A 117,220-nucleotide genomic window follows, 5' to 3' on the forward strand; every position below is an offset into this window, starting at 1 on the left:
TCAACAGGAACACACAATAACCAGCTAGAAAAGTATTATAATGAAGAAGAAGTTGTTACTTTCAACAGTGTTATTTCAAAGAACTTCATCCTCTATGATATTTCAGAGATCAGCTCCAGACTGACAGCAACTGAAAACAAACTGACTGTAACTGAAAACAAGGTGACAGCAAATGAAATCAAGGTTGCAATAAATGAAAACAAGGTGACAGCAACTACAGCAGAGCTGGAAGCAACGAAAACTGAACTGGAGCTGCAGAAGACAAAAGTGGAGGAACTGATGAATGGTAAGTCATAAAAATCTTGTTATGGAAAAATCTAAGAGTAATTCATTAATTCAGAAGAAGAACACTGAGTCCTGCAACAGAGGACTGTTGGATTGTAGTCAAATCAACAGGGACACACAATAACCAGCCAGAAAAGTATTAATGAAGAAGTCGTGAACAGTATAACAGTGTTATTTCAAAGAACTTCATCCTCAGCCTCTATGATATTTCAGAGATCAGCCTCAGACTGACAGCAACTGAAAACAAGGTGACAGCAACTACAGAAGAGCTGGAAGCAACGAAAACTGAACTGGAGCTCCAGAAGACAAAAGTGGAGGAACTGATTAATGGTAAGTCATAAAAATCCTGTTATAGAAAAATCTAAAAGTAATTAATTAATTCACAAGAAGAACACTGAGTCCTGCAACAGAGGACTGTTGGATTGTAGTCAAATCAACAGGGACACACAATAACCAGCCAGAAAAGTATTATAATGAAGAATAAATTGAAATGCTACTTTCAACAGTGTTATTTCAAATAACTTCATCCTCTATGATATTTCAGAGATCAGTAACAAGGTGACAGCGACTACAGCAGAGCTGGAAGCAACGAAAACTGAACTGGAGCTCCAGAAGACAAAAGTGGAGGAACTGATTAATGGTAAATCTTAAAAATCCTGCTGTAGAAAAATCTAAGAAGAGTAATTAATTAAACTATTGGTTTTCATGCTTTTCTAGTTCAAGTGAAAGAACTGGTTTCAAGAGTAACAACTGATCAGAAGGAAGTGAAGGACTGGGGAAAAACGGGACGTTGATTAAAACAACTGAAGTACTCATAGTGGAGTCTAATGAGTGAAGACAACACCCTATACATATTTTAACTACAGACAATCCTGCTTAAACAAAAAAAAACTGATCAGAAGGAAGTGACAATTTATGGGGGAAAACTGGATGTTCCTACAAATCTGCAGGAATATTGATTAAAAAAAACAGAAGTACATACTGTAGCTACAGTGGATTGAAGACAACACCCTAATACACATTTTAACTACAGACAATCCTGCTTAAACAAAAAATACATTAATCAATAAAGAATTGTGGACATGACACTTGTTGTTTCGAACTATAAAAAGAGAATCTTGTTTCCATGTTGTGTTTTACAGAAAATGTGAAGTACGCATTCACTGCTGGTTTGGGTGGAGGGCATACTGGACCATACAGTACTGAAAAAAATCTTGTCTTTGGAAGAGTATTCACCAATGTTGGTGGGGCTTATAACCCACATACAGGTAGTGTATACATCACCACATGCTTCATAACATAAACTGACAATGTTGAGTATTGGACAGTGATGATGAGATCTCTGCTTCTTTACTGTTCCAGGTATCTTCACTGCTCCAGTTAAAGGAGTCTACTACATCAGATTTACTGCCTACGGCACCAATGGAGCAGCGGTGGGAGTCAACTTATACCATAATAATCAGTTGGTCCTGCACAGTTATGAGACCAGTAATCCTAATGCTTCACATGGAAATGCATTAATTCTCCAGATGGAAAAGGGAAGTGTGGTCTATCTGACTATGCCCCCACAATGTGCACTTTATGATGATAATAACTATCTGACCACATTCAGTGGTTTCCTGCTGTATCGTCTGTGATTTTAAGTCGGCTACTTTGACACCTTCAAGAAAGGCCTTAAACAAACCATGTCAATGATTCATCAACATTTGACTGTTGATTTCACTACAATGAAAAGTAATGTGTATTAGTCAATCACAAGGCTTATTTTGCAATATAAAGGTGTCCATTAAATTGCATTCATACCTAATGACTTCCTGTCCTTTATTATCAGAAACTACAAAATATGCATTAATTCTGAAAAAAAAAAGGTAATTAACACTGAGCATTAGAGTGTGTAAAAATACAGGCTCTGTCTCACACAACCCTCAATAATTCATATGGAGGAGCCTGATGACAAGGTGATGGACTGACCAGTCACTTTACTGTGATTGTGTTGAATGAATTACAAATTAATGAAAAACACACTTGCATGATCTTGAGCCCTTACCTTGAATAATACAACAACAAAAAAGAAAAAATGGCGAGAAGTCCTCACAACTGACCAATAACCCATTTAACCAAGTGAAAAGTGTTTTTTCTCGGATGATTTCACATAAAGAATAACAAAATGAGGATTTTATTATATCATTAGGCCTACTACGATATTTAGGATGTCATTTGACCCACATGTTCTCATGACATTTTGGTATTTCTAACTTGTCCCTTTCTATAAAAACAAAACTTTTACATAACACATTGAGGGCCCTAGTTTCTTAGACCAGGTGAAGTCTAACCTCAGGGCAGCTTCGCCACGTCAACGGGGTGTGGCCCAGGTCCATTTCGCAAGTTTGGTGGGCTGCGCAGTCAGACTTAGACCAGCGCAATCCCTCCCCTCGTCCCTCCCACCGGCGCAAACGGTGAAGAGGGAGGAGACAGGGCGGGAGGGAGACAGGAGGAGGAGAAGTGGGATTAACACAGCCGATTCGGATCTTCACCAATCAAATGAGCTCCTCTCCTCACCTTTAACTGCGCCGCGGGCGATGCGCGCTGCAAGTTTGTCATTTTATATTTGACATGGACGGAGGAGACAGCGACGCCAGAGGCCGAACCTCTCCCAGGAGGAAACAGCTGTTTTGGTCCGGAGGTCCGAGGTCAGAGTGACCGAATAATGAGTTTACTAATAATAATACTAATATCCTTAATCAGGTCTGATCTGATACACTGAGAACCCCTGCCCAATGTAAGAAACAACAACTAATAAACTAATAAAGAAACTCACATTTATTCAAACCCTGTGTAAGCAAGATGAGAGGTGTACACTAATCACAACATAAACAAACACCATGCGGGATGAAATCAGCATAAAGGACGCTCTCTCTCTCTCTCTCTCTCTCTCTCTCTCTCTCTCTCTCTCTCTCTCTCTCTCTCTGTCCGTCTCTTTTTTTTTTCTGTGATAGAGATGCTGAGTATACTGTAGTAGGCTATATACTGACTATCTGATACCGAGGCTGTTGTGGTGGACTAAGAGAGATGATGATTTGTGTTTTGTTTTTCATTACGGCTGCCTGATGCAGTCGCTCGCGCTAATGAATTAATAAGTAAATAAATAAAGCGATCATCACAACGGCAGTGCGTAGTCTCAACACGGCAGCGACATGCAGTCATCCACCCTCAGTCCTGCTTTGGGGACATCCACAGCTGCTTTTCAGTGCCAGTTCGTCCCTGCTGTGTTAATTCAGGTGGAGTTTCCATTACGCACCGACAGCCTTTGATCTCTGCTTTGATCTGACGTCAGATGTGACGGGACAATCTATATAGATCTAAATTCACGTGTTGATTCCATTAGTTGCATTAAATAGTGGTTATTGTGGATATTTATTGCATTGAAATGTGTCTGGAACTGTGGAGATCTGCCTGTGAGGTCTTGGTGACGTGTGTGCACTGCAGGTCAGTCAGCCAAACTTCCACTGCACCTGCTGCGCTCCGCCCTGCGCTGAGATTAGACCTGGTTGGAGGTGGCGAGCTTTCAGCGCAACCTCGGCGGGACATTTTCGCACGAAACTTCCACTGCACCAAGCTGAATCTGTGACGCCTCCCCCTGCTGCGCGGCCACGCCTATCTCAGCGCAGCGCGATCTGCCAATCTTCCAATCTGACTTTGCGCTAGGCTGCGCTGGTCGAAACTTGCATTAGACCGGCTGCGCTACCTTGCGCCACCTGCGCTGCGCCAGCAAACTAGGGCCCATGGTGGTGGAGCAGAAGGTGGAACTGAAGTTTACCAAGGCTGAACTTCAAACCCAGAAAGATAAACTGGCCGCTCTTGAGAAGGAGAAATCAGGTACAGTACTGTGCAAAAGTTTTCTTAGGCACTTTGTTGTTTAGATTCCAAAAATTCCACATTTTAACCATCGTCTTGTATCAGCTTTCTGCTACCATCTGTTATGTTGGGGTCGGTTTTGACCCGTGTCTTAAATCAGATGTAAAACACATTAAAAACAGTTATTTATCATCCCATTTGTTTCTCTACTCCTGGTTACGGTTCTTATTGTTATATATTAACCATGTTGAAACTGACCCAACGCCACAAATGTCATAATTTTAACCGGAGAATTTTAGAATTTTGTGCTATTTTTTTTATTTTTTTTATTTTGTTTAAATAGAGGTTCCTGACAAAGTCAAGTTTCAATCTTTAAAAAGGGAATCTTGTTTCCATGTTGTGTTTTACAGAAAATGTGAAGTACGCATTCACTGCTGGTTTTACTACCAGAGGGAAAATTGGACCATTTAATACTGAAACAACACTTGTCTACGATGCTATATTCACCAATGTTGGTGGGGCTTATGACCCATATACAGGTAGTGTAGACATCACCACATGCTTCATAACATAAGCTGACAATGTTGAGTACTGGACAGTGATGATGAGATCTCTGCTTCTTTACTGTTCCAGGTATCTTCACTGCTCCAGTTAAAGGAGTCTACTACTTCACGTTTACTGCCCACACCGAGATACGTGACGCACGAATGACCCTGAACTTCTACCATAATCATGGGAAAATCCTGCAAAATTATGAACGGGCTGACCATTCTGCTACAATTTCAAATGCAGTAACTCTCCGGATGGAAATGGGATGGTCTATCTGACTATGTACGGAGACAGTGTGCTTTATGATCCTAATACCTTCCGGAACACCTTCAGTGGTTTCCTGCTGTATCATCTGTGATTTTAAGTCGGCTACTTTGACACCTTCAAGAAAGGCCTTAAACAAACCATGTTAATGATTCATCAGAATTTGACAGTTAATTTCACTACAATGAAAAGTAATGTGTACTAGTCAATCACAAGGCTGATTTTGCTATATAAAGGTGTCTATTAAATCACATTCATACTTAATGACTTCCTGTACTGTCCTTTATTATCAGAAACTATAAAATATGTATTAACTGCAATATTCTAAAAACTTAATCAACACTGAGCATTAGTGTGTGTATAAATACAGGCTCTGTCTCACACAACCCTCAACTACTAGGACACCACAGAGTTACTGTGTCACATTTTCAAAGAGTGATACCTGTTGTATTTTTCAGAAATACCAAATATTTCTAAAAAAAAGATTATCTTAACAAATACACATTTTACAACAAGTATTTTTTTTTTAACTGTCATTTTATTTGTGGACCATGGGACACTTGAATTGAAAATAGGGGTTATCTTTTCACATAGTCTAATCAGAGGTTTAGATGTCTAATGTTTTTATAGCTTTTCCATATTTCATACCATGTAATGTTTGAATGTAGTGGAGGATTTCTATTTTAAACTCCTGAATCCTTGGTCTTAACTTAAGTAACAGCCATTATTACAGTTTCCTCCATGGCTCAGTGCTGCTCTCCAGACTGTAGGTTACAGCTCCATGGCGCCATCCTCTGGTACAAACTTCTCACTGACACACTCAACTTCAAACTTGTGTTATTACTGTAAATTGTTAAGAGTTTTTGTTGCTTTGGGTTTGAGGCAGATCAATAACTGAATGAATTACACATGATGGGAAAGACACTTGCATGATCTTGAGCCCTTTACTGTGAATATTTAAAAAAAAAAAACAAGTGAAAAGTTGTTTTACTGGGTTGATTTCACATAAATAATACAGAAATGAGGATTTTATGATATCATTACTGATATTTAGGATGCAATTTAACAGACACGTTCTCATGACATTTTGGCATTTCTAACTTGTCCCTTTCTCTGAGCAGAAAAACAAAACAAAACTACAAAAAAAAACCAACTTATACCTAACACAAATTCAGAACAGCCACTGACCAGTTGCATAAACATGATATCGCCTGTTTAAATAAGATAAATGAATGAGAATCAGGCCATTTGCCCACAGCTGTGGACATTGCATCAGTCTACCCTAATAAATACTGGATGGTCAGCACACATTAACATATTTTTCTCAAATTTCCTTAACAATGTTCAATCGTAAGTAATATTGTTATTTGTCCACTCCTAATACTACTACTACTACTACTATTAATAATAATAGGTAGCCTAATGTCATTTCAGTAATACAGTGTGGCCCCCACCCCCCACCCATTGTTACCCTAGTAAAAAAAAAAAAAAAGAATTACCCAAGAGGAAAAGAAAAGTGAAAAAAAGAAAAAGAAAGGAAAAGTAATGATAAAATAAATAATCATATAAATAAAATCTAAAAAAAAAACCTTCATAAATCATTTATCCATTTAACTGTATGAAAATTAATATAACATCAACACACATGTAGATTCATCAAGCAAAAATCAAAAAAGAATCTACAGCAACAAAAGTAGAGCTGTTCGTTAAAAATATTAACAGACTTTTACAAGATAAGGTATATTGTCTCCATGCAAACACTACTTTATGGCATCTCTTACATTTTTACAAGCTATTAAGGGCCAAATGTATGGAAAGAGTAGCAATGATTTTATTTTATAGCCAATTATTCACATACCCAAAGACACCAAAAACCAAAACCAAAACAAAATATGTATCTCTTTATTTACACAAATTAATTACAGTTTCCTCCATGGCTCAGTGCTGCTCTCCAGACTGTAGGTTACAGCTCCATGGCGCCATCCTCTGGTACAAACTTCTCACTGACACACTCAACTTCAAACTTGTGTTCTTAAATTGTTAAGAGTTTTTGTTGCTTTGGGTTTGAGGCAGATCAATAATAATTGAATGAATTACAAATGATGGGAAAGACACTTGCATGATCTTGAGCCCTTTACTGTGAATATTAAAAAAAGAAAAAGTGGAGAGAAGTCCTCCCAACTGACCAATAGCCCATTTACTGGGTTGATTTCACATAAAGAATAAAGAAATTAGGATTTTATGATCTCATTACTGATATTTAGACCCACATGTTCTCATGACATTTTGGCATTTCTAACTTGTCCCTTTCACACATTGAGTGTCCAGACACTGACCAGCTCCATAAACATGATATCACCTGTTTAAATAAGATAAATAATGATACTAATGAGAATCAGGCCATTTGCCCACAGCTGTGGACATTGCATCAGTCTACCTTCATAAATACTGGATGGTCAGTAGCAGCCACCTTCTTTCAGAGTTTGTGCTCCTGTGATCAGTGGGAGTACATACACATCATCCATCCTACATCCACACTAAATCTTGTTGAGTTGATTTTCCTAGCAGGGGTTTCTAGAGGTTTTCCAATGGGGGGTCCTGTGCTGGTGGTGTTGCTCCTCTGTCTGTCTGGGACATGGGCTCAGGCAGAAAGTGGAGGAGCTGACAATGTTAGCGCTGATATCTGGGCTGAGCTCAGAGCTCTGAGAGACATGGTGGTGGAGCAGAAGGTGGAACTGAAGTTTACCAAGGCTGAACTTCAAACCCAGAAAGATAAAGTGGCCGTTCTTGAGAAGGAGAAATCAGGTACAGTACTGTGCTAAAGTTTTATTAGGCACTTTGTTGTTTAGATTCCAGAAATTGTCAAAAATAACTATTTTAATTCACAAGAAGAACACTGAGTCCTGCAACAGAGGACTGTTGGATTGTAGTCAAATCAACAGGAACACACAATAACCAGCCAGAAAAGTATTATAATGAAGAAGAAGTTGTGAAATACTTCTTTCAACAGTGTTATTTCAAAGAACTTCATCCTCTATGATATTTCAGAGATCAGCTTCAGACTGACAGCGACTGATAACAAACTGACTGCAAATGAAATCAAGGTTGCAATAAATGAAAACAAGTTGACAACAACTACAGCAGAGCTGGAAGCAACAAAAACTGAAGTGGAGCTGCAGAAGACAAAAGTGGAGGAACTGATTAATGGTAAGCAACTAAAAATCCCATTAAAAATCTAACCAGAGTAATTCATTTAACTATGTGTTTTCATGATTTTTTAAATCCAAGTGATAGAACTGGTTTGGAAGGAAGTGACAAGTTATGGGAAAAACTGGATGTTTCTATAACAAACTGCATTAATCTTCATCCTCAGCCTCTATGATATTTCAGAGATCAGCCTCAGACTGACAGTGACTGAAAACCAGGTGACAACAACTACAGCAGAGCTGGAAGCAACGAAAACTGAACTGGAGCTGCAGAAGACAAAAGTGGAGGAACTGATGAATGGTAAGTCATAAAAAATCTCATTATTAGTATAAAAAAATCTAAGCAGAGTAATTCATTAAACTATTGGTTTTCATACTTTTGTAGTCCAAGTGATAGAACTGGTTTCTAGAGTAACAACTGATCAGAAGGAAGTGACAAGTTATTGGGGAAAACTGGAGGTTTCTAAGAACAAACTGGATGAGATCCAGACGACATCTGCGGGAATATAAATTTAGAAATTATAGCTGCTGCGCAGCGATGGGTCGGGTCCGGGCTACTTTTGGGCAAATTTAGGCAATTCTGAGCAACAAACAGGAGAATAGGAAGACAAGACAGTTGTCCTTATAATGTCCAATTTGCATCAGTTGAGGATTGAACCCACAACCTCGGGAATCAAAGACCGTTGTCTATCACACTGAGCTAATTGACAAGTAGCAGTTCAACAGTGGCTTCACAAATTGAGTAAGCCATTCACTGTCGTGTAGGCAGAAAAAGAAAAATCAGTTTTTGAGGTAAAATAATGATATGTATTTGTCAAACATCTACTATGAGTCTAAGATGTTAGGAGCCTTCGCAGATGGTCCAGTCCAAGCTATTTGAATTTTTAAATTTAGAAGCTTGCTGTGATGCCACCATTAGGACAATTGTCTTGTGTTTCATGTTGAGGACATTTGACATTTTGATCTGTCATCATTATCATCACCCTGGCTGGGTCTCGAACTCACAACCTCTGACACCAAGAACCAGCGCTTAACTCAGTGAGCTAATTATCTGGAAGTGAGACATGGTGTGTGTCTTCTCAAATAGACTCAGGGAGTCAGTGTCTGTGCAGCAGTTGTGAACGCAGATTTCTGTTATCTAAACAAAAATCTGTCAATACATAAAATGCATTTAGACAGCAAAATAGCTTTAGGACATCTGACATTTTGATCTGTCATCATCATCATCACCCTTGCTAGGTCTCGAACTCACAATCTCTGACACGAAGAACCAGCTTTTAACTCACTGAGCTAATTAGCTGGTAGTGAGACTTGCTGTGTAGCTTCATTTATCCACTCAGGTGAGTCAGTGCCCGGGCAGCTGTTGTGATGAAATGGTCAAAATGTCAATAATTCAGTCATCTAAACAAAAATCAGATAATACATAAATTGCAGCTTGACAGCATGGAAATGTTGGTGATTTGTTTTTAATGATAAGTGTTTTGCTTCATAAGAGAAAATATGATGTTTAAAAATTCCACTCTCACATTGACTGCAGTTGTTCCCATGAGAGCAGAATTCAAAATGTTCTCAAAAATTCAGTTTTTGAATTAAAATTCTGATATTTGCTAAACTTCATCAACCATGACTCCAGAATATTGTCATTTTTTTTCAGGAAGTTTGAAAATGTATTTAGCATTGTTTACAGTAGTGTTTACAGTCAAACGTTTTCATGCACTGTAGGCTCAATTTTTGCTTAATCAAAAATCCGAGAAACAAGTTTTGTGGAGGACGGTCTGGAGATGCTCTGTAGCAAGTTTGGTGTCAATTGAGCAAAAATTGTGGGAGGAGATACATTTTAAAAGTTTTACAGTTACTGAAAAAAACAGAGTGATGGACTTCATAATTTGTAATAAGTTTAAGTGGACAAAAGTTTCAGCAGTATTGAGGCGACATTGTGGTGAAGTTTCAACACTGTAGCATCTACCGTTGGTTTGGTAGGAATTTTTAAAGTTTTTAAATTTAAACGCTTATTGTGCCCCCCCTAGGAGGGGGGGGCACATGTCCTTGGAGTTGAGTGAATCTGGCATGGGGTTGGATGTTTCTGTGAAGTTTGGTGAGTTTTCACCCATGGGAAGTATGACTTCCTTGGAAGAAGAAGAAAGAAAGAAAGAAGAAGAAGAAGAAGAAGAAGAAGAAGAATTCCTAGGAATACAATAGTGTCCCGGCAGCTTAGCTGCCCGGACCCTAATTATAGCTGCTGCGCAGCGATGGGTCGGGTCCGGGCTACTTTTGGGCAAATTTAGGCAATTCTGAGCAACAAACAGGAGAATAGGAAGACAAGACAGTTGACCTTATAATGTTTTGCAATTTGCATCAGTTGAAGATTGAACCCACAACCTCGGGAACCAAAGACTGTTGTCTATCGCACTGAGCTAATTGACAAGTGGCATACAACAGTGGCTTCACAAATTGAGTAAGCCATTCACTGTCGTGTAGGCAGATTTGAAACCACAGTAAAAAGAAAAATCAGTTTTTGAGGTAAAATAATGATATGTATTTGTCAAACATCTACTATGAGTCTAAGATGTTAGGAGCCTTCGCGCATGGACCAGTCCAAGCTATTTGGAGTTTTAAACTTAGAGGCTTTCTGTGACGCGACAATTAGGACAATTGTCTTGTATTTCATGTTGAGGACATCTGACAAATCGATCTGTCATCATCATCATCACCCTTGCTGGGTCTCGAACTCACAATCTCTGACACCAAGAACCAGCTCCTAACTCGCTGAGCTAATTATCTGGTAGTGAGACCTGCTGTGTAGCTTCATTTATCCACTCAGGTGAGTCAGTGCCCGGGCAGCTGTTGTGATGAAATGGTCAAAATGTCAGAAATTCAGTCATCTAAACAAAAATCTGATAATACATAAATTGCATCTTGACAGCATGGAAATGTTGGTGATTTGTTTTTAATGATAAGTGTTTTGCTTCATAAGAGAAAATATGATGTTTAAAAATTCCACTCTCACATTGACTGCAGTTGTTCCCATGAGAGCAGAATTCAAAATGTTCTAGAAAATTCAGTTTTTGAATTAAAATTCTGATATTTGCTAAACTTCATCAACCATGACTCCAGAATATTCTCATTTTTTTTCAGGAAGTTTGAAAATGTATTTAGCAAGAATTTAATGGTATATGTTTACAGTGCTGTCTACAGTCAAACGTTTTCATGCACTGTAGGCTCAATTTTTGCTTAATCAAAAATCCGAGAAACAAGTTTTGTGGAGGACGGTCTGGAGATGCTCTGTACCAAGTTTGGTGACAATTGAGCAAAAATTGTGGGAGGAGATACATTTTAAAAGTTTTATAGTTATTGAAAAAAACAGAGTGATGGACTTCATAATTTGTAATAAGTTTAAGTGGACAAAAGTTTCAGCAGTATTGAGGCTACATTGTGGTGAAGTTTCAACACTGTAGCATCTACCGTTGGTTTGGTAGGAATTTTTAAAGTTTTTAAATTTAAACGCTTATTGTGCCCCCCCTGGGAGGGGGGGCACATGTCCTTGGAGTTGAGTGAATCTGGCATGGGGTCGGATGTTTCTGTGAAGTTTGGTGAGTTTTCGCCCATGGGAAGTATGACTTCCTTGGAAGAAGAAAGAAAGAAAGAAAGTAAGAAGAAGAAGAATTCCTAGGAATACAATAGTGTCCCAGCAGCTTAGCTGCCCGGACCCTAATTATAGCTGCTGCGCAGCGATGGGTCGGGTCCGGGCTACTTTTGGGCAAATTTAGGCAATTCTGAGCAACAAACAGGAGAATAGGAAGACAAGACAGTTGACCTTATAATGTTTTGCAATTTGCATCAGTTGAAGATTGAACCCACAACCTCGGGAACCAAAGACTGTTGTCTATCGCACTGAGCTAATTGACAAGTGGCATACAACAGTGGCTTCACAAATTGAGTAAGCCATTCACTGTCGTGTAGGCAGATTTGAAACCACAGTAAAAAGAAAAATCAGTTTTTGAGGTAAAATAATGATATGTATTTGTCAAACATCTACTATGAGTCTAAGATGTTAGGAGCCTTCGCGCATGGACCAGTCCAAGCTATTTGGAGTTTTAAACTTAGAGGCTTTCTGTGACGCGACAATTAGGACAATTGTCTTGTATTTCATGTTGAGGACATCTGACAAATCGATCTGTCATCATCATCATCACCCTTGCTGGGTCTCGAACTCACAATCTCTGACACCAAGAACCAGCTCCTAACTCGCTGAGCTAATTATCTGGTAGTGAGACCTGCTGTGTAGCTTCATTTATCCACTCAGGTGAGTCAGTGCCCGGGCAGCTGTTGTGATGAAATGGTCAAAATGTCAGAAATTCAGTCATCTAAACAAAAATCTGATAATACATAAATTGCAGCTTGACAGCATGGAAATGTTGGTGATTTGTTTTTAATGATAAGTGTTTTGCTTCATAAGAGAAAATATGATGTTTAAAAATTCCACTCTCACATTGACTGCAGTTGTTCCCATGAGAGCAGAATTCAAAATGTTCTCAAAAATTCAGTTTTTGAATTAAAATTCTGATATTTGCTAAACTTCATCAACCATGACTCCAGAATATTGTCTTTTTTTTTCAGGAAGTTTGAAAATGTATTTAGCATTGTTTACAGTAGTGTTTACAGTCAAACGTTTTCATGCACTGTAGGCTCAATTTTTGCTTAATCAAAAATCCGAGAAACAAGTTTTGTGGAGGACGGTCTGGAGATGCTCTGTAGCAAGTTTGGTGTCAATTGAGCAAAAATTGTGGGAGGAGATACATTTTAAAAGTTTTACAGTTACTGAAAAAAACAGAGTGATGGACTTCATAATTTGTAATAAGTTTAAGTGGACAAAAGTTTCAGCAGTATTGAGGCGACATTGTGGTGAAGTTTCAACACTGTAGCATCTACCGTTGGTTTCGTAGGAATTTTTAAAGTTTTTAAATTTAAACGCTTATTGTGCCCCCCCTAGGAGGGGGGGGCACATGTCCTTGGAGTTGAGTGAATCTGGCATGGGGTTGGATGTTTCTGTGAAGTTTGGTGAGTTTTCACCCATGGGAAGTATGACTTCCTGGGAAGAAGAAGAAAGAAAGAAAGAAGAAGAAGAAGAAGAAGAAGAAGAAGAAGAATTCCTAGGAATACAATAGTGTCCCGGCAGCTTAGCTGCCCGGACCCTAATTATAGCTGCTGCGCAGCGATGGGTCGGGTCCGGGCTACTTTTGGGCAAATTTAGGCAATTCTGAGCAACAAACAGGAGAATAGGAAGACAAGACAGTTGACCTTATAATGTTTTGCAATTTGCATCAGTTGAAGATTGAACCCACAACCTCGGGAACCAAAGACTGTTGTCTATCGCACTGAGCTAATTGACAAGTGGCATACAACAGTGGCTTCACAAATTGAGTAAGCCATTCACTGTCGTGTAGGCAGATTTGAAACCACAGTAAAAAGAAAAATCAGTTTTTGAGGTAAAATAATGATATGTATTTGTCAAACATCTACTATGAGTCTAAGATGTTAGGAGCCTTCGCGCATGGACCAGTCCAAGCTATTTGGAGTTTTAAACTTAGAGGCTTTCTGTGACGCGACAATTAGGACAATTGTCTTGTATTTCATGTTGAGGACATCTGACAAATCGATCTGTCATCATCATCATCACCCTTGCTGGGTCTCGAACTCACAATCTCTGACACCAAGAACCAGCTCCTAACTCGCTGAGCTAATTGGCTGGTAGTGAGACCTGCTGTGTAGCTTCATTTATCCACTCAGGTGAGTCAGTGCCCGGGCAGCTGTTGTGATGAAATGGTCAAAATGTCAGAAATTCAGTCATCTAAACAAAAATCTGATAATACATAAATTGCATCTTGACAGCATGGAAATGTTGGTGATTTGTTTTTAATGATAAGTGTTTTGCTTCATAAGAGAAAATATGATGTTTAAAAATTCCACTCTCACATTGACTGCAGTTGTTCCCATGAGAGCAGAATTCAAAATGTTCTAGAAAATTCAGTTTTTGAATTAAAATTCTGATATTTGCTAAACTTCATCAACCATGACTCCAGAATATTCTCATTTTTTTTCAGGAAGTTTGAAAATGTATTTAGCAAGAATTTAATGGTATATGTTTACAGTGCTGTCTACAGTCAAACGTTTTCATGCACTGTAGGCTCAATTTTTGCTTAATCAAAAATCCGAGAAACAAGTTTTGTGGAGGACGGTCTGGAGATGCTCTGTACCAAGTTTGGTGACAATTGAGCAAAAATTGTGGGAGGAGATACATTTTAAAAGTTTTACAGTTATTGAAAAAAACAGAGTGATGGACTTCATAATTTGTAATAAGTTTAAGTGGACAAAAGTTTCAGCAGTATTGAGGCTACATTGTGGTGAAGTTTCAACACTGTAGCATCTACCGTTGGTTTGGTAGGAATTTTTAAAGTTTTTAAATTTAAACGCTAGGGGGGGCACATGTCCTTGGAGTTGAGTGAATCTGGCATGGGGTCGGATGTTTCTGTGAAGTTTGGTGAGTTTTCGCCCATGGGAAGTATGACTTCCTTGGAAGAAGAAAGAAAGAAAGAAAGTAAGAAGAAGAAGAATTCCTAGGAATACAATAGTGTCCCAGCAGCTTAGCTGCCCGGACCCTAATTATAGCTGCTGCGCAGCGATGGGTCGGGTCCGGGCTACTTTTGGGCAAATTTAGGCAATTCTGAGCAACAAACAGGAGAATAGGAAGACAAGACAGTTGACCTTATAATGTTTTGCAATTTGCATCAGTTGAAGATTGAACCCACAACCTCGGGAACCACAGACTGTTGTCTATCGCACTGAGCTAATTGACAAGTGGCATACAACAGTGGCTTCACAAATTGAGTAAGCCATTCACTGTCGTGTAGGCAGATTTGAAACCACAGTAAAAAGAAAAATCAGTTTTTGAGGTAAAATAATGATATGTATTTGTCAAACATCTACTATGAGTCTAAGATGTTAGGAGCCTTCGCGCATGGACCAGTCCAAGCTATTTGGAGTTTTAAACTTAGAGGCTTTCTGTGACGCGACAATTAGGACAATTGTCTTGTATTTCATGTTGAGGACATCTGACATATCGATCTGTCATCATCATCATCACCCTTGCTGGGTCTCGAACTCACAATCTCTGACACCAAGAACCAGCTCCTAACTCGCTGAGCTAATTATCTGGTAGTGAGACCTGCTGTGTAGCTTCATTTATCCACTCAGGTGAGTCAGTGCCCGGGCAGCTGTTGTGATGAAATGGTCAAAATGTCAGAAATTCAGTGATCTAAACAAAAATCTGATAATACATAAATTGCATCTTGACAGCATGGAAATGTTGGTGATTTGTTTTTAATGATAAGTGTTTTGCTTCATAAGAGAAAATATGATGTTTATAAATTCCACTCTCACATTGACTGCAGTTGTTCCCATGAGAGCAGAATTCAAAATGTTCTAGAAAATTCAGTTTTTGAATTAAAATTCTGATATTTGCTAAACTTCATCAACCATGACTCCAGAATATTCTCATTTTTTTTCAGGAAGTTTGAAAATGTATTTAGCAAGAATTTAATGGTATATGTTTACAGTGCTGTCTACAGTCAAACGTTTTCATGCACTGTAGGCTCAATTTTTGCTTAATCAAAAATCCGAGAAACAAGTTTTGTGGAGGACGGTCTGGAGATGCTCTGTACCAAGTTTGGTGACAATTGAGCAAAAATTGTGGGAGGAGATACATTTTTAAAGTTTTACAGTTATTGAAAAAAACAGAGTGATGGACTTCATAATTTGTAATAAGTTTAAGTGGACAAAAGTTTCAGCAGTATGGAGGCGACATTGTGGTGAAGTTTCAACACTGTAGCATCTACCGTTGGTTTGGTAGGAATTTATAAAGTTTTTAAATTTAAACGCTTATTGTGCCCCCCCTGGGAGGGGGGGGCACATGTCCTTGGAGTTGAGTGAATCTGGCATGGGGTCGGATGTTTCTGTGAAGTTTGGTGAGTTTTCGCCCATGGGAAGTATGACTTCTTTGGAAGAAGAAAGAAAGAAAGAAAGTAAGAAGAAGAAGAATTCCTAGGAATACAATAGTGTCCCGGCAGGAAGAAGAAATACATTAATTAAAATCTAGCCTATTTTTTAGGCCTTTTCTCGAAAATTGCATATCCATAATAAAATGAGTATATCTCTGCAACCACAAGGTCTATTTGAATACTTTTGGTGTCATAGTAAAGGGAAAAAAATGAGGAATTGCTGAGATGTGTAAATTTCAGTATATCTGTTACTGGTAAAGAGTAAATGAAGATGACACACAGAAAAAAATTAATAAAAATTAATATTCGCCTAAAAAAAAATCATATTTTTGATGAGTGCCCTTTAGAATAATGCTGATGAAGCTCAAACTCTCTATAAAATCATTGTACAACATGTGAACATTGTCTCTGCAGTGGTTGATTCTGATTAATTGAAGCAGGACAAAATTATTGAGATTTTACTACAAAATATCCAGGCGAACTTTCCAAAATGTCCATTTTTGGCACAGCTTGGAACCACCTGCTACTATAAACTATTGTTTAATCTTTATTTTCACACAATTTGGATAAACTAACTGAAAATAAATCTACTGGAACCGATTGTAAATAACTAACATAGTGGATTCAGTGTCTCTGCGTACTGCTGCACTCAGAGCAGCTTGTTTGGGTGGGTTTGGCTTTCAGCCTCTATAGAGAGCCTAAAGGGCCTTTCACACCGAACGCGGTATGCGCTGCGCCCACCGCGAGGTACAGCGCAGACAGGCGCAGAGCAGGGCGGCAGCGCGTACACATATGGCGCGAGTTGCTGAGCAACCGAACAAACAAGACAGGATTTGGGGGGGTATATGCAAAGATATGTTCGCCAGGAGCTACAAAACGAGCGGTTCCAGGTGAACTTTGGCGTCAGGCTGAGCAGGGAGCAGTTTAACAGCCTGTTAGAGAGAGTTGGTCTGATCCTCAGGAGGATGACAACTCACTTCATGCATCCGTCACTTTAACTGAACGTCTGGTCGTTTGTTTTCTCTCTGCAAGCGGCTGATTTTTTTTCAGACTCCACTACATCCTCTCCTATTGGACGCGCCGAGATGTCGTCACAGCGCGCTGCGCCCAGATTAAACATTTTTTAATTCGGGCGCAGTGCGCCGCCGCGGCATGCGCCCACCTCGCGTACCGCTCAGCTCGGCGCAGAGCCGTTCGACGGTGCGCCGCGGTAGCACGTACACAATGAATGGGTTTGCTGCCGCCTTCCGCCGCCTGCCGCGTTCGGTGTGAAAGGCCCTTAAGCGGAAGCAGGAAGTAACGGCGCCATGGGACCTCAACTCTGAAAAACTCGCCATTCAAATGAATGAGACTGAAAATTTTATTTCGTGATCCGATTGAATTGTGCCATGAGAAAAAAATATGTCCTCTACCTGTTTAAAACATCACGTTTCATGCCGAGAAATCAGCCGTTTATCATAAAACGGCAACAGAAGAATGTATTTTGTGTAAAGACCGCTCCACGGACTACAGATCTGTGTCCCACAAAAAATACGTCACCAACTGACACGGGAAAGGGCGGCATTTGGTGTGTGACGTCACCTACGCGACTTGTAGTCTTTCTGCTTACAGATTCTTCTGAATTTTATTCTACAATAGTTTTACAACAAACGGCTGATTTCTCGGGATGAAACGTGATGTTTTAAACAGGTAGAGGACAGATTTTTTTCTCATGGCACAATTCAATCGGATCACGAAATAAAACTTTCAGTCTCATTCATTTGAATGGCGAGTTTTTCAGAGTTGAGGTCCCATGGTGACCGTTACTTCCTGCTTCCGCTTAGGCTCTCTATCTCTGCAGCGGAGTGGTCGATTCGAGTGAGGGGCGGCTCATTTTAACCAATAGAGAGAGAGGAATGACGCTAGACCCAGGTCGATGTGATTGGCCGCACTGGCAGCCATGTGCCAGCCATGAACCAATCAGATCAGCAGATCCACGTGCAGGCCAACGTGGGGTTGTATGCGCGCGCACCAGGCTTCCGTGTAGGGTCCTAGAGCCGTGGTGTTTCGGCCCGGCTGATTCAGATGTAAACACTAGGCAGAGTTCAGCTGGAAATATTGTGGATTTACCCATAACACAACCTTTTCACGGCAAAACAGCAAAGGTAAGAGCAAATGTACGACCATGTTTTGGCCACGCAGTGTCTGTTTTTGCTCGACTTTGCTGGTTGTTGTCTTCTCCCTCTGCCGTGCTGCTGCTAGCTGCTGTGTTAGCAGCTGTTGTTCAGGGACGCCCCGATGTTCACGTTCAGATGAGCGGTCGCTGATGTGTTTTGCATAATGTACAGTAGTATACGAGCCAGAAATGTGGCGACTGGGTCCACACAGAGGTGCTTTATGAAGTTTGATGTCTAGTTGTTTGTTTGAGTAGTGTTTGGGCTGTGTTTGGGTCATATAAACATGGTTTTTACACGTTGTAGCCCAGCTTCTGCTGTTTAATTTGACATATAATATGACCATATTCTTTCATAATCAGTGCACTGGGGGCTCTGTTATTGTTATGCATGTCTTCAAGTCCCCCAAATGGGGGACTCTGGATTTTAATAGGTTTTTAATCAATAAAGATTTTTGGACATGACACTTGTTGTTTCGATCTTTAAAAAGAGAGTCTTGTTTCCATGCTGTTACAGAAAATGTGAAGTACGCATTCACTGCTGGTTTCGAGGGCGTAGGGAATATTGGACCGTACAATACTGAAACAACACTTGTCTACAGAAGAGTACTCACCAATGTTGGTGGGGCTTATAACCCACATACAGGTAGTGTATACATCACCACATGCTTCATAACATAAGCTGACAATGTTGAGTATTGGACAGTGATGATGAGATCTCTGCTTCTTTACTGTTCCAGGTATCTTCACTGCTCCAGTTAAAGGAGTCTACTACATCAGATTTACTACTTTCAGCTTCTACAATGGAGGATCTATGGGAGTGAACTTATACCATAATAATCAGAGAGTCCTTTACAATTCTCAGGCCAATGACCCTTATTCTTTAACTGCAAATGCATTAATTCTCCAGATGGAAAAGGGAAGTGTGGTCTATATGACTTTGCACACAGGCTGTACGGTTTATGATTTTAAAGACTACCGGAACAGCTTCAGTGGTTTCCTGCTGTATCGTCTGTGATTTGAAGTCGGCTACTTTGACACCTTCAAGAAAGGCCTTAAACAAACCATGTCAATGATTCATCAACATTTGACTGTTGATTTCACTACAATGAAAAGTAATGTGTATTAGTCAATCACAAGGATTAGTTTGCAATATAAAGGTGTCCATTAAATCACATTCATACCTAATGACTTCCTGTACTGTCCTTTATTATCAGAAACTATAAAATATGTATTAACTGCAATATTCTAAAAACTTAATCAACACTGAGCATTTATGTGTGTATAAATACAGACTCTGTCTCACACAACCCTCAATTACTAGGACACCACAGAGTTACTATGTGTCACATTTTCAAAGAGTGATACCTGTTGTATTTTTCAGAAATACCAAATATTTCTGAAAACAGATTATCTTAACAAATACATATTTTACAATCAGAGGTTTAGATGTCTAATGTTTTTATAGCTTTTCCATCTTTCATACCATGTAATGTTTGAATGTAGTGGAGGATTTCTATTTTAAACTCCTGAATCCTTGGTCTTAACTTAAGTAACAGCCATTATTACAGTTTCCTCCATGGCTCAGTGCTGCTCTCCAGACTGTAGGTCACAGCTCCATGGCGCCATCCTCTGGTACAAACTTCTCACTGACACACTCAACTTCAAACTTGTGTTATTAAATTGTTAGAGTTTCTGTTGCTTTGGATTCATTTGAGGCAGATAAAACAAAAAAGAATGAACTTGCAAATTATAGGAAAACACACTTGCATGATACTTACTTTGATTATTAAAAAAAACAAAGAAAAACTTAAGAGAAGTACTGTTGTTGTTCTCGGATGATTTCACATAAAGTATAACAAAATGAAGATTTTATTATATCATTACTGATATTTAGGATGTCATTTGACCCACATGTTCTCATGACATTTTGGTATTTCTAACTTGTCCCTTTCTTTAAAAACAAACCTTTTACATAACACATTGAGTGTCCAGCCACTGACCAGCTCCATAAACATGATATCACCTGTTTAAATAAGATAAATAATGATACTAATGAGAATCAGGCCATTTGCCCACAGCTGTGGACATTGCATCAGTCTACCTTCATAAATACTGGATGGTCAGTAGCAGCCACCTTCTTTCAGAGTTTGTGCTCCTGTGATCAGTGGGAGTAGCTACATCCACACTAAATCTTGTTGAGTTGATTTTCCTAGCAGGGGTTTCTAGAGGTTTTCCAATGGGGGGTCCTGTGCTGGTGGTGTTGCTCCTCTGTCTGTCTGGGGCATGGGCTCAGGCAGAAAGTGGAGGAGCTGACAATGCTGATATCTGGGCTGAGCTCAGAGCTCTGAGAGACGAACTGAAGTGCACCAAGGCTGAACTGACAGATAAAGTGGCCGTTCTTGAGAAGGAGAAATCAGGTACAGTACTATGCCAAAGTTTTAGGCACTTTAGATTCCAAAAATTCCATATTTTAACCTTCGTCTTATGTCAGCTTTCTGCTATCATCTTTTGTGTTGGTGTCAGTTTTGACCAGAGACTTAAATCAGCTGTAAAATACACTAAAAACAATTGTTTATCATCCCATTTGTTTCTCGACTCTTGGTCACGTTGTTAGGCTTCCTTATCTATGAAAAGGTTGGTTTTGCCTTTGTGAGTTCAGTTTTAACTCTCATGATTGTTCTTATCCCTATCTTATCTTAGTCCTGCAACAGAGGACTGTTGGATTTTAGTCAAATCAATAGGAACACACAATAACCACCAGCCAGAAAAGTGTTATAAATGAAGATTTTAATAATTTCAACAGTGTTATTTCAAAGAACTTCATATGATACAGAGATCAGTCTCAGACTGACAACAACTACAGTAGAGCTGGAAGCAACGAAAACTGAACTGGAGCTCCAGAAGACAAAAGTGGAGAGAAGAAGAGTAATTCATTAAACTATTGGTTTTCATGCTTTTTTTTAGTCCAAGTGATAGAACTGGTTTCAAAAATGAGAACTGTTCCGAAGAAAGTGACAATTAAGTTATGGGGAAAAACTGGATGTTTCTAGAACAAACTGGATGAGATCCAGAGATGACATCTGCAGGAATATTTAAAAACAAAACCAGTACATGCAGTGAACTGAAGACCACATCCTAATACATATTTCAACTACAGACAATCCTGCTTAAACAAAAAAAATCCATTAATATTAATCCTCAAACTCTATGATATTTCAGAGATCAGTCTCAGACTGACAGCAACTGAAAACAAACTGACAGCAACTACAGAAGAGCTGGGAGAAACGAAAACTGAACTGGAGCTCCAGAAGACAAAAGTGGAGGAACTGATTAATGGTAAGTCTTAAAAATCCTATTGTTAGTATATAAAAATTTAAGAAAAGCAATTCATTAAACTATTGGTTTTCATGTGTTTCTAGTCCAAGTGATAGAACTGGTTTCTAGAGTGACAACTGATCAGAAGGAAGTGAAGTACTGGATGTTTCTAAGAACAAACTGGATGAGATCCAGACGACATTTGCAGGAATATTGATAAAAAACCAAAACAGAAGTACATGTAGTGGAGTCCAATGACTGAAGACCTGTCAGGGTTGTAGGAGGAAGGACCCAAATGCAGGAGCGTACAGGCAGATTTCTTGCAAACTAAGGTTTTAATTGCTACAACAGCCAGGAGAACAGAACACCATGACGACAAACAATAATCCAACACGGAACTGAAAGAAACATGAGACTAAATACATAATCCAACACGGAACTGATAGAAATTTGAGACTAAATACATTATCCAACACGGAACTGATAGAAATTTGAGACTAAATACATAATCCAACACGGAACTGATAGAAACATGAGGCTAAATACATAATCCAACACGGAACTGATAGAAATTTGAGACTAAATACATAATCCAACACGGAACTGATAGAAATTTGAGACTAAATACATAATCCAACACGGAACTGATAGAAATTTGAGACTAAATACATAATCCAACACGGAACTGATAGAAACTTGAGACTAAATACATAATCCAACACGGAACTGATAGAAACTTGAGACTAAATACAACAGAACTAATCAAACCAACAAGCAACAGGTGAGGAGACAGGAGGGCAAAGAAACCTGATTGGTGGAGACACACAAGGAGCAGGGCTGACGATGTGAAACGCAGGACAGGTGTGCAAGGAGACTGAGCAGGGAAAACACAGGAAGACAAGACAAGGACTTCAAAATAAAACAGGAAACTAGGACAAGACACAGACCATGACACAACACAGAACTTCAAAATAAAACAGGAACTAAACTAAACAGGGGAACACAGAAACTAAGAGTCCAATAACAAAACAGAACAGAAAACCGAGCCACTAAATGGCGGTAGACCAAGGGCCATGACAAGACCATCCTAATACATATTTGACATATTTTACAGACAATCCTTCTTAAAGAAGAAATGCATTAATCAACAAAGAATTGTGGAGACGAAACTTAATGTTTCGATCTTTTAATATTGTTGTCATGTTGTGTTTTACAGAAAATGTGAAGTACGCATTCACTGCTGGTTTGGATCTCTCAGGACGTATTGGACCGTACAATACTGTAAAAACTCTTGTCTACGGACAAGTACTCACCAATGTTGGTGGGGCTTATAACCCACATACAGGTAGTGTATACATCACCACATGCTTCATAACATAAACTGACAATGTTGAGTATTGGACAGTGATGATGAGATCTCTGCTTCTTTACTGTTCCAGGTATCTTCACTGCTCCAGTTAAAGGGGTCTACTACATCAGATTTACTGCCTACACCGAAACCGAAAGTCGCAAATGGGTGGGAGTCTACTTATACCATAACAATCAGAAAGTCCTGGCTAATTTTGAGTATGGTAGCCCTGCTTCACTTGCAAATGCATTAATTCTCCAGATGGAAAAGGGAAGTGTGGTCTATATGACCCTCGCCCCAAACTTTGTGCTTTATGATTTTAAAGACTACCGGAACAGCTTCAGTGGTTTCCTGCTGTATCGTCTGTGATTTTAAGTCGGCTACTTTGACACCTTCAAGAAAGGCCTTAAACAAACCATGTCAATGATTCATCAACATTTGGCTGTTGATTTCACTACAATGAAAAGTAATGTGTATTAGTCAATCACAAGGCTTATTTTGCAATATAAAGGTGTCCATTAAATTGCATTCATACCTAATGACTTCCTGTCCTTTATTATCAGAAACTATAAAATATGAATTAATTCTAAAAAAAAAAAAAAAAAAAAAAGGTAATTAACACTGAGTATTAGAGTGTGTATACATACAAGCTCTGTCTCACACAACCCTCAATAATTCATATGGAGGAGCCTGATGACAAGGTGACGGCTGACCAGTCACTTTACTGTGTTTGTTTTGAACGAATTACAAATTATGGGAAAACACACTTGCATGATCTTGAGCTCTTATTGTGAATATTAAAAAAAGAAAAAGTGGTGAGAAGTCCTCCCAACTGACCAATAGCCCATTTGAACAAGTGAAAAGTTGTTTTACTGGTTTGATTTAACATAAAGAATAAAGAAATGAGGATTTTATTATATCACTACTGATATTTAGGATGTCATTTGACAGGTTCTCATGACATTTTTGTATTTCTAATTTGTCCCTTTGCTATGGTTGATAAGCTTACAACCCCTCCAAAAGAGATAGCTTCAGAACTCTTTTCCACAGAAAAAAGCAATGAATTTGCTTACTTTTTCAATGAAAAAATCAAATCTATAAGGCTAAATATCAACACAAATCAGCAAAATAATACAATGATGCAATCCCTAAAATCACCTAGGAATAAATCAACTGTAATGTCAGAGTTTAATAATACAGGGAGACCAAAAAACCTTAGAAGAAACAGTTCAGCATCTTAAAACATCGACATGTTGTCTTGACACAATACCATCTGACTTTTTTAAAACTATTATAAGCTCTGTCCAAACAGATCTGCAGCAAATAATAAATTGCTCACTTCAATCAGGCACGTTTCCTAAACCCCTGAAAGTAGCTGCCATCAAGCCACTCTTAAAAAAGAGAACATTGGATACTACCATTTTAACCAATTACAGACCCAACTCAAATTTTCCCTTTATAGCCAAGATCGTTGAGAAAGTGGTTTTTAATCAACTCAGCAACTTCTTGAACTCCAGTGGACTCTTTGACAAATTTCAATCAGGCTTCCGACCTCACCACAGTACAGAAACAGCTCTTATTAGAGTGTTAAATGACATAAGGTTGAACACTGACTCAGGCAAGGTGTCAGTTCTGGTCCTGTTGGATCTCAGTGCTGCGTTTGACACTGTGGATCACAGTATACTGCTGGACAGGTTGGAAACCTGGGCAGGACTCAGCGGGACAGTCCTAAAATGGTTCAGGTCCTACTTAGAGGAACGGAGTTATTTTGTGACCATTGGTAGTTATCAATCCGATCGAGTGGCTATGACATGTGGAGTTCCTCAGGGGTCAGTCCTTGGACCCCTTCTGTTTAACCTGTACTGCCTTTGGGTCAAATTCTACAGAACTCTAATGTCAACTATCATAGTTATGCAGATGACACACAGATATATCTTGCACTGTCTCCAGATGACTGCAGTCCAATAGAGTCATTATGTCACTGTTTAGAGCAAGTCAAAAATTGGATGAGCCAAAATTTCCTTCAGTTAAAGCAGAAGTAAGTGATATATTTGTGTTAATATAAGTCTTAAATAGTTATATCTTCCGACAGCAAACACTTACATAGAGTGTTTGGTCTGAAACACGGGTCTGTCAGTCCCTCTGCTCTGCTCTGAGCCGAGGAGAAAACATTTATCGTATCCTACAGTTTTTATCCAATGAGGAGAGAGAACGGCATGCAGGGCTGTGTGTGCAGCCAAGGGACGCCGTGAATGTGGCGACGTAGGGACGAGGACTGTTATGGTGCGTTCAAGGAAACTCGTATTTTTCCGACCGTGAAGTGGTACCAGTTCGATCTGGTACGAGTTCACCGGTCGGAAGTTACGAGTGGCCGTTATGGTGACTTTCACCGGTAAAACAGGTCGGAAAAACACGAGTGGGTTGCCTGGAACGCTACAAAGTCGTAAGTTGTGACTTGAAGCTGTGATTTACGATTTCAAAAGCCTGCCTGGAACGCAGCATTAGCGAAAACGACTGGACCACTTACTTCTGCTTTAAATCAAGAAAAAACTGAGGTCATTGTTTTTGGAAACAAAGAGAAGAGGGTTGCTGTCAGTAAACACCTTGAGTCACTCTTTAGAAACTAAAGACCCAGTCCGAAACCTCGGCGTGCTGATAGACTAAGATCTGACCTTCAACAGCCATATCAAATCAGTCACCAAATCAGCCTTTTATCAATTTAAGAACATATCCAGAATTAAGGGTTTTATGTCCTAAACTGATCAGGAGAAGCTGATTCATGCTTTTATCTCCAGTAGACTAGACTACTGTAACGCTCTTCTGACTGGTCTCCCCCAAAAAAGTATCAAACAGCTCAGTGGCGTCATTAGGCTTATTTTAGGGGGGCTGAAGCCCCCCTAAAATATTCTTAAGCCCCCCCAAATAATTTGGTGTTCTTTTATTATGTGACTTATTTTTAAATATATATATGTGACATATATTCTCCTTTTAAGAACCCCAGTTGTCACCGCATTTGTCTCTCGTTATTTCTGATTTGTTTAATTTAATTAGTTTGTTGAGTGTGCGACCACCCCCCCTCCCAGCTGTGTGTTGGTAGCGCCCACTCAATTTCCCTACGGGGACAAATAAATTACTACTACTACTATGAAACAGCTGCAGCTCATTCAGAACGCTGCAGCTTGAGTTTTAACCAGAACAAAGAGATCAGATCACATCACCCCGGTTCTTAAGACCCTACATTGGCTCCCACTCAGCTACAGAATAGATTTTAAAGTTCTGCTACTGGTTTACAAATCACTGAATGGTTTATGTCCAGAATACATGAATGACATGTTAGTAGAGTCTAAACCCAGTAGAGCTCTGAGATCTACTGACTCAGGTCAGATAGTGGAGCTCAGAGTTCAGACCAGACATGGTGAAGCAGCATTTAGCTGCTATGCTGCACACAAGTGGAACAAAATACCAGCAGAACTGAAATCAGCCCCAACTGTGAGCACTTTTAAATCCAGGTTAAAAACATTTCTCTTTTCACGTGCTTATAGCTGAGAACTTAAAACTTTATCTATTTTACTTTTATTTGTTCTTGCTTTTAACTCTGTTTTTAGTGTTTTGTTTGTTTTTATTCTGTTTTATGCTTCACTGATTTAAAGATTTAAGAGATCATTTGTTCCTGCTGCAATCGTTTTATATAACACTTGTTAAAATGTATTTTTGTGTTCATCTTTTTTGTCATTGTTGTATGAGCTACTGGACTAACGTGAATTTCCCTGCTAGGGATGAATAAAGTATTCTCTATTCTCTATTCTACTCTATTTTTTTAAATGTTTTGTCTTTATGTAAAGCACATTGAGTTGCCTTGGTATGAAATGCGCTATATAAATAAAGATGCCTTGCCTTGCCTTGCCTTGCCTTGCCTTGCCTTTCTTTAAAAACAAAACTTTTACATAACAGATTGAGTGTCCAGCCACTGACCAGCTCCATAAACATGATATCACCTGTTTAAATAAGATAAATAATGATACTAATGAGAATCAGGCCATTTGCCCACAGCTGTGGACATTGCATCAGTCTACCTTCATAAATACTGGATGGTCAGTAGCAGCCACCTTCTTTCAGAGTTTGTGCTCCTGTGATCAGTGGGAGTAGCTACATCCACACTAAATCTTGTTGAGTTGATTTTCCTAGCAGGGGTTTCTAGAGGTTTTCCAATGGGGGGTCCTGTGCTGGTGGTGTTGCTCCTCTGTCTGTCTGGGACATGGGCTCAGGCAGAAAGTGGAGGAGCTGACAATGTTAGCGCTGATATCTGGGCTGAGCTCAGAGCTCTGAGAGACATGGTGGTGGAGCAGAAGGTGGAACTGAAGTTTACCAAGGCTGAACTTCAAACCCAGAAAGATAAAGTGGCCGTTCTTGAGAAGGAGAAATCAGGTACAGTACTGTGCTAAAGTTTTATTAGGCACTTTGTTGTTTAGATTCCAGAAATTGTCAAAAATTTTAACTATTTTAATTCACAAGAAGAACACTGAGTCCTGCAACAGAGGACTGTTGGGTTGTAGTCAAATCAACAGGAACACACAATAACCAGCCAGAAAAGTATTAATGAAGAAGAAGTTGTGAAATGCTACTTCCAACAGTGTTATTTCAAAGAACTTCATCCTCTATGATATTTCAGAGATCAGCCTCAGACTGACAGCAACTGAAAACAAGGTGACAGCAACTGCAGCAGAGCTGGAAGCAACGAAAACTGAACTGGAGCTGCAGAAGACAAAAGTGGAGGAACTGATGAATGGTAAGTCATAGAAATCCTGTTATAGAAAAATCTAAGAGTAATTCATTAATTCAGAAGAAGAACACTGAGTCCTGCAACAGAGGACTGTTGGATTGTAGTCAAATCAACAGGAACACACAATAACCAGCCAGAAAAGTATTATAATGAAGAAGAAGTAGTGAAATGCTACTTTCAACAGTGTTATTTCAAACAACTTTATCCTTTATGACATTTCAGAGATCAGTAACAAGGTGACAGCAACTACAGCAGAGCTGGAAACAACGAAAACTGAACTGCAGCTCCAGAAGACAAAAGTGGAGGAACTCATTGTAAGAACTGTTGGTAAGTAATAAAAATCCCATTAAAAATCCGTAATTCATTAAACTATTGGTTTTCATGATTTTTTAATCCAAGTGATATAATTAGTTTGGAAGGAACCGACAAGTTATAGGAAAAACTGGATGTTTCTAAGAACAAACTGCATAAATCTTCATCCTCAGCCTCTATGATATTTCAGAGATCAGCCTCAGACTGACAACAACTGAAAACAAGGTGACAGCAACTACAGCAGAGCTGGAAGCAACGAAAACTGAACTGGAGCTCCAGAAGACAAAAGTGGAGGAACTGATTAATGGTAAGTCATAAAAATCCCATTAAAAAATCAAAGAAGAGTAATTCATTAATTCACAAGAAAGACACTGAATCCTCCAACAGAGGACTGTTGGATTGTTGTCAAATCAACAAAAAATAAGCAGCGAAAAAAGTATGAAGAGCTGTGCTATTCCAAAGAACTTTATCCTTCATGATATTTCAGAGATCAGTAACAAGGTGACAGCAACTACAGCAGAGCTGGAAACAACGAAAACTGAACTGCAGCTCCAGAAGACAAAAGTGGAGGAACTGATTAATGGTAAGTCACAAAATCCCATTATTAGTAGAACAATTTAAGAAAAGTAATTCATTAAACTATTGGTTTTCATGCTTTTCTAGTCCAAGTGATAGAACTGGTTTCTAGAGTGACAACTGATCAGAAGGAAGTGAAGGACTGTGGAAAAACGGGACGTTTCTACAAATCTGCAGGAGTGTTGATTAAAACAACTGAAGTACTCATAGTGGAGTCTAATGAGTGAAGACAACACCCTATACGTATTTTAACTACAGACAATCCTGCTTAAACAAAAATAAAATGCATGAATCAATAATGAATTGTGGACATGACACTTGTTGTTTCAATCTTTAAAAAGGGAATCTTGTTTCCATGTTGTGTTTTACAGAAAATGTCAAGTACGCATTCACTGCTGGTTTAGAGGCCATAGGGCATATTGGACCATACAGTACTGAAAAAACACTTGTCTACGGAAAAGTACTCACCAATGTTGGTGGGGCTTATAACCCACATACAGGTAGTGTATACATCACCACATGCTTCATAACATAAACTGACAATGTTGAGTATTGGACAGTGATGATGAGATCTCTGCTTCTTTACTGTTCCAGGTATCTTCACTGCTCCAGTTAAAGGAGTCTACTACTTTGGATTTTCTGCCTTCAACAACCAAGATATAGTCGTGGGAGTCAATTTATACCATAATAATCAGAGGGTCCTGCACAATTCTGAGTGGACTTCTCCTCAACCTTCAGTTGCAAATGCAGTAACTCTTCAGATGGAAAAGGGAAGTGTGGTCTATATGACTTTGCACCCAACCTGTGTGGTTTATGATTCTAATCTCTACCGGACCAGCTTCAGTGGTTTCCTGCTGTATCGTCTGTGATTTTAAGTCGGCTACTTTGACACCTTCAAGAAAGGCCTTAAACAAACCATGTCAATGATTCATCAACATTTGACTGTCGATTTCACTACAATGAAAAGTAATGTGTATTAGTCAATCACAAGGCTGATTTTGCAATATAAAGGTGTCCATTAAATCACATTCATACAATGACTTCCTGTACTGTCCTTTATTATCAGAAACAAAACATGTATTAACTGCAATATTCTAAAAACGTAATCAACACTGAGCATTAGTGTGTGTATAAATACAGGCTCTGTCTCACACAACCCTCAACTACTAGGACACCACAGAGTTACTATGCGTCACATTTTCAAAGAGTGATACCTTTCTGAAAAAAGATTATCTTAACAAATACACATTTTACAATAAGTTTGTATATAGCCTATATATATATTTTTTTTTATCTTTTTAACTGTAATTTTATTTGTGGACCATGGGACACTTGAATTGAAAATAGGGGTTATCTTTTCACATAGTCTAATCAGAGGTTTAGATGTCTAATGTTTTTATAGCTTTTCCATCTTTCATACCATGTAATGTTTGAATGTAGTGGAGGATTTCTATTTTAAACTCCTGAATCCTTGGTCTTAACTTAAGAAACAGCCATTATTACAGTTTCCTCCATGGCTCAGTGCTGCTCTCCAGACTGTAGGTTACAGCTCCATGGCGCCATCCTCTGGTACAAACTTCTCACTGACACACTCAACCTCAAACTTGTGTTCTTAAAGCAGAACTATGCAGGATTTGGGCTGTAATTATTGTGGCTCAGAGTCACTGTGATGGTTGAGTGACCTGTTATGAAGTGAATGGGGTCTAGGCCAATGCGCTCACCCCCCCCACTGGCTGAAAACCGCACTTGCAAGATCAGTCGTCCGTCTCGGTGTTACAAATCTCGTCAATGGATAGAAGTATCGCGAGAAACTGCCTTACGGCAGTACGAGATAAGAACGCATATGACGTCATGCATGTCACGAATCGTGATTGGTTTGAGTTCGGAAAGTCGGAGGAAACCATGGAAACATGAAATGTTTACTGATGAAGTTCAGCTTGTGGCTAACGGGGAGCTAATGCTAACACAGATACACACACCATGGGTCTTTTATAAGATAATGTAATACATCATGACACACACACACACACCTTCGCGTTTTGGAACCTTTATTCCTGTGTGTGTATGTCTGTGTCTTTGTGCCTGTGTGTGGCTGTATTAGCGTTAGCTCCGTGTTAGCGTTAGCTCCGTGTTAGCGTTGGATCAGTGTTAGCAGGGCTTAGCAAACAGCAGTAAACACAAGCACGTGTAGGGGGGGTGGAGGAGGTGGCAGCGGCGAGTTTTTTATTTTTATTTTTTTTTTTTACGACAGTGACATGTGCCTCCCAGAACTGTGGGGGAGCTCCGGAGAGGGGAAAAAAGAGAAACCAACGAAGGAGCGAGCTATTTCCGGCCGACCTGCATAGTTCTGCTTTAAATTGTTAAAGAGTTTTTGTTGCTTTGGGTTTGAGGCAGATCAATTATGGTTGTTGTGAAAATAATAATAATTGAATGAATTACAAATTATGGGAAACACACTTGCATGATCTTGAGCCCTTATTGTGAATATTAAAAAAAGAAAAAGTGGAGAGAAGTCCTCCCAACTGACCAATAATAGCCCATTTGAACAAGTGAAAAGTTTGTTTTACTGGGTTGATTTCACATAAAGAATATCAAAATGAGGATTTTATTATATCATTACTGATATTTAGGATGTCATTTGACAGGTTCTCATGACATTTTTGTATTTCTAACTTGTCCCTTTCTTTAAAAACAAAACTTTTACATAACACATTGAGTGTCCAGCCACTGACCAGCTCCATAAACATGATATCACCTGTTTAAATAAGATAAATAATGATACTAATGAGAATCAGGCCATTTGCCCACAGCTGTGGACATTGCATCAGTCTACCTTCATAAATACTGGATGGTCAGTAGCAGCCACCTTCTTTCAGAGTTTGTGCACCTGTGATCAGTGGGAGTAGCTACATCCACACTAAATCTTGTTGAGTTGATTTTCCTAGCAGGGGTTTCTAGAGGTTTTCCAATGGGGGGTCCTGTGCTGGTGGTGTTGCTCCTCTGTCTGTCTGGGACATGGGCTCAGGCAGAAAGTGGAGGAGCTGACAATGTTAGCGCTGATATCTGGGCTGAGCTCAGAGCTCTGAGAGACATGGTGGTGGAGCAGAAGGTGGAACTGAAGTTTACCAAGGCTGAACTTCAAACCCAGAAAGATAAAGTGGCCGTTCTTGAGAAGGAGAAATCAGGTACAGTACTGTGCTAAAGTTTTATTAGGCACTTCGTTGTTTAGATTCCAGAAATTAACTAATAAACTATTTTAATTCACAAGAAGAACACTGAGTCCTGCAACAGAGGACTGTTGGATTGTAGTCAAATCAACAGGAACACACGATGACCAGCCAGAAAAGTATTATAATGAAGAAGAAGTTGTGAAATACTTCTTTCAACAGTGTTATTTCAAAGAACTTCATCCTCTATGATATTTCAGAGATCAGCGTCAGACTGACAGCAACTGAAAACAAACTGACTGTAACTGAAAACAAGGTGACAGCAAATGAAATCAAGGTTGCAATAAATGAAAACAAGGTGACAGCAACTACAGCAGAGCTGGAAGCAACGAAAACTGAACTGGAGCTCCAGAAGACAAAAGTGGAGGAACTGATTAATGGTAAGTAATAAAAAATCTTGTTAAAGAAAAATCTAAGAGTAATTCATTAATTCACAAGAAGAACACTGAGTCCTGCAACAGAGGACTGTTGGATTGTAGTCAAATCAACAGGAACACACAATAACCAGCCAGAAAAGTATTAATGAAGAAGTTGTGAAATGCTACTTTCAACAGTGTTATTTCAAAGAACTTCATCCTCTATGATATTTCAGAGATCAGTAACAAGGTGACAGCAACTACAGCAGAGCTGGAAGCAACGAAAACTGAACTTCAGCTTCAGAAGACAAAAGTGGAGGAACTGATTGTAAGAACTGATGGTAATAAAAATCCCATTAAAAATCTAACCAGAGAAATTAATTAAACTATTGGTTTTCATGCTTTTCTAGTCCAAGTGATATAATTAGTTTGGAAGGAACCGACAAGTTATGGGAAAAACTAGATGTTTCTATAAGAACAAACTGCATTGATCTTCATCCTCAGCTTCTATGATATTTTAGAGATCAGCCTCAGACTGACAACAACTGAAAACAAGGTGACAGCAACTACAGCAGAGCTGGAAGCAACGAAAACTGAACTGGAGCTGCAGAAGACAAAAGTGGAGGAACTGATGAATGGTAAGTCATAAAAATCCCATTATTAGTAGAAAAAAATCTAAGAAGAGTAATTAATTAAACTATTGGTTTTCATGCTTTTCTATTACAAGTGATAGAACTGGTTTCTAGAGTGACAACTGATCAGAAGGAAGTGAAGGACTGGATGTTTCTAAGAACAAACTGGATGAGATCCAGACGACATCTGCAGGAATATTGATAAAAACAAAACAAAACAAAAAAGTTGACACAAGAAAACACCTTAATACATATTTTACAGACAATCCTGTATCAATAAAGAATAGTGGACATGACACTTGTTGTTTCAATCTTTAAAAAGAGAATCTTGTTTCCACGTTGTGTTTTACAGAAAATGTGAAGTACGCATTCACTGCTGGTTTAGAGGGCACAGGGCAGATTGGACCGTACGATACTTACAAAACTCTTGTCTTTGGAAGAGCACTCACCAATGTTGGTGGGGCTTATAACCCACATACAGGTAGTGTATACATCACCACATGCTTCATAACATAAACTGACAATGTTGAGTATTGGACAGTGATGATGAGATCTCTGCTTCTTTACTGTTCCAGGTATCTTCACTGCTCCAGTTAAAGGGGTCTACTACTTCAGATTTACTGCCTACAACAACCAAAATGGAGGAGGCGCGGGAGTCAACTTATACCATAATGATCAGTGGGTCCTGCACAGTTATGATACCAGTAACCCTCAATCTTCAATTGCAAATGCATTAATTCTTCAGATGGAAAGGGGAAGTGTGGTCTATCTGACTTTGCACGCAGGCTGTGCGATTTTTGATAATAATCACTATCGGACCAGCTTCAGTGGTTTCCTGCTGTATCGTCTGTGATTTTAAGTCGGCTACTTTGACACCTTCAAGAAAGGCCTTAAACAAACCATGTCAATGATTCATCAACATTTGGCTGTTGATTTCACTACAATGAAAAGTAATGTGTATTAGTCAGTCACAAGGCTTGTTTTGCAATATAAAGGTGTCCATTAAATGGCATTCATACCTAATGACTTCCTGTCCTTTATTATCAGAAACTATAAAATATGAATTAATTCTAAAAAAAAAAAAAAAGAGTCCTTAACACAAAGCATTAGAGTGTGTATAAATAAACACTTGCATGGTCTTGAGCCCTTACCTTGAAGGTAAGGGCTCAAGACCATGCAAGTGTTTTTCTTTTTTCATATTCAAGTTGAATATGAAAAAAGAAAAAGTGGCGAGAAGTCCTCCCAACTGACCAATAATCCATTTAACCAAGTGGAAAGTTGTTTTACTGGGTTGATTTCACATAAAGAAGAACAAAATGAGGATTTTATTATATCATTACCGATATTTAGGGTGTCATTTGACCCACATGTGACTTGTCCCTTTCTCTGAGCAAAGAAACAAACAAAAACCTTTTACATAACACATTGAGTGTGCAGCCACTGACCAGCTCCATAAACATGATATCACCTGTTTAAATAAGATAAATAATGATACTAATGAGAATCAGGCCATTTGCCCACAGCTGTGGACATTGCATCAGTCTACCTTCATAAATACTGGATGGTCAGTAGCAGCCACCTTCTTTCAGAGTTTGTGCTCCTGTGATCAGTGGGAGTAGCTACATCCACACTAAATCTTGTTGAGTTGATTTTCCTAGCAGGGGTTTCTAGAGGTTTTCCAATGGGGGGTCCTGTGCTGGTGGTGTTGCTCCTCTGTCTGTCTGGGACATGGGCTCAGGCAGAAAGTGGAGGAGCTGACAATGTTAGCGCTGATATCTGGGCTGAGCTCAGAGCTCTGAGAGACATGGTGGTGGAGCAGAAGGTGGAACTGAAGTTTACCAAGGCTGAACTTCAAACCCAGAAAGATAAAGTGGCCGTTCTTGAGAAGGAGAAATCAGGTACAGTACTGTGCAAAAGTTTTATTAGGCACTTTGTTGTTTAGATTCCAGAAATTGTTAAAAATTTAACTATTTTAATTCACAAGAAGAACACTGAGTCCTGCAACAGAGGACTGTTGGGTTGTAGTCAAATCAACAGGAACACAATAACCAGCCAGAAAAGTATTATAATGAAGAAGTCATGAAATACTTTCAACAGTGTTATTTCAAAGAACTTCATCCTCAGCCTCTATGATATTTCAGAGATCAGCTTCAGACTGACAGCGACTGAAAACAAGGTGACAGCAACTACAGCAGAGCTGGAAGCAACGAAAACTGAACTGGAGCTGCAGAAGACAAAAGTGGAGGAACTGATGAATGGTAAGTCATAAAAATCTTGTTATAGAAAAATCTAAGAGTAATTCATTAATTCACAAGAAGAACGCTGAGTCTTGCAACAGAGGACTGTTGGACTGTCGTCAAATCAACAGGAACACACAACAACTTATTTTAACATATTTTAACAAGCCGGTGCATATTCTCATTTGCCATGGTCATAGTATTTCAAAGGAGGTTAAATCCAAAGCAACTGGACTTAGTTATTTGTCTAGGAAGACGTTTCACCTCTCATCCAAGAGGCTTCATCAGTTCATGTAGCATCTGACCAGGCTGGGACTGGTCCAACTATCTGGTGTGGAGACTCACTATTTAACCTCTTGTGTGGGCGTTCACCCTTGTGAACGCCCACACAAGAGGTTAAATAGTGAGTCTCCACACCAGATAGTTGGACCAGTCCCAGCCTGGTCAGATGCTACATGAACTGATGAAGCCTCTTGGATGAGAGGTGAAACGTCTTCCTAGACAAATAACTAAGTCCAGTTGCTTTCGATTTAACCTTCTTTGAAAAACATATTTTAACCTTTGTCTTCTTTAACCTTCTTGTGTTAGCTTTCTTCTACCGAGTTTTTATTGTTTTATTCTGTTTAAATAGAGGTTACTGACAAAGTCAAAAGCCTTGATGCAATAAACAAATGTATGTGGTAGCCTACTTTTATGCATTAAAAACCTAAAAACAGTTTTATAATGAAGCCAGAAAGGTATTATGAAGAAGTTGTGAAGTGTTACTTTCAACGGTGTTATTTCAAAGTATTTCATATTTCAGAGATCAGCTCCAGACTGACAGTGACTGAAAACAAGGTGACTGCAAATGAAATCAAGGTTGCAATAAATGAAAACAAGGTGACAGCAACTACAGCAGAGCTGGAAGCAACGAAAACTGAACTGGAGCTCCAGAAGACAAAAGTGGAGGAACTGATTAATGGTAAGCAACTAAAAATCCCATTAAAAATCTAACCAGAGTAATTAATTTAACTATGTGTTTTCATGATTTTTTAAATCCAAGTGATAGAACTGGTTTGGAAGGAAGTGACAAGTTATAGGAAAAACTGGTTGTTTCTATAAGAACAAACTGCATTAATCTTTATCCTCAGCCTCTATTATATTTCAGAGATCAGCCTCAGACTGACAACAACTGAAAACAAGGTGACAGCAACTACAGCAGAGCTGGAAGCAACGAAAACTGAACTGGAGCTGCAGAAGACAAAAGTAGAGGAACTGATGAATGGTAAGTCATAAAAAATCTCGTTATTAGAAAAAAAAAATCTAAGAAGAGTAATTCATTAAACTATTGGTTTTCATGCTTTTCTAGTCCAAGTGATAGAACTGGTTTCTAGAGTAACAACTGATCAGAAGGAAGTGAAGGACTGGATGTTTCTAAGAACAATCTGGTTGAGATCCAGACGACATTTGCAGGAATATTGATGAAAACAGCACAAAACAAAAAAGTTGAATCCATTGAGTGAAGACAACACCCTAATACATATTTTACAGACAATCCTGTATCAATAAAGAATTGTGGACATGACACTTGTTGTTTCTTTAAAAAGGGAATCTTGTTTCCATGTTGTGTTTTACAGAAAATGTCAAGTACGCATTCACTGCTGGTTTGGATGTCGCAGGGCATATTGGACCGTACAGTTCTGAAAAAACTCTTGTCTACAGAAAAGTACTCACCAATGTTGGTGAGGCTTATGACCGAAATACAGGTAGTGTATACATCACCACATGCTTCATAATATAAACTGACAATGTTGAGTATTGGACAGTGATGATGAGATCTCTGGTTCTTTACTGTTCCAGGTATCTTCACTGCTCCAGTTAAAGGAGTCTACTACTTCAGATTTACTGCCTTCGGCTACCAAAATGGAAAATGGGTGGGAGTCTACTTATACCATAATAATCAGAAAGTCCTGTTCAATGCTGTGCTCAATGACCCTGAAACTTCACATGCAAACGCAATAACTCTCCAGATGGAAAAGGGAAGTGTGGTCCATATGACTTTGTACCGGAACGCTGTGCTTTGGGATGATAATAACTACCGGAACAGTTTCAGTGGTTTCCTGCTGTATCGTCTGTGATTTTAAGTCGGCTACTTTGACACCTTCAAGAAAGGCCTTAAACAAACCATGTCAGTGATTCATCAACATTTGGCTGTTGATTTCACTACAATGAAAAGTGATGTGTATTACTCAATAACAAGGCTTATTTTACACTATAAAGGTGTCCATTAAATCACATTCATACTTAATGACTTCCTGTACTGTCCTTTATTATCAGAAACTATAAAACATGTATTAACTGCAATATTCTAAAAACGTAATCAACACTGAGCATTAGTGTGTGTATAAATACAGACTCTGTCTCACACAACCCTCAACTACTAGGACACCACAGAGTTACTATGCATCACATTTTCAAAGAGTGATACCTGTTGTATTTTTCAGAAATACCAAATATTTCTGAAAAAAGATTATCTTAACAAATACACATTTTACAATAAGTATTTTCTTTTTATTGTAATTTTATTTGTGGACCATGGGACACTAGAATTGAAAATAGGTGTTATCTTTTCACATAGTCTAATCAGAGGTTTAGATGTCTAATGTTTTTATAGCTTTTCCATCTTTCATACCATGTAATGTTTGAATGTAGTGGAGGATTTCTATTTTAAACTCCTGAATCCTTGGTCTTAACTGAAGTAACAGCCATTATTACAGTTTCCTCCATGGCTCAGTGCTGCTCTCCAGACTGTAGGTTACAGCTCCATGGCGCCATCCTCTGGTACAAACTTCTCACTGACACACTCAACTTCAAACTGGTGTTCTTAAATTGTTAAGAGTTTTTGTTGCTTTGGGTTTGAGGCAGATCAATAATAATTGAATGAATTACTCAAGATGGGAAAGACACTTGCATGATCTTGAGCCCTTTACTGTGAATATTAAAAAAAATAAACAAGTGAAAAGTTGTTTTACTGGGTTGATTTCACATAAATAATACAAAAATGAGGATTTTATGATGTCATTACTGATATTTAGGATGCAATTTAACAGACATGTTCTCATGACATTTTGGCATTTCTAACTTGTCTCTTTCTCTGAGCAGAAAAACAAAACAAAACGACAACAAAAAAACTGATACCTAACACAAATTCAGTACAGCCACTGACCAGTTGCATAAACATGATATCGCCTGTTTAAATAAGATAAATGAATGAGAATCAGGCCATTTGCCCACAGCTGTGGACATTGCATCAGTCTACCCTAATAAATACTGGATGATCAGCACACATTGACATATTTTTCTCAAATTTCCTTAACAACGTTCAGTCGCAAGTAATATTGTTATTTGTCCACTCATAATACTACTAGCCTACTACTACTACTAATAGTTTGCCTAATGTCATTTCAGTAATACAGTGTGGCCCCAACCCCTCACCCATTGTTACCCTAGTAAAAAAAATGAATTACCAAAAAAATAATATAAAAAGAAAAGTGAAAAAAAGAAAAAGAGAGTGAAAGAGAAAGGAAAAGTAATAATAAGATAAATAATCATATAAATAACATCTAAAAAAAAACCTTCATAAATCATTTATCCATTTAACTGCATGAAAATTACACATATAACATCAACACACATGTAGATTCATCAAGCAAAAAAGAAAAAAGAAAAAAAGAATCCACAGTAGCAAAAGTAGAGCTGTTTGTTAAAAATATTAACAGATTTTTACAAGATAAGGTATATTGTCTCCATGCAAACACTACTTACTTTTACAAGCTATTAAGGGCCAAATGTATGGAAAGAGTAGCAATGATTTTATTTTATAGCCAAGTATTCACATACCCAAAGACACCAAAACCCAAATAAAATATGTATCTATTTATTTACACAAATGAATTGAAAATAGGGGTTATCTTTTCCCATAATCAGAGGTTTTATTTAGTGATTTGTAAATGTCTAATATTTTTATAGCTTTTCCATCTTTCATACCATGTAATGTTTGAATGTAGTGGAGGATTTCTATTTTAAACTCCTGAATCCTTGGTCTTAACTTAAGTAACAGCCATTATTACAGTTTCCTCCATGGCTCAGTGCTGCTCTCCTGACTGTAGGTTACAGCTCCATGGCGCCATCCTCTGGTACAAACTTCTCACTGACACACTCAACTTCAAACTTGTGTTCTTAAATTGTTAAGAGTTTTTGTTGCTTTGGGTTTGAGGCAGATCAATAATAATTGAATGAATTACACATGATGGGAAAGACACTTGCATGATCTTGAGCCCTTTACTGTGAATATTAAAAAAAGAAAAAGTGGAGAGAAGTCCTCCCAACTGACAAGTGAAAAGTTGTTTTACTGGGTTGATTTCACATAAAGAATAAAGAAATGAGGATTTTATTATATCATTACTGATATTTAGGATGCAATTTAACAGACATGTTCTCATGACATTTTGGTATTTCTAACTTGTCCCTTTCTCTGAGCAAAAAAACTCCCCAAAAAACAACAACAGCAAAAAACTTTTACATAACACATTGAGTGTTCAGCCACTGACCAGCTCCATAAACATGATATCACCTGTTTAAATAAGATAAATAATGATACTAATGAGAATCAGGCCATTTGCCCACAGCTGTGGACATTGCATCAGTCTACCTTCATAAATACTGGATGGTCAGTAGCAGCCACCTTCTTTCAGAGTTTGTGCTCCTGTGATCAGTGGGAGTAGCTACATCCACACTAAATCTTGTTGAGTTGATTTTCCTAGCAGGGGTTTCTAGAGGTTTTCCAATGGGGGGTCCTGTGCTGGTGGTGTTGCTCCTCTGTCTGTCTGGGACATGGGCTCAGGCAGAAAGTGGAGGAGCTGACAATGTTAGCGCTGATATCTGGGCTGAGCTCAGAGCTCTGAGAGACGAACTGAAGTCCACCAAGGTTGAACTGACAGATAAAGTGACCGTTCTTGAGAAGGAGAAATCAGGTACAGTACTATGCCAAAGTTTTAGGCACTTTGTTGTTTAGATTCCAGAAATTCCCTATTTTAACCTTCGTCTTATGTCAGCTTTCTGCTATCATCTTTTGTGTTGGTGTCAGTTTTGACCAGAGACTTAAATCAGCTGTAAAATACACTAAAAACAATTATTTATCATCCCATTTGTTTCTCAACTCTTGGTTACGTTGTTAGGCTTCCTTATCTATGAAAACGTTGGTTTTGCCTTTGTGAGTTCAGTTTTAAAGGTACAGTATGTAAGAAATCTAAAGCAACTGGCTGTAAAATCCTCCTAATATGTCACAGAGACTCAGGAATAATGTTCATATAACATGATGAACTCACCAACAACAATAGTACAGCCAGAGTATTTGCATTAAAAATCTTTTTTTGCAGACTGCAAATCATGTTTATGTTTTGAATTTACTTTCACATGTTGCGCCACCCCCTCTCTCCCAGTCACGGCGGCATCAGTGGCGTTTCAGCCTCCGGTCTGCTCCACTGAGCTGCCGCTACGGCTGGGAGAAAAAATGAGATCACTGTGTTTTGAATTTGACTGCAGTTACTGTTTTTGGCCACATTCTTACATATGGCACCTTTAACTCTCATGATTGTTCTTATCCCTATATCTTATCTTAGTCCTGCAACAGAGGACTGTTGGATTTTAGTCAAATCAATAGGAACACACAATAACCACCAGCCAGAAAAGTGATATAAATGAAGAAGTCATTTCAAAAGTGTTATTTCAAACAACTTCATATGATATTTCAGAGATCAGCCTCAGACTGACAACAACTACAGCAGAGCTGGAAGCAACGAAAACTGAACTGCAGCTCCAGAAGACAAAAGTGGAGGAACCGATTAATGGTAAGTCAAAAAATCCCGTTATTATAATCTAAGAAGATTAATTCATTAAACTATTGGTTTTCATGCTTTCTTTAGTCCAGGGGTACTCAAATACATTTGTCGAAGGGCCAGAATTTTTCTTAACAGACACCTTGGGGGCCGCACATCCAAATAGGCCTAGATTGAAATTAAATTAACCTTTTTCGTCTAATAATTTAAATATTTTTATTTTACTTGTAAGCACATCATTTTTATTTATACACTTCATGGTGTTTTGTATGATATAAAATGAAAAATCTTGACATTATCATATCATCATTTACATATCATGCTGGAGCTTTACACTGCTGACTTGTATCCTCAGACATGCCCTGTGATTTTCAATTTAAATATGACCTGACCATCACAGGACGTCTGACTCTGTTCTGAGGATACAAGTCATTGGTCCTGAAATGTGTGTTTCTCTTCTATAATACACATTCTACATCTCGGAGGAGACGTCTTTCCACACATGGGCTTCCTTCACCTGTCAAACGAGGCAGAGCTCAGTGGGAAACAGTAGGAGAGACACAGGCCGAGGGAACCGGGACACAACACCGGGGGAGAAGCAGGTCGTGCAGCTGTGCGCCGCAGACGTGCACGGAAAAACAATATGCATCTCATCATATGCGCGCGGCTACGGCTTTTGAGTTGTGCGCGTGCATGACGCGCGGCTACATTGAATGGGTTTGAGCGCGCGCAAAAGACGCTTCATCTGAACGGCCCCCCATGCATGATGCACACACAGTTGAACCAAGACGGCGGTGAAAATCACCCACGGTCTCTGCAGACAGGCAGGGAAAACCCTGCAGTCCAGCCCGCTCCCCAAACACTCGCGCATGGTGATTTGGGTTCGTCGGCGTTTCTGTATCCCAGTGCAGGGCCTCACAGGCACACACAAACGGAGCGACGTGTTTCCATGTCCCAGCGCTTTGACAGGCGCACGGAGCCCGAGAAATACAGTATAGAGTAATATATAAACTAGTAGAACTCAGTCGCGGGTCTGATTGGATGGTTCGGCGGGCCGGATGCGGCCCGCGGGCCGCCTATTGAGTACCGCTGCTTTAGTCCAAGTGATAGAACTGGTTTCAAAAGTGAGAACTGTTCCGAAGGAAGTGAGAATTAAGTTATGGGGAAAAACTGGATGTTTCTAAGAACAAACTGGATGAGATCCAGACGACATCTGCAGGAATATTTAAAAACAAAACCAGAAGTACATGCAGTGAACTGAAGACCACATCCTAATACATATTTTAACTACAGACAATCCTGCTTAAACAAAAAAATCCATTAATATTAATCCTCAAACTCTATGATATTTCAGAGATCAGTCTCAGACTGACAGCAACTACAGAAGAGCTGGAAGCAACGAAAACTGAACTGGAGCTCCAGAAGACAAAAGTGGAGGAACTGACTAATGGTAAGTCATAAAAATCCTATTGTTAGTATATAAAAATCTAAGAAAAGTAATTCATTAAACTATTAGTTTTCATGGTTTTCTAGTCCAAGTGATAGAACTGGTTTCTAGAGTGACAACTGATCAGAAGGAAGTGAAGGACTGGATGTTTCTAAGAACAAACTGGATGAGATCCAGACGACATTTGCAGGAATATTGAAAACCAAAACAGAAGTACATGTAGTGGAGTCCAATGACTGAAGGCCATATTTTACAGACAATCCTGCTTAAAGAAGAAATAGATTAATCAATAAAGAATTGTTGACACAAAACTTATTGTTTCAATCTTTTAATCTTGTTTCCATGTTGTGTTTACAGAAAATGTGAAGTATGCATTCTCTGCTGGTTTGGATCTCTCAGGGCATTTTGGACCATTTAATACTGAAACAACACTTGTCTACGGAAAAGTACTCACCAATGTTGGTGGGGCTTATAACCCACATACAGGTAGTGTATACATCACCACATGCTTCATAACATAAACTGACAATGTTGAGTATTGGACAGTGATGATGAGATCTCTGCTTCTTTACTGTTCCAGGTATCTTCACTGCTCCAGTTACAGGAGTCTACTACATCAGATTTACTGCCTACACCGAAACAGGTGGCAAATGGGTGGGAGTCTACTTATACCATAATAATCAGAGAGTCCTGCGTAATTATGAGTATGGTAACCCTGCTTTACTTGCAAATGCATTAATTCTCCAGATGGAAAGGGGAAGTGTGGTCTATATGAAACTCGGCCCAAACTATGCGCTTTATGATTTTAAAGACTACCGGAACAGCTTCAGTGGTTTCCTGCTGTATCGTCTGTGATTTTAAGTCGGCTACTTTGACACCTTCAAGAAAGGCCTTAAACAAACCATGTCAATGATTCATCAACATTTGACTGTTGATTTCACTACAATGAAAAGTAATGTGTACTAATCAATCACAAGGCTTATTTTGCAATATAAAGGTGTCCATTAAATTGCATCCATACTTAATGACTTCCTGTCCTTTATTATCAGAAACTGTAAAATATGTATTAATTCTAAAAAAGGTCATTAACACTGAGCATTAGAGTGTGTATAAATACAGACAACCCTCAATAATTCATATGGAGGAGCCTGATGACAAGGTGACGGACTGACCAGTCACTTTACTGTTTGTTTTGAACGAATTACAAATTATGGGAAAACACTATTGCATGATCTTGAGCCCTTACCTTGAATATTACAACAACAGCAACAGAATAGAAAAAAAAATGGAGAGAAGTCCTCCCGACTGACCAATAACCAATTTAACCAAGTGTAAAGTTGTTTTACTGGGTTGATTTCACGTAAAGAATAAAGAAATTAGGATTTTATTATATCATTACTGATATGTAGGATGTCATTTGACCCACATGTTCTCATAAGTCATAACTAACTTATCTAACTTGTCCCTTTCTTTAAAAACAAAACTGTTACATAACACATTGAGTGTCCAGCCACTGACCAGCTCCATAAACATGATATCACCTGTTTAAATAAGATAAATAATGATACTAATGAGAATCAGGCCATTTGCCCACAGCTGTGGACATTGCATCAGTCTACCTTCATAAATACTGGATGGTCAGTAGCAGCCACCTTCTTCCAGAGTTTGTGCTCCTGTGATCAGTGGGAGTAGCTACATCCACACTAAATCTTGTTGAGTTGATTTTCCTAGCAGGGGTTTCTAGAGGTTTTCCAATGGGGGGTCCTGTGCTGGTGGTGTTGCTCCTCTGTCTGTCTGGGACATGGGCTCAGGCAGAAAGTGGAGGAGCTGACAATGTTAGCGCTGATATCTGGGCTGAGCTCAGAGCTCTGAGAGACATGGTGGTGGAGCAGAAGGTGGAACTGAAGTTTACCAAGGCTGAACTTCAAACCCAGAAAGATAAAGTGGCCGTTCTTGAGAAGGAGAAATCAGGTACAGTACTGTGCAGAAGTTTTATTAGGCACTTTGTTGTTTAGATTCCAGAAATTGTCAAAAATTGTAACTATTTTAATTCAGAAGAAGAACACTGAGTCCTGCAACAGAGGACTGTTGGATTGTAGTCAAATCAACAGGAACACACAATAACCAGCCAGAAAAGTATTAATGAAGAAGAAGTTGTGAAATGCTTCTTTCAACAGTTATTTCAAAGAACTTCATTCTCAGCCTCTATGATATTTCAGAGATCAGCTTCAGACTGACAGCAACTGAAAACAAAGTGACAGCAACTACAGCAGAGCTGGAAGCAACGAAAACTGAACTGGAGCTGCAGAAGACGAAAGTGGAGGAACTGATTAATGGTAAGTCATAAAAATCCTGTCATAGAAAAATCTAAGAGTAATTCATTAATTCACAAGAAGAACACTGAGTCCTGCAACAGAGGACTGTTGGATTGTCGTCAAAATCAATCAATTTAATGTTATTCAGAGTAATCTTAATCAATTAAGACTTGTTCTCAATTCTGACAAAACTAAATTGATGTGCTTTTCAAAATCAGGGAAGACAGATGATGCTGGTCAGATTGTTACACAAAATGAGAAAGTGATTGAATGAGTTTCAGTCTACAAATACTTGGGATTTTACTTGGATGAAAATCTGTCTTTTAAATATCATATTGAGTGTCTTACAAAGAAACTCAGGGTTAAACTTGGTTTCTATTATAGAAACAAAAGTTGTTTCTCCTTTAATGCGAGAAAAAGACTGATTCAGGCAACTTTTGTATCAATACTTGACTATGGTGATATCTTATACATGCATGCAAATCTCTCCTCTCTGAAAATGCTGGATTCGGTGTATCATGCAGCATTAAGATTTGTAACAGATTTAGGTTTTCGTACTCATCACTGTAGTCTTTATGAGAGTGTTGGCTGGCCTTCTTTGTACAATCGTAGATGGGAACACTGGTATTGTTTTCTTTATAAGGCCATCCTGTGTGACTTGCCTCCTTGTTTGTGTTCTCTCTTGGTTCCTAAAGTCAACACCAGAAGCTGTAGTCTCAGGCACGATAGATTGATCATGTATACTATTCCTCGTACACGGACTGTCTTTGGGGAAAGTGCCTTCAAAGCATTCGCACCCTCGTCCTGGTATAAATTACAGAGTCATCTTAAATTGGATGATCTCCCAAGTATGGAAGATTTTAAAGTTAGGATCAAGGACTATTTGAATACTGAATGCACATGCAGCTGTTTTTATGTTTGTTTTGTTGATGTTGTCCAAATGTGTACTTGATGTGGATGTACTGTGCTGCTTTCTTGGCCAGGACCCCCTTGCAAAAGAGATTCTGAATCTCAATGGGATTATTCCTGGTTAAATAAAGGTTAAATAAAAAAAAACAGGAACACACAATAACTTATTTTAACATATTTTGACCTTCTTGTGTCTTCTTTCTGCTACCATCTCTTGAGTTTTATTATTGTTTCATTCTGTTTAAATAGAGGTTACAGACAAAGTCAAAAGCCTTGATGCAATAAACAAATGTATGTGGTAGCCTACTTTTATGCATTAAAAACCCCAAAACAGTTTTATAATGAAGCCAGAAAGGTATTATGAAGAAGTTGTGAAATGTTACTTTCAACAGTGTCATTTCAAAGTATTTCATATGATATTTCAGAGATCAGCTTCAGACTGACAGCAACTGAAAACAAAGTGACAGCAACTACAGCAGAGCTGGAAGCAACGAAAACTGAACTGGAGCTGCAGAAGACAAAAGTGGAGGAACTGATGAATGGTAAGTCATAAAAATCCTGTTATAGAAAAATCTAAGAGTAATTCATTAATTCACAAGAAGAACACTGAGTCCTGCAACAGAGGACTGTTGGATTGTTGTCAAATCAACAGGAACACACAATAACTTATTTTAACATATTTTAACCTTTGTCTTCTTTCTGCTACCATCTCTTGAGTTTATATTGTTTCATTCTGTTTAAATAGAGGTTACTGACAAAGTCAAAAGCCTTGATGCAATAAACAAATGTATGTGGTATCTTCATGCATTAAAAACCTAAAAACAGTTTTTATAATGAAGCCAGAAAGGTATTATGAAGAAGTTGTAAAATGTTACTTTCAACAGTGTTATTTCAAAGTATTTCATATGATATTTCAGAGATCAGCCTCAGACTGACAGCAACTGAAAACAAGGTGACAGCAACTACAGCAGAGCTGGAAGCAACGAAAACTGAACTGGAGCTGCAGAAGACAAAAGTGGAGGAACTGACTAATGGTAAGACATAAAAATCCCGTAATTGAAATCTAAGAAGAGTAATTCTTGGTTTTCATGCTTTTCTAGTCCAAGTGATAGAACTGGTTTCTAGAGTAACAACTGATCAGAAGGAAGTGAAGTACTGGAGGTTTCTAAGAACAAACTGGATGAGATCCAGACGACATTTGCAGGAATATTTATAAAAACTAGGGCTGTCAAACGATTAATTTTTCTAATCGTGATTAATCGCATTTTTTCCATAGTTAACTCGCGATTAATCTCTATTAAAAATATTATATATGGCGCTTTGGACTTTCAACACTCCAAAGTGTTATAATCTCTAGACAAACAACTTTTAGACCAGACCTAGCAGGCCTAGTACCTAATCATAACACATGATGCATGAAACTCACACAGAATTGAAACGAATTGCATCCAGTGGAAATTGCCCTTTACTTTGCTACACCTCTGCCTGGCCATGTGCCTTTGTTGACAACAGAAGCCGTCAAAAAATAAATGGATGGAGCTGTGGATATATGTTAGACTGTGTATATTTGTGTAGCAACCAACTTGAAGGTGCCTTACCGCCACCTACTGGACTGGAGGTCCCACACTCCAGTCCTCCAGTCCAGCAGACAGAGGACAAAATGGGCCGCGATTAACAGCGATTAAAAAATTTAATCGCGTTAATTTTTTTAATTAATCGCATCGCGATTAACGCGTTAACTCTGACAGCCAAAAACAAAACAGAAGTACATGTTGTCAAATGTAGTGGAGTCCAATGACTGAAGACCATCCTCATACATATTTTATAGACAACCCTGCTTAAACAAAAAATACATTAATCAATAAAGAATTGTGGACATGAAACTTATTGTTTCAAGCTTTAAAAAGTTTGTTTATGTTATGTTTTACAGAAAATGTGAAGTACGCATTCACTGCTGGTTTCGAGGGCACAGTGCATGTTGGACCATACAATACTGAAAAAACACTTGTCTTTGGAAGAGTACTCACCAATGTTGGTGGGGCTTATAACCCACATACAGGTAGTGTATACATCACCACATGCTTCATAACATAAACTGACAATGTTGAGTATTGGACAGTGATGATGAGATCTCTGCTTCTTTACTGTTCCAGGTATCTTCACTGCTCCAGTTAAAGGAGTCTACTACATCAGATTTTCTGCCTACACCAACGTACATGACACATGGGTGGGAGTCAACTTGTACCATAATAATCAGATAGTCCTGCATAATTCTGAGCGGAGTATCACTCATGCTTTATATGCAAATGCAGTAACTCTCCAGATGGAAAAGGGAAGTGTGGTCTATATGACTCTCACCCCACCCGCTGTGCTTTATGATAGTAATGACTATCGAACCAGCTTCAGTGGTTTCCTGCTGTATCGTCTGTGATTTTAAGTCGGCTACTTTGACACCTTCAAGAAAGGCCTTAAACAAACCATGTCAATGATTCATCACAATTTGACTGTTGATTTCACTACAATGAAAAGTAATGTGTATTAGTCAATCACAAGGCTGATTTTGCAATATAAAGGTGTCCATTAAATTGCATTCATACCTAATGACTTCCTGTCCTTTATTTTCAGGAACTATAAAATATGCATTAATTACGTATATAAAAGTCATTAACACGGGGCATTAGAGTGTGCCAGCTCCATGAACATGATATCACCTGTTTAAATAAGATAAATAATGATGCTAATGAGAATCAGGCCATTTGCCCACAGCTGTGGACATTGCATCAGTCTACCTTCATAAATACTGGATAGTATTTATAGCAGCCACCTTCTTTCAGAGTTTGTGCTCCTGTGATCAGTGGGAGTAGCTACATCCACACTAAATCTTGTTGAGTTGATTTTCCTAGCAGGGGTTTCTAGAGGTTTTCCAATGGGGGGTCCTGTGCTGGTGGTGTTGCTCCTCTGTCTGTCTGGGACATGGGCTCAGGCAGAAAGTGGAGACGATGACAATGTTAGCGCTGATATCTGGGCTGAACTCAGAGCTCTGAGAGACGAACTGAAGTGCACCAAGGCTGAACTGACAGATAAAGTGGCCGTTCTTGAGAAGGAGAAATCAGGTACAGTACTATGCCAAAGTTTTAAGCACTTATAGTTGTTTAGACTCCAAAAATTCCATATTTTAACCTTCGTCTTATGTCAGCTTTCTGCTATCATCTTTTGTGTTGGTGTCAGTTTTGACCAGAGACTTAAATCAGCTGTAAAATACACTAAAAACAATTATTTATCATCTCATTTGTTTCTCAACTCTTGGTCACGTTGTTAGGCTTCTTTATCCATGAAAAGGTTGGTTTTGCATTTGTGAGTTCAGTTTTGACTCTCATTATTGTTCTTATCATAACATTAATGTCATAATTTTAACCAGAGCATTTTAGAATTTTATGATTTTATTTTTGTTTGTTTTATTTTGTTTAAATATAGGATCCTGACAAAGTCAAAAGCCTTGATGCAATAAACACATTTATGTGGTAACTTCATATGATATTTCAGAGATCAGCCTCAGACTGACAGCAACTGAAAACAAGGTGACAGCAACTACAGCAGAGCTGGAAGCAACGAAAACTGAACTGGAGCTGCAGAAGACAAAAGTGGAGGAACTGATGAATGGTAAGTCATAAAAATCCCATTATTAGTAGAAAAAATCTAAGAAAAGCAATTATTTAAACTATTGGTTAGTTTCTTTAGGACTGGAGGTTTCTAAGAACAAACTGGTTGAGGTCCAGACGACATTTGCAGGAATATTGAAAAACAAAAACAGAAGTAAATAGTGGAGTCCAATGACTGAAGACCATCCTATTTTACAGACAATCCTGCTTAAAGAAGAAATGCATTAACCAATAAAGAATTATTGACTTGAAACTTATTGTTTCAATCTTTTAATCTTGTTTCCATGTTGTGTACAGAAAATGTGAAGTACGCATTCACTGCTGGTTTAGAGGGCAAAGGGCATATTGGACCGTACAATACTGAAAAAACACTTGTCTACGGAAAAGTACTCACCAATGTTGGTGGGGCTTATAACCAATATACAGGTAGTGTATACATCACCACATGCTTCATAACATAAACTGACAATGTTGAGTATTGGACAGTGATGATGAGATCTCTGCTTCTTCACTGTTCCAGGTATCTTCACTGCTCCAGTTAAAGGAGTCTACTACTTCAGATTTTCTGTCCACACCAACCTAGATAACACATGGGTGGGAGTCACCTTATACCATAATAATCAGAAAGTCCTGCGTAATTTTGAGCGGGGTAACACTAATGCTGTACTTGCAAATGCAGTAATTCTCCAGATGGAAAAGGGAAGTGTGGTCCATATGACTCTCTACCAAAAGTCTGTGCTTTTTGAATGAGTATCGGAACAGCTTCAGTGGTTTCCTGCTGTATCGTCTGTGATTTGAAGTCGGCTACTTTGACATCTTCAAGAAAGGCCTTAAACAAACCATGTTAATGATTCATCAACATTTGACTGTTGATTTCACTACAATGAAAAGTGATGTGTATTAGTCAATAACAAGAATTATTTTGCAATATAAAGGTGTCCATTAAATCACATTCATACTTAATGACTTCCTGTAGTGTCCTTTTTTATCAGAAACTTGTATTAATTGCAATATTCTAAAAACTTAATCAACACTGAGCATTAGTGTGTGTATAAATACAGGCTCTGTCTCACACAACCCTCAACTACTAGGACACCACAGAGTTAATATGCGTCACATTTTCAAAGAGTGATAGGCTACCTGTTGTATTTTTCAGAAATATTTCTGAAAAAAGATTATCTTAAAGGGATATTCCGGCATAAGTTTAACCCATGGTCCAACGCACCGTAACACCGAGTTAGACCCCCCACCCCCCCTCGAGAGATGAAGTCTGCTAACCGCCTAGCTTCTTTAGTTGTGGCAACTTTAGCAATGATCGCACCATAACAAACAGCGCAGTCAAAAAGCCACTTATAGCCACAAATAATGCTCAGAACAGCACCAAACGTCATCAACAGTACAAACAGGGTCCCAGCACATAATACGAGGCATCAAACATCTGTTAGCTTAGCCTGGTTTCTATTGAAAAGAGACCAAAACAACTCACCCACTCTCCTCCAGTTAGCGTCCACAGGCAGTGACCACTTGATTCCCCCAGGTCCAGCACATAGACTTCACCGGCTCGCTCCCTCTTTCACTTTTCTCCTCCATTTCTTTCAGCTCGTCTTCAGTAAACTCAGTCTCAAACTGATAGTGGCGCCCATCGAAATAAAACCAGTCGTTGTTGTTCTCAAACTGCATAAACTCAGCCCTTCTGTGATGTCTGCTTGTTACTGCCCATAGATGTATACTGAACAGTATCTATGGTTACTGGCTGCCATGGTTACAGGTCGTCAGAGTGTAGCCGATTACCGCAGCTCATGAAAATGTGTATTACTCCATACAATGCAGCCAAAATGTCCATGTATCTTGCCTATCAGTTTATAATAGTTATTATCGAGTGTTCACAGGGAAATGAACGGAGTTGGGCATTTATAACTTTAGATATTTGCGGGAGAAAATCGCGTAAACAAGCGCGAGATTAGACGCGACGTCACGCGCGAGATCAGGACGACGTTCGTTGCCCGGTAACATAGTGAAGCAGACATCACAAAGGGACAACACGGCTGAGTTTATGGAGTTTGAGAACAACGACGACTGGTTTTATTTCGATGGGCGCCACTATCAGTTTGAGACTGAGTTTACTGAAGACAAGCTGAAGGAAATGGAGGAGAAAAGTGAAAGAGGGGCAGCTGAGGTGGAGGCTATGTGCTGGACCTGGGGGAAGCAAGTGGTCACTGCCTATGCCTGGACGCTAACTGGAGGAGAGTGGGTGAGTTGTTTTTGTCTCTTTTCAATAGGAACCAGGCTAAGCTACCAGATGTTTGATGCCTTGTAATATGTGCTGGGACCCTGTTTGTACTGTTGATGACGTTTGGTGCTGTTCTGAGCATTATTTGTGGCTATAAGTGGCTTTTTGACTGCGCTGTTTGTTATGGTGCTGTCATTGCTAAAGTTGCTACAACTAGAGAAGCTATCGCGGTTAGCAGATGGTCTAACTTGGTGTCACGGTGCGTTTTTTACGCCGGAATATCTCTTTAACAAATACACATTTTACAATAAGTAGGCTATTATTATTTTATTTTTTTACTGTAATTTTATTTGTGGACCATGGGACACTTGAAATCAAAATAGGGGTTATCTTTTCACATCTAATCAGAGCAGAGGTTTAGATGTCTAATGTTTTATAGCTTTTCCATCTTTCATACCATGTAATGTTTGAATGTAGTGGAGGATTTCTATTTTAAACTCCTGAATCCTTGGTCTTAACTTTATTAAGTAACAGCCATTATTACAGTTTCCTCCATGGCTCAGTGCTGCTCTCCAGACTGTAGGTTACAGCTCCATGGCGCCATCCTCTGGTACAAACTTCTCACTGACACACTCAACTTCAAACTGGTGTTCTTAAATTGTTAAGAGTTTTTGTTGCTTTGGGTTTGAGGCAGATCAATAATAATTGAATGAATTACACATGATGGGAAAGACACTTGCATGATCTTGAGCCCTTTACTGTGAATATTAAAAAAAATAAACAAGTGAAAAGTTGTTTTACTGGGTTGATTTCACATAAATAATACAGAAATGAGGATTTTCATTACTGATATTTAGGATGCAATTTAACAGACACGTTCTCATGACATTTTGGCATTTCTAACTTGTCCCTTTCTCTGAGCAGAAAAACAAAACAAAACGACAAAAAAAACAACTTATACCTAACACAAATTCAGTACAGCCACTGACCAGTTGCATAAACATGATATCGCCTGTTTAAATAAGATAAATGAATGAGAATCAGGCCATTTGCCCACAGCTGTGGACATTGCATCAGTCTACCCTACTGGATGGTCAGCACACATTAACATATTTTTCTCAAATTTCCTTAACAACGTTCAGTCGCAAGTAATATTGTTATTTGTCCATTCCTAATACTACTAGCCTACTACTACTACTACTACTACTACTACTACTATTAATAATAATAATAGGTAGCCTAATGTCATTTCAGTAATACAGTGTGGCCGCCACCCCCCACCCATTGTTGCCCTAGCAAAAAAAGAAAATCAATTACCAAAAAAATAATATAAAAAGGAAAGCGAAAAAAAGAAAAAGAGAGAGAAAGAGAAAGGAAAAGTAATAATCATATAAATTATCATATAAATAACATCTAAAAAATCCTTCATAAATCATTTATCCATTTAACTGTATGAAAATTACACATATAACATCAACACACATGTAGATTCATCAAGCAAAAAAAAAAAAGAAAAGAAAAAAAGTAGCAAAAGTAGAGCTGTTAGTTAAAAATATTAACAGATTTTTACAAGCTAAGGTATATTGTCTCCATGCAAACACTACTTACTTTTACAAGCTATTAAGGGCCAAATGTATGGAAAGAGTAGCAATGATTTTATTTTATAGCCAATTATACACATACCCAAAGACACCAAAACCAAAACCCAAACAAAATATGTATCTATTTATTTACACAAATGAATTGAAAATAGGGGTTATCTTTTCCCATAATCATACAGAGGTTTTATTTAGTGATTTGTAAATATATAATGGTTTTATAGCTTTTCCATCTTTCACACCATGTAATGTTTGAATGTAGTGGAGGATTTCTATTTTAAACTCCTGAATCCTTGGTCTTAACTTAAGTAACAGCCATTATTAGTTAGCAGATGGTCTAACTTGGTGTCACGGTACGTTGGACCATGGGTTAAGTTTACACCGGAATATCTCTTTAACAAATATACATTTTACAATAAGTAGGCTATTATTATTATTTTTTTTTTTTACTGTAATGTTGTGGACCATGGGACACTTGAATTGAAAATAGGGGTTATCTTTTCACATAGTCTAATCAGAGGTTTAGATGTCTAATGTTTTTATAGCTTTTCCATCTTTCATACCATGTAATGTTTGAATGTAGTGGAGGATTTCTATTTTAAACTCCTGAATCCTTGGTCTTAACTTAAGAAACAGCCATTATTACAGTTTCCTCCATGGCTCAGTGCTGCTCTCCAGACTGTAGGTTACAGCTCCATGGCGCCATCCTCTGGTACAAACTTCTCACTGACACACTCAACTTCAAACTTGTGTTCTTAAATTGTTAAGAGTTTTTGTTGCTTTGGGTTTGAGGCAGATCAATAATAATTGAATGAATTACACATGATGGGAAAGACACTTGCATGATCTTGAGCCCTTTACTGTGAATATTTAAAAAAAAAAACAAGTGAAAAGTTGTTTTACTGGGTTGATTTCACATAAATAATAAAGAAATGAGGATTTTATGATATCATTACTGATATTTAGGATGCAATTTAACAGACACATTCTCATGACATTTTGGCATTTCTAACTTGTCCCTTTCTCTGAGCAGAAAAACAAAACAAAACGACAAAAAAAACAACTTATACCTAACACAAATTCAGTACAGCCACTGACCAGTTGCATAAACATGATATCGCCTGTTTAAATAAGATAAATGAATGAGAATCAGGCCATTTGCCCACAGCTGTGGACATTGCATCAGTCTACTCTAACAAATACTGGATGATCAGCACACATTGACATATTTTTCTCAAATTTCCTTAACAATGTTCAATCACAAGTAATATTGTTATTTGTCCACTCCTAATACTACTAGCCTACTACTACTACTAATAGTTTGCCTAATGTCATTTCAGTAATACAGTGTGGCCCCCACCCCCCACCCATTGTTACCCTAGCAAAAAAAAATGAATTGCCAAAAAAATAATATAAAAAGAAAAGTGAAAAAAAGAAAAAGAGAGAGAAAGAGAAAGGAAAAGTAATAATAAGATAAATAATCATATAAATAACATCTAAAAAAAACCTTCATAAATCATTTATCCATTTAACTGTATGAAAATTACACATATAACATCAACACACATGTAGATTCATCAAGCAAAACAAAGAAAAAGAAAAAAGAATCCACAGTAGCAAAAGTAGAGCTGTTAGTTAAAAATATTAACAGATTTTTACAAGATAAGGTATATTGTCTCCATGCAAACACTACTTACTTTTACAAGCTATTAAGGGCCAAATGTATGGAAAGAGTAGCAATGATTTTATTTTATAGCCAAGTATTCACATACCCAAAGACACCAAAACCCAAATAAAATATGTATCTATTTATTTACACAAATGAATTGAAAATAGGGGTTATCTTTTCCCATAATCAGAGGTTTTATTTAGTGATTTGTAAATGTCTAATGCGTTCATAGCTTTTACATCTTTCATACCATGTAATGTTTGCATATGTAGGGGGATTTCTATTTTAAACTCCTGAATCCTTGGTCTTAACTTAAAGCAGAAATAAGCTATCCGGTCGTTTTGGCTAATGCTGCGTTCGAGGCAGGCTTTTGAAACCGTAAATTACAGCTTCAAGTCACAACTTACGACTTTGTAGCGTTCCAGGCAACCCACTCGTGTTTTTCCGACCTGTTTTACCGGTGAAAGTCACTATAACGGCCACTCGTAACTTCTGACCCGTGAACTCGTACCAGATCGAACTGGTACCACTTCACAGGTCGGAAAAACACGAGTTATGGGCTGCCTTGAACGCACCATAACAGTCCTCGTCCCTACGTCGCCACATTCACGGCGTTCCTTGGCTGCACACACAGCCCTGCATGCCGTTCTCTCTCCTCATTGGATAAAAATTGTAGGATACGATAAATGGCTCAGAGCAGAGCAGAGTGACTGACAGACCCGTGTTTCGGTCCAAACACTCTATGTAAGTGATTGCTGTCGGAAGATATAACTATTTAAGACTTATATTAACACAAAAATATTGCTTACTTCTGCTTTAAGTAACAGCCATTATTACAGTTTCCTCCATGGCTCAGTGCTGCTCTCCAGACTGTAGGTTACAGCTCCATGGCGCCATCCTCGGGTACAAACTTCTCACTGACACACTCAACTTCAAACTTGTGTTCTTAAATTGTAAGAGAAAAAAATAATAATAATTGAATGAATTACAAATGATGAGAAACACACTTACATGATCTTGAGCCCTTTACTGTGAATATTACAAAAAGAAAAAATGGAGAGAAGTCCTCCCAACTGACATGTGAAAAGTTGTTTTACTGGGTTGATTTCACATAAAGATAAAGGATTTTATTATAACATTACTGATATCATGCCATTATGGTATTTCTAACTTGTCCCTTACTCTGAGCAAGAAAACTCCCCAAAAAACAACAACAACTTTTACATAACACAAATTTGTCCAGCACTGACAAGCTGCATAAACATGATATCACCTGTTTAAATAAGATAAATAATGATACTAATGAGAATCAGGCCATTTGCCCACAGCTGTGGACATTGCATCAGTCTACCTTCATAAATACTGGATGGTCAGTAGCAGCCACCTTCTTTCAGAGTTTGTGCTCCTGTGATCAGTGGGAGTAGCTACATCCACACTAAATCTTGTTGAGTTGATTTTCCTAGCAGGGGTTTCTAGAGGTTTTCCAATGGGGGGTCCTGTGCTGGTGGTGTTGCTCCTCTGTCTGTCTGGGACATGGGCTCAGGCAGAAAGTGGAGGAGCTGACAATGTTAGCGCTGATATCTGGGCTGAGCTCAGAGCTCTGAGAGACATGGTGGTGGAGCAGAAGGTGGAACTGAAGTTTACCAAGGCTGAACTTCAAACCCAGAAAGATAAAGTGGCCGTTCTTGAGAAGGAGAAATCAGGTACAGTACTGTGCTAAAGTTTTATTAGGCACTTTGTTGTTCAGATTCCAGAAATTGTCAAAAATTTAACTATTTTAATTCACAAGAAGAACACTGAGTCCTGCAACAGAGGACTGTTAGATTGTAGTCAAATCAACAGGAACACAATAACCAGCTAGAAAAGTATTATAATGAAGAAGAAGTTGTTACTTTCAACAGTGTTATTTCAAAGAACTTCATCCTCTATGATATTTCAGAGATCAGCTGCAGACTGACAGCAACTGAAAACAAGGTGACAGCAACTACAGCAGAGCTGGAAGCAACGAAAACTGAACTGGAGCTGCAGAAGACAAAAGTGGAGGAACTGATGAATGGTAAGTCATAAAAATCCCATTAAAAATCAAAGAAGTATAATTAATTAATTCACAAGAAAAACAAGTCCTTCAACAGAGGACTGTTGGATTGTAGTCAAATCAACAAACAATAACCAGCCAGAAAAGTATTATAATGAGTGTGCTATTTCAAAGAACTTCATCCTCTATGATATTTCAGAGATCAGTAACAAGGTGACAGCAACTACAGCAGATCTGGAAGCAACGAAAACTGAACTGGAGCTGCAGAAGACAAAAGTGGAGGAACTGATTGTAAGAACTGATGGTAAGTAATAAAAATCCCATTAAAAATCTAAGCAGAGTATTTCATTAAACTATTGGTTTTCATGATTTTCTAGTCCAAGTGATAGAACTTGTTTGGAAGGAAGTGACAAATTATGGGAAAAACTGGATGTTTCCATAAGAACAAACTGCATTAATCTTCATCCTCAGCCTCTATGATATTTCAGAGATCAGCCTCAGACTGACAGCGACTGAAAACAAGGTGACAGCAACTACAGCAGAGCTGGAAGCAACGAAAACTGAACTGGAGCTCCAGAAGACAAAAGTGGAGGAACTGATGAATGGTAAGTCATAAAAATCCCATTATTAGTAGGAAAAATCTAAGCAGAGCAATGAATTAAACTATTGGTTTTCATGTTGTTCTAGTCCAAGTGATAGAACTGGTTTCTAGAGTAACAACTGATCAGAAGGAAGTGAAGGACTGGATGTTTCTAAGAACAAACTGGATGAGATCTAGAAGACATTTGCAGGAATATTGATAAAAACAAAAACAAATCAGAAGTACATGTTGTCAAATGTAGTGGAGTCCAATGACTGAAGACCATCCTCATACATATTTTACATATTTGACAGACAACCCTGCTTTAACAAAAAATACATTAATCAATAAAGAATTGTGGACATGACACTTGTTGTTTAAATCTTTAAAAAGAGAATATTGTTTCCATGTTGTGTTTTACAGAAAATGTGAAGTACACATTCACTGCTGGTTTAGAGGGCACAGTGTATATTGGACCATACGGTACTGACAAAACTCTTGTCTACGATAGAGTACTCACCAATGTTGGTGGGGCTTATAACCCACATACAGGTAGTGTATACATCACCACATGCTTCATAACATAAACTGACAATGTTGAGTATTGGACAGTGATGATGAGATCTCTGGTTCTTTACTGTTCCAGGTATCTTCACTGCTCCAGTTAAAGGAGTCTACTACTTCAGACATACTGCCTTCAACAACCAAAATGGAAAATGCGTGGGAGTCAAATTATACCATAATGATCAGTGGGTCCTGCAAAGTTTTGATATCAGTAACCCTGAATCTTCAATTGCAAATGCATTAATTCTCCAGATGGAAAAGGGAAGTGTGATCTATATGGCTTTGCAGTCAGGCTGTGTGGTTTATGATTCTGATGTCTATCTGACCAGCTTCAGTGGTTTCCTGCTGCATCGTCTGTGATTTTAAGTCGGCTACTTTGACACCTTCAAGAAACAAACCATGTCAATGATTCATCAACATTTGACTGTTGATTTCACTACAATGAAAAGTAATGTGTATTAGTCAATAACGCTTATTTTTCAATATAAAGTTATCCATTAAATTGGATTTGTATGACTTCATGTACTTTTTATTATCAGAAACTATAAAATATTAACTGCAATAAAAAGGTCATTAACACTGAGCATTAGAGTGTATAAATACAGGCTCTGTCTCACACAACCCTCAATAATTCATAGGAGCCTGATGACAAGGTGACGGACTGACCAGTCACTTTACTGTGTTTGTTTTGAACAAATTACAAATGATTGAAAAACACACTTGCATGATCTTGAGCCCTTACCTTGAATATTACAACAACAACAACAACAACAACAGAATAGAAAAAATAAAAAAAAATGGAGAGAAGTCCTCCCAACTGACCAATAACCAATTGAACCAAGTGAAAAGTTGTTTTACTGGGTTGATTTCACAAAGAATAACAAAAAGATGATTTTATTATATCATTACTGATATTTAGGATGTCATTTGACCCACATGTTCTCATGATATTTTGGCATTTCTAACTTGTCCCTTTCTCTGAGCAAAAGAACATAGCACATTGAGTGTCCAGCCACTGACCAGCTCCATAAACATGATATCACCTGTTTAAATAAGATAAATAATGATACTAATGAGAATCAGGCCATTTGCCCACAGCTGTGGACATTGCATCAGTCTACCTTCATAAATACTGGATGGTCAGTAGCAGCCACCTTCTTTCAGAGTTTGTGCTCCTGTGATCAGTGGGAGTAGCTACATCCACACTAAATCTTGTTGAGTTGATTTTCCTAGCAGGGGTTTCTAGAGGTTTTCCAATGGGGGGTCCTGTGCTGGTGGTGTTGCTCCTCTGTCTGTCTGGGACATGGGCTCAGGCAGAAAGTGGAGGAGCTGACAATGTTAGCGCTGATATCTGGGCTGAGCTCAGAGCTCTGAGAGACACGGTGGTGGAGCAGAAGGTGGAACTGAAGTTTACCAAGGCTGAACTTCAAACCCAGAAAGATAAAGTGGCCGTTCTTGAGAAGGAGAAATCAGGTACAGTACTGTGCAAAAGTTTTATTAGGCACTTTGTTGTTTAGATTCCAGAAATTGTCAAAAATAAGTCATGAAATGCTACTTTCAAAGAACTTCATCCTCAGCCTCTATGATATTTCAGAGATCAGTAACAAGGTGACAGAAATTACAGTAGAGCTGGAAGCAACAAAATCTGAACTGGAGCTCCAGAAGACAAAAGTGGAGGAACTGATGAATGGTAAGTCATAAAAAATCTCATTACTATAAAAAATCCAAGAAGAGCAATATTGTTTTTCTAGTGCAAGTGATAGAACTGGTTTCTAGAGTAAGAACTGATCAGAAGGAAGTGAAGTAATGTGAAAAAATGGGATGTTTCTAAGAACAAATCTGCAGGAATATTGATAAAAAACGAGAAGTACATACAGTGGACAGAAGATCACATCCTAATACATATTTTAACTACAGACTATCCTGCTTAAACAAAAAATGCATTAATCAAAAAAGAATTGTGGACATGACACTTGTTGTTTCAATCTTTTAAAAGGGAATCTTGTCTCCATGTTGTGTTTTACAGAAAATGTGAAGTACGCATTCACTGCTGGTTTCGAGGGCACAGGGCATGTTGGATATGATTCTGAAACAACACTTGTCTACGGAAAAGTACTCACCAATGTTGGTGGGGCTTATAACCCACATACAGGTAGTGTAGACATCACCACATGCTTCATAACATAAACTGACAATGTTGAGTATTGGACAGTGATAATGAGATCTCTGCTTCTTTACTGTTCCAGGTATCTTCACTGCTCCAGTTAAAGGAGTCTACTACTTCAGACATACTGCCTTCAACAACCAAAATGGAGGATGCGTGGGAGTCAACATATACCATAATAATCAGTGGGTCCTGCATAATCATGAGATCAGTAACTCTCAGGCTTCATATGCAAATGCAGTAACTCTCCAGATAGAAAAGGGAAGTGTTGTCTATATGACTGTCCACCCAGGCTGTTTCCTTTATGATGATAATCTCTATCGGACCACCTTCAGTGGTTTCCTGCTGTATCGTCTGTGATTTGAAGTCGGCTACTTTGACACCTTCAAGAAAGGCCTTAAACAAACCATGTCAATGATTCATCAACATTTGACAGTTGATGTCACTACAATGAAAAGTAATGTGTATTAGTCCAGTGTTTCTCAAACTTTTTTCAGGGCACCTTTCAAAAGTGCATAAAATCTCACGGCACCCCTGTGTAAAATGTAATTCAAAATGACACTGCATAGCCTAAATGTAAATGTCCTGTTTATTTAGACGGGACAGTATTACAGTATTTATGCATAGGTAGCCTACCTCTGTAGCCTACATGTGCACACACATGCACACTCACACAATAATCCGCAATGTGAGAGGAAAAGAGAAAGGTCTACATGTGCGCAGCGCAGGCACGCGTTCACATGAATATCCGGCGTCTCCGCTCTGGTCTGACTCCGTTTGGAACAATCAGAGAGTTTCCACCGTGTGTAGGCTACTGCAGAGTGTTTTTATACATCAAACGCACCGGAGTGGGAACAGAGCGGACACAGATCCACTGGAGAGAGGAGGGGCTGTGACTCACCATCAATGTGAGACGTGAGCCTGGTGCTACGCATTTTTTTTCATAGCGTCAGGTGTCCGGTGGACACGGCCCCTACTGCTCTGAGCGCCGTGACCAACGGCCGTCCACGGAGCGGTCTCTCTCTCTCTCTCTCTCTCTCTCTCTCTCTGAACGCTGCTGAAACGAGCCGCCTCACGTCCGAGCCACTTGACAAGCGCGGCGCTGTTCCAAAAGTTGAACATATTTAAACTCTGAGCGCTCTGAGCACCGCGACAAAAAAAGGAAGCGCCGAGAGCTTTTTTCCGAGCTCCATAGGATCTGAATGGAAAGTAGACGCCCAGAGCGCTAAAAGGGCGTACAGTGGACACGGCCCCTTTGCATATATGTAAAGAGAATGTATTCTATGAAATGTCAGAAGAGGTATTTTTTTCACGGCACCCTTGACGTAGTCAGACGGCACCCCAGGGTGCCGCGGCACCCACTTTGAGAAAGGCTGTATTAGTCAATCACAGGCTTATTTTGCAATACAAAGGTGTCCATTAAATTGCATTCATACCTAATGACTTCCTGTCCTTTATTATCAGAAACTATAGAATACGTAGTAATTCTAAAAAATGTCATTAACACAAAGCATTAGAGTGTGTATAAATAAACACTTGCATGGTCTTGAGCCCTTACCTTGAATATGAAAAAAGAAAAAGTGGGGAGAAGTCCTCCCAACTGACCAATAACCCATTTAACCAAGTGAAAAGTTGTTTTACTGGGTTGATTTTGCATAAAGAATAACAAAAAGGATTTTATTATATCATTACTACGATATTTAGGATGTCATTTGACCCACATGTTCTCATGACATTTTGGTATTTCTAACTTGTCCCTTTCTCTGAGCAAAAAAAAAACTTTTGCATAACACACTGCAACTGACACATGATATCACCTATTTAAATAAGGTTGGGCTATTTGCCCACAGCTGTGGACATTGCATCAGTCTACCTTCATAAATACTGGATGGTCAGTAGCAGCCACCTTCTTTCAGAGTTTGTGCTCCTGTGATCAGTGGGAGTAGCTACATCCACACTAAATCTTGTTGAGTTGATTTTCCTAGCAGGGGTTTCTAGAGGTTTTCCAATGGAGGGTCCTGTGTTGCTCCTCTGTCTGTCTGGGACATGGGCTCAGGCAGAAAGTGGAGGAGCTGACAATGTTAGCGCTGATATCTGGGCTGAACTCAGAGCTCTCAGAGACGAACTGAAGTCCACCAAGGCTGAACTGACAGATAAAGTGGCCGTTCTTGAGAAGGAGAAATCAGGTACAGTACTATGCCAAAGTTTTAGGCACTTTAGATTCCAAAAATTCCATATTTTAACCTTCGTCTTATGTCAGCTTTCTGCTATCATCTTTTGTGTTGGTGTCAGTTTTGACCAGAGACTTAAATCAGCTGTAAAATACACTAAAAACAATTATTTATCATCCCATTTGTTTCTCAACTCTTGGTCACGTTGTTAGGCTTCCTTATCTATGAAAAGGTTGGTTTTGCCTTTGTGAGTTCAGTTTTAACTCTCATGATTGTTCTTATCCCTATCTTATCTTAGTCCTGCAACAGAGGACTGTTGGATTTTAGTCAAATCAATAGAAACACACAATAACCACCAGCCAGACAAGTGTTATAAATGAAGATTTTAATAATTTCAACAGTGTTATTTCAAAGAACTTCATATGATACAGAGATCAGTCTCAGACTGACAACAACTACAGCAGAGCTGGAAGCAACGAAAACTGAACTGCAGCTCCAGAAGACAAAAGTGGAGAGAAGAAGAGTAATTCATTAAACTATTGTTTTCATGCTTTTTTTTAGTCCAAGTGATAGAACTGGTTTCAAAAATGAGAACTGTTCTGAAGAAAGTGACAATTAAGTTATGGGGAAAAACTGGATGTTTCTAGAACAAACTGGATGAGATCCAGACGGCATCTGCAGGAATATTTAAAAACAAAACCAGAAGTACATGCAGTGAACTGAAGACCACATCCTAATACATATTTCAACTACAGACAATCCTGCTTAAACAAAAAAAAATCCATTAATATTAATCCTCAAACTCTATGATATTTCAGAGATCAGTTTCAGACTGACAGCAACTGAAAACAAACTGACAGCAACTACAGAAGAGCTGGAAGAAACGAAAACTGAACTGGAGCTCCAGAAGACAAAAGTGGAGGAACTGACTAATGGTAAGTCATAAAAATCCTATTGTTAGTATATAAAAATCTAAGAAAAGCAATTCATTAAACTATTCGTTTTCATGCGTTTCTAGTCCAAGTGATAGAACTGGTTTCTAGAGTGACAACTGATCAGAAGGAAGTGAAGTACTGGATGTTTCTAAAAACAAACTGGATGAGATCCAGACGACATTTGCAGGAATATTGATGAAAACCAAAACAGAAGTACATGTAGTGGAGTCCAATGACTGAAGACCTGTCAGGGTTGTAGGAGGAAGGACCCAAATGCAGGAGCGTACAGGCAGATTTCTTGCAAACTAAGGTTTTAATTGGTACAACAGCCAGGAGAACAGAACACCATGACGACAAACAATAATCCAACACGGAACTGATAGAAACATGAGACTAAATACATAATCCAACACGGAACTCAAAGAAACATGAGACTAAATACATAATCCAACACGGAACTGATAGAAATTTGAGACTAAATACAACAGAACTAATCAAACCAACAAGCAACAGGTGAGGAGACAGGAGGGCAAAGAAACCTGATTGGTGGAGACACACAAGGAGCAGGGCTGACGATGTGAAACGCAGGACAGGTGTGCAAGGAGACTGAGGAGGGAAAACACAGGAAGACAAGACAAGGACTTCAAAATAAAACAGGAAACTAGGACAAGACACAGACCATGACACAACACAGAACTTCAAAATAAAACAGGAACTAAACTAAACAGGGGAACACAGAAACTAAGGGGCTGTCCCATTTCTCCACACTTGGCTCAGTGCGCTTGGTTACGCACACACTTTGGTGACGTTTTGGTGGCCAAGCGTGTGGGGGGGAGATTTAAAAGCAATCGGGACACACTTGACAAGTGCAGCCTGTGCCGTTGCGCACAGCACACTAGCACAACTACTACACACACACACACACACAGCAACAGTTTTAATAAACGGTGCTGCTGGATCAGTCTCATCTACTCCTAAAGTGTCTCTATGCGCAAGATTCAAATCATAAATGTGTAAGCCCAACTCCGTAAGTAAATAAGACAAACAAGAAAAACGAACATGAACAGAGCATGATGAATATAAAATATGACATTAAAAGGTCATAATTATTAGATAGAAAGTTAATTTCATTTTATTGAGATTAATTCAATCGCATTTCCTAAACGTGACTTGTGGCTCTGGGTGACGGCGGACTTCACCGTGGTGCATTGTGGGATTTATACTTGGCCAAAGACCGCTCGGATGCGGTCTTACCATAAGTGTGGGTAAAGTGCAAATCAAGCGCGCTGCACTTCTGGTCGTTGGAGAAATGGGACACACTTGCGCACTGACACTAGGCCCATGAACGCGCACGCCAAGTGCCCAAGTGTGTAAGTGTGATCGAGTGTGCATATTGGGACAGGCCCTAAGAGTCCAATAACAAAACAGAACAGAAAACCGAGCCACTAAATGGCGGTAGACCAAGGGCCATGACAAGACCATCCTAATACATATTTGACATATTTTACAGACAATCCTTCTTAAAGAAGAAATGCATTTTAATCAATAAAGAATTGTGGAGACGAAACTTAATGTTTCGATCTTTTAATATTATTGTCATGTTGTGTTTTACAGAAAATGTGAAGTACGCATTCACTGCTGGTTTGGATCTCTCAGGACGTATTGGACCGTACAATACTGTAAAAACTCTTGTCTACGGAAAAGTACTCACCAATGTTGGTGGGGCTTATAACCCACATACAGGTAGTGTATACATCACCACATGCTTCATAACATAAACTGACAATGTTGAGTATTGGACAGTGATGATGAGATCTCTGCTTCTTTACTGTTCCAGGTATCTTCACTGCTCCAGTTAAAGGAGTCTACTACATCAGATTTACTGCCTACACCGAAACCGAAAGTAGAAAATGGGTGGGAGTCTACTTATACCATAACAATCAGAAAGTCCTGGGTAATTTTGAGTATGGTAGCCCTGCTTCACTTGCAAATGCATTAATTCTCCAGATGGAAAAGGGAAGTGTGGTCTATATGACCCTCGCCCCAAACTTTGTGCTTTATGATTTTAAAGACTACCGGAACAGCTTCAGTGGTTTCCTGCTGTATCGTCTGTGATTTTAAGTCGGCTACTTTGACACCTTCAAGAAAGGCCTTAAACAAACCGTGTCAATGATTCATTAACATTTGGCTGTTGATTTCACTACAATGAAAAGTAATGTGTATTAGTCAATCACAAGGCTTATTTTGCAATATAAAGGTGTCCATTAAATTGCATTCATACCTAATGACTTCCTGTCCTTTATTATCAGAAACTATAAAATATGAATTAATTCTAAAAAAAAAAAAAGAAAGAAAGTAATTAACACTGAGTATTAGAGTGTGTATAAATACAAGCTCTGTCTCACACAACCCTCAATAATTCATATGGAGGAGCCTGATGACAAGGTGACGGGCTGACCAGTCACTTTACTGTGTTTGAAAAAAGAAAAAGAAAAAAAGAAAAAGTGGTGAGAAGTCCTCCCAACTGACCAATAGCCCATTTGAACAAGTGAAAAGTTGTTTTACTGGTTTGATTTAACATAAAGAATAAAGAAATGAGGATTTTATTATATCACTACTGATATTTAGGATGTCATTTGACAGGTTCTCATGACATTTTTGTATTTCTAATTTGTCCCTTTGCTATGGTTGATAAGCTTACAACCCCTCCAAAAGAGATAGCTTCAGAACTCTTTTCCACAGAAAAAAGCAATGAATTTGCTTACTTTTTCAATGAAAAAATCAAATCTATAAGGCTAAATATCAACACAAATCAGCAAAATAATACAATGATGCAATCCCTAAAATCACCTAGGAATAAATCAACTGTAATGTCAGAGTTTAATAATACAGGGAGACCAAAAAACCTTAGAAGAAACAGTTCAGCATCTTAAAACATCGACATGTTGTCTTGACACAATACCATCTGACTTTTTTAAAACTATTATAAGCTCTGTCCAAACAGATCTGCAGCAAATAATAAATTGCTCACTTCAATCAGGCACGTTTCCTAAACCCCTGAAAGTAGCTGCCATCAAGCCACTCTTAAAAGAGAGAACATTGGATACTACCATTTTAACCAATTACAGACCCAACTCAAATTTTCCCTTTATAGCCAAGATCGTTGAGAAAGTGGTTTTTAATCAACTCAGCAACTTCTTGAACTCCAGTGGACTCTTTGACAAATTTCAATCAGGCTTCCGACCTCACCACAGTACAGAAACAGCTCTTATTAGAGTGTTAAATGACATAAGGTTGAACACTGACTCAGGCAAGGTGTCAGTTCTGGTCCTGTTGGATCTCAGTGCTGCGTTTGACACTGTGGATCACAGTATACTGCTGGACAGGTTGGAAACCTGGGCAGGACTCAGCGGGACAGTCCTAAAATGGTTCAGGTCCTACTTAGAGGAACGGAGTTATTTTGTGACCATTGGTAGTTATCAATCCGATCGAGTGGCTATGACATGTGGAGTTCCTCAGGGGTCAGTCCTTGGACCCCTTCTGTTTCACCTGTATATGCTGCCTTTGGGTCAAATTCTACAGAACTCTAATGTCAACTATCATAGTTATGCAGATGACACACAGATATATCTCGCACTGTCTCCAGATGACTGCAGTCCAATAGAGTCATTATGTCACTGTTTAGAGCAAGTCAAAAATTGGATGAGCCAAAATTTCCTTCAGTTAAAGCAGAAGTAAGTGATATATTTGTGTTAATATAAGTCTTAAATAGTTATATCTTCTGACAGCAATCACTTCTATAGAGTGTTTGGTCTGAAACACGGGTCTCTCAGTCCCTCTGCTCTGCTCTGAGCCGAGGAGAAAACATTTATCGTATCCTACAGTTTTTATCCAATGAGGAGAGAGAACGGCATGCAGGGCTGTGTGTGCAGCCAAGGGACGCCGTGAATGTGGCGACGTAGGGACGAGGACTGTTATGGTGCGTTCAAGGAAACTCGTATTTTTCCGACCGTGAAGTGGTACCAGTTCGATCTGGTACGAGTTCACCGGTCGGAAGTTACGAGTGGCCGTTATAGTGACTTTCACCGGTAAAACAGGTCGGAAAAACACGAGTGGGTTGCCTGGAACGCTACAAAGTCGTAAGTTGTGACTTGAAGCTGTAATTTACGATTTCAAAAGCCTGCCTGGAACGCAGCATTAGCGAAAGCGACTGGACCACTTACTTCTGCTTTAAATCAAGAAAAAACTGAGGTCATTGTTTTTGGAAACAAAGAGAAGAGGGTTGCTGTCAGTAAACACCTTGAGTCACTGTCTTTAGAAACTAAAGACCCAGTCCAAAACCTTGGCGTGCTGATAGACTCAGATCTGACCTTCAACAGCCATATCAAATCAGTCACCAAATCAGCCTTTTATCAATTTAAGAACATATCCAGAATTAAGGGTTTTATGTCCTAAACTGATCAGGAGAAGCTGATTCATGCTTTTATCTCCAGTAGACTAGACTACTGTAACGCTCTTCTGACTGGTCTCCCCCAAAAAAGTATCAAACAGCTCAGTGGCGTCATTAGGCTTATTTTAGGGGGGCTGAAGCCCCCCTAAAATATTCTTAAGCCCCCCCAAATAATTTGGTGTTCTTTTATTATGTGACTTATTTTTAAATATATATATGTGACATATATTCTCCTTTTAAGAACCCCAGTTGTCACCGCATTTGTCTCTTGTTATTTCTGATTTGTTTAATTTAATTAGTTTGTTGAGTGTGCGACCACCCCCCCTCCCAGCTGTGTGTTGGTAGCGCCCACTCAATTTCCCTACGGGGACAAATAAATTACTACTACTACTATGAAACAGCTGCAGCTCATTCAGAACGCTGCAGCTCGAGTTTTAACCAGAACAAAGAGATCAGATCACATCACCCCGGTTCTTAAGACCCTACATTGGCTCCCACTCAGCTACAGAATAGATTTTAAAGTTCTGCTACTGGTTTACAAATCACTGAATGGTTTAGGTCCAGAATACATGAATGACATGTTAGTAGAGTATAAACCAGTAGAGCTCTGAGATCTACTGACTCAGGTCAGATAGTGGAGCTCAGAGTTCAGACCAGACATGGTGAAGCAGCATTTAGCTGCTATGCTGCACACAAGTGGAACAAAATACCAGCAGAACTGAAATCAGCCCCAACTGTGAGCACTTTTAAATCCAGGTTAAAAACATTTCTCTTTTCACGTGCTTATAGCTGAGAACTTAAAACTTTATATTTTACTTTTATTTGCTCTTGCTTTTAACTCTGTTTTTAGTGTTTTGTTTGTTTTTATTCTGTTTTATGCTTCACTGATTTAAAGATTTAAGAGATCATTTGTTCCTGCTGCAATCGTTTTATATAACATTTGTTAAAATGTATTTTTGTGTTCATCTTTTTTGTCATTGTTGTATGAGCTACTGGACTAACGTGAATTTCCCTGCTAGGGATGAATAAAGTATTCTCTATTCTCTATTCTACTCTATTTTTTTTAAATGTTTTGTCTTTATGTAAAGCACATTGAGTTGCCTTGGTATGAAATGCGCTATATAAATAAAGATGCCTTGCCTTGCCTTGCCTTTCTTTAAAAACAAAACTTTTACATAACAGATTGAGTGTCCAGCCACTGACCAGCTCCATAAACATGATATCACCTGTTTAAATAAGATAAATAATGATACTAATGAGAATCAGGTCATTCGCCCACAGCTGTGGACATTGCATCAGTCTACCTTCATAAATACTGGATGGTCAGTAGCAGCAGCCACCTTCTTTCAGAGTTTGTGCTCCTGTGATCAGTGGGAGTAGCTACATCCACACTAAATCTTGTTGAGTTGATTTTCCTAGCAGGGGTTTCTAGAGGTTTTCCAATGGGGGGTCCTGTGCTGGTGGTGTTGCTCCTCTGTCTGTCTGGGACATGGGCTCAGGCAGAAAGTGGAGGAGCTGACAATGTTAGCGCTGATATCTGGGCTGAGCTCAGAGCTCTGAGAGACGAACTGAAGGCTGAACTTCAAATCCAGAAAGATAAAGTGGCCGCTCTTGAGAAGGAGAAATCAGGTACAGTACTGTGCAAAAGTTTTATTCGGCACTTTGTTGTTTAGATTCCAAAAATTCCATATTTTAACCTTCGTCTTGTATCAGCTTTCTGCTACCATCTGTTATGTTGGGGTCGGTTTTGACCCGTGTCTTAAATCAGATGTAAAACACATTAAAAACAATTACTTATCATCTCATTTGTTTCTCTACTCCTGGTTACGGTTCTTATTGTTATAACCGGGTTGAAACTGACCCAACGCCACAAATGTCATAATTTTAACCAGAGCATTTTAGAATTCTGTGCAATTTTTTTGATTTGTTTTATTTTGTTTAAATAGAGGTTCCTGACAAAGTCAAGTTTCAATCTTTAAAAAGGGAATCTTGTCGCCATGTTGTGTTTTACAGAAAATGTGAAGTACGCATTCACTGCTGGTTTCTTTACCAGAGGGAAAATTGGACCATACGTCTCTGAAACAACACTTGTCTACGATAGTGTACCCACCAATGTTGGTGGGGCTTATAACCCAGATACAGGTAGTGTATACATCACCGCATGTTTCATAACATAAGCTGACAATGTTGAGTATTGGACAGTGATGATGAGATCTCTGGGGTTTTTTTTTTACTGTTCCAGGTATCTTCACTGCTCCAGTTAAAGGAGTCTACTACTTCACGTTTACTGCCCACACCGAGATACGTGACGCACGGGTGATCCTGAACTTCTACCATAATAATGGGAAAATCCTGCAAAATTATGAACGGGCTGACAGTTCTGCTACATTTTCAAATGCATTAATTCTCCAAATGGAAAAGGGAAGTGTGGTCTATATGACTATGTACGGAGGCTGTGTGCTTTATGACTTTGGTGTCTATCGGAACAGCTTCAGTGGTTTCCTGCTGTATCATCTGTGATTTTAAGTCGGCTACTTTGACACCTTCAAGAAAGGCCTTAAACAAACCATGTCAATGATTCATCAACATTTGACTGTTGATTTCACTACAATGAAAAGTAATGTGTATTAGTCAATCACAAGGCTGATTTTGCAATAAAAAAAGGTGTCCATTAAATTGCATTCATGGACTTGAAGACTTCGTGTACTGTCCTTTATTATTAGAAACTTTAAATGGTGTCAATAATTAGGACACCACTGAGTTACTATACATATGCGTCACATTTTCAAAGAGTGATACCTGTTAAATATTTCTGAAATAAAATGATCTCACATACAAGGACAAATACACATTTTACAATAAGTAAATCATATATTTGTTTTACTGACATTTTATTTGTTGACCCTGGGCCTATGGAAATGAGCCCTAGAGTTAAATCTGGCATATTTACAACAAGTTTATATGTTCATGAATATGCAGAGTCCAATTACAAAATAAACTAACATAAATGAAACGAAATGTTGTAAAATTATCTCACTATACGTCAGATGGATGTGTAGCCTATATGTAGTAATAACAATACAGTAATAGCCTATATCCCCTGATATGTGGCTTATTGAAACCCTTGATGTATGTCATATGTCTGTATGGGTACGGATATTTATATCATTTATTGAGAGTGAAACTTATTCACACATTAAGACAATGAATGTAAATATTTTAGCTTTAGCTTTTTACCAGAAAATGGTAAAATGGGTGGGATGCATATAGGACATATAGCTTCAGCTAATTAGCAGTCTTTGTCCCTGGTCAGACTTTAGAAAAGAATAAAATATACTGAATACACTACTGAATATAATAATAAAAAAAACCAATGATACAAATACAGTGAATAATATCAATAAGAATATTTTTGCATCTGCCAAAACTATTTAAGTTGTTCAAAAATACATTTACATGTTGTATACGGATAAAATGTATTATTTTCCATCTAGATATTGTAAATACACATGAACTTGGTCATTATTTGACTTCTGTACTAGAAACTGTCTCTAATGTGTGGACCTACTGGATGTCTCCGGTCCAGCAGGAGGCGGTGTGAGCTCCGGTCCTCAGCTCCTCCTGCAGCCTGTGGTCTGTTGTTGTTGACATGTTGGTATCCATTCACAACCATTATATCAAAGATATTCAATAAATGGAAAGATACTCCATGAGCGGCTGCTCCAATGATATGAAATGGTATACACTTCCTGTCTCTCTAAATGGGCGTGGCCAACCGTCACCCCACCTCGTCTGTGAACGTGTGTGTGGATTTATACAATTTGTAGGTAGATGAAAGTGAGATATTTATATTTTCTTATGATAACATTAAATATTTACACTACTAACAGTAATATTTAGCATGCCAAAAATAATTTAAATCATTTTCACGGGAGTTCGCGGCCGTTTGTTTGACGTTGCCTAGGAGATCGGTGCCAAATCTCGCGAGAGTGTGTCGTAGAGACGGAAACAGGTCTGGAACAAAGTGGATTTTCTCCGGATCTCTTCGTCTGAAAATTACCATTTTGGTGTCAAACTGTTCAGAAGAGATGTGGCTTGTGAAAAATGAGTCCAAAATTTGCTTCAGTGACCGTGGGGAGAAAGACCCGACAATAATCGGTGTTCACATTAAATTGTCCCATAGGAATCAATACACTCCAAGCTGCCTCTGGTCTCTCTAAAGGGGCGTGGCCGTGCAGAAGCCCACGTGACATGCATACAGGAAGCTGACTCGTCATGAAAGGTCTTGGTTTATAAACCGTCTTTGATTATATGGACAAATACTGCTGCGGTCCTCAGCTCCTCCTGCAGCCTGATAAAGCAGCATGTGGACTGTTGTTGACATCCATAGATCTACATCATGATGAGGACAGACAGCGAGGAGGTCTCGGATCCCCCGGTCCGGCTGGTCCCGCTCTCAGAGACCCAGCTGGACTTCCCCGGTGACCCGTACTCCGTGTGCGTCCTGAAGCCCGGCTACTGCGAGGAGCCGCTGGCGGACGGAGCGTTCCGAGCCGACGGGACCATCACCCTGGTCACCGGGCCCAGGACCGTGCTGGTGGACACCGGGGGGCCGTGGGACCGGGACTTCCTCCTCGCGGCGCTGCGGGAGCGCGGGCTGAAGCCGCGGGACGTGGACGTGGTCGTGGGGACTCACGGACACTCGGACCACATCGGCAACGTGGGTCTTTTCCCGGAAGCGCTGCTGGTCGTGGGGTTTGACATCTGCGAGGGAGACCGGTACCGACCCAACGGGCTGGCGCGAGGAGACGGTTACCTCATCGATGAGCATGTAGGTGTCGTCGTTCTGTTGTCATGGTGATCACTTAGAGATAAAGTTAGTGTTGTTGCCAAGAGAGAGTCCAGATCGAGACCAATGTAAAACCATTTTCACCAACACATCCAGTAGCCTACTAGTCCTCATAATAATAATCATATGGCTTTATATTTACATTATTCCCCAGCTAAAAAGAAAATATTGACTTAATTGATCTGCTGCGGGGGCTGGCAGAGTACTCACTTGGGTACGACTCAGATGCTCCGGCTTATGGTCAAAGATCCAATTGGACCCGCACTCAGGAATATGACCTTGAACCATATAAGCCAACCCGATCAGGTAAGCAAACCGCGCTAGACACACGACGGTGGGAGGATTCCCAGCAATGGGAACCATTCACTCCAAACTACACCACTGCCGCAGATCGGAGGAAATTTGGGCCCACTGCGTTGCCTGAGCCGTACCCTGGGGACTACCAATACAGTAGCACCCAGAGATACGCAGCTCCGGTCAACGCAGGAGCTGTGGTGAGCAGCTACCAACAGCCACCAACACTTTTCTATGAGGACTCAGGAGTCCCCCAATACAGCGGTGCCCCCCCCCTCTGCACGCATTCGTACTGCTCAGCGCTTTGACGACCCAGTCTCGTCATCACAATGGAGAGAATATCATACTCCGACCCATCGAAATACTCGTGCTTCTGATCCTCGCGATTCTAGCCGTCCTCAGGCCGTTTCTTTCCGACGGTATAGAGATGACCGAGACGTCACCTCAGAAGACTCGGACGACGGCGTCTCAAAAGAACGAGGCCTGAGGACCCGTCAACTTGAATCCCTTGCTAGAGATGTCGAGCGTTTTGACCCGGGAAACCCAGAGGCTAGTGTTGATGACTACCTCCGGGAGGTCGAACGCTGCTTGCTAGATCTCCCTCGCCCCTCCACGCGGGAGAAGCTTAAGCTCATCTGGAAAACCTCATCCAGGAGCGTCCATGTGTTCATGGAATCTCTTCCCCCTGACACCAGGGATACTTACTCGGCTCTTGCCAAGCTCTGAGGGAAGAATACTCCCTCTACAATGATCCTACCGCCGCCGCCATGGGCGCCTACGCAGTCACCCAGAGGAAGACAGAACCACCGAGGGAATACTATCGGCGCCTGCAGGTAGCCTTCTTCCAGGGCCGCCACGCACCTGGGTTAGAGGAAGACCAAGCTTTCAAGTCCCTATTTGGTCCCTCCGCAGGGACCAGCCACAGAACCCTCATCAGCATGACTAAGCCGGGAAAAACCCCCCGCCGCTCAAGAAGTCTACTTCGTGAGCTGGGGGAGGGGACCGGGGGAATCACAGGGATTCCCCAAGATGACCTCCTCCCAACACGCTAACACACCATTCTTGACCTTCTTGGGTGATTTAGTGCGTAAGGGCAACGCCCGGCACATCTACACCTCAGTTACAGTGGGAGGATGTGTCAAGGCCCTTGCCCTGCTTGACTCCGGGTCAGAGATCAGTCTGATGAACACCCGCATGTTTTCAGAGGTCACCGGAGCTATGCTTTCCCTTGGTAAGCCGCTTCAAATAGAGGCTTGCAACATCAGCATCACGAGCTACACACAGGACCAATCACCGATCACCCAACGTGCCTGGGTTAACATCACCTTTCAGGGGATGTCCCTCATACACCCTGTCTATGTCACCACCATAGATACAGAACCACTGCTTCTTGGTCAGGACCTGCTGGATAGGCTGGCCCCTCTCATCGACTGTCATCGCGGGCACATTTGGGCTCAGATAAGCAGCCCAAAGGCGCATAGCCAAGGAGATGGTCCGTCCACTCCTGGCCCCACGGTCTCTACCATTGAGTCCAAGGCTCCCTTGCCAGCTTTCACATCTCCTCCTGAGCCCGGGTTAAGCTCCGACGGTCCCACGCTCCCCGGTGACCCACAGCTACCAACCACTGGGAATACGAACTTGTTTGAGGGACATGAGTCATTCCTCTGCTCGCTGGAAAACGCGAACCCCTCACTATACAGTCCACACGTCGTCGGAGACGTGTACCTCAATGAAACTCTAGTCCCACAGGCGTTGGTAGCCCTTTGGTCAGAAAAGACCGCAATCCACCAAGATTTGTTTAGAACCTTGTGCCAACAAGACCCGGCCCCAACTTTCATACAACGCAGCCATCGCTTGTTATCTGCAGAGTCCCCGCAGACCCTAATCAAAGCTACCGGTGTATGTGCTCTTTCAATACAGATTAGAAAGAAAAAGGTGGTACACTACTTGAGTGTGGTCCCCGAACTCCAAGTCCCCTGCATCATAGGGGCGGATCTTCTTGTCAGGCTGGGCGTCCAGCTGGATACCATCAACCAGGTCCTGTGGTCCAGGGCAAGTGTTGAGAATCTCCCCCTCATACCAGATGCGGCACACATGGCATCTGGCCAAACCATTCCCCAAGCATGTCAAGTTGCCAGCGAAGTAAGCATAACCATACCAGAACGAACAACGGGTTTCCCCGTCCGTCTGGCACTCCTTAAAGGCCAAAAGATCTCGGCCCAACAAGCTTTCTTCCAACCCTTGTCTTACTTCCAGGAACTCAACTTGACAGCCTGACAAGAAGATCCGCCCCTATGATGCAGGGGACCCCCTCCTTGAACTACAGAATCGGTCGGCATATCTCCTGGTCCAAAACTTGACCCAGGTCCCCATCTCCATCAAAGCAGGACAGCGCCTGGGTATCTTGATAGACAGCTCGTTTCACGACTTTGAGCTGACAGTGCCTGTCATAGGTAACCTCCCCCCATCTTTGATCAAGGACGGTGGATTGGACGACGTCCTGTTCTCCTTCCCACACAAAATGATCGCTACCGCTTGTCATGATATCCTTGGACAGAAATCCATCTGTGGTGCTACTCTGAACAACGAGGGAGACATGCTAGTACATGCTCTCACTGCCCAACCAGTCAACACAGACACGGCGGTTGACACGGCTGTACCCACACCAGGGGAACCCTATCCCGGCTTTGAAGCCGAGATTGATAAGCAGCTTGCAAAAGCAGATGCTCTCACAACCCAAGAGCAGCAAGACGCCCTTAGGGAACTCTTCCGCGAATTCCAATCAATCTTTTCAAGGGACTCACTTGATTGTGGGGTTACCAACCTCCATACGGTACGCATTCCCACTGACCCAAAGGCACCACCTACCTTTGTGCGTCAGTATCGAATCCCACTGGCTGCCTACGAGTCCATACAGGAAATCCTGGACCAACTGCTTGAGAAGAAAATTATCAGGGAGTGCAACTCAACCTACAACTCACCTATCTGGCCAGTCTTGAAACCAACAGGTAAGTGGCGTCTCACCATCGATTACCGACCGTTAAACAAGCAGGTCCCACTTTCACGCTGGCCCATGATCCACTTGGATCAGGAACTGGCTAAAGTGAAAGGAGCTCACTTCTTCTCCACAGTGGATGTGTCCAATGGGTTCTGGACCATGAAAGTAGATCCGGCCGACCAGTACAAGCTAGCCTTCTCCTTTTGTAACCGCCAATACACCTGGAACCGATGCCCATTCGGTTACTCGAACTCACCAGCAGAGTTCAATATCTTCCTCCACAAGGCCATGAGCGACGCGGCAGCTCGTGGAAACCTTATCTACGTGGACGACATCCTCATGAGGAGTCGCACTTTCGAAGAACACTTGGCCGAAGTTCGGCATGTGCTCCAGCAACTGTCGGCCGCAGGAGCCAAGCTGGCGCTCGCGAAAGGCCAGTGGTGTCGTACCAAAGTTGAGTACGTCGGACTCACGGTCGGCACTGATGGCATTGAGCCTCAAGCAGCACGTATCCGTGCTATTCAAGACATCACCGCACCGACTAATGTGTCGGAGCTTAGAAGCTTCCTAGGGGTCTGCAACTACTCACGACAGTTCATTGAAGACTATGCTGAGATGGCAAGACCCCTCACAGAACTGCTCCGCAAGGAGGAGCCCTTTCGATGGGATTCCTGCCAAGAGCAATCCTTTCGCCTCATGAAAGAGAAGCTTTGCACAGCACCTTGTCTGGCCTACCCAGACAAAGACAAAGAGTTCTACCTTGAGGCAAGCTTCTCCCCCCAGTCTCTCAGCGCCGCCCTAGCACAGAAATATGACGCAGACAGGCGAGTTGTCGCCTACGCCAGTCGTCCCCTAAGCAGCGTCGAGGTAAAGTTCTCTGACTGTGAAAAAGCTCTCCTTGCCACAGTGTGGGCAGTGGAGCATTTCCGTAGCTACATCGGAGGCCAGAAGGTAATAATCGAAACTTGTCACCAACCAGTCACTTTCCTTAATAGTCAACGACTTAGAGAAGGACGCGTGTCAAACAGCCGCATTGCCTCTTGGATGATGGCCCTACAGGGGTACGACGTAGAGGTAAAGTATGCGCAGAGTTTTAAAATGCCCCTGGGACGGGGTATCGCTGAATGTCAGCATTGTGACTGTGAAAGCCAGCCAAGTTTCCAGTCCCTCCTGACCCCTACACAGACGCTCCCTTCCAACCATCACTACTACGATGAGAATGTCTGCCAAGGCATGATAGAAGTTTTCATTGATGGCTGTTCCTTCCACCACGAAAGCCAGCTCAGAGCTGGGGTGGGCGTTGTCTGGCCCGAATCAACAGTTGACTCACCAAATCATCTCCAGCTCGGCGCCAAAACCAGCCAGTATGCCGAGGTGGCAGCAGTGCTCATTGTGCTCCAGCAAGCTGCCGAAGGCTCGATACTGCAACTTGTGATCTGCTCCGACTCAAATTACGCCCGCCATAGTTTCGTCTCCCACTTCCCTTTGTGGAAGGCAAAGGGGATGAAAAACGCTCGTAACAAAGACGTCAAACACTCAGAACTATTCTTGGCGACCGATCAACTGGTAACAGAGAAGGGGATGGTGGTGTATTGGAGAAAGGTCAAAGGTCACTCTCAAATAGCGGGCCCCGACAAAATTGGTAACGATGAAGCAGACCGCCTAGCGAAGCTAGGAGCAGAACAGGGTACACCTTGGGAGTTCCAGGACAACTGGCTACCCCCTTCAAAGCCTTATGTGGTGAACGCTATCACCCGTCAACAAGCAAAAACACAGCAGAAGGAACCTTGTCAGGAGAGCCAGACTGTGTTCCTGAGCCAAAAGCTAGAGGACTCAGACCTGGTCACCATGCAAGAACAGGATTCCATCTTGAAAGTCATCAGAAAACTTGTGGCCAGCCCTCCTCCAGATGGGGTGCCGAAAGCACCAAAGGGGGAGTCAAAGGAACTACAAGGTTTTTACCGAGAACTGCCAAACTTGAGGCTTGAAAAGGGTTTGTTGGTCTACACCAGTAAAGGTCAGGGACCTGTCCGTTGGGTAGTCCCGACGGACCACAGGGGAGTCATGCTGGCCCATGCCCATGACTGCCCTGTGGGCGGTCATCGTGGCTCAAAGGCCGCTCTTCAAACCCTCCGAGAGGTGGTATATTGGCCTGCAATGGCCCAAGATACCACACTTTATAGAGCTGCCTGATCTGCTGTCAATTCCAACCTTCTCGGCCCATAAACCGAGCCCCCCCTCCAAAAGAAAGGGGTCACTTTCCCATGGTCCCACCTTCAAGTGGATTGGATTGGGCCTGTCCCGAAATCCTCACGGGGTAATAAATACCTTCTCACCGTTACTTGTTCGTTCACCAAATGGGTTGAGTGCCTTCCCGCTCCCAACGACACCGCCGTCACGACCGCAGTTCTTCTGCTGAACCATGTGTTCAGCCGCTGGGGTCTCCCTCTTTCAGTCGATTCAGACAGAGGTACCCATTTCACGTCCAGTGTCATGACTGCCCTGTACGATATGCTGGGAGTTGAGGTAAAATTCCATGTGGCCTACCACCCCCAATCATCCGGACAGGTGGAAAGGGCCAACCGCACCATCACTCACATGCTCAGGAAGTATGTTGGTAGTGGTGGCAAGGACTGGGACATAAAACTCCCTCTAGTGCTCATGGCCATTAGGTCCACCCCTCATCGTTCCACAGGGGTCACCCCCTTTGAGATGATGACTGGGCGAGAGATGACCTTGCCACTTCACCTCCTATACCATCCTGAGGATGTCAGTGTCGCTACCGCCTACACAGCTCACCAGTATGTGACTGACTTGAAGGAACACCTTCAAACTACTTTCTCCTGGGCCCAAAAGAATTTGGAATCCAGTGCAAAGGGGGCCAAGCCTATTACGACCGAACCGCGTCCCACCGAGAGTACGAGGTCGGTAATAAGGTATTCTACTTCAAGTTTGCACAGCCGACCGGCGTCTCCAAAAAGTTTCTTCCACACTGGTCGGGCCCGTACGAGATTGTGCACAAGCTATCCCCGGTGGCCTATCAGATCAAGGTCCCGAAGCCTAGGCAGCCCCCCACTTACAAGTGGGTCCACGCGAATCAGATCAAGCCATCTCGACCAGCCACTGACCTAAAACAAAAGACTCCTCCTGAACCTGACGAGGGGGAGGAGCCCTAGTTTCAGAAATGGGATTCCCGCTAGGGTAGAATAATTGCATGCAGCTCACCCCCACGCATGCACTAACCCTACCAACACGCCCCTCTCGTATAGTAACCATAACCCTAATCTGTTTTCAGGATGAACCTTCTTTGGGTCTTGAGTGGACTCGTCAGCATGCAAGTTCTGCTTGCAATTGAGATGGTTGACCCCGGGCCCCCAACCGGCATCGTACTGCAGGGGTCACCAGGACTCCTTCTCACCCACTGTAGTCTCATCACCCATCGTGTCTATGTGCGCTTAGATCCTTGGGACGCGTACCGTAACCACATACGCCTCCCCCTGAAGATAACAGAGGGTAGACTCAGCAGGACTCAGATCCACAACACCATAGAACATGCAGAACAAGCAACGGCCCATATTCTGGAACAGTTGGACAAATTCTTGGTAACGGAAAAAGATCTGAGTGAAAAGAAGCGACCAAAACGATTTCTTGGGGCTCTGCTCTCTGCAGCGGCAGGAATCGGCTCCCTGTTTTCCATTGGTCTCTCGGCCGCCAACTCAGTCAGCCTGGGAACACTCCGAAGACATGTGAGTGAACTCGAGGAAGAAATGCCTGAGATTCAAGAGAAGCTCGGCCGCCAACAGGGACAACTGCAAGGTATGGGGAAAACCCTTCAGGGGACTATAGTGAAAGTCAACCTGCACTCAGCTCTACTTAACTCTTTGACTGCCAAAGACGAGTTATCTCGTCTTAGCGAATCCAAGCGTAGTCTGCCAAAGACGAGATAACTCGTCTTAGCGTTTTTTTAATGGCAACGCCATGCTGAATGTCTTGCCCTACTCCTCTGTGAAGATCAGACTTGTATCATCAAAATAAACTGCAGAAAAACACATTTGGATTGAGAGATATAAAAACTATAGCGTGTTTTTCCCCCCTCACGGAGCGGAGCGGGTGTCTGACTGCAGCGCCGCCGCTCCGTGACACTCTGGCCGCCGGTGAGAGCTTCGGGGGCGGCGGCGGGGCTCATGGCGGCTCGGCAGCTCGTTGAAGCTCCGTGCAGCTCCGTGATACAAAGCACAAACGTTAGTAACAACAACCCCGTTGATCGCTCGTCGTTAGTCATCAAGAGCGTTTGGAAAGTCGCCAGATTTTGCGAGAAATCACTCAGATAGCAGCTTGAAAATCCCCGATCTAGTGTGGATGAGGAACGGACGGCGCCGGCGAACGTGACGAGGAGAGCTAAAGGTGGTGGGAGTGTCTGTTGTGAGCTACAGAGACTGTCTGTGGCTGAGTTCAGGGGGCACGTGACGTCAGCCAGAGCTGTCGGCTGTGTGTGTGTGTGTAGATGTGTGTGAGAGACAGAGAGTGAGTGAGACCGCTGCCTGCTGACCAGAGGAAGCTGGATCTGATCTAAAGTGCCGTGTTTCGGCTACAAAAACCTGTCGAACTGATCCGCGCGCGCGCGCGCACACACACACACACACACACACACACACACACACACACAGACACACACGCACGCACACACACACGCACACGTCACGTACGCACACACACTAAAAAAAAAGAAAATAAAAAGTTGTAACTCAAAGAAAAGAAGGAAAAAGGCTGCAGTAGTGTGTGTCAGTAGCTAAATATTTTGTCTATTGTCATCAAAAGTCATTTGTCAGTGTTGATTTAGTTGTTGTTTACAAGAGAACAACTGTACAGATATTGAGGCATCACTAAAGCAAAATATAAAGGAGCCAATTGTACTGGTTCACCTGAAAATGACAGCCGACACAAAAACCTCTTTTTCTCAAGATTTTGGTGCCAAAATGGCATTTTGGGCTAAACTAACCTATATTCAACCGCCAATTTCACAAGACTGGAACAAGATAGAAACAAACATTTTTTTTTGCTGGAAACTAGAGACCCTCATCTTTCCTTTGATGGGTTGAATGTGTATGTAGTAACAGTACATAATATATGGTGGGTCTACGGAAATCAGTCAAAAAGCTGGAAAATGCCTGGCAAGCTGGAGGAAGCTGCTGTGAGAATGGCTGGCAGTCAAAGAGTTAACAACACTTGGCATGCGTTAGATGCGCTAACAACCATCGTCCAGGATGATATAACCCATGTACGCATAGTCAGAAATTTTATGCAAGACCTCCTCAGAGAGATTAGCTCCTCCATAAATAGCCTTAGTGCAGGCAGAATCCCGCCCTACTTCGTCCCGCTGACCACGGTAGAGCAGATTCTTAGGGCTGCCAGTACCACAACCGTGCAGCCCTCCCAAGTACACCTGGCGTATAACCTTGGCAGTGCTATCCCAATCTCAGTCAACCCACAGAGCTTAGAGTTGGGGTTCATTTTAAACTTACCAGTCATTGAGCAGCAGAACATCTACAGATTGAAATCAGTTTTGAATGTTGGGTTCTGGGAAAGAGATACACATGTACACCTTAACACACCACCAATTATTGCCTATCACGATGACAATCCATCACTGTACCTTGTCCCCAATCTAAACATGTGCACAAAAATGAAGGACATCCACTGGGTTTGCCCTAGCAACCCTTTTATCAGAGATGTCACCAACTACCTGTGTGGGCTCAGACCCGACGCCCCGGAGCAAAAGTGTCAAGGCAGCATGTCTACCAGAGACAATGGTGCCGAAACTAGAGTAGAGAGAGCCGGTAATAAATGGCTCATCAGTACACCTGCCTCCCAGGTGGTGGTCTCTTATGACCGTCACAATACGGCCACTAAGTTAACTCTGCCAAACCAAACAGTATTCCTAACTGTCCCAGAGGGAGCCACAGTACACATTGACGATATAATTCTCCATCATCTCAGTCCAGACAGATACGACACTGAAATTGAAATCATGGATGCATTTGTCGGACACAATTTGACCATCGGTGACATCCTCCAACATGAGCTACTGACCGAAGGCACCAAACTGATAAAATTCAACTTAAAACCTGAAGGGCTCACGGCCATGTTGCCTAAGCATTTGCCTGGGCGATCTTACCAAGATCACCCAATCAGTATGGTGGCTTTGGTGCTTCTGCTTAGTGGGTGGATTATCACCGCGGTGATCGCACACATCATGTACAAATACATCCAGAAGCTACAGGCCAGATTAGATTCTATTCTAGTGGTGTCACCTCGCTTTACCAACCACACCCTAAATACACCACTGGCCAACCCAACCCCAAGGGGTGAAGGAGAAGCCTACTAACCCTTTCATTAACAAACATTCTCTATTCTCCTCTTTTCAATTCTTAGATGTGTTTGTTTTGTGTTCTTCCATTTTCATTTTTTTTTTTTTTCTTACTGTTATTACATGATAGAAGTGATGATGTGTTGTAGCATGTGATAGCATAGTGTTATTAGTTAAGACGTCCTGCCCAGACGAGCCTCTGCATAAATGCCCAGACACTAGACTCTTGACCGGTGCTATATGAACTGTTTGAACTGTTGGACTGTTGAGGACTTTCTCCACGCAGGAAACATGCGGATTATTCAGCCCTTCTGTTGCTCCAAAGACTGGACTCTAACCCACTCTTCGGACCAAAGGGGGGATGTTGGGACCTCACCCACATGTTCTCAAACAAAGGACCATAAAACCAGCAGGGGACAAGGAATGCGCGACAGCAGACAACGGCCGTTAAATCACATCTAGGTGTGATTCCAGCCAGACATTCAAACTCTGGCCTCCCATTGGTCAGTACCTGGCGGAAGCCCCGGAAACCCCTGTGACGTCACCGAAGGCTTAAGTGCTGCGGCGACGCGCCGCTCCAGGCTTTTTCCCGTGTAACGAAGTACCGCAAGGAGCTCCAGCTTCGCGCAACTAGTTACTCTAAAGGGAGCACATCAAACGTTTGAACTCAAGACCTGGGCCGCCGTTAGCTTGCTGGACGAGCATACTGCCCCAAGTTTTTTCTGAACCACCTGGATCCTGGGGAAGACCTCCGAGCAATCGCCGCTCCCTCTTCCCCACCTCTGCCGCAGTCGTGAGAGCCGCCTTTCTTCACGAGACGACGTCGGACTCCGCCGTCCAGAGTTAACTCCACCGGTCCTCCTCTCTGCCACCCTTCCAGAGGACGACTCGTTTGTTCCGCTGTAGGACGCTACAGCCGCGCCGCACGCCATCAGATCGACGGATCTATCGCGTCGGCAAGCACGCTTCTATCCAAAGTAAGAGAGCTTTTGTCTGGGCAGAGACTAGAACTAGCGTGAATTTGTGTTGCATATCTTTGAGGACCGCCGCGTCCGGTTATGTTGATTATGTTGATTTTGCTGTATGCTTATTTGTTATTGTAACTAGACAGTTAGTCATGTATGAGCACAACTCTCCATATCAGCGCCAGAGAATCAGTGAGGACACCTGGGCGCTAGTTCTGTTGCCTTCACTGTAGTGCTGCATGTGGGATTGAGTTCATCTTAGACTAACGTGACCAATCGGTCCACTTTTGCCGTCGTTATCCTTTCTCTCTCTCTCTCTCCTTTCTCTCTCCCTACTAACTTACACACACGCGCACGTACGCAGATACACCACACACATACGCACACACACACACCCACACACAGATACCCACCTACCTAACACAGCGGGCCTCCTTTAGGGACCCCGCCATAAACACGAGCGTTTCGACACGAGGGTTCGTATTAGAGTGATTTGTGTGGGCGGCGTGGCTGTAGCCATTGTGTATATACCTGAGAAACACGTGGGGACAGCCACACCGTGTACCATATAACGTAGTAGAGCAAGACTGCATGGAGCCACATGTATGTTGTTGAGAACGTGAGACATTAAACTAAGTTACTTGCTATCAACACGGCCTCATCCTTGGAACACGAACATGACAGCGCGGTTAGCAGATACTTGGTGTCACGGTGCGTTGGACCATGGGTTAAAGCAGATATCAGTGGCACGGCCGTTTCGGCTAATGCTGCGTTCAAGGCAGGCTTTTGAAACCGTAAGTTACAGCTTCAAGTCACAACTACGACTTGGTAGCGTTCCAGGTAACCCGTAGCTCGTGTTTTTACCGTCCTGTTGTCTGTGAAAGTTCCCTATAACGGCCACTCGTAACTTCCGACCCGTGAACTCGTACCAGATCGAACTGGTATGACTTCACAGGAAGGAAAAACACAAAGTACGAGTTTCCTTGAACGCACCATGAGTTAGCAGCCCCCGCCCTTGTCAGGCATCAATTGGTCCTCGTGCTACGTCACCACATTCACGCGCATCCCTTGGCTGCACACACAGCCCTTCATGCCGTTCTCTCCCCTCATTGGATAACACTTGTATCCCACAAGGAAAATTTTCTCCTCGGGTTACAGCAGAGCAGAGTGACGGAGAGACTCGTGTTTAGGCTGAAATACTTCATGTAAGTGATTGCTGACGGAAAATAGGACTATTTAGGACTTATATTAACAAAAACATTCCACTGATATCTGCTTTAAATTTACGCCGGAATATCTCTTTAACAAATACACATTTTACAATAAGTAGGCTATTATTATTTTATTTTTTTACTGTAATTTTATTTGTGGACCATGGGACACTTGAAATCAAAATAGGGGTTATCTTTTCACATCTAATCAGAGGTTTAGATGTCTAATGTTTTATAGCTTTTCCATCTTTCATACCATGTAATGTTTGAATGTAGTGGAGGATTTCTATTTTAAACTCCTGAATCCTTGGTCTTAACTTAAGAAACAGCCATTATTACAGTTTCCTCCATGGCTCAGTGCTGCTCTCCAGACTGTAGGTTACAGCTCCATGGCGCCATCCTCTGGTGCAAACTTCTCACTGACACACTCAACTTCAAACTTGTGTTCTTAAATTGTTAGAGTTTTTGTTGCTTTGGGTTTGAGGCAGATCAATAATAATTGAATGAATTACACATGATGGGAAAGACACTTGCATGATCTTGAGCCCTTTACTGTGTGAATATTAAAAAAAAAAAAAAAGTGAAAAGTTGTTTTACTGGGTTGATTTCACATAAATAATACAGAAATTAGGATTTTATGATGTCATTACTGATATTTAGGATGCAATTTAACAGACAGGTTCTCATGACATTTTGGCATTTCTAACTTGTCCCTTTCTCTGAGCAGAAAAACAAAACAAAACAACAACAAAAAACCTTATACCTAACACAAATTCAGTACAGCCACTGACCAGTTGCATAAACATGATATCGCCTGTTTAAATAAGATAAATGAATGAGAATCAGGCCATTTGCCCACAGCTGTGGACATTGCATCAGTCTACCCTAATAAATACTGGATGATCAGCACACATTGACATATTTTTCTCAAATTTCCTTAACAACGTTCAGTCGCAAGTAATATTGTTATTTGTCCACTCCTAATACTACTAGCCTACTACTACTACTACTACTACTACTACTAATAGGTAGCCTAATGTCATTTCAGTAATACACAAGTGCCCCCCACCCCTCACCCATTGTTACCCTAGTAAAAAAAAAAAGAGAATTACCCAAGAAGAAAAGAAAAGCGAAAAAAAGAAAAAGAAAGGAAAAGTAATGATAAAATAAATAATCATATAAATAAAATCTAAAAAAAACCCTTCATAAATCATTTATGCATTTAACTGCATGAAAATTACACATAACATCAACACACATGTAGATTCATCAAGCAAAACAAAGAAAAACAAAAAAGAAAGAATCCACAGTAGCAAAAGTAGAGCTGTTAGTTAAAAATATTAACAGATTTTTACAAGCTAAGGTATATTGTCTCCATGCAAACACTACTTTATGGCATCTCTTACATTTTTACAAGCTATTAAGGGCCAAATGTATGGAAAGAGTAGCAATGATTTTATTTTATAGCCAATTATACACATACCCAAAGACACCAAAACCCAAACAAAATATGTTTCTATTTATTGACACAAATTAATTGAAAATAGGGGTTATCTTTTCCCATAATCAGAGGTTTTATTTAGTGATTTGTAAATGTCTAATATTTTTATAGCTTTTCCATCTTTCATACCATGTAATGTTTGAATGTAGTGGAGGATTTCTATTTTAAACTCCTGAATCCTTGGTCTTAACTTAAGTAACAGCCATTATTACAGTTTCCTCCATGGCTCAGTGCTGCTCTCCAGACTGTAGGTTACAGCTCCATGGCACCATCCTCTGGTACAAACTTCTCACTGACACACTCAACTTCAAACTGGTGTTCTTAAATTGTTAAGAGTTTTTGTTGCTTTGGGTTTGAGGCAGATAAAACAAAAAAGAATGAACTTAACTACAAATTATAGGAAAACACACTTGCATGATACTTACTTTGATTATTAAAAAAAAACAAAGAAAAACTGAAGAGAAGTACTGTTGTTGTTCTCGGATGATTTCACATAAAGAATAACAAAATGAAGATTTTATTGTATCATTACTGATATTTAGGATGTCATTTGACCCACATGTTCTCATGACATTTTTGTATTTCTAACTTGTCCCTTTCTTTAAAAACAAAACTTTTACATAACACATTGAGTGTCCAGCCACTGACCAGCTCCATAAACATGATATCACCTGTTTAAATAAGATAAATAATGATACTAATGAGAATCAGGCCATTTGCCCACAGCTGTGGACATTGCATCAGTCTACCTTCATAAATACTGGATGGTCAGTAGCAGCCACCTTCTTTCAGAGTTTGTGCTCCTGTGATCAGTGGGAGTAGCTACATCCACACTAAATCTTGTTGAGTTGATTTTCCTAGCAGGGGTTTCTAGAGGTTTTCCAATGGGGGGTCCTGTGCTGGTGGTGTTGCTCCTCTGTCTGTCTGGGACATGGGCTCAGGCAGAAAGTGGAGGAGCTGACAATGTTAGCGCTGGTATCTGGGCTGAGCTCAGAGCTCTGAGAGACATGGTGGTGGAGCAGAAGGTGGAACTGAAGTCCACCAAGGCTGAACTGAGAGGTAAAGTGGCCGTTCTTGAGAAGGAGAAATTAGGTAGGCTACAGTACGGTGCAAACGTTTTAGGCACTTATAGTTGTTTAGACTCCAAAAATTTCATATTTTAACCTTCGTCTTATGTCAGCTTTCTGCTATCATCTTTTGTGTTGGTGTCAGTTTTGACCAGAGACTTAACTTATCAGCTGTAAAATACACTAAAAACAATTGTTTATCATCCCATTTGTTTCTCAACTCTTGGTCACGTTGTTAGGCTTCCTTATCTATGAAAAGGTTGGTTTTGCATTTGTGATTTCAGTTTTGACTCTCATGATTGTTCTTATCATAACATTAATGTCATAATTTTAACCAGAGCATTTTAGAATTTTATGATTTTTGTTTGTTTGTTTTATTTTGTTTAAATATAGGATCCTGACAAGGTCAAAAGCCTTGATGCAATAAACACATTTATGTGATAACTTCATATGATATTTCAGAGATCAGCCTCAGACTGACAGCAACTGAAAACAAGGTGACAGCAACTACAGAAGAGCTGGAAGCAACGAAAACTGAACTGGAGCTCCAGAAGACAAAAGTGAAAGAACTGATGAATGGTAAGTCATAAAAATCCCATTATAAAAATCTAATAAGTGTAATTCATTAAACTATTAATTTTCATGCTTTTCTAGTCCAAGTGATAAAACTGGTTTCTAGAGTGACAACTGATCAGAAGGAAGTGAAGTTATGGGGAAAAACTGGATGAGATCCAGACGACATTTGCAGGAATAGTGATTGATAGTAGTAGTAGTAATAGTGAAGAAACAGAAGTACATGCAGTGGAGTCCAATGACTGAAGACCACATCCTAATAGATATTTTAACGACAGACTATCCTAAACAAAAATTGCATTAATCTTCGACATTTGACAACATTTGCAGGAATATTGAAAAACAAAAACAGAAGTAAATAGTGGAGTCCAATGACTGAAGACCATCCTAATACATATTTTACAGACAATCCTTCTTCTTCCCTGAAGCCCCCGGATACGGGGGCTCTCCGACAACACAACAACTTCCGCACAAGCAACAACCCTGCAGCGCACACACAGACATGCTACATATCAACAGAAAGCTGAGAATCTCCGCTAAACGCTCATATAAACCATTCGACCAACCAACACAGTTACAACACCGAGCGATCAGGGCTCTTTGCACAACTCCACTACTTCCTTAACGTAATACTGCTCCTTCATTTCCTGTCTTACATTATTGGACAACCTGATTAATCCAGGTGTGTCTGAGTAGTCACAATGGTCAGACACACCTGGATTAATCAGGTTGTCCAATAATGTAAGACAGGAAATGAAGGAGCAGTATTACGTTAAGGAAGTAGTGGAGTTGTGCAAAGAGCCCAAGCAGACACTCCACAGATTCCAAAAATACCATTTTTATCCCTCTATGACCAAGTTTCACTGATCCAGCAGCCTAATACGATAAACAACCACAAGCACATTTGGTAAAAACAACCAGAAAAGCAGTCTTACCTTGGAAAAACTCGGAGAGAAAAGTGATTCTGCAGCTATAAACGGCGTTTAGTTTGAAGGACTACAACTCCCAGCATGCAACTCTACTTCCTCCCGTGTCTGTGTGGCGTATTTCCGGCTCCGGGTGCACGGCAGCCACAGGGGGCTCCGACGCGCAACAACAGCCTGGTTTATACTGGTTCCCATTGGCTGCCAGTGCTGTCAATGAAACCAACGTGGGGCTAGCTTGATTCTACTGGCTCTTACGGTCACAACGATAGGTGAATGACCCTGATTGGTCGATCCCCTGCAGAGCTACAGCTGCGCGTCATCAGCACAGGCAGACAGGCTTTCCCTGCATCCAGACGCAGCAACAAAGTTCAAAGGAGAAATAGGCGGATTAAAAAAAAACTGTGGATTCTTGTTCAGTTAGTTTATGCAAATTGTGTGAAAATAAAGATTAAACAATGGTTTATAGGGGCAGGTGGTTCCAAGCTGTGCCAAAAATGGACATTTTGGAAAGCTCGCCTGAATATTTTGTAGTAAAATCTCAATAATTTTATTCTGCTTCAATTAATCAGAATCAACCACTGCAGAGACAATGTTCATATGTTGTACAATGATTTTATAGAGAGGTTTAGCTATCTTAGCATTATTCTAAAGGACACTTATCAAAAATATGTTTTTTTTTTTAGGCGAACATTGAATTTATTTAATCATTTACTCTTCACCAGTAACAGATATACTGATAATTACATATCTCAACAATCCTCAAAGTGTCCCCTATTCAATGACACCTAAATTATTCAAATAGACCTTGTGGTTGCAGAGATATTCTCATTTTATTATTGATATGCAATTTTCGAGCAGAGGCCTGGAAAATAGGCTCAGAAGAAATGCATTAACCAATAAAGAATTATTGACTTGAAACTTATTGTTTCAATCTTTTAATCTTGTTTTCATGTTGTGTTTACAGAAAATGTCAAGTACGCATTCACTGCTGGTTTCAGTACCAAAGGGCATATTGGACCGTACGATACTGACAAAACACTTGTCTTTGGAAGAGTACTCACCAATGTTGGTGGGGCTTATAACCCACATACAGGTAGTGTATACATCACCACATGCTTCATAACATAAACTGACAATGTTGAGTATTGGACAGTGATGATGAGATCTCTGCTTCTTTACTGTTCCAGGTATCTTCACTGCTCCAGTTAAAGGAGTCTACTACTTCAGGTTTACTGCCTACACCGAAACACCTGACACATGGTTGGCAGTCGACTTATTCCATAATAATCAGAGAGTCTTGCGTAATTTTGAGCGGGGTAACACTAATGCTGTACTTGCAAATGCAATAATTCTCCAGATGGAAAAGGGAAGTGTGGTCTATATGACTCTCTACCAAAACTCTGTGCTTTATGATTATAATGAGTATCGGAACAGTTTCAGTGGTTTCCTGCTGTATCGTCTGTGATTTTAGACAATTTGACACCTTCAAGAAAGGCCTTAAACAAACCATGTCAATGATTCATCAGAATTTGACAGTTAATTTCACTACAATGAAAAGTAATGTGTATTACTCAATAACAAGGATTATTTTGCAATATAAAGGTGTCCATTAAATTGCATTCATACTTAATGACTTCCTGTACTGTCCTTTATTATCAGAAACTATAAAACATGTATTAACTGCAATATTCTAAAAACTTAATCAACACTGAGCATTAGTGTGTGTATAAATACAGGCTCTGTCTCACACAACCCTCAACTACTAGGACACCACAGAGTTACTATGTGTGATACAGTGATACTGTTGTATTTTTCAGAAAAACCAAATATTTCTGAAAAAAGATTATCTTAAAGCAGAAGTAAGTGATATATTTGTGTTAATATAAGTCTTAAATAGTTATATCTTCCGACAGCAATCACTTACATAGAGTGTTTGGTCTGAAACACGGGTCTGTCAGTCCCTCTGCTCTGCTCTGAGCCGAGGAGAAAACATTTATCGTATCCTACAGTTTTTATCCAATGAGGAGAGAGAACGGCATGCAGGGCTGTGTGTGCAGCCAAGGGACGCCGTGAATGTGGCGACGTAGGGACGAGGACTGTTATGGTGCGTTCAAGGAAACTCGTATTTTTCCGACCGTGAAGTCATACCAGTTCAATCTGGTACGAGTTCACGGGTCGGAAGTTACGAGTGGCCGTTATAGTGACTTTCACCGGTAAAACAGGTCGGAAAAACACGAGTGGGTTGCCTGAAACGCTACAAAGTCGTAAGTTGTGACTTGAAGCTGTAATTTACGATTTCAAAAGCCTGCCTGGAACGCAGCATTAGCGAAAACGACCGGACCACTTACTTCTGCTTTAACAAATACACATTTTACAATAAGTATTTTTTTTCTGTAATTTTATTTGTGGACCATGGGACACTTGAATTGAAAATAGGGGTTATATTTTCACATAGTCCAATCAGAGGTTTAGATGTCTAATGTTTTTATAGCTTTTCCATCTTTCATACCATGTAATGTTTGAATGTAGTGGAGGATTTCTATTTTAAACTCCTGAATCCTTGGTCTTAACTTAAGTAACAGCCATTATTACAGTTTCCTCCATGGCTCAGTGCTGCTCTCCAGACTGTAGGTTACAGCTCCATGGCGCCATCCTCTGGTACAAACTTCTCACTGACACACTCAACTTCAAACTGGTGTTCTTAAATTGTTAAGAGTTTTTGTTGCTTTGGGTTTGAGGCAGATCAATTATTGTTGTTGTAAAAAATTATAATAATTGAATTAATTACAAATCATGGGAAAACACACTTGCACTAGTAGCTACATCCACACTAAATCTTGTTGAGTTGATTTTCCTAGCAGGGGTTTCTAGAGGTTTTCCAATGGGGGGTCCTGTGCTGGTGGTGTTGCTCCTCTGTCTGTCTGGGACATGGGCTCAGGCAGAAAGTGGAGGAGCTGACAATGTTAGCGCTGATATCTGGGCTGAGCTCAGAGCTCTGAGAGAAGAACTGAAGTTTACCAAGGCTGAACTTCAAACCCAGAAAGATAAAGTGGCCGTTCTTGAGAAGGAGAAATCAGGTACAGTACTGTGCAAAAGTTTTATTCGGCACTTTGTTGTTTAGATTCCAAAAATTCCACATTTTAACCTTCGTCTTGTATCAGCTTTCTGCTACCATCTGTTATGTTGGGGTCGGTTTTGACCCGTGTCTTGAATCAGATGTAAAACACATTAAAAAACAATTACTTATCATCTCATTTGTTTCTCTACTCCTGGTTACGGTTCTTATTGTTATAACCGGGTTGAAACTGACCCAACGCCACAAATGTCATAATTTTAACCAGAGCATTTTAGAATTTTGTGCAATTTTTTTGATTTGTTTTATTTTGTTTAAATAGAGGTTCCTGACAAAGTCAAGTTTCAATCTTTAAAAAGGGAATCTTGTTGCCATGTTGTGTTTTACAGAAAATGTGAAGTACGCATTCACTGCTGGTTTCTTTACCAGAGGGAAAATTGGACCATACGTCTCTGAAACAACACTTGTCTACGATAGTGTACCCACCAATGTTGGTGGGGCTTATAACCCAGATACAGGTAGCGTATACATCACCACATGCTTCATAACATAAGCTGACAATGTTGAGTATTGGACAGTGATGATGAGATCTCTGGTTCTTTACTGTTCCAGGTATCTTCACTGCTCCAGTTAAAGGAGTCTACTACTTCACGTTTACTGCCCACACCGAGATACGTGACGCACGGGTGATCCTGAACTTCTACCATAATAATGGGAAAATCCTGCAAAATTATGAACGGGCTGACAGTTCTGCTACATTTTCAAATGCATTAATTCTGCAGATGGAAAAGGGAAGTGTGGTCTATCTGACTATGTACGGAGGCTGTGTGCTTTATGACTTTGGCGTTTATCGTAACAGCTTCAGTGGTTTCCTGCTGTATCGTCTGTGATTTCAAGTCGACTACTTTGACACCTTCAAGAAAGGCCTTAAACAAACCATGTCAATGATTCATCAACATTTGACTGTTGATTTCACTACAATGTAAAGTAATGTGTATTAGTCAATCACAAGGCTGATTTTGCAATAAAAAAAGGTGTCCATTAAATTGCATTCATGGACTTGAAGACTTTGTGTACTGTCCTTTATTATTAGAAACTTTAAATGGTGTCAATAATTAGGACACCACTGAGTTACTATACACATGCGTCACATTTTCAAAGAGTGATACCTGTTAAATATTTCTGAAATAAAATGATCTCACATACAAGGACAAATACACATTTTACAATAAGTAAATCATATATGGTATTTGTTTTACTGACATTTTATTTGTGGACCATGGGCCTACAGATGAAATGAGCTCCAGAGCTAAATGTGGCATATTGACCACAAGTTGTTATAGGTTCTTGAATATGCAGAGTCCAATTACAAAATAAATGAACATAAAATGAAATGTTGTAAAATTATCTCACTATATGTCAGGTGGATGTGTAATAATAACAATACAGTAATAGCCTATATCCCCTGATATGTGGCTTATAGAAACCCTTGAATGTATGTCATATGTCTGTATGGGTATGGATATTTATATCATATCATATTGAGAGTGAAACTTATTCACACATTAAGACAATGAATGTAAATATTATTTAGCTTTAGCTTTTTGTTTTAATATTTATTTAACAGGGATGCCAGAAAATGGTAAAATGGGATGCATATAGGACATATAGCTTCAGCTAATTAGCAGTCTTTGTCTCTGGTCAGACTTTAGAAAAGAATAAAATATACTGAATACACTACTGAATATAATAATAAAAAAATCAATGATACAAATACAGTGAATAATATCAATAAGAATATTTCTGCATCTGCCAAAACTATTTAAGTTGTTCAAAAATACATCTTGTATACGGATAAAATGCATTATTTTCTATCTAGATGTTGTAAATGCACATACACTTTGTCATTATTTGACTTATGCACTAGAAACTGTCTCTAATGTGTGGACCTACTGGATGTCTCTGGTCCAGCAGGAGGCGGTGTGAGCTCCCGTCCTCAGCTCCTCCTGCAGCCTGTGGTCTGTTGTTGTTGACATGATGTTGGTATCCATTCACAACCATTATATGGACAAATACTGCTGCGCGGACCCCCCCTCCCCCTCCCCTAACTCAGAGAAGGCACGAAGGACTCTGAAAATTCTCACAGCTCTTAGTTGACATGAGGGTGAGTAGATAATGAGTTTGAAATTTGAATTTTGGGTGAATTATCCCTTTAAAACTTCAAACTTTATCTCTTTTCTTTTCTTTTAAATGTTTACTCTTGCTTTTAACTCTGTTTTTAGTGTTTGTTTGTTTTTATTCAGTTTTCATGCTTCTCTTAAAAAAAAGTTTTGTCTTTATGTAAAGCACATTGAGTTGCCTTGTTATGAAATGTGCTATATAAATAAAGATGCCTTGCTTTGCCTTGCCTTGCCTTTAGAATAGAATAAAATATACTGAATATAATTTAAAAAAAATCAATGATACAAATACAGTGAATAATATCAATAAGAATATTTTTGCATCTGCCAACACATTTAGGCCCTAAGGCCGTATGTAAAGCACATTGAGTTGCCTTGGTATGAAATGCGCTATGTAAATAAAGATGCCTTGCCTTGCCTTGCCTAAATACACATACACTTTGTCATTATTTGACTTATGTTATGTAGCTGCTACTAGAAACTGTCTCTAATGTGTGGACCTACTGGATGTCTCCGGTCCAGCAGGAGGCGGTGTGAGCTCCGGTCCTCAGCCCGTCCTTACATCTTTAAGTATTTTTAGATTATGTAAGCGTATTAAAAATCATACAGTCATAGTTGGAGATTATCTTCATGAAAATATGAATATTTTAAATGTGGATACAAGCACCAGAATTGGGTGTTTTATCCCTCTGGACTGGAGCCATGAATGAAATCAAATATTTGATTGATGAATTTGAAATTAATTTGTGCATTTTCTCTATATATTGTAACTGCAACAACAGTTCTGTAAGAAACAACTAGTCTGGTTATTTACTTCTCTTAAAAAAATAAAAAATAGAAAATAAAAAGAAGCTTGCTAGGCTAACTCACTAATTGGGTACTAGTTGAGTACTCACTAGTTAGCGTAGCTGAGCTCTTTTAAAGCAGAAGTAAGCGATCCGGTCGTTTTGGCTAATGCTGCGTTCCAGGCAGGCTTTTGAAACCGTAAATTACAGCTTCAAGTCACGACTTACGACTTTGTAGCGTTCCAGGCAACCCACTCGTGTTTTTCCGACCTGTTTTACCTGTGAAAGTCACTATAACGGCCACTCGTAACTTCCGACCCGTGAAGTCGTACCAAAACATGAGTTACGAGTTGCCTTGAACGCACCATAACTTCTTGTCAGCCGATGGAGTTAGCAGCCCCTGCCCTCGTCATGGATCTATTGGTCCTCGTCCCTACGTCACCACTTTCACGGCGTCCCTTGGCTGCACACACAGCCCTGCATGCCGTTCTCTCTCCTCATTGGATAAAACTTGTAGGATACGAGAAAAGTTTTCTCCTCGGCTCAGAGCAGAGCAGAGTGACTGACAGACCCGTGTTTCGGTCCAAACACTCTATGTAAGTGATTGCTGTCGGAAGATATAACTATTTAAGACTTAAATTAACACAAAAATATCGCTTAGCCTACTTCTGCTTTAAGAACTTAAAACTGTATCTATTTTCTTTTATTTTACATTTTTACTCTTGCTTTTAACTCTGTTTTTAGTGTTTGTTTTATTCTGTTTTCATGCTCCTCTCTTTGTCTTTATGTAAAGCACATTGAGTTGCCTTGTTATGAAATGCGCTATATAAATAAAGATGCCTTGCCTAAATACACATAAACTTTCTGTCATTATTTGACTTCTGTACTGGATGTCTCCGGTCCAGCAGGAGGCGGTGTGAGCTCCGGTCCTCAGCTCCTCCTGCAGCCTGATAAAGCAGCATGTGGACTGTTGTTGACATCCATAGATCTACATCATGATGAGGACAGACAGCGAAGATGTCTCGGATCCCCCGGTCCGGCTGGTCCCGCTGTCAGAGACCCAGCTGGACTTCCCCGGTGACCCGTACTCCGTGTGCGTCCTGAAGCCCGGCTACTGCGAGGAGCCGCTGGCGGACGGAGCGTTCCGAGCCGACGGGACCATCACCCTGGTCACCGGGCCCAGGACCGTGCTGGTGGACACCGGGGGACCGTGGGACCGGGACTTCCTCCTCGCGGCGCTGAGGGAGCGCGGGCTGAAGCCGCGGGACGTGGACGTGGTCGTGGGGACTCACGGACACTCGGACCACATCGGCAACGTGGGTCTTTTCCCGGAAGCGCTGCTGGTCGTGGGGTTTGACATCTGCGAGGGAGACCGGTACCGACCCAACGGGCTGGCGCGAGGAGACGGTTACCTCATCGATGAGCACGTAGGTGTCGTCGTTCTGTTGTCATGGTGATCACTTAGAGATAAAGTTAGTGTTGTTGCCAAGAGAGAGTCCAGATCGAGACCAATGTAAAACCATTTTCACCAACACATCCAGTAGCCTACTAGTCCTCATAATAATAATCATATGGCTTTATATTTACATTATTCCCCAGCTAAAAAGAAAATATTGACTTAATTGATCTGCTGCGGGGGCTGGCAGAGTACTCACTTGGGTACGACTCAGATGCTCCGGCTTATGGTCAAAGATCCAATTGGACCCGCACTCAGGAATATGACCTTGAACCATATAAGCCAACCCGATCAGGTAAGCAAACCGCGCTAGACACACGACGGTGGGAGGATTCCCAGCAATGGGAACCATTCACTCCAAACTACACCACTGCCGCAGATCGGAGGAAATTTGGGCCCACTGCGTTGCCTGAGCCGTACCCTGGGGACTACCAATACAGTAGCACCCAGAGATACGCAGCTCCGGTCAACGCAGGAGCTGTGGTGAGCAGCTACCAACAGCCACCAACACTTTTCTATGAGGACTCAGGAGTCCCCCAATACAGCGGTGCCCCCCCCTCTGCACGCATTCGTACTGCTCAGCGCTTTGACGACCCAGTCTCGTCATCACAATGGAGAGAATATCATACTCCGACCCATCGAAATACTCGTGCTTCTGATCCTCGCGATTCTAGCCGTCCTCAGGCCGTTTCTTTCCGACGGTATAGAGATGACCGAGACGTCACCTCAGAAGACTCGGACGACGGCGTCTCAAAAGAACGAGGCCTGAGGACCCGTCAACTTGAATCCCTTGCTAGAGATGTCGAGCGTTTTGACCCGGGAAACCCAGAGGCTAGTGTTGATGACTACCTCCGGGAGGTCGAACGCTGCTTGCTAGATCTCCCTCGCCCCTCCACGCGGGAGAAGCTTAAGCTCATCTGGAAAACCTCATCCAGGAGCGTCCATGTGTTCATGGAATCTCTTCCCCCTGACACCAGGGATACTTACTCGGCTCTTGCCAAGCTCTGAGGGAAGAATACTCCCTCTACAATGATCCTACCGCCGCCGCCATGGGCGCCTACGCAGTCACCCAGAAGAAGACAGAACCACCGAGGGAATACTATCGGCGCCTGCAGGTAGCCTTCTTCCAGGGCCGCCACGCACCTGGGTTAGAGGAAGACCAAGCTTTCAAGTCCCTATTTGTCCGTAATCTCCACGAACTGGTAAGGTACGACGTCTCACTGATGTACCGGACCCACAATCCCCCTATGAAAGAAATCCGCAAACATGCGCAAATGGTGTGGGAATTGCGCCAGGAGACAGGTAAGAAACCCGGGGGTGAAGCCAGAGTCCTGGGAATCCAGGCGTCAGAGGATACAGACTTAACCCTTGAGGGCAGTGAAACCCCTCGGGATAGAGCCACCAACCAAGCAGCATCAGATGGCCGCCAGCACCCGAACCAAGGGGGCGGCCGGCAAAACTATAGGAACGATAGGTCAGGTAAGCCAAACCCACGCAACTTCCCCCAGCAAAGGGGGGGGTTCAACAGAAACAACAAACGAGGAGGTAAGTATAACGGTAGGCACCAAGGTCACCAAGGTCACCAAGGTTACCAAGGTTACCAACGTAATGAGCATCCAGGGTCGGAGATAGCCGAACTCATACAGGCCGTCACTGAAGTAGTGAAGAAGTTCCCTAGCCAAGTGGTAGCTGACCCTCCGCAGGGACCAGCCACAGAACCCTCATCAGCATGACTAAGCCGGGAAAAACCCCCCGCCGCTCAAGAAGTCTACTTCGTGAGCTGGGGGAGGGGACCGGGGGAATCACAGGGATTCCCCAAGATGACCTCCTCCCAACACGCTAACACACCATTCTTGACCTTCTTGGGTGATTTAGTGCGTAAGGGCAACGCCCGGCGCATCTACACCTCAGTTACAGTGGGAGGATGTGTCAAGGCCCTTGCCCTGCTTGACTCCGGGTCAGAGATCAGTCTGATGAACACCCGCATGTTTTCAGAGGTCACCGGAGCTATGCTTTCCCTTGGTAAGCCGCTTCAAATAGAGGCTTGCAACATCAGCATCACGAGCTACACACAGGACCAATCACCGATCACCCAACGTGCCTGGGTTAACATCACCTTTCAGGGGATGTCCCTCATACACCCTGTCTATGTCACCACCATAGATACAGAACCACTGCTTCTTGGTCAGGACCTGCTGGATAGGCTGGCCCCTCTCATCGACTGTCATCGCGGGCACATTTGGGCTCAGATAAGCAGCCCAAAGGCGCATAGCCAAGGAGATGGTCCGTCCACTCCTGGCCCCACGGTCTCTACCATTGAGTCCAAGGCTCCCTTGCCAGCTTTCACATCTCCTCCTGAGCCCGGGTTAAGCTCCGACGGTCCCACGCTCCCCGGTGACCCACAGCTACCAACCACTGGGAATACGAACTTGTTTGAGGGACATGAGTCATTCCTCTGCTCGCTGGAAAACGCGAACCCCTCACTATACAGTCCACACGTCGTCGGAGACGTGTACCTCAATGAAACTCTAGTCCCACAGGCGTTGGTAGCCCTTTGGTCAGAAAAGACCGCAATCCACCAAGATTTGTTTAGAACCTTGTGCCAACAAGACCCGGCCCCAACTTTCATACAACGCAGCCATCGCTTGTTATCTGCAGAGTCCCCGCAGACCCTAATCAAAGCTACCGGTGTATGTGCTCTTTCAATACAGATTAGAAAGAAAAAGGTGGTACACTACTTGAGTGTGGTCCCCGAACTCCAAGTCCCCTGCATCATAGGGGCGGATCTTCTTGTCAGGCTGGGCGTCCAGCTGGATACCATCAACCAGGTCCTGTGGTCCAGGGCAAGTGTTGAGAATCTCCCCCTCATACCAGATGCGGCACACATGGCATCTGGCCAAACCATTCCCCAAGCATGTCAAGTTGCCAGCGAAGTAAGCATAACCATACCAGAACGAACAACGGGTTTCCCCGTCCGTCTGGCACTCCTTAAAGGCCAAAAGATCTCGGCCCAACAAGCTTTCTTCCAACCCTTGTCTTACTTCCAGGAACTCAACTTGACAGTCTGCGGTAACCCCCTCCTTGAACTACAGAATCGGTCGGCATATCTCCTGGTCCAAAACTTGACCCAGGTCCCCATCTCCATCAAAGCAGGACAGCGCCTGGGTATCTTGATAGACAGCTCATTTCACGACTTTGAGCTGACAGTGCCTGTCATAGGTAACCTCCCCCCATCTTTGATCAAGGACGGTGGATTGGACGACGTCCTGTTCTCCTTCCCACACAAAATGATCGCTTGTCATGATATCCTTGGACAGAAATCCATCTGTGGTGCTACTCTGAACAACGAGGGAGACATGCTAGTACATGCTCTCACTGCCCAACCAGTCAACACAGACACGGCGGTTGACACGGCTGTACCCACACCAGGGGAACCCTATCCCGGCTTTGAAGCCGAGATTGATAAGCAGCTTGCAAAAGCAGATGCTCTCACAACCCAAGAGCAGCAAGACGCCCTTAAGGCTCATTTATGCTCCACGTACGGACGTAATTGTATGCGTCCGTTTCAAACGTTGTTACCGTCACTGCTCACATACTTCCATGCGTCCTTAACGTTGGCATGGATGTTATCCAACACATCCACTAGGGGGCAGCTCAGAGTCAAAAGTTTATGACATGGCGACTACGGAGGAGATCTTGATAATGTACATAATAAAAGAAGAAAACGGACTCGTTATGTGATGCGGTGGTCGGTAAGGCCGTTAAATTAATCACAGCTGGAGGAGGAGAATTTTTTTTCTCTCATTCAGCTGTCGTGTCTTCTTCTTCTTCTGTCTCACACTGGCATAGGCTCCGTATCAGGTCGTGACAGCAACAGCGCCCCCACGGTTTCCGGTGGTACTGCTCCGTTTGGTGCGTATCCGTAAGCTTTGTGGAAACGGACGAAAAACGGACGAAATGAACGCAGAGTACGGACGAAAGGCTCCGTCCGTATCCGTATGCGTATTTAACGTTGAGCATAAATGGGCCTTTAGGGAACTCTTCCGCGAATTCCAATCAATCTTTTCAAGGGACTCACTTGATTGTGGGGTTACCAACCTCCATACGGTACGCATTCCCACTGACCCAAAGGCACCACCTACCTTTGTGCGTCAGTATCGAATCCCACTGGCTGCCTACGAGTCCATACAGGAAATCCTGGACCAACTGCTTGAGAAGAAAATTATCAGGGAGTGCAACTCAACCTACAACTCACCTATCTGGCCAGTCTTGAAACCAACAGGTAAGTGGCGTCTCACCATCGATTACCGACCGTTAAACAAGCAGGTCCCACTTTCACGCTGGCCCATGATCCACTTGGATCAGGAACTGGCTAAAGTGAAAGGAGCTCACTTCTTCTCCACAGTGGATGTGTCCAATGGGTTCTGGACCATGAAAGTAGATCCGGCCGACCAGTACAAGCTAGCCTTCTCCTTTTGTAACCGCCAATACACCTGGAACCGATGCCCATTCGGTTACTCGAACTCACCAGCAGAGTTCAATATCTTCCTCCACAAGGCCATGAGCGACGCGGCAGCTCGTGGAAACCTTATCTACGTGGACGACATCCTCATGAGGAGTCGCACTTTCGAAGAACACTTGGCCGAAGTTCGGCATGTGCTCCAGCAACTGTCGGCCGCAGGAGCCAAGCTGGCGCTCGCGAAAGGCCAGTGGTGTCGTACCAAAGTTGAGTACGTCGGACTCACGGTCGGCACTGATGGCATTGAGCCTCAAGCAGCACGTATCCGTGCTATTCAAGACATCACCGCACCGACTAATGTGTCGGAGCTTAGAAGCTTCCTAGGGGTCTGCAACTACTCACGACAGTTCATTGAAGACTATGCTGAGATGGCAAGACCCCTCACAGAACTGCTCCGCAAGGAGGAGCCCTTTCGATGGGATTCCTGCCAAGAGCAATCCTTTCGCCTCATGAAAGAGAAGCTTTGCACAGCACCTTGTCTGGCCTACCCAGACAAAGACAAAGAGTTCTACCTTGAGGCAAGCTTCTCCCCCCAGTCTCTCAGCGCCGCCCTAGCACAGAAATATGACGCAGACAGGCGAGTTGTCGCCTACGCCAGTCGTCCCCTAAGCAGCGTCGAGGTAAAGTTCTCTGACTGTGAAAAAGCTCTCCTTGCCACAGTGTGGGCAGTGGAGCATTTCCGTAGCTACATCGGAGGCCAGAAGGTAATAATCGAAACTTGTCACCAACCAGTCACTTTCCTTAATAGTCAACGACTTAGAGAAGGACGCGTGTCAAACAGCCGCATTGCCTCTTGGATGATGGCCCTACAGGGGTACGACGTAGAGGTAAAGTATGCGCAGAGTTTTAAAATGCCCCTGGGACGGGGTATCGCTGAATGTCAGCATTGTGACTGTGAAAGCCAGCCAAGTTTCCAGTCCCTCCTGACCCCAACACAGACGCTCCCTTCCAACCATCACTACTACGATGAGAATGTCTGCCAAGGCATGATAGAAGTTTTCATTGATGGCTGTTCCTTCCACCACGAAAGCCAGCTCAGAGCTGGGGTGGGCGTTGTCTGGCCCGAATCAACAGTTGACTCACCAAATCATCTCCAGCTCGGCGCCAAAACCAGCCAGTATGCCGAGGTGGCAGCAGTGCTCATTGTGCTCCAGCAAGCTGCCGAAGGCTCGATACTGCAACTTGTGATCTGCTCCGACTCAAATTACGCCCGCCATAGTTTCGTCTCCCACTTCCCTTTGTGGAAGGCAAAGGGGATGAAAAACGCTCGTAACAAAGACGTCAAACACTCAGAACTATTCTTGGCGACCGATCAACTGGTAACAGAGAAGGGGATGGTGGTGTATTGGAGAAAGGTCAAAGGTCACTCTCAAATAGCGGGCCCCGACAAAATTGGTAACGATGAAGCAGACCGCCTAGCGAAGCTAGGAGCAGAACAGGGTACACCTTGGGAGTTCCAGGACAACTGGCTACCCCCTTCAAAGCCTTATGTGGTGAACGCTATCACCCGTCAACAAGCAAAAACACAGCAGAAGGAACCTTGTCAGGAGAGCCAGACTGTGTTCCTGAGCCAAAAGCTAGAGGACTCAGACCTGGTCACCATGCAAGAACAGGATTCCACCTTGAAAGTCATCAGAAAACTTGTGGCCAGCCCTCCTCCAGATGGGGTGCCGAAAGCACCAAAGGGGGAGTCAAAGGAACTACAAGGTTTTTACCGAGAACTGCCAAACTTGAGGCTTGAAAAGGGTTTGTTGGTCTACACCAGTAAAGGTCAGGGACCTGTCCGTTGGGTAGTCCCGACGGACCACAGGGGAGTCATGCTGGCCCATGCCCATGACTGCCCTGTGGGCGGTCATCGTGGCTCAAAGGCCGCTCTTCAAACCCTCCGAGAGGTGGTATATTGGCCTGCAATGGCCCAAGATACCACACTTTATGTCCAGAGCTGCCTGATCTGCTGTCAATTCCAACCTTCTCGGCCCATAAACCGAGCCCCCCTCCAAAAGAAAGGGGTCACTTTCCCATGGTCCCACCTTCAAGTGGATTGGATTGGGCCTGTCCCGAAATCCTCACGGGGTAATAAATACCTTCTCACCGTTACTTGTTCGTTCACCAAATGGGTTGAGTGCCTTCCCGCTCCCAACGACACCGCCGTCACGACCGCAGTTCTTCTGCTGAACCATGTGTTCAGCCGCTGGGGTCTCCCTCTTTCAGTCGATTCAGACAGAGGTACCCATTTCACGCCCAGTGTCATGACTGCCCTGTACGATATGCTGGGAGTTGAGGTAAAATTCCATGTGGCCTACCACCCCCAATCATCCGGACAGGTGGAAAGGGCCAACCGCACCATCACTCACATGCTCAGGAAGTATGTTGGTAGTGGTGGCAAGGACTGGGACATAAAACTCCCTCTAGTGCTCATGGCCATTAGGTCCACCCCTCATCGTTCCACAGGGGTCACCCCCTTTGAGATGATGACTGGGCGAGAGATGACCTTGCCACTTCACCTCCTATACCATCCTGAGGATGTCAGTGTCGCTACCGCCTACACAGCTCACCAGTATGTGACTGACTTGAAGGAACACCTTCAAACTACTTTCTCCTGGGCCCAAAAGAATTTGGAATCCAGTGCAAAGGGGGCCAAAGCCTATTACGACCGAACCGCGTCCCACCGAGAGTACGAGGTCGGTAATAAGGTATTCTACTTCAAGTTTGCACAGCCGACCGGCGTCTCCAAAAAGTTTCTTCCACACTGGTCGGGCCCGTACGAGATTGTGCACAAGCTATCCCCGGTGGCCTATCAGATCAAGGTCCCGAAGCCTAGGCAGCCCCCCACTTACAAGTGGGTCCACGCGAATCAGATCAAGCCATCTCGACCAGCCACTGACCTAAAACAAAAGACTCCTCCTGAACCTGACGAGGGGGAGGAGCCCTAGTTTCAGAAATGGGATTCCCGCTAGGGTAGAATAATTGCATGCAGCTCACCCCCACGCATGCACTAACCCTACCAACACGCCCCTCTCGTATAGTAACCATAACCCTAATCTGTTTTCAGGATGAACCTTCTTTGGGTCTTGAGTGGACTCGTCAGCATGCAAGTTCTGCTTGCAATTGAGATGGTTGACCCCGGGCCCCCAACCGGCATCGTACTGCAGGGGTCACCAGGACTCCTTCTCACCCACTGTAGTCTCATCACCCATCGTGTCTATGTGCGCTTAGATCCTTGGGACGCGTACCGTAACCACATACGCCTCCCCCTGAAGATAACAGAGGGTAGACTCAGCAGGACTCAGATCCACAACACCATAGAACATGCAGAACAAGCAACGGCCCATATTCTGGAACAGTTGGACAAATTCTTGGTAACGGAAAAAGATCTGAGTGAAAAGAAGCGACCAAAACGATTTCTTGGGGCTCTGCTCTCTGCAGCGGCAGGAATCGGCTCCCTGTTTTCCATTGGTCTCTCGGCCGCCAACTCAGTCAGCCTGGGAACACTCCGAAGACATGTGAGTGAACTCGAGGAAGAAATGCCTGAGATTCAAGAGAAGCTCGGCCGCCAACAGGGACAACTGCAAGGTATGGGGAAAACCCTTCAGGGGACTATAGTGAAAGTCAACCTGCACTCAGCTCTACTTAACAACACTTGGCATGCGTTAGATGCGCTAACAACCATCGTCCAGGATGATATAACCCATGTACGCATAGTCAGAGATTTTATGCAAGACCTCCTCAGAGAGATTAGCTCCTCCATAAATAGCCTTAGTGCAGGCAGAATCCCGCCCTACTTGGTCCCGCTGACCACGGTAGAGCAGATTCTTAGGGCTGCCAGTACCACAACCGTGCAGCCCTCCCAAGTACACCTGGCGTATAACCTTGGCAGTGCTATCCCAATCTCAGTCAACCCACAGAGCTTAGAGTTGGGGTTCATTTTAAACTTACCAGTCATTGAGCAGCAGAACATCTACAGATTGAAATCAGTTTTGAATGTTGGGTTCTGGGAAAGAGATACACATGTACACCTTAACACACCACCAATTATTGCCTATCACGATGACAATCCATCACTGTACCTTGTCCCCAATCTAAACATGTGCACAAAAATGAAGGACATCCACTGGGTTTGCCCTAGCAACCCTTTTATCAGAGATGTCACCAACTACCTGTGTGGGCTCAGACCCGACGCCCCGGAGCAAAAGTGTCAAGGCAGCATGTCTACCAGAGACAATGGTGCCGAAACTAGAGTAGAGAGAGCCGGTAATAAATGGCTCATCAGTACACCTGCCTCCCAGGTGGTGGTCTCTTATGACCGTCACAATACGGCCACTAAGTTAACTCTGCCAAACCAAACAGTATTCCTAACTGTCCCAGAGGGAGCCACAGTACACATTGACGATATAATTCTCCATCATCTCAGTCCAGACAGATACGACACTGAAATTGAAATCATGGATGCATTTGTCGGACACAATTTGACCATCGGTGACATCCTCCAACATGAGCTACTGACCGAAGGCACCAAACTGATAAAATTCAACTTAAAACCTGAAGGGCTCACGGCCATGTTGCCTAAGCATTTGCCTGGGCGATCTTACCAAGATCACCCAATCAGTATGGTGGCTTTGGTGCTTCTGCTTAGTGGGTGGATTATCACCGCGGTGATCGCACACATCATGTACAAATACATCCAGAAGCTACAGGCCAGATTAGATTCTATTCTAGTGGTGTCACCTCGCTTTACCAACCACACCCTAAATACACCACTGGCCAACCCAACCCCAAGGGGTGAAGGAGAAGCCTACTAACCCTTTCATTAACAAACATTCTCTATTCTCCTCTTTTCAATTCTTAGATGTGTTTGTTTTGTGTTCTTTCATTTTCATTTTTTTTTTTTTTTCTTACTGTTATTACATGATAGAAGTGATGATGTGTTGTAGCATGTGATAGCATAGTGTTATTAGTTAAGACGTCCTGCCCAGACGAGCCTCTGCATAAATGCCCAGACACTAGCCTCTTGACCGGTGCTATATGAACTGTTTGAACTGTTGGACTGTTGAGGACTTTCTCCACGCAGGAAACATGCGGATTATTCAGCCCTTCTGTTGCTCCAAAGACTGGACTCTAACCCACTCTTCGGACCAAAGGGGGGATGTTGGGACCTCACCCACATGTTCTCAAACAAAGGACCATAAAACCAGCAGGGGACAAGGAATGCGCGACAGCAGACAACGGCCGTTAAATCACATCTAGGTGTGATTCCAGCCAGACGTTCAAACTCTGGCCTCCCATTGGTCAGTACCTGGCGGAAGCCCCGGAAACCCCTGTGACGTCACCGAAGGCTTAAGTGCTGCGGCGACGCGCCGCTCCAGGCTTTTTCCCGTGTAACGAAGTACCGCAAGGAGCTCCAGCTTCGCGCAACTAGTTACTCTAAAGGGAGCACATCAAACGTTTGAACTCAAGACCTGGGCCGCCGTTAGCTTGCTGGACGAGCATACTGCCCCAAGTTTTTTCTGAACCACCTGGATCCTGGGGAAGACCTCCGAGCAATCGCCGCTCCCTCTTCCCCACCTCTGCCGCAGTCGTGAGAGCCGCCTTTCTTCACGAGACGACGTCGGACTCCGCCGTCCAGAGTTAACTCCACCGGTCCTCCTCTCTGCCACCCTTCCAGAGGACGACTCGTTTGTTCCGCTGTAGGACGCTACAGCCGCGCCGCACGCCATCAGATCGACGGATCTATCGCGTCGGCAAGCACGCTTCTATCCAAAGTAAGAGAGCTTTTGTCTGGGCAGAGACTAGAACTAGCGTGAATTTGTGTTGCATATCTTTGAGGACCGCCGCGTCCGGTTATGTTGATTATGTTGATTTTGCTGTATGCTTATTTGTTATTGTAACTAGACAGTTAGTCACGTATGAGCACAACTCTCCATATCAGCGCCAGAGAATCAGTGAGGACACCTGGGCGCTAGTTCTGTTGCCTTCACTGTAGTGCTGCATGTGGGATTGAGTTCATCTTAGACTAACGTGACCAATCGGTCCACTTTTGCCGTCGTTATCCTTTCTCTCTCTCTCTCTCCTTTCTCTCTCCCTACTAACTTACACACACGCGCACGTACGCAGATACACCACACACATACGCACACACACACACCCACACACAGATACCCACCTACCTAACACAGCGGGCCTCCTTTAGGGACCCCGCCATAAACACGAGCGTTTCGACACGAGGGTTCGTATTAGAGTGATTTGTGTGGGCGGCGTGGCTGTAGCCATTGTGTATATACCTGAGAAACACGTGGGGACAGCCACACCGTGTCCATTGTCTCACTCAAACGAGCGCGCCACTCGCGACGCCATCCGACGTCACTCGACGCCTCCCCCCTCTTCCTCTTAGGCCACACACACACACACACACACGCCCACATACATATACACACACACATACACACACACACCTAGACCGCACTCACACACACACACCTAGCCTACACACACGCATAGCCTACACACACACATCCATACACCTACCATATGCGCCTCCTAAGCCATTGAAAGTGTATATCTGCTGGATTGTGTATTCCTCTGAATTCCTATAACTTGAGTGTGTCCCTCTTAGGCTATACCACACATACATGCACACACACGCCCATAGCCTACACATACGCATAAGCCTATACATACGCATAGCCTACACACACATACACATACACACACACATACACATACACACACATACACCCACCATATGCTCATTCTAAGTTATTTAGAGTGTATGTCTGGACTGTTTATTGATCTGAATTCCTGTGACTTTGGTGTGTACTATCTATGATTTTCTTTTAATAAATACCCTTGAACTAAAGTAGTTGTTCTGTGGTTGTTTGTGTGCATTCTATTGTGACGCTAAAGCTGGTTATCAGGGTTTGTGCTCGACTTCACGCCTTCATATTTAATTTATTTTTCTACTCCATAAGAGAATTCTATAATCGAGACTAATTGTTTGGTCATTGATCCCTGATTTCAGGGTGGTGCCCCGCAGTTATATTATTAATTAATTCACTTTAATTAATAACATAACTATTCTTCCTTCTAGTAATTATTAGCTAATACCGTTAATCCTAATGTTATTAGTTTCTCTATTGAATTTGATAATTAATACTTAGTTAACCTGCTTATTAATTATTAATGTTTAATAATTATTGTCAATTACCAAACCCTTATGTAAGTCCCCTACAACCGCTAGGCGGCAGTACTGGTTAGTAGTCAGCTTACCGTACCATATAACGTAGTAGAGCAAGACTGCATGGAGCCACATGTATGTTGTTGAGAACGTGAGACATTAAACTAAGTTACTTGCTATCAACACGGCCTCATCCTTGGAACACGAACATGACAGCGCGGTTAGCAGATACTTGGTGTCACGGTGCGTTGGACCATGGGTTAAAGCAGATATCAGTGGCACGGCCGTTTCGGCTAATGCTGTGTTCAAGGCAGGCTTTTGAAACCGTAAGTTACAGCTTCAAGTCACAACTACGACTTGGTAGCGTTCCAGGTAACCCGTAGCTCAGGGGTCTCAAACTCAAATGAGCTGGGGGCCACTGCTGGCACTGTCATCTCAGTGGGGGGCCACTTCAGTGTTCGAGACAAGTATATAAAAAAAAAAAATTCTGAAAACGGGGTTTATTTTCAAATATTGTATGATAATTAGGGCTGTCAAACGATTCAAATTTTTAATCGCTATTAATCTCAAAATTTCCTGATCGCATCTTTTTCATTTTTGCTTGAAATACCAGCAATATGAATGGAAAGCATAAGAAACATCCAGATCTGGATGTTTCTTATGCTTTCCATGCTTTCCAAATAGCCTACCATTTTCATGGTATTTAAAAATCATCTGTCAGAGAGAGAGCATCCTTGTTTGGTGACAAGAACAAGTTCTCTAGTGTAGGAACATGAGGAGAAAAAACATGCAGGTTTTCTGTAACATTATAAAACGGCGCCCCCCACCCCCCCACCCCCTTACACACGCGCACGCACGCGCACACACACACACACACGCACACACACACACACACACACACACACACACACACACCACCCCCTCCACCCTCCTCCCTCCCTCACCAGGCTGAATGAACGGGCAATTGAGGGGGAAAAAAACTCGCTTGTCGAAGCGGCAGCTCTACGTCGCGCACAACCACAATAACGTCAACAACAGCAACAGCAACATGTTGCAGTGGATTATCACCGTTTGACCACGGGGCAGAGAGAGCAACTCCTCACAGTACAAATGCACGGTCGTCGGTGTGACGTGCAGAGCGCAGTGGGACGACTCCTCAGTCCATGAGTTTCATGTCTCAGACCGGATCATGTATCCAGCTGCAGAAATATCCGGGGGACGGGAGCGCCGCGGTAACCGTAGTAACTCACACACACTCAGACACAGACACGTACACCGACCTGGAGAGACAGCCCCTGCTGCCGACCTGTGTGGCCACGTCTGGAGAGAAGCTTCTCTGTTTCCCAAAACTACGGAGCGACCCGAGGTTAGCGCATTAATCGCGCGTAAAAAAAAAATAGTGCCATTAAAAGCATTTTGCGCTAACTTTGACAGCCTTATTTTTTACGTCAAGACGCGGGCCGGATGTAGGGGGGCCGCGGGCCGGATGTGGCCCCCGGGCCGGGAGTTTGAGACCCCTGCCGTAGCTCGTGTTTTTACCGTCCTGTTGTCTGTGAAAGTTCCCTATAACGGCCACTCGTAACTTCCGACCCGTGAACTCGTACCAGATCGAACTGGTATGACTTCACAGGAAGGAAAAACACAAAGTACGAGTTTCCTTGAACGCACCATGAGTTAGCAGCCCCCGCCCTTGTCAGGCATCAATTGGTCCTCGTGCTACGTCACCACATTCACGCGCATCCCTTGGCTGCACACACAGCCCTTCATGCCGTTCTCTCCCCTCATTGGATAACACTTGTATCCCACAAGGAAAATTTTCTCCTCGGGTTACAGCAGAGCAGAGTGACGGAGAGACTCGTGTTTAGGCTGAAATACTTCATGTAAGTGATTGCTGACGGAAAATAGGACTATTTAGGACTTATATTAACAAAAACATTCCACTGATATCTGCTTTAAATTTACGCCGGAATATCTCTTTAACAAATACACATTTTACAATAAGTAGGCTATTATTATTTTATTTTTTTACTGTAATTTTATTTGTGGACCATGGGACACTTGAAATCAAAATAGGGGTTATCTTTTCACATCTAATCAGAGGTTTAGATGTCTAATGTTTTATAGCTTTTCCATCTTTCATACCATGTAATGTTTGAATGTAGTGGAGGATTTCTATTTTAAACTCCTGAATCCTTGGTCTTAACTTAAGTCACAGCCATTATTACAGTTTCCTCCATGGCTCAGTGCTGCTCTCCAGACTGTAGGTTACAGCTCCATGGCGCCATCCTCTGGTACAAACTTCTCACTGACACACTCAACTTCAAACTTGTGTTCTTAAATTGTTAGAGTTTTTGTTGCTTTGGGTTTGAGGCAGATCAATAATAATTGAATGAATTACACATGATGGGAAAGACACTTGCATGATCTTGAGCCCTTTACTGTGTGAATATTAAAAAAAATAAACAAGTGAAAAGTTGTTTTACTGGGTTGATTTCACATAAATAATACAGAAATTAGGATTTTATGATGTCATTACTGATATTTAGGATGCAATTTAACAGACACGTTCTCATGACATTTTGGCATTTCTAACTTGTCCCTTTCTCTGAGCAGAAAAACAAAACAAAACGACAACAAAAAAACTTATACCTAACACAAATTCAGTACAGCCACTGACCAGTTGCATAAACATGATATCGCCTGTTTAAATAAGATAAATGAATGAGAATCAGGCCATTTGCCCACAGCTGTGGACATTGCATCAGTCTACCCTAATAAATACTGGATGGTCAGCACACATTGACATATTTTTCTCAAATTTCCTTAGCAATGTTCAATCACAAGTAATATTGTTATTTGTCCACTCCTAATACTACTAGCCTACTACTACTACTACTATTAATAATAATAGGTAGCCTAATGTCATTTCAGTAATACAGTGTGGCCCCCACCCCTCACCCATTGTTACCCTAGCAAAAAAAATGAATTACCAAAAAAATAATATAAAAAGAAAAGTGAAAAAAAGAAAGAGAGAGAAAGAGAAAGGAAAAGTAATAATAAGATAAATAATCATATAAATAAAATAAAAAAAACCTTCATAAATCATTTATCCATTTAACTGTATGAAAATTACACATATAACATTAACACACATGTAGATTCATCAAGCAAAACAAAGAAAAAGAAAAAAAGAATCCACAGTAGCAAAAGTAGAGCTGTTAGTTAAAAATATTAACAGATTTTTACAAGCTAAGGTATATTGTCTCCATGCAAACACTACTTACTTTTACAAGCTATTAAGGGCCAAATGTATGGAAAGAGTAGCAATGATTTTATTTTATAGCCAAGTATTCACATACCCAAAGACACCAAAACCCAAATAAAATATGTATCTATTTATTTACACAAATGAATTGAAAATGGGGGTTATCTTTTCCCATAATCAGAGGTTTTATTTAGTGATTTGTAAATGTCTAATGTTTTTATAGCTTTTCCATCTTTCATACCATGTAATGTTTGAATGTAGTGGAGGATTTCTATTTTAAACTCCTGAATCCTTGGTCTTAACTTAAGTAACAGCCATTATTACAGTTTCCTCCATGGCTCAGTGCTGCTCTCCAGACTGTAGGTTACAGCTCCATGGCGCCATCCTCTGGTACAAACTTCTCACTGACACACTCAACTTCAAACTGGTGTTCTTAAATTGTTAGAGTTTTTGTTGCTTTGGATTTGAGACAGATAAAAAAAAGAATAAACGTGCCTACTAATGATAGGAAAACACACTTGCATGATATTTATCCCTTACTTTGAGTAAGAAAAAAAACAAAAAGAAAAATTGAAGATAAGTACTGTTGATTTCACATAAAGAATAACAAAGATTTTTTAAAATATCATTACTGATATTTAGGATGTCATTTGACCCACATGTTCTCATGCCATTTTGGCATTTCTAACTTGTCCCTTTCTTTAAAAACAAAACTTTTACATAACACATTGAGTGTCCAGCCACTGACCAGCTCCATAAACATGATATCACCTGTTTAAATAAGATAAATAATGATACTAATGAGAATCAGGCCATTTGCCCACAGCTGTGGACATTGCATCAGTCTACCTTCATAAATACTGGATAGTATTTATAGCAGCCACCTTCTTTCAGAGTTTGTGCTCCTGTGATCAGTGGGAGTAGCTACATCCACACTAAATCTTGTTGAGTTGATTTTCCTAGCAGGGGTTTCTAGAGGTTTTCCAATGGGGGGTCCTGTGCTGGTGGTGTTGCTCCTCTGTCTGTCTGGGACATGGGCTCAGGCAGAAAGTGGAGGAGCTGACAATGTTAGCGCTGATATCTGGGCTGAGCTCAGAGCTCTGAGAGAAGAACTGAAGTGCACCAAGGTTGAACTGACAGATAAAGTGGCCGTTCTTGAGAAGGAGAAATCAGGTACAGTACTATGCCAAAGTTTTAGGCATTTAGTTGTTTAGATTCCAAAAACTCCATTTTTTAACCTTCGTCTTATGTCAGCTTTCTGCTATCATCTTTTGTGTTGGTGTCAGTTTTGACCAGAGACTTAAATCAGGTGTAAAATACACTAAAAACAATTATTTATCATCCCATTTGTTTCTCGACTCTTGGTCACGTTGTTAGGCTTCTTTATCCATGAAAAGGTTGGTTTTGCCTTTGTGAGTTCAGTTTTAATTCTCATGATTGTTCTTATCCCTATCTTATCTTAGTCCTGCAACAGAGGACTGTTGGATTTTAGTCAAATCAATAGGAACACACAATAACCACCAGCCAGAAAAGTGTAAAAAAGAAGTCATTCCAACAGTGTTATTTCAAAGAACTTCATATGATATTTCAGAGATCAGCCTCAGACTGACAGCGACTACAGAAGAGCTGGAAGCAACGAAAACGGAACTGCAGCTCCAGAAGACAAAAGTGGAGGAACTGACTAATGGTAAGTCATAAAATTCCCATTTTTAGTATATAAAAATCTAAGAAAAGCAATTCATTAAACATTAGACATTTGCAGGAATATTGAAAAACAAAACAGAAGTACATGTAGTGGAGTCCAATGACTGAAGACCATCCTCATACATATTTTACAGACAACCCTGCTTAAACAAAAAATACATTAATCAAAAAAGAATTGTGGACATGACACTTGTTGTTTCAATCTTTTAAGAGAGAATCTTGTTTCCATGTGTTTACAGAAAATGTGAAGTACGCATTCACTGCTGGTTTGGATCCAGGGAATATTGGACCGTACGATACTGAAAAAACTCTTGTCTACGGAAAAGTACTCACCAATGTTGGTGGGGCTTATAACCCACATACAGGTAGTGTATACATCACCACATGCTTCATAACATAAACTGACAATGTTGAGTATTGGACAGTGATGATGAGATCTCTGCTTCTTTACTGTTCCAGGTATCTTCACTGCTCCAGTTAAAGGAGTCTACTACTTCAGATTTACTGCCTTCAACCACAACAAATATGAAACATGGATAGGAGTCAACTTATACCATAATAATCAGAGAGTCCTGCACAATTCTATTAAACATGAGATATCTGGATCTGCATTAGTCCTCCAGATGGAAAAGGGAAGTGTGGTCCATATGTCTTTGCACCCACATGCTGTGCTTTATGAGGATAATGCCTTCCGAAACAGCTTCAGTGGTTTTTTGCTGTATCGTCTGTGATTTTAGGTCGGCTACTTTGACACCTTCAAGAAAGGCCTTAAACAAACCATGTCAATGATTAATCAGAATTTGACTGTTGATTTCACTACAATGAAAAGTAATGTGTATTAGTCAATAACAAGGCTCATTTTACAATATAAAGGTGTCCATTAAAATACATTAATACCTAATGACTTCCTGTCCTTTATTATCAGAAACTATGAAATATGTATTAATTCTAAAAAAGGTAATTTACACTGACCATTAGAGTGTTTATAAATGATAATTCATATGGAGGAGCCTGATGACAAGGTGACGGACTGACCAGTCACTTTACTGTGTTTGTTTTGAACGAATTAGAAATTATTGGAAAACACACTTGCATGATCTTGAGTCCTTACCTTGAATATTACAACAACAACAAAATGGAGAAAAGAAAAAAATGGCGAGAAGTCCTCCCAACTGACCAATAACCAATTTAACCAAGTGAAAAGTTGTTTTACTGGGTTGATTTCGCATAAAGAATAACAAAAAGATTATGTTATTATATCACTACTGATATTTAGGATGTTATTCGACCCACATGTTCTCATGACATTTTGGTATTTCTAACTTGTCCCTTTCTTTAAAAACAAAACTTTTACATAACACATTGAGTGTCCAGCCACTGACCAGCTCCATAAACATGATATCACCTGTTTAAATAAGATAAATAATGAGAATCAGGCCATTTGCCCACAGCTGTGGACATTGCATCAGTCTACCTTCATAAATACTGGATGGTCAGTAGCAGCCACCTTCTTTCAGAGTTTGTGCTCCTGTGATCAGTGGGAGTAGCTACATCCACACTAAATCTTGTTGAGTTGATTTTCCTAGCAGGGGTTTCTAGAGGTTTTCCAATGGGGGGTCCTGTGCTGGTGGTGTTGCTCCTCTGTCTGTCTGGGACATGGGCTCAGGCAGAAAGTGGAGACGATGACAATGCTTATATCTGGGCTGAGCTCAGAGCTCTGAGAGACATGGTGGTGGAGCAGAAGGTGGAACTGAAGTTTACCAAGGCTGAACTGACAAATAAAGTGGCCGTTCTTGAGAAGGAGAAATCAGGTACAGTAATATGCCAAAGTTTTATTTGGCACTTTGTTGTTTAGATTCCAAAAATTCCATATTTTAACCTTCGTCTTATATCAGCTTTCTGCTACCATCTGTTGTGTTGGTGTCAGTTTTGACCAGAGACTTACAGTAAATCAGCTGTAAAATACACTAAAAACAATTATTTATCATCCCATTTGTTTCTCAACTCTTGGTTACGTTGTTAGGCTTCCTTATCTATGAAAACGTTGATTTTGCCTTTGTGAGTTCAGTTTTAAAGGTACAGTATGTAAGAAATCTAAAGCAACTGGCCGTAAAATCCTCCTAATATGTCACAGAGACTCAGGAATAATGTTCATATAACATGATGAACTCACCAACAACAATAGTACAGCCAGAGTATTTGCATTAAAAATCTTTTTTTGCAGACTGCAAATCATGTTTATGTTTTGAATTTACGTTTACATGTTGCGCCACCTAGCGCTCTCTCCCAGTCACGGCGGCATCAGTGGCGTTTCAGCCTCCGGTCTGCTCCACTGAGCTGCCGCTACGGCTGGGAGAAAAAATAAACAACTTCATATGATATTTCAGAGATCAGCCTCAGACTGACAGCAACTACAGCAGAGCTGGAAGCAACGAAAACTGAACTGCAGCTCCAGAAGACAAAAGTGGAGGAACTGATGAATGGTAAATCAAAAAATCCTGTTATTATAATCTAAGAAGATTAATTCATTAAACTATTGGTTTTCATGCTTTCTTTAGTCCAAGTGATAGAACTGGTTTCAAAAATGAGAACTGTTCCGAAGGAAGTGAGAATTAAGTTATGGGGAAAAACTGGATGTTTCTAGAACAAACTGGATGAGATCCAGAGATGACATCTGCAGGAATATTTAAAAACAAAACCAGAAGTACATGCAGTGAAGTGAAGACCACATCCTAATACATATTTCAACTACAGACAATCCTGCTTAAACAAAAAAATCCATTAATATTAATCCTCAAACTCTATGATATTTCAGAGATCAGTCTCAGACTGACAGCAACTGAAAACAAGGTGACAGCAACTACAGAAGAGCTGGAAGCAACGAAAACTGAACTGGAGCTCCAGAAGACAAAAGTGGAGGAACTGATTAATGGTAAGTCATAAAAATCCTATTGTTAGTATATAAAAATCTAAGAAAAGCAATTCATTAAACTATTAGTTTTCATGCGTTTCTAGTCCAAGTGATAGAACTGGTTTCTAGAGTGACAACTGATCAGAAGGAAGAGAAGTACTGGAGGTTTCTAAGAACAAACTGGATGAGATCCAGACGACATTTGCAGGAATATTGAAAAACAAAACAGAAGTACATGTAGTGGAGTCCAATGACTGAAGGCCATATTTTACAGACAATCCTGCTTAAAGAAGAAATAGATTAATCAATAAAGAATTGTTGACACAAAACTTATTGTTTCAATCTTTTAATCTTGTTTCCATGTTGTGTTTACAGAAAATGTGAAGTACGCATTCTCTGCAGGTTTGGATCTCTCAGGGCATTTTGGACCGTACAGTACTGAAAAAACACTGGTCTACGGAAAAGTACTCACCAATGTTGGTGGGGCTTATAACCCACATACAGGTAGTGTATACATCACCACATGCTTCATAACATAAACTGACAATGTTGAGTATTGGACAGTGATGATGAGATCTCTGCTTCTTTACTGTTCCAGGTATCTTCACTGCTCCAGTTAAAGGAGTCTACTACATCAGATTTACTGCCTACACCGAAACAGGTGGCAAATGGGTGGGAGTCAACTTATACCATAATAATCAGAGAGTCCTGCGTAATTATGAGCATGGTAACCAAAATGCTTCACTTGCAAATGCATTAATTCTCCAGATGGAAAGGGGAAGTGTGGTCTATATGACCCTCGGCCCAAACTTTGTGCTTTATGATTTTAAAGACTACCGGAACAGCTTCAGTGGTTTCCTGCTGTATCGTCTGTGATTTCAAGTCGGCTACTTTGACACCTTCAAGAAAGGCCTTAAACAAACCATGTCAATGATTCATCAACATTTGACTGTTGATTTCACTACAATGAAAAGTAATGTGTATTAGTCAATCACAAGGATTATTTTGCAATATAAAGGTGTCTATTAAATCACATTCATACCTAATGACTTCCTGTACTGTCCTTTATTATCAGAAACTATAAAACATGTATTAACTGCAATATTCTAAAAACTTAATCAACACTGAGCATTAGTGTGTGTATAAATACAGGCTCTGTCTCACACAACCCTCAACTACTAGGACACCACAGAGTTACTATGCGTCACATTTTCAAAGAGTGATACCTGTTGTATTTTTCAGAAATACAAAATATTTCTGAAAAAATATTATCTTAACAAATACACATTTTACAATAAGTTTGTTTTTTTTAAGTGTAATTTTATTTGTGGACCATGGGACACTTGAATTGAAGGCGTTTTCTTTTCACATAGTCTAATCAGAAGTTTAGATGTCTAATGTTTTTATAGCTTTTCCATCTTTCATACCATGTAATGTTTGAATGTAGTGGAGGATTTCTATTTTAAACTCCTGAATCCTTGGTCTTAACTTAAGTAACAGCCATTATTACAGTTTCCTCCATGGCTCAGTGCTGCTCTCCAGACTGTAGGTTACAGCTCCATGGCGCCATCCTCTGGTACAAACTTCTCACTGACACACTCAACTTCAAACTGGTGTTCTTAAATTGTTAAAGAGTTTTTGTTGCTTTGGGT

At 41.2% G+C, this 117,220-nt stretch overlaps 2 protein-coding genes, 2 long non-coding RNA genes and 2 pseudogenes across 6 annotated transcripts; all 6 read left to right on the top strand.

Moving 5' to 3' along the window:
• The first annotated feature begins 39,888 nt into the window (after window positions 1–39,888).
• LOC146960993 (uncharacterized) lies at window positions 39,889–89,968 on the top strand. 2 transcript variants are annotated; one of them, XR_015035314.1, is made up of 4 exons: window positions 39,889–40,163; window positions 46,616–46,732; window positions 47,629–47,757; window positions 89,692–89,968. It is a non-coding gene; the product is annotated as an uncharacterized LOC146960993 (long non-coding RNA). The 2 variants fall into 2 exon arrangements; XR_015035313.1 differs by lacking the exons at window positions 39,889–40,163; window positions 46,616–46,732 and adding an exon at window positions 46,129–46,240.
• On the top strand, window positions 56,284–70,347 carry LOC146960994 (uncharacterized). Of its 2 annotated transcripts, none has more exons than XR_015035316.1 (3): window positions 56,284–56,557; window positions 69,767–69,895; window positions 69,996–70,347. It is a non-coding gene; the product is annotated as an uncharacterized LOC146960994 (long non-coding RNA). The 2 variants fall into 2 exon arrangements; XR_015035315.1 differs by lacking the exon at window positions 56,284–56,557 and adding an exon at window positions 59,202–59,506.
• Window positions 72,133–72,614, top strand: LOC146960995 (metallo-beta-lactamase domain-containing protein 1-like). The gene has a single exon (XM_085771866.1). It carries the CDS (start codon window positions 72,153–72,155, stop codon window positions 72,612–72,614), a length of 462 nt encoding a protein of 153 aa, XP_085627992.1. The 5' UTR covers window positions 72,133–72,152.
• Window positions 73,566–82,279, top strand: LOC146960996 (protein NYNRIN-like; annotated as a pseudogene).
• A 5,572-nt stretch (window positions 89,969–95,540) lies between the features above and the next one.
• LOC146960997 (metallo-beta-lactamase domain-containing protein 1-like) lies at window positions 95,541–95,999 on the top strand. The gene has a single exon (XM_085771873.1). It carries the CDS (start codon window positions 95,541–95,543, stop codon window positions 95,997–95,999), a length of 459 nt encoding a protein of 152 aa, XP_085627999.1.
• A 950-nt stretch (window positions 96,000–96,949) lies between these two features.
• LOC146960998 (protein NYNRIN-like) lies at window positions 96,950–105,316 on the top strand (annotated as a pseudogene).
• Window positions 105,317–117,220: the final 11,904 nt, after the last annotated feature.

Source organism: Trachurus japonicus, unplaced genomic scaffold (genome assembly GCF_045865225.1).
Source record: "Trachurus japonicus isolate A0001 unplaced genomic scaffold, Traja_1.0 AP029687.1".
Classification (NCBI taxonomy): domain Eukaryota; kingdom Metazoa; phylum Chordata; class Actinopteri; order Carangiformes; family Carangidae; genus Trachurus; species Trachurus japonicus.

Excerpts from the sequence above, each read along its gene's own strand:
- LOC146960997 (XM_085771873.1), top strand. The coding sequence starts at position 95,541 with ATGAGGACAGACAGCGAAGATGTCTCGGATCCCCCGGTCCGGCTGGTC.
- LOC146960995 (XM_085771866.1), top strand. The coding sequence starts at position 72,153 with ATGATGAGGACAGACAGCGAGGAGGTCTCGGATCCCCCGGTCCGGCTG.